The sequence below is a fragment of the Spodoptera frugiperda genome, chromosome 13 (assembly GCF_023101765.2).
Source record: "Spodoptera frugiperda isolate SF20-4 chromosome 13, AGI-APGP_CSIRO_Sfru_2.0, whole genome shotgun sequence".
Classification (NCBI taxonomy): Eukaryota; Metazoa; Arthropoda; class Insecta; order Lepidoptera; family Noctuidae; genus Spodoptera; species Spodoptera frugiperda.
Window position 1 is genome coordinate 24,064 of NC_064224.1, and position 144,179 is coordinate 168,242.

At 37.3% G+C, this 144,179-nt stretch overlaps 4 protein-coding genes across 12 annotated transcripts in view; 3 read left to right on the forward strand and 1 right to left on the reverse strand.

Annotated features, from left to right (window-relative positions):
- The first annotated feature begins 26,568 nt into the window (after positions 1–26,568).
- Positions 26,569–28,841, forward strand: LOC118278189 (uncharacterized). The gene is made up of 2 exons (XM_035597296.2): positions 26,569–26,954; positions 27,833–28,841. The coding sequence occupies exons 1-2, from the start codon at positions 26,665–26,667 to the stop codon at positions 28,713–28,715; spliced, it is 1,173 nt and encodes a 390-aa protein (XP_035453189.2). The 5' UTR covers positions 26,569–26,664; the 3' UTR covers positions 28,716–28,841.
- On the reverse strand, positions 26,945–29,374 carry LOC118278190 (uncharacterized). The gene is made up of 2 exons (XM_035597297.2): positions 29,114–29,374; positions 26,945–27,618 (listed from the first exon to the last, which is right to left on the reverse strand). Exons 1-2 carry the CDS (start codon positions 29,283–29,285, stop codon positions 26,969–26,971), a joined length of 822 nt encoding a protein of 273 aa, XP_035453190.2. The 5' UTR covers positions 29,286–29,374; the 3' UTR covers positions 26,945–26,968.
- A 14,878-nt stretch (positions 29,375–44,252) lies between these two features.
- Positions 44,253–105,721, forward strand: LOC118270288 (dedicator of cytokinesis protein 1). 9 transcript variants are annotated; one of them, XM_050697989.1, is made up of 39 exons: positions 44,253–44,418; positions 54,294–54,468; positions 59,627–59,729; positions 60,037–60,182; positions 60,706–60,829; positions 61,325–61,534; positions 62,146–62,240; positions 62,415–62,564; positions 67,423–67,546; positions 67,880–68,089; positions 68,540–68,638; positions 69,213–69,389; positions 70,012–70,189; positions 76,069–76,217; positions 77,148–77,317; positions 77,842–78,025; positions 78,590–78,720; positions 79,268–79,442; positions 84,619–84,723; positions 86,559–86,747; positions 87,216–87,436; positions 88,170–88,408; positions 89,145–89,297; positions 89,650–89,956; positions 90,598–90,769; positions 91,365–91,613; positions 92,049–92,184; positions 92,654–92,797; positions 93,101–93,202; positions 93,567–93,731; positions 94,447–94,596; positions 95,828–95,940; positions 96,448–96,569; positions 97,180–97,236; positions 97,322–97,403; positions 97,609–97,815; positions 98,728–98,790; positions 103,860–103,968; positions 105,384–105,721. In XM_050697989.1, exons 1-39 carry the CDS (start codon positions 44,373–44,375, stop codon positions 105,629–105,631), a joined length of 5,979 nt encoding a protein of 1,992 aa, XP_050553946.1. In that variant the 5' UTR covers positions 44,253–44,372; the 3' UTR covers positions 105,632–105,721. The 9 variants fall into 9 exon arrangements, with proteins under 9 accessions (XP_050553946.1, XP_050553947.1, XP_050553948.1 ...); XM_050697990.1 differs by having other exon boundaries at positions 97,609–97,797; XM_050697991.1 differs by lacking the exon at positions 98,728–98,790.
- Positions 105,722–122,491: 16,770 nt separating this feature from the next.
- LOC118270430 (sodium-coupled monocarboxylate transporter 1) overlaps positions 122,492–144,179 on the forward strand; it is a 26,104-nt gene continuing 4,416 nt past the window's right edge. Inside the window, exons 1-6 of the mRNA XM_035586013.2 lie at positions 122,492–122,637; positions 135,824–136,036; positions 142,271–142,413; positions 142,708–142,910; positions 143,419–143,550; positions 143,999–144,179. The exon at positions 143,999–144,179 is cut by the window's right edge and continues 179 nt beyond it. Of these exons, the coding sequence (XP_035441906.2) occupies positions 135,829–136,036; positions 142,271–142,413; positions 142,708–142,910; positions 143,419–143,550; positions 143,999–144,179 (867 nt within the window). The 5' untranslated portion in view covers positions 122,492–122,637; positions 135,824–135,828. The remainder of the gene's footprint in view (positions 122,638–135,823; positions 136,037–142,270; positions 142,414–142,707; positions 142,911–143,418; positions 143,551–143,998) is intronic.

The following is a 144,179-nucleotide window of genomic DNA, read 5'->3' on the forward strand; positions in this document are numbered from 1 at the left end:
AAAATCAAGTTATTTTATAACTTTTTGTATTATGTCATCTACTTGCTGCTACGCAACCCTTCATGGGCGTGAGTCCGACTCGCCCGTTTAAATATACGTATTACAAATGATTAAGAATAATTAGCTCCCACACCTAAACATTGATGTTTTCTATACGACAAAATAAAAAAAAATACGTGTCTAATAATTTTTCATTATCTAACTGAAAGACTTATAGGGATCATGCCTGGCGGGCTTTCTGCCCAACAGTTGTTCGTTGGGATTTTCTATCCGTGTTAATTCGCATGTAAACTTCATATGTGCGATGCAGGTTATTTATCACGTCATCCGTTGATTTGCTCGTCGATAGTCTATGTGCGACTTCTGTCATCTGTCACTTGTCAGTGTGTCGCCACAGACTAAATAGATTTTTAATTTTCAAACCCCGTCATCATCTCCGTTGAAAGATAAGAAAAACGAGTATCAGAAAGTACTTGTCTAAACCATCGATCCTATTTTTAGGTAAACAAATATAGCTTGAGGCAGTAAGGCAGACTTGGAAATTATTTATTAACTTCTTATTAAACAACATTTATTTTGAAACTCAATTGAAATGTTTTAGCTTTGTTCAAAGCGATTCTAAAAGGTAGGTAATCATTTTAGCTTCTTCATTAAAACTTATTTTTGTTTGAAGGAAAATAAAATTGATACCTACTGTATTTTAATTAACTTTTTTTTAACATTTGCATGTTTTTTTTTGGTTTAATCCGTATTCAACCGACTTCAAAAAAGGGAGGGTTTCAGTTTCACCTGTATGTGCGTAGTGCGTATGTATGGATGTATATATGTATGTTTGTGCGCAATTATCTGGCAATTGGCTGAACCGACTTTGGATTTTTTAGACTTCGGAGAAGATTTAAGGTATATTGAAAATGGAGTGGTTTAGGCGTAAAAAAGAGACAGAGATGTGAGTTACTTTAGTATTAATTATATAGTTTTTTACCCACTGCTAGACTTGTGTATGTTTCATATTATTCGCTGCATGATTTATAGCCTATAGCCATTTTTGAGCACTATCCACAAACAAAAATAATCATTCGAATCGGACCAGTAGTTCCGGTGATTAAGGCGTTCAAACAAACAAACAATTAAACTCTTCAGCATTATTATATATTAATATAGAAGTATAGATGAATAATTCTTTTGTGTTGAATAGTGCATTTATCGAGGAAGGTTATAAGCTATAAAACATTACGCTATGACCAATAGGAGCCCAGCAGAGCGGGTGAAACCGCGCGGAAGTAGCTAGTACTTTATATGTATACCACCTTTTTTTCAGAAATAAAATGCTATGTGATAGCGTTACGTAAACACGTCAGGTGTTGATTAAACGGAATAGAACATTGGGACAATCATGGGACAATAGTAAACAATCCAATTTGGCGCGTTCCGAAATTATTCAACGCACAAACCTACACGCCTGAATAGTTCCATTTGGTTTCACGGTACAAGGAATGTCCTTATATACATGTGCTTGTACAAATGTGCTTGTACACATGTGCTTGTATACAGGAGCCTAATTCTAAGACGTTCATTGAAACGTTTGCAATAAGATCCAAGGAAATGTTAATTAATTTGTAATTTCCTTTGTTGAAGATGGCATATTTTGTGTAGTTTAAATTATGGATTAATTTTGTAAGTTAGTTGAAAGTATCTCAAGTACTTTTCCAATGCCAATTCCAAACTCTCTCCCATGCGAGTAGGCAGAGACTGGACCGCCAATTGCTACAGATCTTACATACTTACCTCTTTCGCTTCACCAACAGTCATCAGTCTTTTCAAGCATGCTTTCTCTTTTAAGGGTCTTTAATATATCGCCAATCTGGTCGATATGTTATGTATGTCCGTTTAGGGCGCCTTCTACAGATGGTCCATATTCACATGATTCATACCCGTATATCTTATAATTCCATTAAAATAAGTATTTAGGAAACAGAGAGTAAAGTTCCCTAAGAAAAGGAGGATCCTCCGACCAGGCGAGGTGATCAGCCTGGCGGGCTTTCTGCCCAACTGTTGTTCGTTGGGATTTTCTATCCGTGTTAATTCGCATGTAAACTTCATATGTGCGATGCAGGATATTTGTGACGTCATCCGTTGATTTGCTCGTCGATAGTCTATGTGCGACTTCTGTCATCTGTCACTTGTTACTTGTCAGAGTGTCGCCACATCACTCCCCCCCAAGACCGGAGGTCGATCCTGTTGAGACGGCTGTCGATGCTTGAGATGAGCGGTGCCAGAGCCAGTGTAGAAATTCCCTAGTTCCAATGAGTCGGAACTGTGCCGCTGAATGCCCAGTGAGTCGGGTGAACGGTGCAGGGTGATACTCCAGTGAGTCGGAGTAGTGAAGCTCGCAGTGTCCCACGGTGAGTCGGGGAATAGATGCTGCGAGGGTAGGTGCGTAGTGGCTGGCGTCTGCGTTGACGGGAGGAAGACGTCCTCAGACCGTGTGCAGAGAGTGCTGTGCCTAGACGCTGATGAGGCCGTAGGGAAGAACCAGGCTGCATATCATCGATGTAGCGTGTGGTGGTCCCTGATGAGGCCGAGGATGCTGGTTAGCTGCGACTTGATTACCGCTCAGCGGAGAGGTGATGGGTGAGGGAGATGGCGATAAGGATGGCGTGAAGGTTGGTTTCAATCACGTCGGGGTCACCACTTTAGGGAACAGAGAGTAAAGTACCCTAAGAAAAGGAGGATCCTCCGACCAGGCGAGGTGATCATGCCTGGCGGGCTTTCTGCCCAACTGTTGTTCGTTGGGATTTTCTATCCGTGTTAATTCGCATGCAAACTTAAGATGTGCGATGCAGGATATTTGTGACGTCATCCATTGATTTGCTCGTCGATAGTTTATGTGCGACTTCTGTCATCTGTCATCTGACACTTGTCAATGTGTCGCCACAGGTACATCGCATTTGATTAAAAAAAGTTAACTGTAGAATCCTTCTTTCAACATTTATTTCTAGATCCATTAGATACTAGAAACGTCTTAAATTAACTTTTGGAGCTCTGCCCATTCAAATACAACTCAATAAGTACCCCATTCATACTAGGGCAGATAATATTATAATATTCAAAATTTCCTGACCATTCTCTTATACACGGTGTAACAAAATACCCATATACATATATCAAGAAGCACTGAAGAATACAGGTTGAATAGAATCTCTACACAAAGTTTCAGCTTAAAATACGTTTAAAAAAAATTGGTACCAAAATACTTGGTGTCGCATGGTTCTTGATTTCAAATCATACAAACGTGTCACAATACTACAGGGGTCTCTCGCTAATTACGAAACATTTCTTCTGTAAATCTGATCGCCTAGTACCTATCTACCTAATTTTAACTCGCATGAAAAATAAAATATTGGAATAATTCATAACTTCGTTCCATGAAAACATGAGTTTAAAAAACCCTTCCCGTATCGTTTGTTATGTTATCTAGAAACCGTGCACTTGATATGTATATTGTATACCCCCTTTTTGTTACACCGTGTATAATCTTTATAGTATTACGCTTAGCATTTTAAGACGTAGGAAATATTAGTACATGGCAGGAATCCAAGCTGGCTACAACGCTTGCCAAGAATTTCTACTACCTATAACTTTGACGTCTTCCGTTTAAGTTAGTCTTAGATAGGTTTTAAGATCAGATTCTACCGATTTTCCTCAGATTTTACTACAATTCGCTCTTAAAAATCTATAAAGATTTATTTTTTGTTCGAATAACGTAACATTGAACGTACATAGACTAAATAAAAATACTAACATTAGAACTTAAGACGGGATATTTACGTACCATGTTTGTTAATGTCTATGAGTTCCGATATTTCGGCACTGTTGCAAGCGCCATGATCACGTATGAACTGATATAAACATGGTAAATATCCCGTCTTAAGTTCTAATGTTAGTGTTAGTGAATATATCAGTTTAAAAACTTACATAAATAAAAATAAAAATTAAGACTAAATTAAGTCTGAAATTGGATAAGCTCTGGGCGCTTACTCTTGAAACCAATCTTAATGTCAATGCAATTTTAATCCAATATAATCTCAATAAAAATGTCAATAGGTACTATATACAATAGGTACAGGTTTAATCGTAGCTGTTAAAATAGCATTTAAAGTATGAAGAGCCAAACTCAATAACATTTAGTTCGTTCAATACCACGTAATATTATTACTATTTTTCTATTAAAAAAAACATACTTCATTTTTAATTGCCACTCTCGAAGATCCCCGAACCGAACTAAGAAGGCTTTACCTTAAGAACCAAGTAATTTAGAATGTACATCGGTTTTAAGTGTTCCTTACACGTCACGACTACGATATGGGATGCTAACGAAAATATAATTTAATAAGTCCTAAATTAATTATTATATCATCGGCTTACTCACGTAACGTTTTGAGTAGGAACTCGACTAGTTTCAAGCCATGCTGGAAGCTCATATTCATGAGCAGCATTCCGCATTCATGAATATGAGCCTCTAGCATAGTCTTTAAAAAAATAGAGATTATTATAAAAATAAGTATAAATAAAAATAAGAAAAGAAATACGTTCATTTGACGACATCATTCTGGACATCGTACAACGTAACCCCAAATGGAATACTAACTCGATAATATATGTAAATCGACGCCAAGCTGCCTGACCGTTGCGATTCAGTGAAGAAAGAAATCTCTGGAACATTCATATTTCACACTAGCTACTTCCGCGCGGTTTTACCCACTCTGCTTGGCTCCTATTGGTCATAGTGTGATGTTTTATAGCCTATAGCCTTCCTCGATAAATGCGCTATCTAACACAAAAAGCATTATTTAAATCGGACTAGTAGTTCTGGAGATTAGCGCGTTCAAACAAACAAACAATCAAACAAACTCTTCAGCTTCATAATATTATAGTATAGAAGTATAGATATTTATAAAATACTGTTATATTTGTCTACTGTATAACTTAAGTCTTTGACTGCCAATAGAAAACTGTTGAAGGCAAATCCTCCGCTAACGTCGGTCACCGGTAACCACCACGGCGTTTAATGTGTTAAACAATAAGGTCACCTTTGTTAAAAAAATTAATTGATTTGATATGATTTGTCTAGTTCTGAAAGACTTAACTAAAAATCACTGTTTACTCACGTAAATATACTGAGAAAAGCTCTACTAGTTTCGAGTCACAGAGGGACTTTTCTTCATAAGCAGTATGTGTGGACGCGGCGACGTGACATCGCGCAGCCTACTCAGCTATTTTTGAATTATTATTAAATCACTGGATGAAGGTCATTTCCAACCATTCTATCTGGAAGTCATTGGGGGAGGCCTATGTTCAGCAGTGGACGTCCTGTGGCTGATATGATGATGATGATGAAATCACTGCGTATAATACACAGTCTTTAGAGACAGAGAGTAAAGTTCCCTAAGAAAAGGAGTATCCTCTGTCCAGGCGAGGTGATCATGCCTGGCGGGCTTTTTGCCCAACTGTTGTTCGTTGGGATTTTCTATCCATGTTTCTACATGTACATATGTGCAACTTCTGTCATCTTTCACTTGTCAAGTGTCGCCACAAATCTAAGCTTCTCAAGCAATCTGAACTATCAAAAATAACGTCTCTATAACTAACAAACCACTGCCTCCTCTGACCAGTTTACTTATCTCCTTCAACCAAAGAAACTTATGAATATTTTGTAAAAGAGAATGTATTTTGGTGATTGTACAAAATCGTCACGTTCTCGCACAATATAAACGGCCGGGACCCCTGTAACCGTAAACTGAAAGTTACACGCCGCAGCACTTCACATAAATATTCCGCGATTATCCTCTGCGGTACATAATAACACAATTTTATACGAAACCAGGTCGCTTCGCTAAAAAATTGTTGTATGTCATTTTTGCAGCTGGCTTCGTGGCGCTTTATTTAGTGGCTGTGTTTGTTTATTTTTTAAATCAAAGTCAGAGTCAAAGCATTTATTTCAATTAATCCTAAATTAGTCACGTCAAATTGAATTGTCCGTCTGTCAGTGAAGCTAGGCGCTCGTTCCAAAGTGTAGCTTTGAATGTCAAGTGATGCGTTTGCTAGTTTACAGACTTATACCATAAAAAAATCTGGCAACATCGCTGTCTGACAAATCTGAAACTTTTAAACTGAGATCTTTAACCTACTTGTCAACCTGGAGACTAAGTCCATACTCCTATAGTGGAATGTAAAGAACTATTGATATTGAAAAAGTGAAATGTAGTTTTAGTATCAATCAATAGCTGTATCTCTGCGTTACATACGAGTTCAGAAACCGACACGTCATACACATATATTTACCTAATTTACATAACATAAACATCAGTTTCCCCAACCAAATCGTCATCCATGTTTAACGCTGACATACAGGGAGTGTCGAGCCTACATATTGATATATCACATATATCTTTTCAAAAAAGGGTTTTGATACACGCATTATTGAGCAGCAAAGGGCCTATAAAGTCGTGGGCCGACGTTCAGTGTCAGGCCAAATCCGTGATAGGGAGCCGTAATAAATCGTTGGACTAACCTGTCAAACGTAAGATTTATCTTCGTGAAAGCACACGGGGCGTTAACGCGGGACTTAGAAGATATTGGGTTGTTTTCGTTTTATTTTTGCGACATCTCCGATGAGTGTAGTCTGGAATGTTCGTTAGTATGAGTATGGAAGTCTTAAGAGTGTAGTAATTTCCTTGTGATAGCTAAGCTGTGAAACTACGTGATCGTTTCCACTAATACTAAGTAATGTAGCTGTGTGAGTAAAAAGTGCTCTATGAATACGCGGCGCCGCGCCGCAAAGTAGCTCTGGGAGGAAAATGCGCAACTCGAGAATGCAATGTATCGATAGTAGGAAAGCCTTTGCATTTAAAAAAACATAGCTTAGCTGAGTCTGTTACCACCAGTTCTAAGCAAAGTGTACCAATGAATATGATTAGTGGAAGCCAAACGCATCCACAGCAACGTAGCATAGCACATCTCTGGCGGAAAAGCACCCTTATAGAACCAATCGAACTACACAAATCTTACTCGCAGTCACACACTACAAAAACGAATATTCTCAGATCTATTTTTACACATGAGAACATACATATTGTTAAAGACCTTTGAAACTAGCGAGCATATGAAACGTGACATTTAAACCCCTTTTATCACAGTAAAAGTGCTTCAAAACGTATCTATTTCACGTTTTCAAATAACATTACTTCTGTTTCAATACACAAGAACGTTCAGTATCGAAAATATAGTGATTTAAAAAGGTCGCATACAATCCTGAGTATTGGAGTACGTGCCTTTTGAAATGGCACTGAGAGCGGAAACAAACATGTGTTGACACGACTGTCTTCTGGGAAATGTATTGAGAAGTGCTACCGATATTTCTGGCATACTACCTACAGTAGAAGATTCGATCAATAGATATATATAGAAATTGTTTTGTCTTGATTATTTGATGAGATTTACAAACGCCTCTGCCTCGTTGGTCGAGTGGTAGCAATTGCGACTGCCGAACAAGAGGTCTCGGCTTCTATTCCCGGGTCGGGCAAAGAATTACTAGGCTTTCTTCGGTTTTTCGAAAATTTCTCAGTGGTAGCACGGAGCCTGGAACTGTGCCCAGCATATGGCATTAGGCTCACCCTCTATTACATGGGACTTATAACACAAATGGTAAAAAGTGGGTGTACTTTGTATTGCAGCATTTCATGCCGTAAAGTGCATGTCTGCCTACCCCTTCGGGGATAAAAAGGCATGACGTGATACTCCAGTGAGTCGGAGTAGTGAAGCTCGCAGTGTCCCACGGTTGAATTGATGCTGCGAGGGTTTTTATTTTTATTTGCAAACGCAAGTCACATCTTACTGGTATTGTAGTACTTCCTTTTTTGTGGGTTAGGGAGGAAAACGAACGAAAGGTTGACCTGATGGTAAGCAACCGACGTAAGTTATAAGTGCGTTACTAGTCTTTAATGCGGGGTTGAGCATCTTCAGTTAAAGATCATAAAACACTTATAGTCATAGTCACAATAAATCAAGGTTTACTCACGTACATTAATGGAGAAAAGCTCTACTAGTTTCGAGGCACAGAGGGACTCTTCATCATAAGCAGCGTGCGCAGACGCGGCGACGTCGCGCAGCCTACTGATTTAACTGAATAAACAACGATTTTTAGAAATTTATTATGTTTCACGATAGTTATTATAAAAATCATAGTCACTTATAGGCTCGAATAAACCAACCAATCAGAGCGCCGAACGCGCTCTCGTTTCGATTACTTTATTTCATCAGCCAAAATGGGTCAGTTACGTACCAAACTAATTTGAAATAACAGTTATTGTTGCTAACTACACAACATAAACACATGCAGTTGTTCCTAGGGGAAATAACGAGCAGCAACCGATAGTGACACAACGAACAACACAACGGTGTGAATTTATTCAATTTATACGCGAAACGATATTGGATTAGGAAATCCATGTGATAATTTTCAAAAGAAATCTTGGCGACAGGCTCGTAGGTAAATATAGGTACCATAATAAAAACTCAATGTAAAGTTTGTAAAAGTAGTTTTTTTTTTTTAATGGTGACAAATCATCCAATGACTTCTCCCGCTTTAGGTGAGGCGAGAAAGAGTGTCACACTCTTACTGACTAAAAATCACCCCGTTCCTACTCCTGCTTCTTTTCTAGCCAGAGTCCCAGTAAATCAGCTAGGTAGTCCGCAGCTCCGAAAAGTAATCATGATAAAACTGTTACAAAGTCAACAATTCCTGGGTTAGATAAAGCTTTCTTTTCAGATAGTTACTGGTGCAGACGACATTTGGGTATTGGGTAGTTACAACTTTAGGGCATACCCGAATCCCAAGTCATCTAGAAATAATCCTGACGTATTTACGAGAGTGTCTTCGTGATATCTCCATCACTGAATGGCCTTACGGATGCTATTTTCTTACCTATGTCAGTCACGACCCCTATAAATTCGTGCGTAGAGGTTTTACATCAGAAGTTCTTACTCGTAATTTCAAAAACTGAACTAGCAGGATTCTTTGGTTTTGCTTAGAATTGCGGTACAATAAAAATGTACATTTTTATACTACAGTGTTAATATTTGTCTGATGTCCGTCTAGTAGATGAGTTTAAAACATTAGGCATTTAGTTTTTGCCATCGCCAAATAAGAAAAGACTAAGATAAAGCGATTTTTTTGTACATGCACATCCCTAACTATCATAGAGAAAATAAAACCAGTAAGTAAAATAATACGAATTTGCTTTACGTTTAAAGTAATCGAAATGACACCGCATTCAGCGCTCTGATTGGTTGGTTTATCAGCGCCGGCCAATCAACGTTTCGTTTTCGTCAACGCAAAGCAAATTCATTCTAAGGGTACTGTTTAGTTGGTTCATTTACAAATCCCAATCAAAGTGCCGAACGCAATCTCGTTTCGTTTTCGTTCAACATAAAGCAAACTCGTACTAAGGGTACAGAACTTTATACACAACAACTACTTTACTAAAACAACAAGATAAAGTACAAAAGTGTGAGCTAAGTACAAATCTCTAGCTTATTTTTTTATAGAACATAGTAATCGATGAGACTTATCATCTGATGGTAAGCAACCGTCGCCCATGGACTCTTGAAACACCAGAGGCGTTTGAGTGCGTTGCCAGCCTTTTGAAGGTTAGAAATTTAAGGGTTGTTTCGGAATCGGGGATTGGGAAGGGGTAATTGGGCCTCCGGTAACCTCACTTACACAACGAAACACAACGAAAGCGTTATTTCACGTCGGTTTTCGGTGAGGCTGTGGTATCACTCCGGTCGAGCCGGCCCATTCGTGCCGAAGCATGGCTCTCCCACACTTAAAAAACTACTTGACTAGACCAACAAGATAAAGTATAAAAGTATGAGCTAAGTACATATAAATCTCTAGCTTATACTTCGGTTTCGCCCATATGGCTTACCTTTTATATCAGTACCGACGCAGCGTATAAAACAAATGATTTACGCCCTTACGTTCAAGGGAATCCTTAGTATAAATGTACGACTTTCGTCCGAATTTCTCATCTCAGAAATGAGGTTGTAATAATATAGTATCATGGATGTATTCCCTGAAGGGCTAGGCAGGGGTAGGGTTTCTTAGATTATTTATATCCAGCATCAGCGAACGAAATTATGTAGGGCAATGTAATAATTGTGAGTGGTCACCATTTTTGGTTTGGTTGTTTATATTTTTTTTTGTAAAAACATTGATAATTGATGTTCACCATCACAGTTATTATCTGAGATTAATAATATGCTGAACACATAAACCCCCAACAATTTCCAAATAGACCGGTAAAAAGCGATCTGCATCCAATTGCTCCCTTACTTAATGGCGTTTGTCAAAGGTATAGTCTTTTAGTTATTAATTTGATTCTTACGACAGCCGCAGAGTTCGCTTGTGGTTAAATTATTCAATCATAGGTATAATATATAAAAAAACTATCTTTTAAGCACTCAGTTATATATCAATTACCGTGCCTCTAGCGCGTGGTTACAATCTAGCAATCGTGTGAATAGAACGAAAAAATCATGCAAGTTCTCTGTCGCAGCAATACTGCCGTCATAAGGAAAAAGGGCGCATCTAACATTTTGTCCAAATTGAATTAAATATATATTCGGAATCAGTGAAAACAATTCAATTCGAAATCAGTGAAAAAAATGTTAAATGCGACCTTTTTCCTTATGACGGCAGAATACGACACGAGCGGTAGGGACACGGAAATAGTTCGCATTATATGCGGCACAGTTGGTTAAAGGGTTAAATTATCACTCCTTTATACTCCTAAAAGTCAAATATAAATTAAAACTAATAATATACTAATAAAATATTATATATAATTATGTAGAAGATAGTTTTGTTTTTATGAATAAACCGGTTAACGAGTTGCCGCCGCCCATGTACACTTGAAACACCAGCAGGCCTTTTGGGGGTTAGTAATTTAAGGGGAATCGGGGATTAGGCTCTCTCACATTTAGATGTGGGAGAGCCATTTAGAAGATATTAAACCACCTTACAATATCGTGCGGCCTAGTTTCCTCCCAACGTTTACACTATCACAGTAAACCAATATTCAATTATCGTCTCAGAGATAACATCCATGTGTACAGAACCCGAATTGTACAAACATTTATTCAATTTATGTAACGTTTTGTAATTTTCTTGAGAATACATAGAATTTCATCGAATATTAGCAAAATTTCGAAACCTGAAATCACTCTTTCTACTTATGTAATAAAGCATAAAGTTGCTGGTTGTAGATTGCCTATTAATTAATGAAATACCCTGGGTATGTTTCTTTATATTTGTCACAACAGAAATATGGGTAAATCAAAATTTTTTTCCACGCACTATATCATACGAAATTCACAGAAAAGGTTTTCACGTTTTTGTCGTCTGTATCGCTACACGCGCGTCGACGGCGCGTTTTTCTCCTACAGAGCAGTTTGTTGTCGTTTGTATCGATACAAACGCGCGGCATCGGCGCTTGTGTATCGATGCAGACGCGATGCAAACGCGCGATGCAGGCTGATGCTGTCAACTATATGTTGACAAGCTTAAACATAGTTGCTAGCAACATTCTCGGCGCTCACCAACAATGTTTAGCAACTGTTGCTAAACAAATGTTTACCATGAATACGGGGTTTAAAGCAAACTCGTAAATACAGATCTGAGATTGTTTCATACAGGAAAATTATTCGATTTTCAACCTTAAAACAACATATTCGTTAACAGACTGAAACATTTACTTGGTTTCTCTCTTCTTGTGTTTATACCTCCCTCTGGTATCATTTCACTAAGATCCATTACTTCGTTAACTTTAATTATCTTTTGTCTTAATTTTATATGGACCTTGACGGTACGAAGGTCTGACTGAGATACAGAATTCTAAAAGATAAATAAATATCTTAAACGAACCTTTACCTTTACTTACTTGTATTTATCTGTATGTACCTTGGATTTATCTACGCATCTTTGTAAAATAATAATCATTCCATTAATCCCCTAAGGGGTAGGCAGAGGTGCACTCTATGGCACTCAATGTCACTGTTAATTTCTGTGAGGCCGTGGTATCACCCCGAGCCGGCGCATAGGTGCCGAATCGTAGCACTAACACATACTTTCCTAGAAGTTAGTAAAAAAAACACATCAAATACATAGGTACTACACTACATGGTATTGTTACAATAATTAATTAACCTTACGCAGACTGACATAAAACACAAAATTGTAAAACAATGACAAAAGCCTGAGGGTTTTTACGCAAAACACAAAAACTTAGGTTCTTAGAACAAAATTAAATAGACTTGTCAAAGTAAAAGCAATCTTAGGACCGCGAAATAAATTTTAAAACTTGTTGACAGGACGACAGGTGGTAGATTTATTATGAAAATTTGACTTTAGTTCAGTTCAATATGTCGTGTCGTGGACTGATTTGCGAAACAGTTTTTTCTTAGAAAAAAACTTTTCTTATTTTGGTGTATGGAGGTAGCAATTTATCAGACAAGTTTGGGTTGTGAATCTTAATATGTCATCAGTTTGTTAGAGTACGAAGGAAAGGTTGCTAGAAGTGGAAATACAAAACATTATTCTGCCGTACTCAGAGACATTTAATGGTTACTCAAACTATTCTTTACTAACGATTTTGTTTCGAAAACCATTACTAATATCTTTTTTAGCGGGGCGAAAATCACCCAATACCTTCTCCCGCCTTGGGCGAGGCGAGGAGTGTCAGAGTGTCACTGACTAAAAATCATGCCGTTCCTACTCCTGCTTTTCGAGCCGGAGCCCCGGTAACCCGCTAGGCAGTCCACAGATTACTAAGAACCGGGTTAAGTAACCATTAAACAAACGATAAAGGATAACATCGTGAGGAAACCTAGGCTTTTAATTTCTAATTACAAGTCTGAAATTGCCAACCCGTATTGAGCAAGCGTGGTGATTAATGGTCAAACACTCTCCGTGCAAGCAGGGAGCTTTGATCAGCAGTGGCCTCTTATAGGCTATTGAAGTGATAATGTGAAAATATTTTCATACTTTACTAAGTGGGATAGAAAATGCCGGCCACATCTAATTATTTCAAAGATTGACGTATAAAAGAGTTACCTTATAACCAACTTGCAAAAATAAATATCATTTATCATTTACTTAAAGGTAATAATTTTTTGTTGCTAGGCGAGTGAAGAACACACAAGATACGGGCTTAAGTACCTGTAACCATGTATCTAAATAGAATATGATAAAACTTATCGATCGATTCTCAGTAACAAGCCAAACAATGGATGTTCTTATACACAACCCTTTTAAGGAACAACAAGCAATATTTTCGTTAAAATTGTATAACAAACATGATTAATATACTACTTTCCTTCCTTATATATTGGAATTAACAAGAGCCTTAGGCAACTCGTGTACACAATTTTGTTCTAAATAAATATTGATACATATTTTGTTGGCTTATAGCCAGAGTTGACTTATTGTAGAGTAGGATTGTCAGGCAAGGCGTCGGGCAAAGTATTACAAGGCTTTAAAAAAACCGTATTTTTTCATTACCTAATTAACGAACGACTAAATAGATTTTTTTTAGTTTTCATACCCCGTCATCGTCTCTATTGTTTTCGGAACAAAATCGTTACTAAGGAATAGTTTAAATAATTATTACATGTCTCTCAGTACGGCAGTTAGACCGTCTCGAATCAAATTTCCATAAACAATGTATAAAAGTCCAAAAAATTGCCAGAATATTTTTCTCAAAAGACCTTCTTCATGCGCAGTTTAAAACACATAGCGTTCATTAACAGTCTACTTATGTAATCCTAGCACATTATTTCAGCACTTGGTTCCAACATATTGGCTGCCTTCCAACTCCTGGCCAGAACAAATGGGTGAGACTGAATAAACGCTTACCTTACGATAAAATAAATTATAGTTAATTGGCTTAGATCGTAAGTGAGATTGCTGTCCATGTTCTTACCGACAATTTCACATAAACCATTAAGTAATGTCTAATTAAGACTTTCATTTGTATCATTTTAATAGGAATAGACTTGTCTATTCCTCGTATATTCCTTCAACCAAATTAATTGAAAATAACGGTTTTGTCATGTAAATTAATGGAGAACAAAGAGATACGTAAAAGTTTGCTTTACGTTAGCCAAAAACTGAACGAGAACGCCCTCTGATTGGCTGGTACGAATGAATTAACCAATCAGAACGCTGAACGCGCTCTCGTTTCGATCTCGTAAAACGTAAAACAAACTCGTACTTAGCCCTCAGCTGTACTAGTTTCGAGTCACCGAGATACTCTACATTATGAGTAGCGTGGGACGTCGCCGCGTATGTCACACTAGACCTAGTTATTATAAAAAATCTTCAAACAAATCCATCAAACGGCAAAGGCGTAAAAGAAAAAAAATGTACGCGATGCAAAGATAAAGATAAAGATAAATTTATTTGTATATTGCAAGTTTACTGTATTAACGTTGCTCCTATGTCTTAGGTGCGTTTACAAGCATACAATTTCATATACACATGATACCTAGACCCGGAACAACAATTGACTCCCGTGTCGGGCAAAGAATTGCTGGGCATTTTTCGGTTTTTCGAAAATTTCTCAATGGTAATATGGAGCCTGGAATCGTGCCCAGTATATGGCAATAAGCTCACCCCTATTATATGGGACTTATAGCACAAATGGTGAAAAGCGGGTGTATATTATATAGCGGCATTACGAGCCGCAATGTGCACTCTGCCTACCCCTTGAGGATAAAAGGCGTGACGTTGCTTGTTTACATAAAAGTAGTTCCGTCCAATTTTGACTCCACGTTGCACGGCAGCCAGTTGCCTGGCCACCGCGCCAACCGTGCACCCAAAATTTTGCCCTCAACTTTGTTATTTGCAGCGTTTCAACTCCAAATAGGACAATACATTAAGTACTGCCTTTCATTACTCAAAAGTCTCCACAGTTCCTTTAACTACTTACACACAAAACTTAATCAGTAACAGTAACATTAAACTTGGGTCAGAATACTACGCGTAAGTACAAATGCGTCCCAATTATGGTACTCCGAACCATTACGACAAACCGCCGTACAATGCGACTTGAAATTAATTCTGGAGGTGACCAGATCGACCGGAGTGATACCACGGCCTCGCCGAAAACCGACGTGAAACAACGCTTGCGTTGTGTTTCGTTATGTGAGTGAGGTTACCGGAGGCCCAATTCCCCCCTTCCCAATCCCCGATTCCCCAACAACCCTTAAATTCCTAACCTCCAAAAGGCCGGCAACGCACTGGTAACGCCTCTGGTGTTTCAAGTGTCCATGGGCGGCGACGATTGCTTACCATCAGGTGATACGTCGGGTCGTTTACGTCGCCGTGTTTCAAAAAAAACAGAGAAGCCCAAATCCTTATTATCAAATCATTGACTCCCAAAAGGCATTGCACTTGTAACTGCTCTGCTGTTGTTGGGTATCCATGAGTGGCGACGATTGCTTACCATCAGTACCCTTAGTATGAGTTTGCTTTAGGTAGGTGGTTGGTTCATTCGTGCCGGCCAATCAGAACGCCGAACGCGCTCTTCGATTTCGTTCAACGTAAAGCAAACTCGTACTAAAGATAAGCGTCCACAGGCCCGCATCGTACGCATCGTGGGCATTCCGTATGACCTCATCGGTACGCTTCGCATGTAGGCATTACCGATGAAGCGGTCCGTGCGATGCGGATCACTGGACAGTAAGTTGTATGACTTTCTATACAAGACAAACTAAAATCCGTTGCGTGCGATGCGTACGATGCGGGCCTGTGGACGCTTACTATAAATGTACAGGTGATCTGTCATGCTCTTTTGCCAGCTCATAAAAAATCCGTTCGAACTAACAGATTTAGTTCAAGTACCACAAAATATACCCAGTGTCCTTTGAGAAATTTTATAAATTTACGTAGGTAAGGATGTGACCAGCATATTTATAGATGGAAACCTATTTAAGTTGTGGCTTTGTCGAATTAGGAACGCGGTTTATTAGTGTGCCTAACCTACAAAGAATAATGAGGCTTATGTTTAAAATTTTAAGTTAACTTTTTGAAAAAAACACGTCTCTCGTTGAGTGAGACGTTTTAGCTGAATGAAACTAAGTTTATACAAGGAAGATTTATTATTCATGATGTGACACGTCTATACTTCTTCGTCCAGATTTTCTTTAGACTTCATTAAGGGTAAAACTTTGCCTCTAATTGGTCTAAATTCAGCTGATTTGCTGATCGATGTGGTATGGTGCGATCATTACAAGATTTAGAGTTCAATCATCGAGCTTAATCTTAAGTACTACATTGATTAATTTTATTAAGGGCCTGTTTCACCACCTCTATATAAATCCCCGATAAATTACGTTCTTTATTCAAATATAACTGGTACATAGCGGTTATCCAGACATTATGAGTTTTTAGTCAGTATGAGTCTGACGTGAGTCTGACACTCCCTCTTGCCCAATAAAAGGCGAGAGAAGCCAGATGATTTACCCCTCTTAAAAAGAAACGACATTGTGAAAGAGGCCCTAAGAATCTTGAAGAAATATCCTCAACAGATATCAAATCGATTTAAGTAGAAATTAGAAGAGTCCTCTATAGAATATACACCTTTTACTGAAGTAATGCTATGTTATCCTTTACGTTGTGCACTTAAAGCCAATTATTTCTTAAGATACACATCTCTTAAGAAAAAGCATTTCCAATATTTAGTTTAAAAAAAATCTCTCCAAAGATAAATCAAAGGAAAAACTCATAACATTTCAATGGTTCAATATTTCGTGTTTCCTTGTAAAAAATGGCTCGACCCTTTATATTGGGAGGGAGTTGATAAATTGACACTATTGAGCCGGCTCCGTGTTTTATGTCCACTAAGTGTTTCTTTGAGATAAAGATTGGTCAGCAATTATTGTGATAACTACGAGTAGAATCACGCCTTTTATTTCCTAAAGTGTTTCATTTAAGAAGTACTAAAAAAAGGTCCTATTTTCCAAAAATAGCGAATAAACCTTTCCTTAAGAGGGGAATATCATCCAATGACTTCTCCCGCCTTGGGCGAGGCGAAAAGGAGTGCCAGACAGTCGAACTGCCTTCAGACCACCACAGATGAGGCCCAGCAGGGCTGATGCCTGATCCGGAGCTGCGGACTACCTAGCGGGTTTACCGGGGCTCCGGCTCGAAAAGCAGGAGAAAGAACGGGGTGGTTTTTAGTCAGTAAGAGTCTGACACTCCCTCTCGCCTCGCCCAAGGCGAGAAAAGTCATTGGATGATTTTCCCACCTCAAAAAAAAAAAAAAAAAAAGACAGTCGAACTCTTATGAATAAAAACCACCCCGTTTCTACTCCCGCCTTTCGGGCCGGGCTAGACAGTCCGCAGCTCCGAGTCGCAGAAGTAAATCTGTCGTAGGTTAGAAAGCGTTTTCCAACTAGTAGATTTCAGCCATGATCGTCCCACTGTAGAGCAAAGGCCTCCCTACCCTCCTCCACTCCTTTTTATTTAAAGCGGTCAATCCTTTCCATAGATGTTGAGTTCGTCCCGCCATCTGCTTTTGGGGCAACTACTATTATGGACATTTTCAACACCAAAAGCGTCGTTTACCTTTAAGTTCACGTTAAAGAACACACAAGTTTAAAGTAAAGTATTGAAAAGTGTATTGTGTGTGAGAAGGAACGGGGTGGTTTTTAGTCAGTAAGGGTCTGACACCCCCTCTCGCCTTGCCCATGGTAGGAGAAGTCATTGGATAATTTTCTTCCCTCAAAAAAAAGTATGTTTAATGGGTAGATAGTAAATGGAACTTACTCGTAGTCTGCTTTATCTAAACGACATCTAAACCACCAATAAAATCAACTACACTTCAGTAAAGACCAACTAAACTAATCTCAAGCAATAGGACTATGAAAATCTAAGTTTGTCAGGTACCTAAACTAGTTGGAATCGGAACTGAACGTCTGAAACTTAGCGAATGGAATGGACTGCCAGCTGTCCAGACCAGATGTACAACGGTTTGCCAAATTATGCTCGTTAGCTCGGAGCTTTGTTCATTTGAATAGCGGTTTGTAACATTTGCACTGACTGATTAAATGGGAACTCGAACATAATATTGGGTCCTATATTTTAATGTGTTAAGATTAGTATTTTTTTAAAGTAATAGATCGTCAAACTCTTGGACGGAGCCAGACAGACACCCTCAACATACGTGCTTAGTACGAGTTTTATTTTCCTTTAATGAGTTAGAAACGAGAGCGCGTTCAGCACTCTGATTGGTTGATTCATTGGAGCTGGTCAATCACAGTGCCGAATGCGGTCTCGTTGCGATCTCGTTAAATGTAAAGCATACTCGTACTAAGGCTCCAGATGAGTTACAATCACGTTGGGAGTAACCACACTGGCAAGGTGTAATGGAGCCTTTTTACCCTACCGTAAATAAAGAAGGGTTATGTTTTTGAAGGTTCTTTCCAAATGTGTACTGTAGCGACTGCTTGTAATGGGTAAATATTTGTATGATACCTACGCAAACATTTTGTTCCGCATCTGTGTGTGGGTGTGATGTGTACCTATTTGGTTTTGTGTAAAAATATCTCAATATCATTCTGAGAATACAAATAGGTAAGACTTATGGAAAATCTCCGTAGCCTTAACACCAGAGATGTTGCTGACAAGTTAGTCGTCCAGACGATAAACAGATGTAAATATAATATTAATGCGCTTTCATTCACCTCTTCAAGGTTTAAAAAGCATTGTACAGGGTGACTTTGAATTCAACGTATTCCTCTCGGGAGGTGATAATACAACTGAGGTCCTTGGGCGGAAAGTCGCTAGTTTCTGAGATATCCAACATTTTTGGTTTTGGTAAAAAAATCCCAAATTGATTACAAAAACATCAATCAAAAAAAATACTGGTTGGATTTTAGTAGTTTTAGTTTTAATCAGTTGCCAATACATCAGTTATCATTTATAAATACTAATAATGGCAGAAATATCATTCGTTTTAAAATAGCAAGTAATTTCTTATCAAATTTTGTTTTGTGTCACTAATTTGGTCAATAGAAAACTGGATTTATTTAAAAAATATATATATGTATGAATACGTCGAATTCAAATTCACCCTGTATAATATAATATAGTTACTAACTACTAACGTGCGGATCGCGTGGATTACGGACATTGTCACTAATAAAAGTAGCTTTAGTACATTAGCTACCTGCCAATAAAAATCCCATCAAAATCAGTCCAGCCATTTCAGACATTAGCAAGAACAAACAGACAGATAGACAGACAAGACAAAAATTGTTAATAAAAAAAATCACTATCATCATCATCAGCCGGAAGACGTCCAGTGTTAAACAAAGACCCCTTAGTCCTCCACTTAAAACGACAAGCCGTCACCTGTATCCACTGGTCTCCGGGATTCTGCCGATGTTGTCGGTCCGTCCATTTTGATATTACAAACATACACTCAAATTTTGACAAGATTGAAACAATATGAACAAGTTTTTTTCTATCTCTTACACTTCTATACCGTATTATATACAAAGACAAGACAAATGTCTTGTCTTTTTGACTATTAATATTGACTGCCTCGTTGGTTGAGTGGTCGCAATTGCGACTGCCGGACAAGGGGTCTCGGGTTCGATTCCCGGGTCGGGCAAAGTATTGCTGGGCTTTTTTCGGCTTTTCAAATAATTTCTCAGTAGTAGCACGGAGTCTGAAATTGTACTCAGTATATGGCAATAGGCTCACCCCCTATTACATGGGACTTATAACACAAATGGCCCGGCAGTGTATCTTGTATAGCGGCATTACGTGCCGTAATGTGCACCTCTGCCTACCCCTTCGGGGATAAAAGGCGTGACGTTGCGTGAAAGGCAAATAATTTTCTAAGACTAGAGACGTGTGATGTGGCTGTCTGCCAAACTACAGGAGTTAGTCGACTCGGCTCATTGAATTAGAAGGGTGTGTCATTAACTATATTGGAAGTTGGAAGTCACGAGATACGGAGATTCTTGATCGACAGTTTTACGTCGGTGTTCGAGACAGGTTTCTAAGAACAACGAGGAAGTTATTTGGTAAGGAATTGTTTTGGAATAAAAAAAAGGATTGTTTTTTTTTTTTTTTAAAGGGAAAAATCATCCAATGACTTCTCCCGCCTTGGACGAGGCAGGGAGGAAGTGTCAGACTCTTACTGACTAAAAATTACCCTGTTCCTTCTCCTGCTTTGTGCCGGAGCCCCGGTAACCTGCTCCGGATCGGGCATCAGCCCTATTGGGCCCCATCAGTGGTGGTCTTATTTTGAAAATTTGAATAAGGGGAGCAAAGAAACTGAGCCATTAGCGTTTCTTTTCATTTTAAACTACCTTCTAAAACTTTAAAATAATTTATTCGTTTTACAACAAAATGCTCTCATTTTAAAGGTAATTAAATTGCCTTTCATATGACATACATTACCTATTAAGAAAATACTTGTATCAGAATATATTTATCAAGAAATGAAAAAGGATTACTATTACATGGGACTTACAACATAAATTGTGAAAAGTGGGTGTACACAGTGGCATTACGTGTCATAATGTGCACCTCTGCCTACCCCTTCGGGGATTAAAGGCGTGACGATATGTATGTATGTATGAAAAAGGAAAAATACCAGTGGCCCCGTTTTTTTCCTCCTAAGTGTAAATTGTGTCTAGTACTCTTTCTATACGAATACCCTAACAATACAATAGATATTATTATTTATTATTCCGCTTACAGTCTAAAATCTATTGTTAGTGTAGCATGGATTGCCGCAAAGTAACGTCTGATTCTATTCTATACATATGTAATATACAAATACGATTAAGTAGTAGGCTAATGTGTACGTTTTTATAGCCGACTTGTCTTGCTAACCCTAACCATATAACCTTTCGGGAATTAGACCTGACAGCTACGTGTTACTTGAGTAAATAATATAAATATAACGTAATATATTAAATACGAATAATTTTTGTATTCCTACATTTTCTATCCTTTGTTCCTTTGTTTGTATTTTACCATGTGGAAAACGTTTTATACTGTCTGTTGCTTTTTGAATGAACGTTGAAATATGGATGTTACTTAGTTGGTTCAAAGATTGAGTGACTGTTGTCAAAACATGTTTATATTTTTAAACGTTGCCTCACACTAGTATTTTCTCCGGTGTCAGCGGGGCGTTAACCAACATACAAGTTCACATACACATGACACCCAAACCTAGACAACCATTTGTGGATTACACAAAGAGTTGCTCCGTGTGGGAATCGAAACCGCCACCGCGTCAACCGTGTAGTCAATTTATATCTGCCTAAGTCACAATCAAGATCAGTACCTCCGTACATGTGTATAAGTACCGTGGCGCCAGCATAAGGCAGAAGAATTGAAACGGGGCGATTTTAAGTCCATAAGGGTGACCTTCAAGGCGGGGGAAATCATTTTTAGTTTTGTTGAGAACTAAACAGAATAATACTGTGCATAATTCCGGAGTAATCGTTTATTAACCAGCAGATAGGTACAATTGGCAAATCACTATTGATCTGTGAATAGAGATTGCTACATTCACAGTTAAGTAACATTATGAACAAATATCTACACTATATTAATCGGGAAACATCAGTATACACATTCCACAATCTGCCGAACTATCAGTACTGTGTTCCGAACCAACTCCGACCGTATTTTCAATGCAGCATTATTTCCGCATCATTTCGTCTAGTCTCAGTCTAAACTATTGTGGGTCCTAGTTAGAACTTCCACCGATAGCTTAGAGCTTTAGCCTTAGTTGGAGACTAGATGATCGTTCCCAGTTTACATTTCAAGAATTTGAAGGATTTCAAGCAAATCTACTTACATAATATAGTGAAGTTATTCATGATCAGCAAAGTTTCTAAGTTTTTTCTTCCAATAACTGAAAAGTCAAGTTGTAAAAATGTTCGTCATGCCTTTTATCCCCGCAGGGGTAGGCAATTTATGTTATAAATCCTATGTAGATAGCGTGGTGAGTGAGGTAAAAAAATCTATCCATCTAAAACCAATCATATTAATTGGTACACCATAGCATAGTACTGTTGGAAAAAGACTCAACTAAGCTATGTTTTTTTTTTTTATGGAAAGATGCGTGCTATGGATGGCGCAACTCCCTCGTACAGTTACATAGCTACATTGCACATCATTTGTAGCACATCTCTGATGGAAAAGCACCATAAGTCTTTTATTCTATGGCCAGTTTCACAGTTAACATAAAGCAGCCGGTTGCCCAGCCACCGCGCCAACCGTGCAGTCAAAATGTCGCGTAGTAGCGTAATGTACTAAGATTTTCTTCTAATAACCCAAAAGTAAAAAATGCTCATTCATCTCAAACCAACATCGATAAGCGTAACTTAATTACACATAAGTATAATATTAGTACAGTCTGTCTGAACATCTGTATCCATCCTACAAGATTCTCCTTTCAAAAATATTATACTTAATATCATTTAAATGTTCTGAAACGGAGCTAAAATTGGACGTTTAGAGAGTATTTGAAGCCTGTGGTGACATTAAAATGATTACAATTTTGCTGCACTTGCGAAATTGACGTAGCCATTAGGCCAGGGGTGCCATTGGGAGAGGGGTGTTTAGATCTATGAGTAAGGTACCCGCGCGGCTCAGGCGCAATAATAATTTAATAAATCATTTAGTTATTTCAATCATTTAGTAATGTATACTAAAACAACAGGTTGCACTGCGCGACTGCCGGCAGAAGTGAACACTTTTGCCGGGAGCAAGACTTAGCGCTTTGCGGGCGGTCCTTTAGTTAGTTCTAATAGAGATATATTTAGTATCGGCTGTGCACCCGTGCGAAGCCGGGGCGGGTCGCTATACATAATACAATATTAGTACAGTCTGTCTGAACATCTGTATCCATGCTACAAGCTTCTCCTTTCAAAAATATTATACTTAATATCATTTAAATGTCCTGAAACGGAGCAAAAGGCTTTAGAGAGTATTTAGGCCTTTACATTATGATTCAATTTTTACTTGGAAATTGAGTAGCATTAGGCAGCCGCCATTTTGAAATGAAAACGAGACGGATTACGTTACATTTACAAAGTAAAATTAGTTGCTTGTACTTGTACCTAATACTTCTCGATTGCCATTCCATTAGTGTGGAGGTAGTGATATTTTAAAACACAACGTCACGCTTTTTATCCCCAAAGGGGTAGAGGTGCACATTATGGCACGTAATACCGCTATATAATGTACACTCACTTTTCACCATTTGTGTTATAAGTCCTATGTAATAAGGGGTGAGCCTATTGTCATATACTGGGTACAATTCCAGACTCGTTAGTAGACTGTCGCGAGTGCGATTGCCGGACTAGGGGTTTCGAGTTTGATTCTCGGGTCCGACAAGGTATTACTGGGCTTTTCCCGAATTTTTGAAAATTTTACGAATAAGTAAGTTATTAATGTCCGTCTTGTAGATTTATTTAAAACATAAATACTTTTGAAGATATACCGATTTTAAATATTGCGTGACTTCAGTTCTAGGTACATTTTATACGTAGAAATGACGTATTTGCTCCCACTCCTAAACTTTGATTCGTTTTATCTAAATACACATACATATATATCGTCATCTTATATGACAAAATACAAAAAAATTACGTGTCTAAAATTTTTCATTGCCTAACCGACAAACTAAAGTAAGCATCTATTTATAGTAACATTAACACGTCATCGGTAAAGAAAGTTTAAAACAATACACTTACTATAAAATACAATATAATTTCATTTACACCAGACACCAAAATGTTAAACCTTAAAACACATCCGCGTAAGGACCAGTGGAGCAGAAAAATTGGTCCTTATTGTCCCTTTTTGTCGCAGTCAATGCCCTTCACATCCGTCCCTTTAAACCTCTAATAGGGTCTCACTTTTGTAGTGAGAAGTGTACTTGTGAATTTGTAATTTTAATGTAGAAGGTCCTTTCCTAACTGACTTTAATTCAGGGTCCCTTAAGCACTGTTTGCTTAACCTAACTTAAATGCTTGGGGACATTTGTGATACTTGTTGAGTCCCTGGTCTGGTAATGTTGTGTCCATTGAATTTTGTATTTGGTTTTTGCTTACGGTTTCTTTTGCAAGTTTTGGATACTTAAAAGAGAAAGTTGTGTTAGGTTGTGGTCATTGCGATTTTAGTATTACAAACTTTAAAGGGTTAAAATAAAATTTGTCTTCTACCCTAAATTGTACATACCTACTTAAAAAGTGTACGAGATTCTGTTCTAAGTATCTCAAAATTCTGCTCTGTTTTTCTTGTCCTTTTTGCTAAAAACTACGAAAACTCTCCCTCGTTTACTTTCAAAGCAAACTTTAGATACTTTTTTTTTCAAACGCAACGGAATTCATGGCGTTCCGTTCCGTCGCGTTGAAAAATTCAAACAACGTTTGTTTGGGAGCGGCAGAGCTAACATGGTATCCTGTCTGAAATTCGGCCGATAGCAACATTTTTACGGAAAAATGTTTCTGTTTTTCGACTACGATGGCTACCTACACATTTCCTCAGTGCGTAGGTGTTCTGGAGCTGCGGATTACCTAGCGGGTTTACTGGGGCTTCGCCTTAAAGCAGAAGTAAGAACGGGGTGGTTTTTAGTCACTAAGTCACTCCCTCTCGCCTCGCCCAAGGCGGGAGAAGTAATAAGATTATTTTTTAAGCAAAAAGAGTTTTTTTAAAAAGCGCGTTTGAACCGACCATATACTAAAGGTACAGAATTGAAAGAGAGAGTTGATCTAGCATGAAAACATCTTCTAAAAGAAATCTAAACAAAGTTTACAAACGTTATTCTTATTCTCTGTGAAAATGCTTTTGTGGTACTGAGACCAGCAAGAAACGAAATTCGTTAGCTTTCCAGCTAAAGCAATTAAACGATAAAGTTGTTAGATCCATTAGGAATAGGGTTGCCAGATGGCCGGGATTTCTGGGATTGTCCCGGAATGTTATGTGCTGTCCCGTGTCCAGTAATTTTACTTTGCTGTCCCGGAATGAAAAAAATATTAGTTTTTTCACAAAAATACGATACTATTGCTGCAAAAGTCAAACCAAACGTTGTAACGTGCTACAAGTTACGCTGCATCAATTGAAGGGCGGGAAGGGTGAGTTCTAGGTGCCTACTTAATTCCTACTTTTACAGTTTAGTCTCGCATATGACACAAAAACTCATATTCCAGTCATAGCCCTAGAAATGTCCAAGAAATGATCAGTCTGGATCTGGCAACCCTAATTAGGAATGTGGGTCGTTTTTCTTACAGCACTGCGCATCGCGCAATAAGATTCAAACATTCTTGTAACTCCATTCTGGGCATTTCATGTGAGTGCTTCTACAATACGATACGATTTTATTAAAATTCTTCGCGATTCTCCTTGTCGCTCCTTCGAGTAGCAAGGACCGAGGAAGAAGGCTCGGGTTCTCCCGTGTCACGCAAAGGTATTATTGGAGTTTTTTTTAGAAAAAATTAATAATATTTGCTATATTAATTATTATGTTATCGGCTTACTCACGCAATTGTTTGACGAGGAACTTGACTAGTTTCAAGCCATGCTAGAGGCTCATATTCATGAGCAGCATTCCGCGACACACGACGCGGCGATTGTCGCGCTGCTACTGACACTAACAATTAAGTGAGTAAGCCGATAACATAATAATTAATTTAGTATGTCTCACGAATGTTACAATAAAAATAATATTTGCTATAGCTCAGTGGAATTGTGTTCCTACAATTGGTAAGCAAGTAGTAGGTATAGCACAATAGTCCTATGCTTCTATGGCAGGGGTTTCCAACCATTTTCTGGTCAAGGACCACTTTTAAAATTCTTGTTAAGTTGGGGCCACCGTTACCACTATTAATATTACTTTTTGTAGTCCCCACGTGTATTCTGGTTTTCTCATTCACCCTTAAAAATAGTGACATTTTGATTATTGAAATCGGTTACTCCTTTCAGCTGATATACCTAAGTGTAATTCGAGCTTCGAGCTTTAAAGGTTGTATTTATTAGACAGAGGCATAGCCTTGCGTACCTATATCGCACACCTAGTAATATATTGGCATATTTACAGTTTTCATAGTTAACCTGACTTATTTAGTTTTTAGTGTTTTTAGACCAATGAACCATTGTTTTATGTGCGTGAAGGGGGAAACTACAATAATGGTATGATGACACTTACGACCTCGCTCGATGATTATGGAAATAAATAGATTAATATGCACTTTTAAACACGTAAACCATATAAAGTCAATTTCGCATTTTTTGCAGATGTGCCAATATATTACTAGGTGAGCGATATATTTTTTCATTTCGCGTACCATAATATTTTGTTTTCTGCGGACCACGTGTTGGTAACCACTGTTCTATAGGATCAAGCTCACCCCCTATTGAGACTTATCTAAGAGCTAGTTCAGACATGGCGGAATCAAATCGCGCGGATGCAAATCGCGCGGTTCTAAACGCAAGTGTTCAGACAGACGCGGATGTAAATGCGGAGTGCCGTAATCCGCATAGAGTGACAGCGTTCTAGTCCAATCATGGAAGTCGAAGAAGCAATATGTGTGTACTTGTTGCTCCGTAAAAAAGAAAGAAAGAAGAAACGGCAGTATTGGGTGCATCCAATATTACGTGATCGGCTCACCCATGGTCAGTTTCAGACTTTATATCCAAAATTAAGAAGTTTTGAACCAAAATTCTTTAATTATTTGAGAATGTCGATAAATTCATTTGATGAATTATTAGAAATGATCAGTGAACAAATTGCATCTAATGATACCCATATAAGGTCAAGCGTGGCCCCAGAAGAAAAACTCGTGATTACATTAAGGTAAGATATTTATTTTATACATCAGAATATATGTTTTGTACTATAGAAGACTGTGAGTCGTCAGTGCTATTGCATGATAAAGGCGATGGAGACTCTCCTGGTACGATTGTAGAATATCCTGTAAAATATCCTTGTGGGTTTGAATATTGTTGGTTTTGCCAAAATACTTCATTAGGCGTGTTCTGCTGGCTCGTGATATGAATAGGCGCTGGTAATTTCTGCCCTTTCTGTATTACCTGGAGTAATTCAATTTTAGTAGCCAAACGCTTATTTTCTGGAACTTTTTTTAATTCTTTATACAATGACATACAAAAAAGCTTATCATCATCATCTTGCTTTGACATACTTTCTTGTAATTGTCTCTGTATTTTATCCCTTGATTCAATGCTATTTTCTAATATATTGGGTACTGGTTGTATTTCACGTGCATTAACAAAATTATCTTGGTTTTGGTCAATGTTTTGAATTCCTTCATTTTTGGCTTCATGTATGTTTGATGTCGTTTCTTTGTTTTCTACTGTCTTCTGAAGAAAAGAAAGCCGGTCAAAATACATGTATTTTGAACCTTTACATGCACCAGAACCAGAAGGAATTGATTTGCCTTTCTTGAATTCCTTATTATAAGCATCCCGTATATTCTTCCACTTTTTTTGTAATGTTACACCTGGAACAGAAATCAGTATTTTTAACAAAATTGTAGACTTATAAATACAGGAGCGGTCAAATAATTGAAGACACTCAAAAATTTGAAAAATTTTCAATAAAATAATTGACACTCATTATTTTAAACTAGCTGGTGCCCGCGACTTATAATTAATAAATGAAAAGTTTGCAACTTTTTTAACAAAACGATACAGATCGAGATTATATTGTTTCAGATATCTGGGTACTGGTTGTTCCTTTGGAGAACTGCATTACAACTTTCGTCTTGGCAAATCTACAATTACAGGAATTGTCCGTGAAGTATGTGAAGCTCTGTGGGAAAAAGTCGCAAAAAATGTCATGCCTGAACCCAGCGAAGATATATGGAAGAAAATAGCTACAGATTTTGAAAAATATGCAAATTTCCCTAATTGCATTGGCGCCATAGATGGCAAGCATATAAGGATTACAAAACCCAATGATTCTGGATCTTTGTATTATAATTACAAAACTTTTTTTTCCATAGTGCTGTTGGCACTTTGTGATAGTAACTATTGTTTTTCTTTCATAGATATTGGATCATATGGAAAAAGTAGTGATTCTGCAATTTTTAAAAATTCGGTATTTTATAAAAGATTAATAGAAAAGTCATTACACATACCAAAACCTAAACCAATATCTAACACAGATCCTACGCCATTGCCATACGTCATAGTTGGCGATGAAGCGTTTGGTTTATCCGAAACTGTAATGCGACCCTATGCAGGTAGAGGGCTATCATACGAAAAAAATATATTTAATTACAGGTTATCAAGAGCTCGACGTTATATTGAATGCACTTTTGGAATTCTGGCAAACAAGTGGCGCATTTTTCATAGGCCTATAAACGTTAATATAGACTTTTCCGAAGACATAATAAAGGCCTGTTGTGTGCTACACAATTTTGTTAGAACTAGAGATGGTATACAGTTTGAAGATACTTTATATACTGGGCCAATGAGTAATCTTAATACATTACATGCAGGAAGGGGTACACCGTCATCATTAAATATTAGAGACAAATATGCTAATTACTTTGTAAATGAGGGTCGTGTAGAATGGCAAGACACAAAAATATAAAAACTTGAGAGGTGTCAAGGGACACCCGGATAGAACGAAGTTGACCTCACTGGAGGCGAGTACTAGAGGCGAGTAGCGAGGCGCGGTGTTTGCGTGCGTGAGAATCGTGAGATTTTTTTCCGTCTAGCCCCTTTCACAACGCGCGATAAGGAACTTCGTTCCAAAATTAAAATTTGTTACAGTTCGCGCCAAATAACTAAACTCAAGATGGCGTCGCGTCGGTTGCACATAGTCACTAGCTACTCCGTTACTATGCTAACGTGATATTTTTCCCGCGCCCGATACTTACCTCCAATCACAATAACAACATTTTTATATAGTTTAGTTATTTGGGGTGGACTGTCAATTACAAAATATGTAAACTACCCTGATAAATGTAAAATTAAATACATACTGACCAAAAAGAACCTTTTTTTCCAAAGAATCCTCATTTTCTCCAAAAATCTCCACCAGCTCCTGCCAAGCTCCGTTTCTAATAATTTTATTGGAATATTCTGCACATTGGATGTCCCACAAAGCAGGTCTCTTTTCCACCTCATCGATGAATAGCTCGGTGTCGAAGCGATCCATTGTCACCGTCCGATACGCGCGGCTTCCGCAGAGCAACTGAACGCGCTCTAGGTACGTCAAGTAAATAGATCCGAGCGGCAACCGCGCGAATTCATTTTTAAAGGATCGAATCTTTACCTCTAAAATTAAAACAGGATTGTGACGATATAATCGGATTTATTTAAAAAAAGTAAAAAGTACAAGTGTTCGGTTCAACCGTCAGATCTCGAATGTTCACATTTCAAATGTCAAAGAAAAACTGTTATACAAAGTGTTGCAATACTTAACTCTCGACTCGATACAATTTCAATAATCAATTTAATATTTGACTAGAATCATAACAACTACGATTTTAATTAGATTTTACTGTAACTATAAATACGTTGTATTCATAGTACGTATACTGTTTAGAATGTTATCAAAATACCCTTATCCTAGCTAATTAGCCTTACAACTCGGCCATCCTGTGTAAGTGAGTCCTCTCACTTTGGTGTAGATCACAATAATAACTAATTTGGTAATAAAAAAAAATACAAAACAAAACATAGGTAAAAGGCTTGATTATTAATACATTTTCTATAATAATTCATTTTCAATAATAATTCATATCACAACTTAAATTCTGTATTTACTTTACTGTTCAACTAATATGCTATATTCAAATCGTATCACAATCAAAATTTCATCGATTTATGTTAAATCTAAGTCAATCTCAATTCAGCTTAATTATTTTTATCCGAGCCAAAATCTTTATCAAAAATCAAATTCATAAATCAGTATCAGCATTCTCATTCTTTGTTTCTTGCACAATCTGTCACGATCTTTGGTCATCTGTGCGACACCGTTATCTTGGTGCCATTCATAATCTGCACTGACCTCTATGACAAATTGTGCTCACATATTATAATCTTACTCACTATCTTGCAATCATTATACGTGCGACATTGATTTCTCAATGCCATTCATTATCTGCACTGATTGCTCAAGTACCTATATATCCTTAATAAAGACACGCATTTCTACTCATTTTCATCAGGGAAGTCGACTAACCCAACTTTTCATTATTATCGACAATATGTAATAATACTATTGTTACTACCTGTTATGTGGACTAATAGTTCATTCTCTGTCTAGTTCTATTTCTGTACCCTCACTCTGATCACTGTCAGTGCTCTCACTGGCGTAACCTTTAAAATTCATCCAAGGGTGGATTTTGTCCAACGCGACAACATTTTCATACCTCTTATTACCCTTTCTTGTTATTGGAGTGTCTTCCACGAGAAATCTGTCATTAGGTAATAATTTGAGGATTCTATAGGGGCCTTGGAATTTCGGGATGAGCTTATGTGACTTTCCTACATGATCTTTGTCTATAACTGTCCTCTCTAACCTGACTAAATCACCTACATTGTATGTTGTACGACTCTTCCTACGCTTATCAAAGTGCTTTTTAGCATAATCCTGTTGTTTTTCTATCCTTTCCCTAGCGTTCGACCTCAATTTTAGTAACGCATCACCGTCGATTCGTTCAGTTGTTTCGGCAATTACATCACTCAATACGTTTTCTGCCGCGTTTGTCAATCTACAACCGAACAAAAGCTCAGAGGGGCTTTTCCCTGTTGTTTTATTAATAGTTGTATTAATACCTAATTGTACGTCACCTACATATTCGTCCCATAAGTTATCTTTTCCGTCATGACATTTTGTACTTAGAGCATCAATTATAGTTCGGTTAAACCTTTCGACCTGTCCATTCGCTCTCGGAGTGGCTACTGCATTCAAGATGTGCTTTATTTTTAATTGATCCATGAAACTCTTAAATTTTGCACTTGTGAAACAAGAGCCACGATCTGTTATAAGACGAGAAGGAACTCCGAAATAACTAAAATGTTCTTTAAATACCTTGATTGCCGTAGTCGTCTTAGTATCTCTAACAGCTCGTATATTAATAAATTTTGTAAAGGCATCTATAATTACGAGCAAATACATGTTGCCTCTCTTAGAGCGAATGAATGGGCCCAGGTGATCAGCATGGATTGTATGAAATGGTTTTTCCAACTTAGGTATTGGGTGGAGTACACCCTCTTTGGGACCACCGGGTGCCTTATGATGCGCACATTCCAAACAAGCTGAGACGTATTTCTTAGTGAACCGACGCATTTTCGGAAACCAAAATATGCTTCTAATACGACTCAACGTTTTTTCGAAACCAAAGTGTCCTACCTCGTCATAGTTCATGCGCAACACTTGCCATCTACAACCCCTTGGAACTAACCATCGCAATCCTTCATCTAAAATTTTATAGACATAACCACCTTTTATCATATAATTTTTACTCACGTCAGCCACAAACTTAGTCTGATCGTCTTCTAATATTTCTTTTATACGTTTTATTTCGCTATCGTCACCTTGTACAGTAGCGACCCAGTCCCGAACGTCTACGCGCAGAACATCGAAAACATGCTCAGTATCTACATCTGATGGGTCACTCACAGGGGCACGACTGAGAGCATCTACGTGAGCCATACGAGAACCCGGTCTATACTCAATTTCGCAGTCGTACTCCTGAAATTGGATCCACCAGCGAGAAATTCGTGGTACAAGATCCCTCTTAGTCAAGTTTGTACGTAGCGCATTACAGTCTGTGACTATTTTAAATTTTAGTCCTAATAAATAGACTCGGAAACGATTTAAAGTTGCTACTACAGCTAAGGTTTCCAACTCAAAAGAGTGAAATTTCTGCTCATCTACCGTAGTTTTTCGACTGTAATATGCCACGGGCCTGAGTAAGCCGTCAGTACCTCGCTGTAGGAGAATTCCTGCAATACCTAGCTTCGACGCGTCTGTATGAATTTCGGTCTCTAATTGGGGGTCGTATAAAGCTAATATAGGGCGTTCGACTAATTTTGCCTTCAAAACTCTAAATGACTCCGACTCCTCCTCCGTCCATTTCCAGGCGAATTTAGACTTTAACAGATCTGTTAGTGGACGAGCAATAAGGGCGAAGTCCTTTACGAACCTCCGGAAAAAACTAGTTAGGCCGATAAATCGTCTAATATCATGGATGTTTCGCGGAATCGGGAAGTTTTCTATTGCTAATGTTTTACGCTTCCCTGGACGTATTCCTTCGCCACTAACATGAAATCCTAGAAACTCTAGCTCAGTACAGAAAAAACTACATTTTTTTATCTTAAGAGTAAGGCCTGCTTCTTTTATGATCTGAAGTACTTCGTCTAACCGTCTCATTCCCTGATCAAAGGATCGCGAAGGAATCAATACGTCATCCATATAAACGATTGTATAATCGACTTTAGACAATATTTTATTCATCGCTCGTTGAAATACCGACGGAGCATTCGCTAGTCCAAAAGGCATGCGTTTAAACTGATACTGCCCATCAGGAGTAACAAATGCAGTTTTGTCTTGCGAATTTGCCTCTACTGGGATCTGGTAGTAACCAGATGCAAGATCTAAACTTACAAATAAAGAATTACCAGTTAGCCTGTCAAGCTGATCATCGATTAAGGGTAATGGGTAGTGTTCTTTTTTGTTTTATTATTTAATGCGCGATAATCAACGCATAATCTGCTTTCGCCGGTCTTTTTCTTTACCAGTAGGACTGGACTAGCGTAAGGCGAGTTTGACTCACATATTATGCCTGCTTCGATCATTTCTTTCACCATAGATTGAACCTGTCTACGCTCCGGAAAGGATAGCCTATACGGGCGATAAACTACTGGTTGAGAGTCGCTTAATTTAATTTCCATTTCAACTACATTAGTAAGTCCTAAATCTTTTAGGTTATCCGAAAAACACGTTTCATACCTCTTGAGCAACTCTTTTAATTGGTTAATCTCATAATCACTAAGCTGTTGGCCACAATTGAAAGCAGCCATGGTCTCAGCATTATCAAAATCCAATAAATTAATACTTAAATTATTCCTAGTACAAAGAACTCGTGTAATGAGCGTATGCATTTTTAAACAAACCGCACTGTCACTAAAGCTTTGCACCAGTATCCTAACCTCTCCGTTTTCCATGTCATAATCACCAGGCATCAAATAATATTCATTTTGTGGGGTACCGCGTAAGGAGCCACTAACATGAACCATACCAGAATATTTGTTTGTCGAAAAACAGGGTAATAGATACATTTCTTTAGGGGTATTAAAATATCTGTTTTCAAATTTAGTTCTAGTTTAACTGACTGATCACGAGTAAATATTAATGAGTGTGTAGTTTTCGTTATAACTATTCCCGGTTTCTCTGTGAAACTATGCCCAATTAAAACTGAATATTTAATAACACGATCATCAACAATGTACGCGTTGACCTCCTCCATAATACCTTGAATTTCAATAATGACGTTTGAAACGCCCACTGGTATTACTATACTCTCACCTATACCCCTCATAGTCGGTAAGTTGCTAGCAGTCCACGTGATTCCCCTTTTAACAGCCTCGCTGTGACGTATCAGCGTACATTGGCTACCCAAATCTACGTAGCCTTGAACGACTTCACCGTTGAGTTTTAGATCAATTAAATATTTAGTGTCATTAGTGCTATTTGTTTCAATACGCATCACGTCTTTTTCTTTAGGTTTATCAATTTTATTAACCGAGTCGGAGGGTAATCTGGGACAGTTAATTGCCAAATGACCTAATTTGGAACAAACATTACACTTCAATATCTTTTTCGTGCATCTAGAACTAAAATGTCCAGGTTCATTGCAGTTAAAACATATGATAGACGCAATATTGTTCGACTTTGAAGTCTTAGTTTCACTGTTAGTGCCCATTGGCTTAGAACTATTACTGGATAATGAAGGATTAGTGTTGCTACGTTTATCGAAATTCACACTAGACTTATCAGGTTCGCGTAAATTTTGCTTGATGGATTGAAAATACGTGAGGACCTGCTCCGGCTCCTGACACTTAGCCGCTTTCGCACCTAATCTCAATGACCGATCCTCGATCCCATACAGTAAGCAATCCACCGCACGTCTACCATATATTTCGCAGCGATTTAGTAAATTAATTTTTTCATAATAGTAATGTTCTAACGAATCGTTAAATTTCGCACGTTTTGATAACATCTCGGTTAATAACTCAGCATAGTCTTCACTACTTGGAAATGATTGCTCCAGTTTATCCTTCCACTCAGACCATGAATACGACATAGATGGAAGGGCCTGGTACCACGTTTTAGCAATTCCTGACAGTTTAGGCAGCGCGTAATGTATTATTTGATCATCGCCCCAACCGTAGAGCCTAGCACATTCTTCAACTTTATTGATCCACATAACTATAGTCTGACTCTTTACCATAGGGTCAAAATCTGGAATCACATTACCTAGCATGGGAAATTTATTACTCTGAGATCGATTTCTGGTTAAAGCTTCCACTAAGGTAGCAAGAAACGCTTGCGTGTCGTTATTAAGAACATTAGTATTACTCACGTGACCAGGAAGTGGGGGTGTATGTCGCTCCGTGCTGGATTCTGGACGTCTGCTGCGGCCTCGCCTACTGCGTCTCCCGTCCACGCCCTGGCTATGCCGACGCTGCTCGTAGCTGCCACTCCGACGCTGCTCGCAGCTGCTGCTCCGACTGCGAGACCCATCGTGGCTGCGACTTCGGTTCGGCCGGCGGCGGCTAGTACTCTTTTCACGGGAACTGCGACCTCCACTGCTACGAGATTCCAACGAAGAATCGCGATAGATCGATCGTTGCCTTCGCTGCTTTCTAGTCCTTGTTCTTCTTTCTTTGGTCCGGTCACGGCGACGTTTACGCTTACTGCTTGCGTCCATTACTTGGATAATCTCCAGTGACTTGCGTACGCAGCACAAAACACGTGGCGATACGTGAACACGTTGATCAAAGATATTTCTTTAAAATTGTAGGCGTATTAGATTTATCCCACTTCTGAGATAAAGGATCGAATCTTTACCTCTAAAATTAAAACAGGATTGTGACGATATAATCGGATTTATTTAAAAAAAGTAAAAAGTACAAGTGTTCGGTTCAACCGTCAGATCTCGAATGTTCACATTTCAAATGTCAAAGAAAAACTGTTATACAAAGTGTTGCAATACTTAACTCTCGACTCGATACAATTTCAATAATCAATTTAATATTTGACTAGAATCATAACAACTACGATTTTAATTAGATTTTACTGTAACTATAAATACGTTGTATTCATAGTACGTATACTGTTTAGAATGTTATCAAAATACCCTTATCCTAGCTAATTAGCCTTACATTTTCCAGCGGTTGAGTGGCGGTAGCCGCGCGGTTTGTCAATCCGCGCGGACAGGTATGAACGAATTTATAGGCGCTAATGTAAATAAGATCCGCGCGGTCTAACCGCGCGATTTGCATCCGCACGGATTCCGCCATGTCTGAACTAGCTCTAACAGGCCAAAGAGGAGTGCTATATTGTATAATTATGTAGGTAGTCGTGGTGTATTGGCACATTGTACAGTTGTACACCTCTACCTAACCCATCAGGAATTAAAATACATGACGCGTATAGTTTCAAAGGAGTATAGGACAACGTACTTTATTTTTTACTTAACCCATTGTATTCCGAAACGTGGATCCACGCAAGACACAATGTATTTTCTATTGTGTCTGATATACCCAGCATAAAAGAGGTTAAACAATAATAAATGTTATGTTTCGATTTTCTCTCAAATGTGAAAAAAGGCTAAATGTACCTAGGTACCTAGGTACTTACTTTTTTTTAAGATATAGGTACCTACTTACCCTAAGTACTTCGGTGAACGATTGAGCAACAAATCGTTGTAGAAGTTTTCGTTTCACGTCATTTATTATTTAAGTACCTAATAGGCGTTCCGTAGCTGAAGTATTTTATTCGAACGTGAGCTATTTTGTACGTTTTAGTGAATTTTATTTGGATCCCGACCTGGGGGCTTACTCCGGTTCTCGAATCCGAAGTTTCGTTTAATCTTTGGCCGTAGGTTTTATTGATTTACTAATAGAATTACTTGAAATAACGTTTTATTTTTAATTTCATATCAAAACCTATTTAAATTTATCTTAATTTCATTGCGACTGCCTCGTTGGCCAAGTGGTTGCAAGTGCGACTGCCGGGCAAGGGGTCTCGGGTTCGATTTCCGGGTCGGGCGAAGTATTACTGGGCTATTTTCGGTTTTTAGAAAATTTATCAGTAGTAGCACGGAGTCTGGAAATGTGCCCGGTATGTGACAATAGGCTCACCACCTATTACATAGGTCTTATTTATAACACAAATGGTGAAAAGTGGGTGTACACAGTGGCATTACGTGCCATAATGTGCACCTCTGCCTACCCCTTCGGGGATTAAGGGCGTGACGATATGTATGTATGTATATATTTTTGTTCACGGAAGTTCGCAATAAGTAAATATATTATAATTGTAGTAGATATGCAATCTGCGAAGTTTTTTCGTTCATTGAATTATAGTAGGCCCCCTGACGCGGGGAGTAGTGAGGGTTACGCCCGTAAGTGGTGTCTATGTAGCTATGATGGTAGGAATAAATAAAATGGTACGTCTTCAGTGCTGATGGATAAGTAATGAAGGCTCTATTGCTTTTACTTTGTTGATTAAACGTTCTATTTTCTAAGCAACGTGTAAAAGCGTGGGAGAGCCATGCTTCGGCACGTATGTGTCGGCTCGACCGGAGTGATACCATGACTTTACAGAAAACCGACGTGAAACAACGCTTGCGTTGTGTTTCGTTATGTGAGTGAGGTTACCGGAGGCCCAATTTCCAATCTTTTCAAATATTAATGAACACCTATCTACACTATAAAGTACTTGCTTTTTCATTAGGTACTACTAAGACGATTTTATAGGTAAAACGTTTGGAAAATCTTATGTCCACAAAGATTTCTTATCTGATAATGTTCCCAGTAGCAATTTACATCTACTTAGGTGCCAAGATAGATATGTGACTACTGCTAATTAATATTTCAATGTAAGTTTAGCAATGACAAACATGTTCACAAACTCAGCCAATTAGATGTTCAGCGAGCAATCCCTGTCTATATGAGCAAAGGTATTATGCAATCTGAGCAACTTGTAAAATATACCAGGGAAATATGCATCGCAGCGCCTGCACAAATACTGTTAGCAACGTGTGTTCATTGTGCGAGTTGCCTGTAGAAGTTTTATTAGAAGTAACTTCTGTGGAGACTGGATCAGTGGTGTGGTATTGGAAAGTTTAATATTGACAGTTCAGAACTCAATATTTGGATAATATGGATTATTCGAGAATATTATCCTCGTACGATTTGTGGCTTTCCACACGTGCGTACATAGTGAGTTTGTTTTATTATTATAACTGAACCTGTGAATGTAATCAAGCTTTCGTAATAATCTGTGTTTGTTTGTCTGTGTGTGTGTTTTAAACAATCGTTAAATAATACAATTTATACCCTGTGATGACGGTCCGTTTATTCGATTCCTGTTTAGAAAAAGTCTGTTATGATTCAAAAAGGTCCTATTTTAAATGTCGCCAGATGCACTCACGATATAGAAGAAAAACCTAGTGTGGAGGACAAGTTATTAAAACAAAATTGCAAATGTGGCACAAGGATTGGTAAAGAGCTGCGGACTATACAGCGGGTTTACCGGAACTCAGGCTCGAAAAGCAAGAGTAGGAACGAAGTGGTTTTTAGTAAGCAAGAGCCTGACACTTCCTCTCGCCTCGCCCAAGGCAGGGAAAGACATTGATTGATTATCCCCACTTAAAAAACAAAGATTGGCAAAAGACATTACTCTGTTAAGTACCGTATTCAATAACACAACGGCATTTAGCCTGTGCTGCTACTATTTAAGTATAAGTATTTAGTGTCACCAACATAAAAATCACCAACTTACTGTATTACTTTGGACAATGAAAATAACAGTAATATACAAAATACCTTAGGCTAATCTTTATTTACAATTATGGGTAACTACTATTCTCCTTTATACCCGAGAAGGCACAGGTCGGGGGTCACAAACCGAGTCAGCAGGGTTAAAAATAATGTGCCGCCATTTTCATGCTTGGAAACCTGTCGAGTTACAATCCTGAGTGACAGAGATGTACCTTGTGACATTTTTATTTATGTGCCCCAACGAAAATAAATGTAGACGAGACGGGAAAAATGTTTGTTATTTCCATTTTGCGAATAAAATTGTTTTATTTTTGGTTGATGCTGTGAACATAACGGTCTGATTTTGTGAGATGACTGAGTATGTACATTAGATTTTGGGGTACCAAATCGGGTACCTACCTAATTAAATTTTTCATTTTTGCTGCATACCTCATCATTAATCATTATCAACAGCCTATAAGTGGCCACTGCTGACCAAAAGCCTCTTCTCCGATGGAGAAGATTTGAGCATTAATCACCAAACTTGGTCAATACGGGTTAGCGATTTCAAACTTATAATCAGAAATTATAAGCCCAGGTTTCTTCACGATGTTTCCGTTACGACCTTCACCATTCGTCAGTGGGCGATTTCAAACTTATAAAAAGTTATAAGCCTAGATTTTCTCACGATGTTTTCTTAAACCTCTGCCTGGGCTACCACGACTACTTGCATACTTAGCTAGGCGTTAAACAATCAAACCCTGTATGTACCATACTTAAAGAGCCGTTACAGTGTTGCTCTATATGAAATCATACCGACTTGTACGACGTGTAACAAAATTCAATGAACGAATGGAATAAAATAAAAAAAATGCTTCTCAGTATCTAAAAATAGATCTGGTCGGTTATCTAAATAAAAAAAAAAAATCAATTAAGTTTGAGTGTGGAATTTTGTCTAACATGTGCACATCATGTGTGCAAAAAACAAATGAAGTTTATTAGGGTAATGACCTACCTTTAAGCATAAACGGATACCTACCTACATTGAATTCGGTACTATATTGGTTTAGCTTGTCTCTTCATCATCGCAGGAGCAAGGAGTGTAGTACCCGGAGCCCGGAGCTGCGGACTACCTAGCGGGTTACGGTGGCTCCGGATCGAAGAACAGGAGTAGTTTTCCGGGGTTCCGACTCGAAAAGCAAGAGTAGTAACGGGGTGGGTTTTAGTCAGTAAGAATCTGGCACTCCTTCTTGCCTTACCCTAGACGGTAGAAGTCATTGAATAATATTCCCCCATCAATAAAAAAAGAGTCTGACATTCCCTCTTGCCTCACCCTAGGCGGGAGAAGTCATTGGATGATATTCCCCTTAAAAAAAGGCTAACCGTAACATTGTTTTCATTCATTCATGTCCATTCGTCGTACCTACGCTGAGTAGGTACCTACTGTTCCAAACTCCCATCTGGAGTCCAGTCCATTTCGGTCTACCTTTTCAAATATTCAGTACCTACGTATGGACATCGAAGTTGGAACAAAAACTGGTGAAAAATGGAGGTTACCTACGTTTTATATTTATTTTATGTTCATTTGTACCTATATTTTTATATGATCCTTTGGAATAAAAGGCATGATGTAGGTCGTTACAGTGGTAGATTCTAGCTGCTAATTATGTAACTTGAATGTGTACCTTACCTATTTAACTACTGCTTTGGAATTTTAGGTATCGATATTGGCATAGGTACATTATGTTTTAAAATCAGGAGCGTATCTGACGCCGTATCTGTCGTATCAATTATATGGAACCCCCGGCTGTGCCCCCGGACCACGGGTGCCCCCAACGTTATTTCAGTTCAGAAATTACAAAAAGTCCAAATCTATCTATACATATAATAAAATCGTAGAAAAGTGCTGTCTGTACATCTATTACATATAATAAAATCGTAGAAAAGTGCTGTCTGTACATTGAAAATAAAAATAAAAAAAATAGCAGGGGTTATTGTTATGTCGATGTCGAACCCAAAAATGTAATTAACTTTTTTTTGTCTGTTTGTCTGTTTGTCTGTTTGTCTGTTCGTCTGTGCGCGCTAATCTCAGAAACGGCTGATCCGAGTTGGATGCGGTTTTCACGAATATATTGTGGGATGCTTAAATTTACATTTAGTGTTTGTTTCATGTCAATCGGTTCATAAATAAAAAAGTTATGTCAAATTAAAGAATCACGTCGAAGATTCTATGCTTATACCATTAATCTCCGCAACTATTTGACGGATTTGATTGAAATTTGGTACAGATATAGTTTAGAACCATAGAAAGGACATAGATTTATTTTTATTTCAAAAATCAAAAAATAAAATTAAGAAATAAATTATTTATAAGTAAATAATTCTATGTCGATCGTTACACGACTTCGGTTCATGTTATTGTTTTAATTTATCGAAAAAAGTAAATAAATAGTAAAAAGGTATGAAAAAAATAATATCAATATAATAAAACATTTAGTACAAAGAAAATGCTCTAACGGAGTATAGATAATTCTATGTCGATCGTTACACGACTTCGGTTCATGTTATTGTTTTAATTCATCGAAAAAAGTAAATAAATAGTAAAAAGGTATGAAAAAAATAATATCAATATAATTAAACTTTTAGTACAAAGAAAATGCCCGAACGGAGTATAAATAAATAATCCAAGTTGTCTTTATCGTCGATAGATGGCGTTGGGATCGAAATAGATCGCGCTATGGTTTCGTTACATTCATTTGGTTGGGTATCGGCCGAGCGCTTCGGTACTATCGTAGAAAAAGTGTATTATCAGTCGTATGATTATTTGTCTGTAGTGGTCCTGCTGTTTCGTATATTCTAAATTGGTTTCGTTGTATTTGTCAATTAATAAGTTTATTTGTTGGGTTTTCCTGGTTTTTTTGGTAACCTATTTAACGTAGGTTTAGTTTGATATCGATTATTAGTAGTTACTGTAGTTAGTTTTTTTAATAAAATTGTAAGTCTAATTTTTTTTTAATTAGATTAGATTTAAGTCGTTTCTTTTAAATTATTTAGTTTAAGCTTGGTTATTATAGCATAGAGGATAGGTTGTAATATAGTTTCTTTTTTAATTGTTATAAATTCGTAATTCGTAGCTTTCTTTAGTTTTAAGTTAGTTTAAGTCCGTTTTTAAACTATTTTTTCAATGCCCTAAGTGAGTATACATCTATTAAATTCAAACGCAGAGCTCATTATGTTGATTTTTGAAGAGTTCCCTGGAATATCTTCCACATCTCATTTTTGAAGAGATCCCGCGAGATCGGGAACTATGTGGTTAAAACCAAAAATTTGCCGGAAGTCACTATTCCACGCGAACGAAGTCGCGGGCAAAAGCTAGTTGAAAATAAAAATAAAAAAAATAGCAGGGGTTATTGTTATGTCGATGTCGAACCCAAAAATGTAATTAACTTTTTTTTGTCTGTTTGTCTGTTTGTCTGTTTGTCTGTTTGTCTGTTTGTCTGTTTGTCTGTTTGTCTGTTTGTCTGTTTGTCTGTTTGTCTGTTTGTCTGTTTGTCTGTTTGTCTGTTTGTCTGTTTGTCTGTTTGTCTGTTTGTCTGTTTGTCTGTTTGTCTGTTCGTCTGTGCGCGCTAATCTCAGAAACGGCTGATCCGAGTTGGATGCGGTTTTCACGAATATATTGTGGGATGCTTAAATTTACATTTAGTGTTCGTTTCATGTCAATCGGTTCATAAATAAAAAAGTTATGTCAAATTAAAGAATCACGTCGAACATTCTATGCTTATACCATTAATCTCCGCAACTATTTGACGGATTTGGTTGAAATTTGGTACAGATATAGTTTAGAACCTTAGAAAGGACATAGATATATTTTTATTTCAAAAATCAAAAAATAAAAATAAGAAATAAATTATTTATAAATAATTCTATGTCGATCGTTACACGACTTCGGTTCATGTTATTGTTTTAATTCATCGAAAAAAGTAAATAAATAGTAAAAAGGTATGAAAAAAATAATATCAATATAATTAAACTTTTAGTACAAAGAAAATGCCCGAACGGAGTATAAATAAATAATCCAAGTTGTCTTTATCCTCGATAGAAGGCGTTGGGATCGAAATAGATCGCGCTATGGTTTCGTTACATTCATTTGGTTGGGTATCGGCCGAGCGCTTCGGTACTATCGTAGAAAAAGTGTATTATCAGTCGTATGATTATTTGTCTGTAGTGGTCCTGCTGTTTCGTATATTCTAAATTGGTTTCGTTGTATTTGTCAATTAATAAGTTTATTTGTTGGGTTTTCCTGGTTTTTTGGTTAAACTATTTAACGTAGGTTTAGTTTGATATCGATTATTAGTAGTTACTGTAGTTAGTTTTTTTAATAAAATTGTAAGTCTAATTTATAAATTAATTAGATTAGATTTAAGTCGTTTCTTTTAAATTATTTAGTTTAAGCTTGGTTATTATAGCATAGAGGATAGGTTGTAATATAGTTTCTTTTTTAATTGTTATAAATTCGTAATTCGTAGCTTTCTTTAGTTTTAAGTTAGTGTAAGTCCGTTTTTAAACTATTTTTTCAATGCCCTAAGTGAGTATACATCTATTAAATTCAAACGCAGAGCTCATTATGTTGATTTTTGAAGAGTTCCCTGGAATATCTTCCACATCTCATTCTTGAAGAGATCCCGCGAGATCGGGAACTATGTGGTTAAAACCAAAAATTTGCCGGAAGTCACTATTCCACGCGAACGAAGTCGCGGGCAAAAGCTAGTAAGTAATAAATTCCTTCTTTCTTCGCGTAAAGTATGCATTCAAAAGTTGGCAGCAACTTTAGGAAAATTAACGTCGTCGTAAGGCCCCCAAACATGGACTCACTGCTATTGTATTGGTAAGTTTCCTCTTTGAGGTTTGAGAGATAGGGCAGAATGGATTATTTTCACCCCTCAAAAAATAAAAGAAAAGAAAAGTAGGGAAAACAAACTATTTTTTAACGGGGCCCTACAAGGGCACGCTACGCTACTGTTTAAAATGACAAAAATCTGTATATCTATTTAATAAGGTAGATACCTAACTATATATTATCAAAAGAAGCTAGGTGCTCGTGCCCACTTTATCAAAAATTAAAAAAAAAAACTGTTTATCGCCACAGATAACGGTTTTTATCTCCCGCGATAAGTTTCGTCTATGGACGGGTTGTTGGTTTATTGTCTATGGTGTCATATCCTGCTCGGAGATGGATGAGAGAGCTTTTATCGAAGTTACTGTTTATTTAATGATAATAATTTATGTATTATCCTTTGCTGTTGCCTTATTTTGGATGCTGAATTTTTATAACCGTTTAAAACTGCTGTGTCTGTTGGAGGAGAACATTTGTCACCATATTTTGTCTCTACACGGTAGTCGTAATCATAAGACACTACATCACTGATTGGGACTACATACGGAGTAAATACTACTGCAGTACTGTTTGATAACGCTTATTTTGTGTCCGACCCGCGTAACAAGATATTGTGGCCTAGTCGAACAATCAGTAGTGGATTACCTGCCATAATTATTATTGATTTATGAAACAAAAGTAACGCGAAACTTACTAGAATAATCTCTTCAAATGAGTATCTAGCTAATCTAGACGTAGATAATTCCTAAATTATCCCTTGGGATCAATTTCATATGTGTTAATGAAACATAGGTACTTATAACATTTTTAAAACCTGGAGCTATTGTCATAAAGTTTAAACGTAGGAATTGATTTAGAAGAATAATAAAATTATTAGACTCAAGAAACTTACTACCTACCTATTTCTTAATTAACCGTTTTATATTATAAAACTAAAACATATTAAATGGTACACAAGTTGTAATAAAATAAATTGACAACAAAACGTGTTTTATTAACATTGCAATTGAGTGCCCAAATATCAAATTAAGTAAGCTGCAGTCTAGTCACATACATTGACCACTAATTTACAATAGTCTAATTGGATTCAATTTTATTTACAATTTTAATTAACTTAGTCAAAACTTAAAAAAAAAAATTCAAATAACGTTATTTGAAATTATTTCATCGACACAGCCGCATTTTCACAACAAAAGCTACCAACTTAAAATATTAGTTTATACAATGGCAACACTGTACGCGGCTGTGTCACAATTTGATTTGTCAAATATTGGTTTGGTAAAAATGACGAGCCACAGGATTTGTGTTCAGTAAAAAAATAATATAAAATTAAATTGTGTGTTTATCAAAATGACTGTTTGGCGTAAACTGGAAGATGGAGAAGTGTACGCTGTTGGTGAGTACAATAAAACAATTAGTTTTTATTTTTACAAAAATTGTTGTATTGGTGTGGAACAGTAGTCTTGTAGTTTACCTCCCGCAGCGCGGAGATAAATATAAACATTGTATCAGACGTGCCATGTAGTGCCTCTGCCTTTTTCAACAGTTATCCTGTTAGAAACTATCCATTACACACTTGAATTAGGTTGCATAAATGTCATATTAGTTGAATAATGTTGTCATTGGCCACTCCCAAAGTTGTAATTAAATAAGTCTATTGCTAACTTATGCATAATACTTTGATGAACTCGGGACGCTACTGTCATGTATTTATCTGTTCCTTTTTTGAACAAATGTGACTATTGTACTGTAGGGCCAGACTGCCATAGATAATTTAACGTTGAAATTCTTTTATTTATGAAGTTTATCATGTTTCCTTATGTCACAGAGATAAACTATCTCACTTGACATTGGAATGAGTAGTTGAAAGGTGTAAAAATAATTAAATTGTAAATAAACATTGCATTAGTTATCTTTGTAATCATCAGTGATAACGATTTAACTCATTTTATAATGCTTTTTTAATTATTTAACATTTTGTTTGTATGTTTGTACACCATATTAATAAAAAAACATACACAATGTCTTTTAATTTGTAAACTTTGTGGGTTTAAACTCGGAACAATAAATTATAAAATTCTGAGATATTTTAGAGTAGACTATTAGACAACATACATGAATCTATGGTTTTGTAAGAGTACTTAGGCTGTGATCACCATTAACCAGTAATATTAATATTTTTTAATACAAATAATTTGCAAATACAGGTGGACTTAATGCCCTGGGCTTTGTCTCCCAGTCAATCTCTAACTAGTGCAGAGATGAATGCAGCAGGTGATTAAGTACACAAAGTAATTAAATACACAGTACTTTAAGTACACATAATATTACGAACATGAAAGTCGATGCTTTGTCTTTCTTGCATTTACATTGCCTTGGAGAGATTTTCTAGAATAATTTTTTGGTGTTTGGAGATAATTAAGAAGCTGGAGCGTAGTTAGGATACCCTATCCTTTGATGATACAGGCCAAGTCGGAGATAACAGTTTGTTTGCATTATAAATTGACACTTCTACTTCTTTACATATATAACCTCTTGTCTGTCTCTCATAGGGGTAGGCAGAGACTATAGAAACCCAATCTTACATACCTCTTTACTTACCTCTTCACCTCATCAACAGTCATCAGTCTTTTCATACATGCTCGTTGGTTAAGGGTACTTTTCATCTGGCCCTTATTTAATATGTCGCCAATCTGCTTGATATAAGTTTGTCCAGGACGCCATCTACCGATGGTCCCATTCATATCAGCTCTGTATATTTCTGCTTCTTTCTCTCATGAGAAAACTACCATTTTAAAAGTAAAGTAAGTCTCATTGTTATGACCTAAGGACTAGAAATATGGCAATGATTAGTCATATAACATTGCTATTGAATACAAAATGTAGTACATACATACTATACATAGGTATCTACTATGAATGTGTACTTCTATTGACTGCCTTCTTGAGCGATTGATTGTGAATGTGACATTTAGTCATTGGATTCTTTCTTTTACTTCTTTACAAAAAAAAATTGCCCCATCGTAGGACTTTTCCTGGGGCGTGGTTGTGTTTACACACATACAGTTCACATACACATGACACCCAGACCCGAAACAATAATTTGTGGATCACACAAAGAGTTGTTCTGTGTGGGAATCGAACCCGCTACATGTTGCATGGCAGCCGGTCATCCAGTTACCGCTCCAACCGTGCAGTCAGATATGAGTCCAGCAATCAGGATTGAGCCAAGTAAAAGAAGTTTGTATAATATACTATTAATAAATTAATAAAAAAAAATTAAATGTTTTTTAACATGATCAATCATATGACCAAATTCCAACTTTGTTTAAGAATGAAACATATACTAGTAGAAATAAGATTTGAAATTAACTTTTAATAGATGTTTTAATTATTGTATGTTTGATTCTCAGTTTACAAAGTTAATTATAGCCATGGGAATTGGTTGGTATATATCAATAAACAAGGAAATAATAAAGGAAAACTGTGATATAATATTATTATTATGTCTTTGTATAGTAACTAACATGCTTCATGTAGGGCTGTTATAAATCCCTATTATTTATTTACTACGAGTATAACTTGTAGTAAAGCACTCGATGCTCTTGTTACTAGTTAGTTAATTTTATTATTATAGTTTGTAAATAGTGTAGTTTCCTGTGTCACTGATACCTTTTTGTATAATTTTAAACACGCCTTTTTTGTAGCTGGAATACCATCCAATGACTTCTCTCACTTTGGCCTCGGAAAGGGAATGTCAGACTTATTGACTACAAACCATCCCGTTCTTACTCCCGCTTTTCGACCCGGTAAACCGTCTAGGTGGTCCGTCAGTAAGAGTCTGACAATCCCTCTCGCCTCACACAAGGCATTGATGATAGCATCATTCCAAAAGTTTCGTGATAATATCACTATAAATATTAGCCTTATCTTTTATTGTCACTCCTAATCTGGAGAACGCCCTAACTATTATAAACATCGCCTGCCATTCTTATAAATTTTATAACTCCTCCTATGAAGAACCCCCTACTATTCTTATATATCTCATAACTCATACATTCCTGGGTTTAGCTAAAATGAACCAATTTATTAATTTATTAGGAACGCCAGCAGTACACTCGTACTTCAATAAATTGTAGGTATTTGAAAATCCATTATTCATAGCTTAGTACGATATAACGAGCTCTCAGTTTCTGTTTACAAATAAACATCTCATCATTAAGTCTCGTATTCATCACCAAAACATAAGCAAATATGTACCATAACGCATAATGTTTACAGATGTTATTGCATTGGTATTTAAGTTGGCGTTTAAGACGGTTTTCGTTTGTTCTATTAGGTATTAGGTCGAAATATTTACTTACGTAATTAGAACCAGTTTGTTGTTGACCTTTGGGAGGTAAACACGGTGTTCTTAATGTTTTACCGTCAATGGGTCTCATTGTAATGGTCCCCCAGTTATTTGGATTAACCTTACCTGACCTTAGAATGTGGATGCCAAGAGAACCCTATGTTGTAATGTCAGGGAGTCAATTTCTTATCCAGGTTTAGGAAATGTAATGAAATAGACTAAAGTTTAAGACAACGAAATAATGATAATAGCTATCGTGAGGCATAGTAAATTAACTACAAATCATATATTAATGGAGAAACCTGTATTCGTGCGTCGTCGCCGCGTCTGCGCAAGAAAAGTCCCTCTGATTCGAAACTAGTAGAGCTTTTCTCCATTAATATACGTACGTAAACCTTTAGCGAATCATCACAAGCTTTGCGAATTCCATGCGTATCTAAATATAGGTAGTTCTTGGTTTTCCCATATAACTAGAAGTGAAGATTCCTTCTGCTTTATTTAAGTAACTGTCGGTCAGTGTCATTTGGGGTTTTTGATTTGAAATTTCTTGCAGTTTGGAGCTACGCCAGGTATTTGTCAAAAAACCTAAAATTGAAAGACTTGATGGAGTAGTAATGTCTCTGGCGAAAATTAAAGTATCTAACTAGTGTTATGCAGTTATCTTAGTGTCGTCAAAACATCTTTTACCAAAACGAAGGCCACGAGAAAGTGGGACAGACTCGGGGCGAATCGTTAGTGACTTATAACTTGCAATTAACACGATACCAATAAAGATAGTTAGTCGCGACTCTTGCGACTTATGTCTAATCTTCACATTCAATCGTCACAGTTCGTCTTGATAGCGTGGGTCATGCGGTACAATTTAAATCTATTTCAGTATCGTAAATAATAAGGAACCGTGTTATTTGGTGACCCAAATGGGAGGGGAAGATCGGAGAAATGATGGCAGGATTATTTGAAGGATGATTGGGAGTAGAGTAAGTTGAAATGCGGGTAAAATATGAAGTACTCATGTAAAGATGTTGGGCGGATCTCCAATAAGAGTTAATAGGTCTTGGTAACTGATGTGATGTGAAGAGTTCAGTGGACTATTAGATCAAGACAAATGACGACCAATGAGGTTACGACTCTACTTGGATTGTATTTTATGACCTAATCAGACCTTGGGACTTGATTTCTTTATTTGAACTAGTTATATGTCCAAACGCGTAAAGAATGTAAGTCTTCTGTAGTTTAAAAGATAGTCGTTCATTTGGCTTGTCTTTGAAGTTCATACCAGAACGTGGATTCTTTCAAAAAAATGAGTATGTCCCGGACGTATGCACCAGATTCGAAAAAATCTAATTATTTTGATTGTAGTAAGTAATGAATGAATACGACCTTCTATTTGAATAATTCGCATTCCCACGTTCCCGGGATAAAAGCAGCCTATGTGTTAATCCAGACTATAATCTATCTCTGTTCCAAATATCACCCCGCTCCTTTCAGCCGTTTTGGTGATTGAGTAACAAATATACACACAAACTTTCGCATTTAATAATATGTATAAGTAAGACATAAGATTTTCAATTGGTAAAAAGCTACGAAATCGTATAATTGTTATATAGTAACTGATAGTTGGATAAAACATTTGTATAGAATAGATTCCGACTACTAGTTAGGTACCTACATCGCGCACCGGTTGTTTTATCAATAATATTAATTGTCATTTGTAATTAATGTACTTGACGGGAAGTACAAATGAACTACAACTACTTCAGTTAATTATACTTAGTGAAGTGATGCTACAACATTGGCCTTGAAATTCCACCATTGCATGATTTTCGACGTTTAAAATCCGATTTTTCATCCGAGTTTTGTGGTCCTAATGTTGATTTCGGATTGTTAAACGGCTTTGACAAAAGCCTTTGAATGTTCGATAAAGCTATTCCCCTGTTAATTCCTTTATTCAAATATCCGTTCGAATCCAAAAAAGGTTCTTGAAGTAAAAAGAGAAAATCGCCTATAAAACAGGACATCTTTTGGGACAGCTAGAAGCATAATACATTTCATTACCGATCCGATTTTCTGTGTTTCTCATATCATATTTGTACCTACAGCTCGTTGATCTAGCTCTGGTAGGTACAGTCATGCCGTCTGGTCACTCTCGCATATTGCCCATATTGCCACCCACACCGGGCTTAACACGTAAAATCCGCACGATTCACAGTAGTGCGTGCCTGTCTGCCAGATGGACTCAATTACTTACGTAGACTCATATTTCTAGGCGAATTTATATCGATAGACCTTATATGGTTGGTATAAATTATTGAATTTGATACCATATTTGTAAAGTGGTAAGGTAACATTTGGAAAAGTTATTGGTTTAAGCTAATGGTGTTCTTGGATAGTATCGTTCGTATTTCTATTCTAGGTGATGAGGTGTAGTTGATGATCAAACGACCTTGCCTAGAATAAGCCTGTGCATACGGACTCAATATAAAATTATCGAATGTGGCTGAAGTAGTGATTATTATTAAGATAAAGAATAAGCCTCTATAACTTCTTAGGTTTACTTACGTCTCGTCTTAGGCCTTAGACTAACAAAACCATCTCTGATCGATACAGGTCTTGGATAGGACTGCAAAAAATAATATTAGTTTGGCAGATGTTCAATATATTGCCAAGAGCCTTCTTATTACACAATACTAATAATATAACCGTCGAAATGTTCGTAAGCTACACATGTTGCCCGCTTATATTAAAGTTGCGTAGAAATATTAACTGAGTACATTCAAGTACTTATATTCGCACATGTCCCTACATGCCAATCGACGCATTCGGTCCCCTTCCGTCACCTGAGGAAGTCCAATTATGTCTGTCAAAACATCACTCCGCCAATAATGTCATCCAATCAGCAATTCAGAGTAATAAAATATGATTCAATTGATTTTCGTCGTCCTTAGGTACAGCTCATTCGTTAAAAAGTGAACAGATGTTTGAACCGTTCAACATTTGGGATGCTACTTGCATTTTTATTGGGTCTCCGATGACACACTTTAGTTTGAATGGTCGCAAAAACTTGCCGTTACTTTTGGCGAGCTGTGACGCTAAAAATAAGAATCCGGTTTGGTATTACATTAGTGTAAATGACTGCATCGGATCACGAGTCCACGGCTAATGAGATTCGAAGTAGGTCGATAAATTCTCGGCCTTCTGTTACCTAAATTGCTGTTGGAGTCCCGACGGGATTGATTTCCTTCTTTTTTGCCAGTCTGTAGTTATAGAAAGGCTTTAACAAACCCCTAGTTTTGATGAGTCAACAATTTCTGACTTCTTCTGAAATAATTAACAATGTTGTCTTTTTACATTTTTGCTTTCACCGTAATCCTTATATCTACGTAATAGATCTCAAATTTGCTCCAGTAAATAGGTATAATATAAGGTTATCAAAACTCCTAACGACATTTTAAATGCAGTGCATTATGCTAATTTGTCCGATTTAACATTTTTTAGTAATAAAGACATCCATCACTGCCGACGTAATGTCATTTGAATGTGATCACACTGATCATTGAATTGAATAATCAATACGTTGTAAAGGCATACCTATGTCTGTAATATACTACCAATAAATTAACTCCGACCCATAAACCAAACACTAATTTTCACGAACAATATACGCAATGACCCGTAAAATGGGACCTGTACTATGTACCATTAACGCTCTCATCCGAAAACGTGCGATACCAGGTGGAGTATAGCACCGATATCTCATTACGACAAGTATCGGTGACATGTGCAGGGATCTGATGTCTGATAGATTTATAAGTCTCTTAGAAGCGCCGTTTTATAGACGATGTCGTAAAATTGATAGATTCACAGTACCTTGGATAAGTCGATAGAGATTTACTGCCTTTATTGAGACTGGGGTAGCGAATTTTTAGTCGGACAGATTTAAAGACGGGATCTGATTTTATTAAACGGTCTGTTCTATAAAAATCCCAGTAGAAGTATAGTCGTTCAATTTTTAAAGCTTCAGGAATTTATAAACTTGCAGACTTGCTACTGTTTCAGAGCGCTGATACTTATTTTGTGGACTTGAATTGAGCGTATCATTAAATCATAATGAAGACTTTCTCTGTTCATTGAATCCGTCGGTTAATATCAACGACAATGGACCTTATACAATGACTCCTAATCTGTTTCAATTGTTTGATGAGTAAGATGGGAGCCTGATTTGTATTTAATTAAGATTTTCTTTTATACATTTTTGTTATTGGCTTTTGGGCGACGTTAAGGAAACCATAAGTAGTTCCGCAGAGTTCTTTCTTTTCTAAATGTGAATGATCTTAATTTCATTGTTTCTAATCGTATAAAATCTGTGTTTAGCCACAAACATCGTTTTTATTTTCATTTTTATCAGGAAATTAGCAAACTGTGGCTTTTTCATTCTTTTCTTGATCTCAACGAATTGGGATTCCATTTGTTTCATGTTAAAACTGAGTTTAAAATAAAAGGGTCTAAACATCAGCTATACAGCGAATCTATCCCGTCTAAACAGTATGTAGATCTAGCCCCCTCACATCAGCATTCACAGCGCGCTCAAGCTGCGTTCGAACGCGATTTTGGTGCGCCCGCGCATATGTCTCGTCTTACGTGACTCACACGCATACCGCCCCTATTGTCCGGGATTAATTGTTTGTGTAAGTACAATGAATGTTAAACATTAACTTTTCTTGATATCATATTAATATTTTTTGCGTCTCTTCGGACAGGATGTGACTCGTTAACCGCTCTGGTTAATCTTGATGTCGATTTAATGAATTTGCGACGGTCTTTTAAGGAGTATATTTTTGTAGTTGTCGCCCATTAGTCATTTTAGTTCTGCCGTCTTCAAGGTTGAAGTTGTTTCGTATGATTATGCGATTGTGTGTTTATTTTCTCATGGGAGTTTTTGTGTTGTTATGTACTAAACATATCCACAAAAATGGTCCTCCCATTACACGTTTTAAAAGAGACCATTAAAACTACCAGTGTCTTTAAAAGAAACAACGCTATGTTGCAATATTGGTTCCCAGTCACACGTCAATTTATTCCCAAATGTCCCGAAGGACCGTGTTCCTTCCGATGCGTACCAAAAGTTTTCGCTAACGACTGTACACATTCTTCATGTTCCTAATACTTTGGTATTGTTGTGCCAAATCAGAAAGCATTCTATTACGTCCAATGATTGTTGTCGCAGGATACGTTAGCCATTACTGGCGTCATTTATTATGTCATAGTATTTGACGTGCCATTAGCATCTGCTTTGTGGGTAACGGTTTGTTGGCAGTTTTGTAAATAGGTACATGAAATTCGCAATTTGTTTGTAATGGACTGGACATTATGTGGTTAACAGTAGTGTGGCTTTATTATTTTTGAATAGGATTTAAAATGCTGTGTGATATATGACAGATTGTAAGGTTTTGTTCAGAGCGCTTACTCTTGAAATCAATTTCAATGTCAATGCAATTGCAGTCTTATAAAAACTTAATAATTATTGAGATATGGGAGAGGTATGTTTCGGCACGAATGGGCCGGTTCGACCGGAGTGATACCACGGCCTCACAGAAAACCGTCGTGAAACAACGTTTGCGTTGTGTTTCGTTGTGTGAGTGATCCGTCTGCTCGTTTACCGGCTTACACCATAGAAAAATTTAAATGGAATACTTATATTTAATACCGGAAAAACTAAAATAACAATGTTACCAATCTGCATTAGTAAACCAGTTAACAGGATGGATAAATCATTTCGTAGTAGCGTAATAAATGAAACTATAAATAACTGTAGGTCATGACACAATATACCTAATAGTAATTTAAGTTAAAGTCTATATTACTATAACATATAAGTAATTACGTGTCAATCACATTATGTAGGTACTTAAGTATAGCTACCAAATGTTAAATTAATTTATCAATTATGTCCAGACGACCGACATTTTTAGTTCATATAAATCGTCTGTTATTGAAAGGAAACAAAATTAAATGAAAATAATATTCACCGCCGATCCTCTCAGGGAAAAAGCGGTCTAATTGGTGTAGGTAAGGAATTATTAATTTTCCTTATAATTTCACTAGAACAGTACTGCCCCGTTAAATATTCGAGTTGGACTAAATATTATGGGGATTTTTTGGGTATTGAAAATTTGCTAGTAGCTTCTGTGGTACTCTAAAATGCTGTCTGGTGTATTTGTATAGGTATGATAGTCGCTCATGGGAGATGAGGTATTACCATTAAACTTCTCGTCTCCTGATTTAGCTTGACCCGTTTGTTTGTTTGGGTTCAATTTAGTAATTGGAATTTAACCCCCTTGCTGACGTCCGATCGATCTGAGATTTGGTACATACTGTTAATCTTGAAGGTCATACAATATAAGCCTATTAAAACCGTTTAACATAAAAATATTTTTGTGTTAGGTACTTGTTATAGAAACACGTTAAAAATACACAGTCTTGCTTAGATCTACGTTCCAGAATATCCTAGTTTAAAAGTTTTAGGTAGTTTTATCAAAGAGCACTACTGGTAGTCTCTGTTCCATAATTCAGTTCTTACCACACCCCCGTGAAGAGTTAGGTTGCTTTGCCATACTCAAGCAGCGCATCTTTCTCACCTAGTTACATAGCTTAGTATTAGTGGTAATGGTCATATAGTTTTATAGGTTACAACTAATGTGCTATGTAGCTATGCTACATTTCTCGCAGAAAGACACCATAAGAGGTAGTGGTGAAGAATGTTTTTTTATTCTGGTGTTACCATACAATGTTATAAGTAATTTCTTCTTTCTTCCACAGCCATATACAACTTCACAGCCAAACCCGGCTCCCTCCATCCTTTTTACTCTGCTGTTACCATACATCTGAACAATGTTATAAGTAATTTTCTCTATCTTCCACAGCCATATACAACTTCACAGCCAAACCCGGCTCCCTCCATCTCTCGTTTGACGTCGGCGAGCTACTGCACCTTGAGCGAGAGACGGACTCCTGGTATTGGGGCAAGAGCCTCAAGAAGGATGTCAGTGGCGCCTTCCCCAAGAGCTATGTGCAGATAAGAGACTGTGTGGTTGACAGGTAAGAGGTTTATACACGTAAGATTTATTTTTGTGGTGGTTCGGAGTCTAAGAGGGTTACAAGGAAGGGTTTAATTGACTTCTGAATTATTTAAAGGACTTTTAACATTCTGTTCTATTATCATTATCCTTATTTTCACCGTTTTCACGGAAATAAAACTTTAATTGTCGAGGATTAAGATCGAGATTAAATTATCTAGTGTAATTTCTGAACAAACTCAAATTAGTCCTTTATTGCGGTTATTAAACTACAGTTTTGTAACTGCATAAAGGTGATACTAGATCACACAATTTGATACCCAATCCAGCACAAACAGTAAAACACGAGAAAGATTACTGTATATTATATTACACACAAACAATATAAAGCAGCAAATGACTGCTAACTGATAATATTTCAATTAAACGGCAGCCGGTTGACACACACAGACACACACACACACACATGTGCACAATGGTGATTCATTCGGCAATGCCAACGATTATCAATCACGGTCATTGACCCCGTCAATTAGTTATTTTTTTATGTTAATTGGTTGGATAGGAATGGTTCTAGGGCAAAAGGACCAAATGGTCCACCTTGGTCCTAATGGGCGCCCTTAAAGGTCATATTATGTTTGACCGTAAGACGGAAGTCGTATGAATCACTGGTCTTTGGTGACTTGTAGTCTGATGTTGTACTATGAGTCAAATCTTTTACGTTTATTTACGACGTGTGACGTAAATGATTGGATTTATAATACCTATTGATCATCTGTTCTATTGCCCTGTATTCTTAGTTTTTAAGGAACCCCTAAGTTTAAGTGACATTAAACGATGATTTTGGTTTTCACTGATATATCCTTTATGGGAAGATCTCTTATGACTTAATTTAAAACACATATTTGTTATCATTTTGGCTGACGATATACGAAAATTACTGAAATAGGCCCAGTTGTTAAGCCAAAACTGTACTTTTATTCTCTTTGAGCTAATTTGAACACTACAAATAACGACTTTGCAATTGCAACAGCGGCGCCACATGACCATAACATTTCTAGACAACCTATAAACTTTACAGCTTTTCTGTGATCAAGGAACATGGAGCTGTTCATACAGAATTTGATACTTGATTAATTTAATCATTTATTTTGTTTGAAAATTTATTCTTCGAAATATTTAGTTGTATTATGCTCCTGTAGACTAGTAATACTTGTAAATGACTGATCTCCATCTTTATATATATAATTCTTCTGTAAGTGTGTATATCACTGAACTTCTCTTAAACGATGTTCAAGGAACACACACAAAAAATTTCATCAAAATCAGGATCTGAGAATGGTTTAGATTCACAATTTTGTCCGCTGGACAATGTTTTTTTAATTAATTGTTAATTTATTAGTAGTTGTTGATTTTGGAATGTTTTACATCGGATCCGACGGACGGCGCTACCATCGCAGTGTCAAATATTAATGACGTTAGATATTGTCATAACATTTGAATAATAATTTTCATCAAAAAGGTCCAGAATGTTTTAGCTTATTAAAAAAGTTTAAAATTTTCAAATTAACGTGTAGACAGGACAACGTCTGTCGGGTCCGCTAGTATTGTATAGTTAAGTAGTAGCTAACAGTACAAGTAAGGAGTTAGTTTAGGTGCTACGCCACGCAAAGAAACTTTTAGTTGAGAGATACATTAGTTAGGGTCGATGGTGAAATCGGCTATAAATCCAATAAATTTTGGTACATTATTTGTCTATACAGGCTGTAAACGGAACGCTCTCGAAAAACGTTACAATATTTTTTGTTTTCATAATTTTAATCGTTTTTATTTTCGTGTTGTTCATGCAACATTAATATAATTGGCGACTGTATATGTAAGTCCAAAAGTGACTTTATACAAAAGCTGTAGGAAAACCTTTAACTAATAAATAAACATCAGCCTTAAGCAGTTGATTACAACTATTATTACATAAAACAAACATTGAATTCCTTCTTTTTTTTTTTAATAAAAAATTTTTTTCATCATCACCCATTTGCCGTATTTGAGAGCGAGAGCGTTCTGTTTACACTCTGTATTTGTAATTGGCTTGTTAATTCTATTGTAGAGTACAACTGTTAATCACTGTCCTGAATATAATTTCCGCATAACGTTTTCCGTAACACTACATTTAATGCTAAATGTGACGATAAATTTGTTATTACCGGGACTAATTAGGCTTGAAATCAGAGAAATGTCGTTTAAAATTGTTACTGTTTATTTCCTCGCATTGGAAACTGACTTGCAACTGAAATATTTACAAACTAATTAAAAGTTTTAAGAAAAAAAAACATCCTTTTTAACCTATTTCAAAAAAAATAGGTTCTCAGTTTGACTTGTATGCATGTATGAGGGTTTGTGCGCGATTATCTCTCGTTTGGCTAAAACGATTTTGATACGGTTTTCAACAAAGTATTTTTCAGACTAAGGAGAAGGTTTTGGTTATATTACCTGTATAAATGTAAAATGGAGGTTTGCAATTTAACACGTGTTTTTATTGTATGGCTTTTGATGTCGGTTGTTTTAAACGTAGTTTTATTTAAAATACTAGTAGCAGCACCCGTAGCGGGTTTCTAAGTGCGGCCATGATTGCTTACCATCAGGCGATTCCTTTGCTCGTTTGCCCCAATGAAAAAACTAGCTTAAACCATAAAAAGAAGTAGTCTTTGATCGACCAACACTTCAATACTAACTCACAGCGTTAAAGGAAATAAATGCTTATAAATATTCTACTCTACTATTGACTCATAAACTACATTTATTAGTTTAATCACCCGAAGGGTTTAACCCGATTCCCAGACCCGTATAAAAGTACTATAGTTTTAGTAGTAGTAGTATTTACTATTTATGACTAAAAGCGTGTTTGTCAATAGATGAATTGAATAATGCTGCCTTAGTACGAGTTTGCTTTATGTTTTAAGTAATCGTATTCTCAATAGTAGCACGGAGTCTGGAATTGTAGGCTCCCCCTATTACATGGGACTTATAACACAAATGGTGAAAAGTGGGTGTACATTGTATAGCGGACGATTTTACGTGACGTAATGTGCACCTCTACCTAACCCTCCGGGAATAAAAGGCGCGACGTTGCTTTTTTTTTAATCGTAACGAGAGAGCGTTCGGCGCTCTGATTTGCCGGCTCAAATAAACCATCCAATCAAAGCGCCGAATGCGTTCTTCTGCTGCAACTACCAAAAGGTACTGATTTTAATGAAATTATGATAAAGTTGATTGACGACTATCACAGAATCCGAGCATAGCATAGGCACATTCGTTGTAATGGTCGACCTGCTACATTCTATCAATTTTGTTATTGGATTTTCGACTTTGTGTATATCAAAATAGAAAATCTAATAGAGAAGTTTGACAGAAAGGACTTGGTTTACCTGCATGACCATTGAACATCGTCATTAAATTTCATTGTAGTCTGCTTGCTTCGAAGTTTAATATTTTTTGTAGTTTCTAGAGAAATAAACTTAGAATGACATTTGGGTATATTCGGTATTTTGGGTCCTCTTATTTGTTCTTTCCGATTTTATTCACCTCTCTTCTATATCTAATTACTGGGTAGATACATTTTCGAATTGATACTGGATTTTTTTTCTCCGTAATGTGATCGGTGCTGCGGGCAGACCTTTAGTAGTAATGCCTTGTAAACATGGGACAACTGGACAAGTAATTCGATATTAAATTCCCCTCACTTTAAATTAATATTATCATCGGTATAAGCATCAACTAGCTTACTGTTAAAAGAATGTTATTATTTATTCTTAACTCTTATTCATTGAATTCCTTTATTTTAGTCATCAGGTTTGATACTCCATTTAGATCCATTTGTAAATGTTTTCGTACTGACTTCTCTAAGATACAATAATATTTTATATTGTCGGATGGCCATCTTGGAGTGTAGATCGATTCATATGAGTACGTTGTACAATGATTAAGACGTGGTTAGGTATTACTTTCAACATTATTGTTTTACCATCTGTGTAATATAATAAGGGGGATCTTATTTTAATACTATGGGGCTTCTTAGTTTTCTCCAAATGAATGCTTAAGTCACCCTTGTCTTTACCCTCTGTTATCTTTATGTGGCCATGGCGAGCAAGGGTAGCTCGCCGTCAGATCAGAACTTGACTTGAACGTACGGCGCGTCGAGATCTGCGTTTCAAAGAGCCATTACACCACCGCAGAAGGGGTTCAATAAGGATAATGCCCGACCCGGAGCTGCGGACTACCTAGCGGGTTTACCGGGGCTCCAGGTTGAAGAGCAGTAGTAGGGACGGGGTGGTCTCGCCTCGAGAGAAGTCATTGGATGACTTTCCTCTATGATGAAAAAAAGCCACAGCCACTTATATTAATATCACGAAGTTAGGAATTGTTTTGGTGTATGACTTGATCCTTATCCTAAAAACAAAAAGGTTACCGTTTATAATAATACCTAAATAATATAATATAATCAGCCCATATTATTGTTGTTTCCATTACAACTTGGTTAACTGGAGGAAAGCCAATTATTGTTATGTTCTACATCGGAACTCTTGAAAACTTTTCTTATTACGCACATTTTGGCTGTACATTGTACATTGTACGAGCCTGTTTTTAACTGCTATTGTTTATGTTATGTAGGTATATTTTGTATTAAAGTTCAGTAATATTGGTATGGGTTTTGACCCTGGCTTTTTGTGGCACTTTGGAGCAAAGAACCGGAGAAATTAGCGTGTTTTCTTTTACTTATTGATTAATATTTTCTGATACAAGTATTTAATTAATTGGTATCGGATGTCGTATGAAAAGCAACCTTTAAAACTCACTACTGAGTGGAGCCCACTTAACGTCTATAGACGTCGCGTTAGGCCCAGAAGGAGATGGCTGGATTAGCTAGACGTATATTGAAAAGTATTGGTCACAGAAAGTTCTACGAAAAGACGAGTGAAAGAGGGTAAAGGCCTTTGCCCTGCAGTGGGATGACCGTGACTGATAAATAAATAAATAAAAATAACACTATGCTTATAAATAACACTAATTAAATAAGGTTTATTTAAGCTATCGTATTGAATTAAATTCGTACTCTTCTTTAATACCTTTATCATTTATTTTAGTGGAAATTGAGTGCTTATTCTTGTTTCTTTTACTTCTAGATGTGGTGGTACGGTGGTCGCGTCAGCTGGTGGTATCGGCGTGGTCCACGACATAGCCGTTACTCTAAGAGAATGGTTGGAGCATTGCAAGAAGTTGTACGTTGTAAGTATCGATCAAATGTACCGTTTACATAATATTCGATATTATATAAATAAAGTGTTCGATATCACTCTCTGAAAATTAAACTTTCTAATGGTACCTCAAAAAAATATGTATTCAAATCTATACTTTTCTTTTTTTCACAGAACCTTTCAAGTTTATCACTGAAAATGCAATGTAAACCTTACTTTATAAAGAAATAGGTCTTATTTTAGTCTGCTTAAACGTCACAAGTTGATAACTGACTATGAAACTACAAAGCAATCTAAACTTTATCCCTTGAGTAACAAGTCTGCTTTCTCCTTTACAGAACAACGATGAGCGTCTTAAGTTTATGGAGGTGAGCATGCGAGCGCTGCTAGAGTTGAGAGCTCAGGCCGCCTCGGGAGCATTGCCTCAGGACACGCTACGGAAAGTCGCCAGGACTGCTGTCTTCACTATAGATAAGGGAAACAGGTACATGCATAAATAATTTTAAAGTACTTAATAAAAAGACGGCCTCGTTAGTCGAGTGGTCGCAAGTGCGACTACCGGGCAAGGGGTTTCGGGTTCGATTCCCCGGGTCGGGCAAAGTTTTACTGCTTTAGTATTATTGCTACTTTTCGAAAATTTCTTAGTAGTAGCACGGAGTCTGGTATTGTACCCATTATATGGCAATAGGTTCACCCCCTATTACGTGTCTATATTACCCCTATTACATTCAAAGCTACATTTTGGCATTCAAAGCTTAATTAAAGATTAATTGAAATAAATGCTTTGACTTTATAAAAATTATAATATATTACGCGAGATTATGTGCTTTATCAAAGAGCACTCTTGCCAATTGCGTCTGTCAAATATGTAGTCCCTTAGTAGGCGTAAACAATGCAATATCAAGATAAAACATAGACCCCTCTCTGCAGGTCAAAACGGTTATAAAAGCAAAATCGATGGGAATTTTTATAAGATTTTAATCTACCGTTAATCATTTTTTTTACAGAACCCTAGGCATGGAGCTAGCTGTGAGAACTGCAAACGGTCAGCTGGTTGATCCTCTGAAGATCTCCACTTACAAACTAAATGCTTTACACGATGACGCCAACGCTCGTATTGAGAAGAATATGGTGAGTCTTTTCATTTGTCTTTGTTGAAATATGTATCTTATTTTTATGAGACCAAGGTTGAATATACATTATTTGATAGTTGAAGAAGTATGGTTTTGCTTTTAGCCAGAGGTTTAATGAAACGAGACCGCGTTCGGCTCTTGCTTGGCCGGCGTCACGTACGTAAAGCAAACTTGTACTATGGGTTCAGAGCGCTGAACGCGCTTTCATTTCGATCTAGTTTAACGTAAAGCAAGCTCGTGGTAAGGCCTCAGTTGTGTTATTGACAAAGAAATTGTAATAAAAAATCACGGCATTAGTAGGTACTTTACCTAACACATAGATACGAGTAAAGTTCAAAATAAGCCTTCAAGAACTTCTTTCTTTAATTCATCATCATCAGCTGGGAGACGTCCGCTGCTGAACAAAAGCCTGCCCCTTTAGAACCCAGTATACCCATTGCGATATTCTTCAATTACACCCACAAATACAACCAAAAACTCCTCTTTCTTTTAGGAAACAACCCCCGTAACACCTCCACCAGCAACCCCACCCGGGGCTCGAACCTACACCATAGCGGTTCGCGTCCACAACTTCGTGTGTCGTATGAACGAGCCAGCAGAAATAGCCCTAGCTCTACACGATGCGTCGGGCGCTAAGCTAACCGAACATTTGTTGCTACGGTGGCCTACAAACCACGTCAGTTCTGCCTTAGTCGTGTTTACTGTGAGTATTGTTTACTATTATTTAATGTACTAATATTATATATTACTATTAATATCATATAGATGGGGCCCAATAGGGCATTCTTTTTTTAAAACGTTGCCCCCTTACTAGGATTTTCTCCTTTGTCGTGGGTTCGTTTACAAATATACAATTTCACATGCACGTGACACCCAGATCGGAAACAACTATTTGTAAATCACATAAATAGTTACTCCGTAATGACGGGAATCGAACCCGCTACCCGTTGTGCGGCAGCGAGTTGCCCAGACACCGTGCAGGTTGTTACGGAAACTTTTCGTTATTATATTTTTTATAAATTAACTAAAAATCATGTATATATAATAGAAAAAAGCTCTAAATAGTCTTTGAGTCATAGAGGATTCTTCATCATGAGCAGCGTGCGCAGACGCAGCGACGTCGCGCTGCCTATATTTGTATCGTGTTTTTTTGTTAATTTATATCAAAATAATAATAGTTGATACAGAACTATAATAACTCACGATAGTTATTCGAAAAAAAACCGATTCGCACCAGGTCTCTTCGAGAAAGTTTTTTGAAGAAATCACAGCTTTCTAAAATAAAATTAATTATAATATTATGTTTTGTTTCAGGATTTCGGTAGCGATATAATAAAGAGTGAGAAAATATATTTGGTGTCAAATATTGTACGGATAGGAAATATGGACGCGCAGAATATTGATAATAGGTAAGTTTTCGACTGCTCTAACTAACTGCTTAGTCATTGTGCATGTATAAACATTAAATGACGACCCCAGTCCTTAGCGTATACCGACGTTTGATGGATAAATATGTTTCTAAGAAATACATTTGAAGTTTTTAATCACTAAAAGTCTCTAACTAAAACATTTAATATTCCCAGACGCAGCTCAGTAGCCCAAACGCCGCCGGCGGTATCACCGTCGGGTCGTTCCATGCGTCGTCCGTTCGGCGTCGCCTGCGCAGACATCAAGCGATACGTCAACATCGACTGTCCGAGCCCTGACAAACACATACTAGTGCCTTTTTATGCGTGAGTATTGAGTTGTTTACACTTAGATGTAATTTTATACCTAGAAGGGGTAAGCAGAGGTGCATATTCAATGTGACGCCCACTTTTCATCAGTTACTTTATGTTTGATAGAATACAATGTTGTCATATCGGAATCAAATAATAATTTGTCAAGGCAACAGCCTAAAGTCGCCAAAATTGCTTTCGCCAAAAAATTGTACACCCACTTTTCACCATTAGTGTTATAACTGTTGATAATGCATATGATTGTGTATCAAAATGTAACTACTACCGCCATCTAGTATATTAAATGTGAGTTGTAATGGCTATAGATTTATAGAACAGTGTAAGTTTACTTGTCTATGGTACCTCCGTTGTAATATTTTTTTAAATAATTAAAAGCTTCACTCTGCACTGAATAGCAAAAACGTGTTTACTTTAGAGGTTATGGGCTTAAACGTTTCATAAAAGTATAGTAATAAAAGTTAGTTTTTTGATCACGATTGTGCTGTGCAAGATGTCAACGAACTATTTAGCCAGTGTGCCTAAATTAAAAGGCCGGGAAAACTTTGATGAGTGGACATTTGCAGTTGAAAATGTGCTCGTGTTGGAAGGCATGCTACATTGTGTAAAGCCGGTGGTAGGAAAAGACATTAAACCCGAAGATGATCTGAAGGCTCGGGCCAAAATATGCTTAACCATCGACCCGACTTTGTACGTGCATATCAAGACGACGAAAACTTCGAAGGAGTTGTGGGATAAACTCAAATCTCTGTTTGACGACTCAGGATTTTCGAGGAAGATTTCGTTATTACGTCACTTGATTTCAATACGACGGGAAAATTGTGAAGATATGACCACATACGTGACTCAAATTGTGGAGACATCGCAAAGGTTATGTGGAACCGGTTTCGAAATTACAGATCAATGGATTGGATCGTTAATGCTAGCAGGATTACCGGATAAATTCACACCTATGATCATGGCTATTGAACATTCGGGTATTGCGATTACGGCTGACGTTATTAAGACAAAATTACTAGATTCAGAGCCGTTAGAATTGATGGGAGTGACCTCGAAAGAAACGCAGAAAAATGAAGCGGCGTTTGCCTCAAAATGGGCGAAATCAAAACCCAGAGCTGGCAACACCGATCAAAGCGGAAACGGTCGGAAATCAAACTCAAACGACAAAGTGGCAAATAAAAGTAATATAACCTGCTACAAATGCAAAAATACTGGTCATTATCGCAATCATTGTCCAATGTTAGAAAAATCAAGCAGAAATAAGTCGTCTAATGCATTTAGTGCTGTATTCTTGAGTGCTAGATACAGTAAAGACGAGTGGTACGTGGACTCAGGAGCCAGTGTTCACATGACTGCTGTCCAAAGTTGGTTACAGGATGTATCAAGTCCAAAGACATGCTCAGAAATTATGATTGCTAATAATGAGAAACTTCAGGTAGTGTGCAAAGGCAGTATAGAAATATCAACACAGCAAGGTTATGACATTACAATTAAAGAGGTTCTGTGTGTACCAAGCCTCACTACAAATTTATTATCAGTGAGCCAAATGATAAAAAACAACAACAGTGTTACTTTCTCCGATAGTCAGTGTTTAATTCACAATGCAAATAATGAATTAGTGGCTGTTGCTAACCTCATTGATGGTGTCTATAAACTAGATTTATGTAAAACACCAGTGACAAAATGTTTGATTGCCAGAGATAACGCTTTGTTATGGCACAGGAGGTTAGGTCACATAAACACAAAAGACTTAATCAAAATGAAGAATGGTGCTGTGGAAGGTGTTGAGTATAAAGACTCTTATGAAGTGACAAAATCAAACTGTGCGGTTTGTTGTGAGGGCAAACAATCCCGACTACCGTTCCCCACAGGCACAAGAGCTACAATGGTGCTGGAAATTGTGCATGCTGATGTATGTGGGCCAATGGAGACTAAATCTATCGGATTGTCGAAATACTTCCTCCTTTTTGTGGACGATTACAGTCGCATGTCATTCGTCTACTTCATGAAAGAGAAAAATGAGGTTTACAAATACTTCAGAGAATTCAAATCCATGGTGGAGAACCAGAAAAATGTCATTATTAAAATATTACGGACGGACAATGGTGGAGAGTTTTGTTCGAAGGAAATGGAGGGATTTTTGAAAACATTTGGCATCATACACCAGAAAACCAACCCATACACACCAGAACAAAATGGTATGTCAGAGAGAAACAACAGAACAATTGTTGAAAAAGCAAGATGCATGTTGTTTGACGCAAAGTTACATAAAAAGTTTTGGGCAGAGGCAGTGTCCACTGCAGTGTACTTAAAAAATAGATCAATAGCGTCCGGCCTCCATGACAAGACACCATATGAGATGTGGCATGGAAGAAAACCAATCTTGAGCCATATAAGGATCTTCGGCAGTCCAGTTATGGTACATGTTCCCAAGGAAAGAAGAACCAAGTGGGACAAGAAAGCTCAACAACACATTCTTGTTGGTTATTCAGAACATGTAAAGGGCTACCGGGTATATGATCCTGTCAAGAACGTGGTTACTACAAGTCGAGATGTAGTGGTAATTGAATCAGGAATGTCCACCACTGATGAAACAACATGGTGTATAGAAGAAGGCTCAACTGTTCCTGTAGGAAATGATCGTTCAGTGGGGGAGGAATGCCTAGAACGATCAGAACTAGATACTGAAGAAAACCATGACAGTGACTCATCCCAGATAACATTCTATGAAGCTGATGAGACTTATGTTCCTGAATACTCATCATCAAACAGCAGCCCAGTTGAATCACCAGAACACATCAACGATAGACCAAAGAGGGTGATACGTAAACCAGCAAGGTACAATCAGACGGGCTTGTTGGCTATGGAGGAGACAGAACTGACGGTGACAGAAGCTCTAAGAAGTCCTGAAAGTGAGCAATGGCGGAAGGCAATGGATGAGGAGATAGAATCGTTCAGAAAGAATGAAGTTTTCGAGCTCATCGATCCTCCAAAAGGAGCTACAATTGTGCAGTGTCGGTGGGTGTTAAAGAGAAAGGTCAATAGTGATAGTGAAGTGCAATATCGTGCGCGATTGGTCGCTAAGGGTTTTACCCAAAAATATGGACTGGACTATAGTGAAACCTTTTCACCAGTGGTGCGGCACTCAACATTAAGATTATTGTTCGCTATAAGTGTTAAATTAGGACTGGACATTACTCAATTAGATGTTAAGACTGCTTATCTAAATAGTAATTTGAAAGAGGACATTTATATGTGTGCACCTGAAGGCTTTGTATCAGAAATGTCAGGGAAAGTACTTAAACTCAAAAAGGCAGTATATGGATTAAAACAATCCGCCTTAGCTTGGTATGAGAGAATTAGGGATGTTTTATGTAAAAATAATTACAAGAACTGTACACAAGAGCCATGTTTATTTACAAAGATGTGTAAAGATGTAAAAATTATATTAGCAGTTTATGTTGATGACTTTCTTATATTTTCTGATAGTAAAGTTGAGACTGAGAAGTTAAAATGTATTTTAAAATCTGAATTTGAAATTAAAGACTTGGGTGAAGTTAAGCGTTATCTAGGTATGAATATAAGTGTTAAGAAGGATAGTAATAACTATGTGATAACTGTAGATCAGCAGCAGTACATAGAAGAATTATTGTTAAAATTTCATATGACTGATTGTAGAACAGCTGATACACCCATTGAGAATAAATTGAATGTACCAAAAGCAGAAAAATGTACAATAGGACTTAGTTATCAAAAACTCTTAGGTTGTCTTATGTATCTGGCAGTCATGACAAGACCAGATATCACCTACTCTGTTAGTTATTTAAGTCAATTTAATACTTGCTACAGTGTTGAACATTGGAACTATGCTAAAAGAGTTCTTAAATACCTAAAGAAAACTAAAATGTATTGTTTAAAATTCAGTAGTCAAGGAGAAAGTTTACAAGGTTTTGTTGATGCTGATTGGGCAAGTGATAGCCTAGATAGAAAATCATACACTGGATTTTGTTTTGTTATGTCAGGCTCAGCCGTCTCATGGCAAAGTAGAAAGCAGAGAGTTACTGCTCTGTCAAGCACTGAAGCCGAATATGTTGCACTCTCGGAAGCTTGTAGGGAAGCAGTATATCTTAGAGAACTATTGTGTGAACTAACCGGATCTTTGTTAACAATTAGATTGTATTGTGATAATCAAAGTGCATTGCGCATGGCTTCTAATCATCAATGTCACAACAGGACAAAACATATTGATGTTAAACATCATTTTGTAAGAGAAACTGTCAAAAGTGGAAAAGTAGAAATCACTTATTTGTCTACAAATGAGATGCCAGCAGATTTGTTGACAAAGGGCCTGGGTTCTGTTAAACACTACAAATTTATGGAATCATTGGGTATTCTAAAGATGTTAAATTAGATGTTAAGTTTGCACATTGTAATATTTAGTTTATTTTGATAAGTGGGGGTGTTGATAATGCATATGATTGTGTATCAAAATGTAACTACTACCGCCATCTAGTATATTAAATGTGAGTTGTAATGGCTATAGATTTATAGAACAGTGTAAGTTTACTTGTCTATGGTACCTCCGTTGTAATATTTTTTTTAAATAATTAAAAGCTTCACTCTGCACTGAATAGCAAAAACGTGTTTACTTTAGAATAAGTTCCAGATTATATAAGATTAAGTTATCTATGGTCCTTAAATTAAATTTATAAATCTAGATTGCACATAAAACGCGATAGCAGCTGAATGAAATTTCAATACTAAATATCAACAATAATTCACATTTATATATTTGCCAGAATTAACAATAAGAGTGTAATTATTCAAAAGCTAACTAAAACAATTATTCTTGCAGATATGAAAAGGAGAATTTGGACTCTTTGCTAAAGAAGATCATTGCGAACCGTGACATCAAGGACGCTAAACATTCACAAGGATTGTGGGTCTCTGTGATGCTGGTAGAGGGAGATTTGAAACAGGTATGATGGATTTGTATTTTATTTATTCATTCATTTACATCAGGCAACGAAGGCCCATATTAATACAACAATACTATACTAAACCATACCATACTAATAATACATAATCATGCTATTAATTATTATTATTTTATGGTATAAGCCGGTAAACAGGCACACGGGTCACCTGATGGTAAGCAATCGCCGCCGCCTATCGACACCCGAAACACAAAGCATAGTAATTGCTGTCTGTATAATAAAAATATAAATATAAAAAAAATTGTAGGGGTTGTTATTGTATCGATGCCGAACTCAAATGTATTTTTGTATGTAATAAAACTCTTTCTACAACAGATTCGCGAAGAAAATCCGCATCTAGTAGTAGGTAACACAGCGGTAGCTCGCAAGATGGGATTTTCCGAAGTAATAATGCCAGGAGACGCCCGCAACGACCTCTACGTCACTATTTGTGGAGGCTCCTTCTCCAAGGGAGGGGGCAAGTCCTCCGAGAGGAACATTGAATTAATCGCCAAAGTTGTCGATAAACATGGACAGACTTTTCCGGTGAGTGCTTGTTGATTTTTTTATCGTGTGTCGTGGTAATAAGGGTGAATTTTGCTTAGCTCTTTGTTTTTTTTTTAAATGGTTTATTCTTGCTTTTGTAATTATATACTTTAAAAATTGAGTTTAATTAGCAATTTGTGTTGCGAAAAAGTGTGCTATAATTGATTCCTAGGTAAAAAAATAATTGTTTTGACATTGCAATATAATACAATATAACAAAATAATCATATAACACTTTAATTTATTAATTTGACAATATATTTATATTCTGAATTGTTTTTATTATATTTTGAGAAATAAGTACCGTATGTTATTTGACGTAAACATCTAGTGACGTCATAACACAAAATTTCATAATCGTTTTTGACGTTTCGATAAAAGTATTGAATTCGACTAGCAGGAAACTAGCCTATTGTTGAACTTGTACTTACATCGCATTGTAATTCACAGGGCGTAATATCAGTCGGCGCAGGAGTTCCATTAGCAAATGAGTACACGTCTGTAGTGTACTACCACGACGATCGACCTCGGTGGCAGGAAACCTTTAAGGTAAAATTCTGTTTTTATTATAAAGTTATATTCAAAGTATACTAAGGTACTTTTAATTCACTAATTTGCCATTCATTACCAGATTAGACTCGTGTTAATCTCACTAAGTTTGTTTGGATGTTTGTCCGTCAATCATGCTAAAACTACTGAACTGATTTCGATGAAATTTGGAATACAGCATCGTTAGTCGAGTGGGTGCACGTGCGACTGCCAAACAAAGGGTCTCGGGTTCGATCGCCGAGTTGGGCGAAGTATTACTGGTTTTTTTTCGGTTTTTCGAAAATTTCTCAGTGGTAGCACGGAGTCTGGAAATATGCCCGGTATATGGCAATAGGCTCACCCCCTATTACATGGGACTTACAACATAAATTGTGAAATGTGGGTGTACATTGGCATTACGTGCCATAATGTGCACCTCTGCCTACCCCTTGGGGATTAAAGGCGTGACGTTATAATAAAAACTACTAAACGGATTTTGATGAAATTTGGTATATAGATAGGATATGAGCTGACCTGGGGAATAGAATACTGGATCTTACATAATACTTTCTAAAATACCCAATTTTCTTCACAGGTGTGCCTTAACATAGAAGAGTTTAAAGAAGCCCACTTAGTATTCCTCTGTCGTCACCGTTCCTCGAACGAAGCTAAAGACCGAGCGGAGAGACACTTCGCTCTCTCATACCTACGGCTAATGCAGCGAGAGGGCACCACTACACCCGATACTCAACATAATCTGTGTGTTTATAAGGTTGGTTTTTCAATAATTGGAATTTATGTCTATTGTGTATAATTTTGGAACAAATGTATCCACTTATGTATATGGCTAAATCAATCAAGCATGATCATAGCTATTTTATATTGAAGACTATTGTGATAATCCAATTTATTTATCTTCGTCTAAGTACCTAATTTTTGATGGTTATATCATTGGTTTTCATTTTATCTGACTAACATAAAATTTCTGAGTTTAATCATCTAAATTAAGTCTTAATTACATCACACTCAAAAATAGATGTCTCCATAAAGTCACGTTTTTCCCATTTGCTGCTAGTAAAATATCTCAATTCCTCTTTATCTTAACTTAAAAATATTTATCTTACCTCTAGAAAACAATGTATGGACTTTCAAAGTTATATAAAAGCTCATTGAACCCCCAAAAATAATGAAAACCTTTATAAATTCTTCTGTGATTTACCGTTCAAACCTTTATCTTACCTGTTACAAATGTGGTTTATAAGCTCTAAAACTATCTGGAGTTACGGACAACCTAGGGTTTACTAGAGCTCCGGTTTAAAATAGGGGTAGGAATGGAATGGAATCTAAAACTACTTTTTAGTACACAGAAATCTAAAAATGACATTTGTATCTAGATCGACAAGCGCGCGAATCAATCCGAGGCGGAGGAGACGTGCCTGGGCCTGCCGTCCCGGCGCGACGAGCTGCCGGCGGGCGCGGAGCACGGGCTGGCGCGCGGCGTGCTGCAGCTCGTAGCGAGGGACGCGCTCGCCGTGCACACCAAGCTCTGCTCCACCAAGCTCACGCAGAGAGGTCAGTATTACCTACTCACACACACACACACACACACACGGGCTGGCGCGCGGCGTGCTGCAGCTCGTAGCGAGGGACGCGCTCGCCGTGCACACCAAGCTCTGCTCCACCAAGCTCACGCAGAGAGGTCAGTATTACCTACTCACACACACACACACACACACACGGGCTGGCGCGCGGCGTGCTGCAGCTCGTAGCGAGGGACGCGCTCGCCGTGCACACCAAGCTCTGCTCCACCAAGCTCACGCAGAGAGGTCAGTATTACCTACTCACACACACACACACACACACACGGGCTGGCGCGCGGCGTGCTGCAGCTCGTAGCGAGGGACGCGCTCGCCGTGCACACCAAGCTCTGCTCCACCAAGCTCACGCAGAGAGGTCAGTATTACCTACTCACACACACACACACACACACACGGGCTGGCGCGCGGCGTGCTGCAGCTCGTAGCGAGGGACGCGCTCGCCGTGCACACCAAGCTCTGCTCCACCAAGCTCACGCAGAGAGGTCAGTATTACCTACTCACACACACACACACACACACACGGGCTGGCGCGCGGCGTGCTGCAGCTCGTAGCGAGGGACGCGCTCGCCGTGCACACCAAGCTCTGCTCCACCAAGCTCACGCAGAGAGGTCAGTATTACCTACTCACACACACACACACACACACACGGGCTGGCGCGCGGCGTGCTGCAGCTCGTAGCGAGGGACGCGCTCGCCGTGCACACCAAGCTCTGCTCCACCAAGCTCACGCAGAGAGGTCAGTATTACCTACTCACACACACACACACACACACGGGCTGGCGCGCGGCGTGCTGCAGCTCGTAGCGAGGGACGCGCTCGCCGTGCACACCAAGCTCTGCTCCACCAAGCTCACGCAGAGAGGTCAGTATTACCTACTCACACACACACACACACACACACGGGCTGGCGCGCGGCGTGCTGCAGCTCGTAGCGAGGGACGCGCTCGCCGTGCACACCAAGCTCTGCTCCACCAAGCTCACGCAGAGAGGTCAGTATTACCTACTCACACACACACACACACACACACGGGCTGGCGCGCGGCGTGCTGCAGCTCGTAGCGAGGGACGCGCTCGCCGTGCACACCAAGCTCTGCTCCACCAAGCTCACGCAGAGAGGTCAGTATTACCTACTCACACACACACACACACACACACGGGCTGGCGCGCGGCGTGCTGCAGCTCGTAGCGAGGGACGCGCTCGCCGTGCACACCAAGCTCTGCTCCACCAAGCTCACGCAGAGAGGTCAGTATTACCTACTCACACACACACACACACACACACGGGCTGGCGCGCGGCGTGCTGCAGCTCGTAGCGAGGGACGCGCTCGCCGTGCACACCAAGCTCTGCTCCACCAAGCTCACGCAGAGAGGTCAGTATTACCTACTCACACACACACACACACACACACGGGCTGGCGCGCGGCGTGCTGCAGCTCGTAGCGAGGGACGCGCTCGCCGTGCACACCAAGCTCTGCTCCACCAAGCTCACGCAGAGAGGTCAGTATTACCTACTCACACACACACACACACACACACGGGCTGGCGCGCGGCGTGCTGCAGCTCGTAGCGAGGGACGCGCTCGCCGTGCACACCAAGCTCTGCTCCACCAAGCTCACGCAGAGAGGTCAGTATTACCTACTCACACACACACACACACACACACGGGCTGGCGCGCGGCGTGCTGCAGCTCGTAGCGAGGGACGCGCTCGCCGTGCACACCAAGCTCTGCTCCACCAAGCTCACGCAGAGAGGTCAGTATTACCTACTCACACACACACACACACACACACGGGCTGGCGCGCGGCGTGCTGCAGCTCGTAGCGAGGGACGCGCTCGCCGTGCACACCAAGCTCTGCTCCACCAAGCTCACGCAGAGAGGTCAGTATTACCTACTCACACACACACACACACACACACGGGCTGGCGCGCGGCGTGCTGCAGCTCGTAGCGAGGGACGCGCTCGCCGTGCACACCAAGCTCTGCTCCACCAAGCTCACGCAGAGAGGTCAGTATTACCTACTCACACACACACACACACACACACGGGCTGGCGCGCGGCGTGCTGCAGCTCGTAGCGAGGGACGCGCTCGCCGTGCACACCAAGCTCTGCTCCACCAAGCTCACGCAGAGAGGTCAGTATTACCTACTCACACACACACACACACACACACGGGCTGGCGCGCGGCGTGCTGCAGCTCGTAGCGAGGGACGCGCTCGCCGTGCACACCAAGCTCTGCTCCACCAAGCTCACGCAGAGAGGTCAGTATTACCTACTCACACACACACACACACACACACGGGCTGGCGCGCGGCGTGCTGCAGCTCGTAGCGAGGGACGCGCTCGCCGTGCACACCAAGCTCTGCTCCACCAAGCTCACGCAGAGAGGTCAGTATTACCTACTCACACACACACACACACACACACGGGCTGGCGCGCGGCGTGCTGCAGCTCGTAGCGAGGGACGCGCTCGCCGTGCACACCAAGCTCTGCTCCACCAAGCTCACGCAGAGAGGTCAGTATTACCTACTCACACACACACACACACACACACGGGCTGGCGCGCGGCGTGCTGCAGCTCGTAGCGAGGGACGCGCTCGCCGTGCACACCAAGCTCTGCTCCACCAAGCTCACGCAGAGAGGTCAGTATTACCTACTCACACACACACACACACACACACGGGCTGGCGCGCGGCGTGCTGCAGCTCGTAGCGAGGGACGCGCTCGCCGTGCACACCAAGCTCTGCTCCACCAAGCTCACGCAGAGAGGTCAGTATTACCTACTCACACACACACACACACACACACGGGCTGGCGCGCGGCGTGCTGCAGCTCGTAGCGAGGGACGCGCTCGCCGTGCACACCAAGCTCTGCTCCACCAAGCTCACGCAGAGAGGTCAGTATTACCTACTCACACACACACACACACACACACGGGCTGGCGCGCGGCGTGCTGCAGCTCGTAGCGAGGGACGCGCTCGCCGTGCACACCAAGCTCTGCTCCACCAAGCTCACGCAGAGAGGTCAGTATTACCTACTCACACACACACACACACACACACGGGCTGGCGCGCGGCGTGCTGCAGCTCGTAGCGAGGGACGCGCTCGCCGTGCACACCAAGCTCTGCTCCACCAAGCTCACGCAGAGAGGTCAGTATTACCTACTCACACACACACACACACACACACGGGCTGGCGCGCGGCGTGCTGCAGCTCGTAGCGAGGGACGCGCTCGCCGTGCACACCAAGCTCTGCTCCACCAAGCTCACGCAGAGAGGTCAGTATTACCTACTCACACACACACACACACACACACGGGCTGGCGCGCGGCGTGCTGCAGCTCGTAGCGAGGGACGCGCTCGCCGTGCACACCAAGCTCTGCTCCACCAAGCTCACGCAGAGAGGTCAGTATTACCTACTCACACACACACACACACACACACGGGCTGGCGCGCGGCGTGCTGCAGCTCGTAGCGAGGGACGCGCTCGCCGTGCACACCAAGCTCTGCTCCACCAAGCTCACGCAGAGAGGTCAGTATTACCTACTCACACACACACACACACACACACGGGCTGGCGCGCGGCGTGCTGCAGCTCGTAGCGAGGGACGCGCTCGCCGTGCACACCAAGCTCTGCTCCACCAAGCTCACGCAGAGAGGTCAGTATTACCTACTCACACACACACACACACACACACGGGCTGGCGCGCGGCGTGCTGCAGCTCGTAGCGAGGGACGCGCTCGCCGTGCACACCAAGCTCTGCTCCACCAAGCTCACGCAGAGAGGTCAGTATTACCTACTCACACACACACACACACACACACGGGCTGGCGCGCGGCGTGCTGCAGCTCGTAGCGAGGGACGCGCTCGCCGTGCACACCAAGCTCTGCTCCACCAAGCTCACGCAGAGAGGTCAGTATTACCTACTCACACACACACACACACACACACGGGCTGGCGCGCGGCGTGCTGCAGCTCGTAGCGAGGGACGCGCTCGCCGTGCACACCAAGCTCTGCTCCACCAAGCTCACGCAGAGAGGTCAGTATTACCTACTCACACACACACACACACACACACGGGCTGGCGCGCGGCGTGCTGCAGCTCGTAGCGAGGGACGCGCTCGCCGTGCACACCAAGCTCTGCTCCACCAAGCTCACGCAGAGAGGTCAGTATTACCTACTCACACACACACACACACACACACGGGCTGGCGCGCGGCGTGCTGCAGCTCGTAGCGAGGGACGCGCTCGCCGTGCACACCAAGCTCTGCTCCACCAAGCTCACGCAGAGAGGTCAGTATTACCTACTCACACACACACACACACACACACGGGCTGGCGCGCGGCGTGCTGCAGCTCGTAGCGAGGGACGCGCTCGCCGTGCACACCAAGCTCTGCTCCACCAAGCTCACGCAGAGAGGTCAGTATTACCTACTCACACACACACACACACACACACGGGCTGGCGCGCGGCGTGCTGCAGCTCGTAGCGAGGGACGCGCTCGCCGTGCACACCAAGCTCTGCTCCACCAAGCTCACGCAGAGAGGTCAGTATTACCTACTCACACACACACACACACACGGGCTGGCGCGCGGCGTGCTGCAGCTCGTAGCGAGGGACGCGCTCGCCGTGCACACCAAGCTCTGCTCCACCAAGCTCACGCAGAGAGGTCAGTATTACCTACTCACACACACACACACACACACACGGGCTGGCGCGCGGCGTGCTGCAGCTCGTAGCGAGGGACGCGCTCGCCGTGCACACCAAGCTCTGCTCCACCAAGCTCACGCAGAGAGGTCAGTATTACCTACTCATACACTATTTTTCTCCGCGTGAGAAGAGGCCTTTAGTCAGCAGTAGCCATAATTGAATATACTTAAACACCACTAAATTTTAAGACACTCTCAAAAATATATCTGTCTCTACAAATACCATAGAAAATTAGAAAATGACAAATATAGCACAACATATAAGTACAGCTTAAAATTGAGTTGCGTCTGAGTATTCGGGCCTTAGTCTGCTATTACAATTGTGTCAGAATGGTCGATCATTAAGCAGTGCAAGAGGGAAGGAGCTATACAACCTACATAGCTCCGTCCCTCCCGCACCAAACAATGGTTGACACTTAAACCGTTACCACACACTAGTATTTCTTTTTATATCATCACGCCTTTTATCCCCGAAGGGGTGGGCAGAGATGCACATTATAGCACGTAATGCCACTGTGCAATATACAATTTATATTGTAAGTCCCATGTAATAGGTGGTGAGCCTATTGCCATATACCGGGCACATTTCCAAATTCCATGCTACTATTGAGAAATATTCGACAAACCGAAAAAAGCCCAGCAATATTTCACCCGACCCGGGAATTGAACTGTACTGTGAAAAGTAAACAGACACTAGAGCTATAAGCCAAATGCTATTTAGCACTTGTCTAGAAATAGGGTAGAAAACTAAATTATATGGGATTGACGTAAATTTTTACACTTCTCAATGTCATTCATTTTATCTCTCTCGGTAGACAAGCGCTTAAATGGTATTTGGCTAGAGACAAGATTGTCACCTGTCTCCTACTCCAACATACAATTTCACATACACATCACACTCATACTCAAAATCACAATTTATGGATCACACAATATGTTGTTTCGCAGTCGAATATGTCACATCTAGCACAGCAGCCACTTACCCAGCTATTTATTGAGCAAATTTACTCTATAACTTTTCTTTACTGAATAAATTTCTAAATCACGTTTGCTATCACTCTCGTTTCGATTATTTTAAACGTAAAGCAATCAGAGATAACCAAAATGAAGGTTGATCTAATTAAACCATTCCCTTTTCTATTACAGAGGAAATACTCGGCGTATTGAAATGGAACACTCACTACGCGGAAGGCACGCTACGGAATGCGTTGACGCAACTGTTGGTGGTACCCAGTGAAGAGCTCGTCAAGTTCCTGCAAGACATACTGGATGCACTGTTCTGTATACTTACACAGGTAAATATTCAGTTACTTGTGCTTTATAAATATACTAGGGACGCCCTAGCTTCGCATGGATGCAATGGTGCATTATATACATATAAAACCTTCCTCTTAAATTACTCTATCTAATAAAAAACCGCATCAAAATCCGTTGCGTAGTTTTAAGGATTTAAGTATACAATGGGACAAGGGATAGAAAAAGCAACTTTGTTTTGTACTAGTGATAATTTGACCGACTTATCCATCTAATGTTATCTATTTCTAAACAGGTGTGACTTTTCTTCTTTGATCTTAACACTTTTGTCTTGATATAAAACTAGCTTCTGTCAGCGGTTTTTTTTTTAAGTGGGGAAAATCATCCAATGACTCCTCACGCCTTGGGCGAGGCGAGAGGGCGTGTCACTCTTACTGACTAAAAACCACTCCGTTTCTACTCCTGCTTTTCGAGTCGGAGCCCCGGTAACCCGCTAGGCAGTCCGCAGCTTCGCGCCCACGTTCCTGTGGTATAAAAAGTAGCCTATGTGTGTGTATTCGAAGTGTGGGAGAGCCATGCTTCGGCAAGAATGGGCCGGCTCGACCGGAGTAATACCACGGCCTCACCGAAAACCGACGTGAAACAACGTTGCGTTGTGTTTCGTTGTGTGAGTGAGGTTACCGGAGGCCCAATTCCCCCCTTCCCAATCTCCGATTCCCCAACAACCCTTAAATTCCTAACCCCCAAAAGGCCGGCAACGCACTTGTAATATCTCTGGTGTTTCAAGTGTCCATGGGCGGCGGCGATTGCTTACCATCAGGTGATACGTCTGCTCGATTACCGGCGTGTTCCATACAAAAATCCAGACCCCTGTTTCAAATTTCATCTCGATTCCTTAAGCAGTTTTGACGTAGTTTTATTTCTATCTCACCAGTTATTCAAAAAAGATTTTAAATACATTTCCCTCTCAGGTACAAGAAGACCACGAAGACGATGTCTACACGGACAACAGTTATGGTGTCCTGGTACTCGAGTGTTTGCTCCGAGTCATATCTATAGTAGCCGACCACAAGTACCAACACTTCCAGCCGGTGTTACACGTGTATATTGACGATAGCTTCTGCGATGCATTGGCTTACGAGTGAGTAATCTTCTCTTGTTTTATGATTGCCTAGTATTGACAATGCTTTTGTGACCCTTTAAAAGCGTTTGATAACATATTAATGACTATTAATTTTATCAACATGTATTTATTTCTTCTAATTTTTAAGTGAGGATAGTCTATTCAATTCAATTTGCTGTGCATATTATTTAAATACATGTTTAATATAAAGCACTTTTGTTTTTTTAAACTAATACAATAGGTGTACCTTAGGGTATTATCTTAGGTCTTTTTTTTATTCTTAATAGGAATGGAGCACGCTTACCTGTGGCGTTTACCTCCTTTACAAGTTTTTAAACTGACATGGTAACAAGTAACATCATTAGAACTCAAAACGGGATATTTACCATGTTTATTAGTTTTTATGAGTTTCCGATATTTCGGCACTGTTGCAAGCGCCATGATCGAAGTTGATCATGGTATTCTTATGATGTTACGTTTCTATTAAGTAAATGTTGAACCAATGATCATTTTGACAACTTGACATGTAATTAATTTTACAGGAAATTAATATCAGTAATGGTATGGGTGATTTCGGCCGCTAACGCAGGCGATGCGGCGTTGAAGAGGCTTCTAATGTGTATGAAATGTATAGAGAGTCTCATACGACTTATTGTGAGGAGTCGACAGTTGAGGAGTGCGCTGGGAGACCGAGCTTCTGATAGTGAATTCTGCATGTTGTTTGAGGTAAGTGCTTATTAAAATAAAGTTGTTAGTCTTTATTTGTAGTAGTATTTTGACCGATACAGAAATGTTTTTAGTTTACCACAATTTGTCATAAAACAACTTTAAAAATTAAAGCAAAACTGCATACATGCATCTGTCAACCTTATGTCTATCTGGCCATGTAGGGGAGGGGGGGGTAGGCAGAGACAATGGAACACCCAATTGCTACGTATCTTATATTCCTGTTTCGATTCAACAGTTATCATTCTTTTCATGCATGTTTGTCGGTTAGGAGACTTTTAATTTGGCCCTTCTTTAATATATCGCCAATCTGGTCGCTATATCTCTGTCAAGGGTGCCATCTATAGACGGCCCCATTCGTACCTGTAAAAATGCATGCTTTGTTTTTTTTTTTTAAGTTAAATAACTATAAAGAGAATCCTTCCTTTTTTATATAAATTAAAAATTCAAATCTGTTTATTCTTTTATTACAGAGCAGACAAATATTTTTTTGTCATCGTAATGATTTATCTTCAAAAAATATTGTATTTTCAACAGTAATCATTATTATTATTTATCTTCCAGGCCCTTCTAAAACAATTAGTATGGCTCATGCGTTGTGGAGACCACGCCCTCACGTGCCAGGGCTCGGCGCTGAAATACCTTCCACACGCCGTGCCGCACATCATTAAAGTATACCCCGATACTGAACTCAGGTTTGTTTGATAATTTTAATCTATTTTAAATCTTATGCCTAAGACTTTAAGAGTGAATTTCGGTTTACTTGTGACTTTTGTGAATTTAACTATAGTGGTCTTAAAGTACTTATTAGAGCGCTATAGTGCTTTATCAGATTTCGAATCTTTGAGTAAAACTAGTTTACTATAAACGCAACAACGTCACGCCTTTTTATCCTCGAAGGGGTAAGCAGAGGAGCACATTATGACACGTAATGCCGCTATACAATGTTCGACCCACTTTGAGTAAAACCTATTTACTATAAACGCAACAACGTCACTCCTTTTTATCTCTGAACGGGTAGGCAGTTATGCACATTACGGCACGTTATGCCGCTATACAATAGACACCCACTTTTCACCATAATTTATAAATATCTACTAAGACAAACTTTAAATCAACAAGAAATAATCTATAATTGTATAGGTATCTACATTTTATATTTTTTGTTAAAAAAAAAACTACTATATTACCTTTCCAATAAAGTTTATTTTAACCTAATTTACAAAAAAAATATCATTCCAGTGCCTACATAGTCCGCGCACTAGAAGCGTTACCCCTAGGCCGGCTCAGTAAGCAAAGGATGTTAGCGTTATTGGAGTTGGTACGCGGCCCACTTTGTTCAGAGCCGTCGGCTCGAGCGCTACTATTGCCGCATCTAGCCGCCACCACTCGCGCATTGCTCCGTGACAAGGCTGAGGTGAGATTGCTATCGTTATTTTTCGAAATTGATCTTTATGTACTGCGTGGTAGAGTTGGTTTTTCGTTGAAATGTTTTACATGCTTAAATTCGTAATGCATGCGTAAATTCTTGCTTGGGTGACCATTTTTAAATACTTTTTGGATAATAAACATAGATTTCGACTTATACACAGAGTACTTATGTGTCGACATTGATCGTCCGTAAGACCTAAAATGCTATTACACTTTAATGTTTAATAGAAGACGCTGGAAGTTATTGTTAGTAATAATTAATAGACTTAACTCAATTGTTATAAAGTTTAAAGTTGCTTGAGTAGTCCCTCATACTCTTGATCTGATTTTTAATCTAGTACGCAGTACATAAATATCATTAATAAACACTACACAAATTAAAAACCTTATACACAATCAAAAATGTTTAAAAACACACACGATTTTCGACTCAATGCATACAGTTTTGTACGCATTTTAAAACAAAATTCAATACGTATTTCAGTACAAAGTTTTTTTAAATTATGCGATAATATCAAGATTTCTTTGTACACAATTTAATGGGACTCATCACACCATATATTATATGCTGAATTTATCGGAAGACGATGTTGCCATACGTAAAAAAAAGAAAAATAAAGACTTTGTTTTTTCTGTGTGTGTATCCACTAAAGTGTAATGTCGTCTTTCGAAATAAAATATAGCTATAGTAATTATTAGGTAAGTATTTTTATTATTTGCACTGGCACTACTTTTGATTTGTAGTCAGGATTCAGTGTTGTACGATTATTTCTTTGTTTCAATTTTCCAATAAAAAAATATCATCTGTCAAGATATCCGTCTACAATTTTTACTTACAATTTCAACAATTGAGATGATGACGAAAAATCTATTCATTTCGTGAAGTAATGAAAAATATTAGACACGTATTTATTTATTTTGTCATAGAAGATATACTTAGATAAAACGAATCAAATCGATAGTTTAGGACTGAGCAAATACGTCATTTCTACGTAGTACATACCTAGAAGTGACGTCACGTGATATTTCAAATAGATATACCATCGAAAGTATTTGTTTCCGAAAGAAAATGAAAAATACGTGTCTAATAATTTAAAATAATCTACAAGACGTACATTCAAATAAAAAATTTGTTATCTACTCCATTTTTACCGACTTCATACACAATATCCTACACCCTGAATCCTAGCTACAAATTCAACCATAAAATAAATAACTTAAGGTACTATTTCGTCAATAACATTGTGTACGTCTAGTGAATAAACCTCACCGTTCGTGAATGTCAGCACCGCACACATAGGTAATGTAAGTGTATATGTGTTCGTGTATTGTGTTTTATTGTATAATCTGTTACGTGTTACGTTGTCACGTCACTACATCGATGGATGGGGGTGTGGGATACGAGTGATGGAGTTGTCGATAGATTTTTTTATCGATTTTTTTATGTTGATTTTTTTGAGTTAGGATGAGGCTTATTAAGTTAAAAGTTTAATGATGTAAATAGTAACTTTTGTCCCCGCGATTTGTCCGTTTTGAATTGTAATTTTTTAACAGTTTTTTTTTTGTATCCTAAAAATACTTGTAAAAGCGCAGCAGTTCAGTACTAGTTTTGTTCATGTCGGATTTTAGTAATGCACAATACTAAGTGCCCTATCGACTGTTCATTGTACTTTAATCTTTTAACTTAAACGAAAACTTTACTTAAAATAACTTACAAGTTTTATGTCCCGATTATCCTTTGACTTTGACTGATTATCCTTTTTCACATTATTTCCAACTGCCCAGGTAATTTTACCATTAGACCCTTCAGCTTTGTTCAGCATAGTAGTAAAAAATATAATAAAAAGATCACCTCCATACATACAGCCTCTATATCATTCGTGTCCCACAAACCTTATTGGAATCAATCAGGTATGTTTTGTGTCTGTATGGCGCGTCGCGGAATCACCGAGGTAAGCACGCACGCCGATGCATGCAGCCCGTTTTGCACCCTGTGTTGTACACAATAGATGTTATTTTAGTTTGAGTTTTCATTGCGATATGATTGTCATAATTATCATTTTATTTTCTAAATAAAAGTTCTTGATTGCGCTCAAGAGATGGCGCTAGTGTGACGTAAAGTCCAAATAGACCAATCAAATTTGCTGTTTCTAGAGTTTCTAATTTAATGATTACTTAAACTGTTCCTTAGTAACGATTTTGTATCGAAAACCATCGTTAAGGACTTAAGTAACCATTAATGACTCTGATGCGCTTAATTGGTCCATAGTCTTTAATGTTATACTAGTGCATCTAAAACATTACTTCTTTGTAAACTATTATTTAAAACATATTAATCACAATGAAAACTCTTGTATGCGTAGTTGTAGTACTAGTGAACGGTATACCGTAACTAAACTGATATTTAGATGACTATACAAACATATCACATCATTAAATTACGAATTAAACCTTATAGTATCTCCCATTCATATCCTTTAAGAAAAGAGCGTATTCCTTTTTAAAAGCAACGCTCTGGTGTTGCTGTTGTCCTTGAGCGGTGCTTATCGCTTACCATCAGGTGACCAGTCTGCTCGTTTACCCCATATTCCATCAAAAAAAAAACAAACAAAATAACACTATACAGTATAAACAATAAGAGCTAATTTTACTTACAATAATCGGTATAATCAGTGACTAACTTGACATTGTAGTACATTATAACTTGCATGTAATAATACTAATTAATAATGAATATATACCAATATTCTCTAACTCTGCATATGACACAAAGTATATTATTTTAGCCTCAGCTGTTTATACCATTAATAGTCCGTCTGAGTAACCTATGGAGAGTCTTGCTCGTTCTTCTCCATAGGAATCTACATGGGGGATCGAAAAAATAGCTTCGCTAGAGGACTGACCGACCGACAGACAGATATTGTTAATATTATTATATTAATTTTGAACTTTGAAAAAACTAAACTCTTATTTCAACAAGACATTTTTGTCCACTACTGTACTGAAATCCCAACAATTTTTTTTTTTTTGTTAATAAACAGATGAGGCTAATCACACTTTGATATAATACATATTTTATGTACATGAAATGCCGTAAAAATGCCCGTGAATGCCATACATTGCACATCAACAGTAGAATATACATACATAACAATAGTAATGTCAGACAAAAAGCGACTCTATTACTATACTAGGAAAACTTATTTTAAAAACAATGACACGATCTCATATTAACCAATATCATTTCACTTAAAAGTACGTGTCAATTATTCTTATTTCTGTGGAATAAAATGTTTTTAAATAACTGCTTTATCGTCTATCTAATAGAGTCGGCTTTTGTCTGATAAATATTTCATTGTACGCAAATCTGTACTATAACTAAATACAGTGCCTTCGTCGCACCAGCATCGTGAGATGTGCACACAAATCGTGATTCAGTAACTTCACCTTGAAAATAATAGTACTAGTGTTTTTCTATAATAACTATCATAAAATAAACTAAGTTTAAATAATATTAACGACTTACTCACGCAACGTGAAGTGTGGGAGAGCTATGCTTCGGCACAAATGGGCCGGCTCGACCGGAGTAATACCACAGCCTCACAGAAAACCATGGTGTCCATGGGCGGCGGCGATTGCTTACCATCAGGTGATCCGTCTGCTCGTTTACCGGTTTATACCATAAAATGTGATCTTTTCGGGGCTGCTAGACTATTTTCAAGCCACAACCAGGGCTCATATTCATGAGCTGTGTACATCTAAATGCTTGTTTATGAGCCCCGGTTGTAGCTTGAAACTAATCGAGGATTTCACGTTGTGTGAGTAGACCGTTAATGTTATTTGGATATATTCATAGTTTCATTTAAATATACAATACATATAATAAAGTAAGTATTTGACTTCTATGAGTTTTAGCAGTATTATAAATAATTATGTATTTACTAACCTCACCTCTTTATGTGTTTGTGTGTGTGCATGTAGTGTTATACACCGTGTGTAGTTGTGTGACGCACTATTTGTTTGGTTTATAGGCAAATAAATGGTTCTGTTAAAAAAAGTAAAATGGGGTTGTGTATAATTTATGTTTGGGTGTAGTTTTAATGTAAAAGTGGGTAATAAACTTAACATCAATTTTGTTTGAAGTTCGAGTTAACCAATCAATTCCATAAAAAACATAAGAAAATTGATAAAATTACTTAAATTTCGAATTTGGGATAAGTAATGAATAAATGTCTCCTAGATTTACTAACTGACCTATTAAATTAACGGTTAACACGAGACAACGAACAGAGACGGAAACTGTCTTCGCTGTCTCATTCACACACTACCAAAGAACCGTGCTTAAGCCTTAGATCTTCGTGTGTCTGTCTGTGTGAACACCTTTACTAATACCCTGTGACTTCTCTCACTTTATGTATGAAATATTATTTACTCTGCACTATTTATAAAACTATGTAATCCTACATTTAATATATTATATCTATATCTACTATAAGTATTCACTATCCATAAATATACAACTTCATTTACACTTTACGATTTTTTTTTATTTTCAAAATAACATTGCAACATTTTTATTTTTGTTGTTGGTGTTAAAAAGAATAAATTAGCAAAATTAATAATAAAAAGCGCCTTCGATGTCGCTTGAAGACTAAATTGTGTGCAAACTCTTGATGTGTTGCATGTTTTGCGCTTGCGAGTTGTCCAATGACAGCTGTCAAAAGTGACAGGTGACGTTTCATCTGTCAGTGTCAGTTGTTATTCGATGGCTCGCTAGTGTGGAGACTGATTATTATAAACGACATTTTCTTGAATACTTACAATAATCGTATTTATACGAGATCAGTAGAATATTGAATTATATAGTTTTCTTGATTTCCTATTTAAATTATTACCTAGTTGTAGTTTAGTTTATAATGATCAGTCATTTGGTGTACGCTTGTGACGAATTCCCGATGTAATTTAATTGTCACATTACGATTTTATTTCTACAATACAGTAGAAGCTATGTAAATTTTTTCATTTTGATCTATTTGTGCGTTCAAGTTCATCTGCCGGTAAGCTATAAAGCACAAACAAATATCATAATGTGACAACGAAGTAGGCTTTACAAGATAAGTCGGGAATTAGTCAGCGTCCGCTAGCAATGTCGGGTGTGGCAGTGGGATCGCGAGGCTGCCCACAAGTCGCGCTCCGTGGGCAAAGCGGCGCGGCTCCTCGGCGCAGACACGGCGAAGCTGCCAGACCACACGCATCACCAACAGATCGTATGTATACGCCCTTAGATTTAGACTCTACAGACTATAAACTGGAATTGTTTGGACGCCATATTGAATTAGATTTGAGATTAATAATAATTGAATTATTGTTATTGAGTTCGAGGTTGATCATAAATAAGAACTATAAATATTCTTGTTACTAAAGATGAAATCTGTCAATTAGAAAGTTGCTAGTCTGTAGAATATCTTAAGTTTTTATCGAATTGTGTTTTGTCTTGTTTTCAACAATAATTGTAGATATATTTTTTTGATATATGAAAGTGTTCTCTTTTTTATGGTCTGTTGTTTTATTATACATATTTCTGAGATCAAATCAGTTTGTTTAAAGCGAGACAAATACAGATTAATACACATGTAACAAAAAACAAAATGTATCATAAATAAAATTGCAATTAATAACTGCTTTTATTTCAGCTTCTAAATATCAACGGAAAATTATTCATCATTCGTCTTCTAAATTTAAATTCAAAATCATGCTTTTTATAATAAAATCAGCCTGTATATTCATACAAGATATTGGCTTTGTATTATGCTCAATTTCAAATAACGAAAACAAACTTTCTTTACGTTACAATCAACTGATTTTGATCTTTAACGCGTTGGTAATAAGACAGAAACAACTGCACAATTATAATTGTAAATATTTGCTTTTAACTTTAAACTTTGTGCCTTGAGAATAGGTGTCATAATTGCTTGGCACAATATCGTTATTTAAAATTGAGTATATTATTTGTGTTGTACAGTGCGTGTATATTAAAAATGCCGGTGTATTTTATATGCAAATAGTTTAATGATATTTTGATTTCACGCAGCCGTACTCAAGATCAAGCGGATAGTGTAAGTATAATAGGAATAGGGCATTAAGTCGATACTAGTACAATAATTCTTTATTAAAAAGTGCTTACTAAACATACGTATTATATAAACAAATCGATTTAATATTATGCTTCATAATAATATGTATAAAAAACAGTGCTCTATTTATGCTTAAACATCTCATGAATACCATTCATTAATATAAAATACCGAAACTAGGGTTGCAACAATAATAAGCTATTGATATATCGCGATGGAAAAATATGAATTTTAAAGGGTAGTTTAAGCGCAATGGTTACGGTTTAAGCAATTGCTATCCCTTAAACGGTACTACTATAGTTGAACCATTATAAACGTGCGAACTGTCACGTCAAAGGAGTGAACAATGCCGCACAAAGGTATGCGTCCACAGGCACACATCGTACGCATCGTACGTATTCTGTATGACGTCATCGGTACGCATCGCATGTGAGGCATTGCTGATGATGCGGTCCGTACGATGCGGATCAGTAGACGCAGTTGTATGAGTTTCTATAGAAGACAAACTGAAAACAGTTGCGTGCGATACGTGCGATGCGTACGATGTGGACCTGTGGACGTTTACCACAACTCGCATATGCGTGAGTGAGAAATCTGCTGAAAATGACTTAGGACAGTTTGCACGTTTATAATAGCCCAGCTATAGCGAAAAAGGGGTGTTGCGTTGTGTTCTTATCCTATAAAGAAAAGAAGCTATTTCAAAAGGTAACTTTAACATCTTAAAGTAAAAGAGAGATTACTACGACTAGATTTACCTGAATACTTAGGTGTTAATGTAAGCTATCTGGGTGGTTTTAGTGAAGCAAAAATTTCACACGGCCTAATTTCTCTCCACCAAGGGTTATAAACCAGTATAAAAAAAACTCCTTTTTTAAAAGTCCTTAGTCCAGCAATGGATTCTCAAGGGCTGTTGACGATGATAATTATTATTATTAAAAAAACAAGCTAATATCACCTTTATATATTAGGTGGAGCTTTGCGTGGAAACTCTAGGCGAGGTGATGTCTCTTCTCGCGCGAGACGACGTCGGTCCTGTGGACGCAGATCGCGGGGAACTAGCCAGGCGGTTGCTCCCGACTGTACTGAAGACTGCCGCTACTATGCTGAGAGATCGCAAGAGTGAGGGCCAGAGTAATAGCGCTGAGGATGCTTTGTTGGTGAGTTGCATTTTTTTTTAAATGATGTGGTTCTATAATTTGATCTTGAGTTGCAAGGAGTAAAAGTAATACTGTCCTCAGAAAAAGAAAACAGCTAGTTCGTTGGAATAAAGAGACCGACTTAGTACGAGTCAGAGGCCTTAGTACGAGTTTTTTTTACGTTAAACGAGAGCGCGTTCGGAGCTCTGATTGGTTAGGTTATTCAAGCCGGCCAATCATTTCGTTTGATTTCGTTAAACGTAAAGCAAAGTGAGCCCTCTGAGCACTTAGTTATGCCAGTTTTTTTTCATTACTCTTCTTTTTATAAATATAACCAAATTGGAATTGTTTCGGAATTGTATATTTTGTAAAAAATAACGACATATCATTCCAAATCTTAACCAAAGCAGAAAATTTACAACTAGTCTTTAAATTATTTCAAACATTATATATTTGAAACGACACATTTATCTATAATATATTTTGCAGAGACGAATCCTCTCAGTCCTACTGGACATGGTACGCCAAATGTCAGAGAACCAGTATTCGATGGTCGTGAGAGCCTTGGAAGCGGAGAACGTTGGCGGGTCAGGATCGTTGGTCACTGATGCTCTATCGCTGTTCCTGGCGATATTACAGCGGCCTGTGTTCAGACCTCATTGGGCTGATATGCTGCATTTACAGCATTATGTTATGTTGCATGCTTTGAGGTAAGAAAAAAAGTTATTTATTTTTGATTAAAGTTCTATTTTCTATTAAAAAATAAAGTTGCTTTATTTAAGACCCAATAGTAGTCCATGCGTTCTTAGTTGACTGCCTTGAGTGGTCGCAAGTGCGACTGCCGTACAAGGGGTCTCGGGTTCGATTCCCGGCTCGGGCAAAGAATTACTGGGCTTTTTTCGGATTTTCGAAAATTTCTCAGTAGTAGAACGGAGTCTGGAATTGTGTCCAGTATATGGCACACCCCCTATTACATGGGACTTTAACACAAAATGGTGAAAAGTGGGTGTACTTTGTATAGCGGCAGTATGTGCCGTAATGTGCACATCTGCCTACCCCTTCGGGGGTGAAGTTGTGTTTGTGTGTGTGTGCGTTTCTGTTACTTACTCACTAAGAAAGTGAGTTAGTAACAGAAAATGCTTATATGTTATGTTAAAGCGTTTGTCAATAGGTTTAATAAGTTTTATTTGATGAATTTGATTTTAATTGATGACTGTACAGTTGGTCCGGTGGCCAGTCTGCCGCGCAATGTATACCGGGTTGTGTGCCAAGTGTATGGGAACTTATGTTTGTAAACGCACCCGATACAGGAGAAAATCCTACTATGGGGCAACAATAAAAAAAGAAATCGTCATTATCTTAATAAAAAAGTAATCTATCAATATTGTTGACTAATATTAAACAGTGCTCCAATTCACAATAATAAAACCCTCCACCTTTCAGATTACTCTCAACAACGCTTCGCGACCGTCTCTACTCGACAGAAGACTCTGACACAGAAACGCTAACAGCCATTCACTCACTGTGTCGGACCTGGTTCGAAGCGGGGGCCGCGCTGGCCACGTCCTCGCCGCTACAGCTAGAAACATTACCGGCGGCGAGGAAGCAACGACTGAGCGCTTTGTACGGCGATGTTAGACGAGGTGTCGCTGAGTGCCTTAGTGAAATGTGGTATAGCTTGGGTAAGGAGTTTATTAATACTGTTATTTTTATTAAAACAATCGGCTCAATTACGTAATTCTTTGACGAGGGCTCGATTAGTTTCAAGCCACGCAGGGGACTCAAAAGTTTTGAGCAGCATTGCGTGACATACGACCCAGTGAACGTCGCACAGCCAACTTAATTCATAAATGTGAATATGAGCCCTTAGCGTGGATTGAAACTAGTCGAATCAAACTGTTTACTTGAGTAATTGAGTATGCCTTGTAACATAACACTTGAAACATTAGAGGCTTTACAAGTGCGTTACCGGCTTTTTGGGAGTTAGGAATTTAAGGGTTGTTGTTCGGGAATGGGGATGGGGAAGATTGGGAAGGGGGGAAATGGGCCTCCGGTAACCTCACTCACACAACGAAACACAACGCAAGCGTTGTTTCACGTCGGTTTTCTGTGAGGCCGTGGTATTAGTCCGGTCGAGCCGGCCCATTCGTGCCGAAGTATGGCTCTCCCACACTTAAAGTGCGTTGCCAATCCAAAGCCAACGTGGTAATGCTCATTCCCTCTCTGTGTAAAAAGGGGCTTTTGCTCAACAATGGGCACTTATAGGCTATTGATGTGAAGTAATACATTAAAAATTATTTTGTAAGTCTCACGTTAGTTATTAGAAAGATGTTTATGTTCTAGTCCTAACACTATCAATTAGTCGTAGTGAAATATTTAACTGTGACTGCTCTAAGTCTACAAATGTCTTCTCCACAGACCATCACAAGCGTTCATTCATCCCGTGTCTCGTGGGTCCGTTCCTGGAAGTATCGTTCCTTCGAGACGAAGAAGTGCGGAACACTACTATACCGATATTCTTCGATATGATGCAGACGGAATACAGTCATAGTGTGTTGAATGGGGATGCAAGTGAGTATCAGAACAATATATTATGTAATTCATTAGTTATAATTTTTGGTCGTGACATCGTTTAAATATATTCAAATTAGTTTTTGGTCAAGAATGACACAAGATTGAAAACCGTGTATAAATTCGTTGCACAGAGGTCTTAGTACCAGTTCTTTTTAGTTTAACGAGATTGAAACGAGAGGGCATTCGGCGCTCTGATTGGTTGGTTCATTCGCGCTCGCGGTCTCGTTTCGGTTTCGTTCAACGTAAAACTAAATAAGAGTAAAAGTTTTTTAGTTTATCGCAAACATACAGACACGCATTCCTTATGTAAAAAGTATATTTAATCTAAATCAAAAATTTCACCCAACAGACGAAAGCCCCCTAAAAGAACTAGAAAGCGAAATGATAGACAAGGTAGACGTGTTAGTCGAGAAGGGGTACGGGGATTCAGTGTGGCGGGCTCGCTTCGTGTCCCTATGCGGAGCCCTATGTGGCGCGGCGAGTGGGCCGCTGCGGGTGGCGGCGGCGGCGCTGGTGGCGGCGGCGGCGCGCCAGCTGGACGCGCTGCTGCAGTACCGCGCCGCCGCGAGACGCTCCGCCACCCCGCACCGCATGCATCTCACCACGTGCGTGCTGCACTTCTACCAACAGATCGAGAGGCCGCATATGTATATACGGTGAGTTCTGACACCGTAAAACGGGGTGAATTGAGAGGTGAATAGGGACAGAAGAGGGGTGAATAGGTATAGGGAAATTCTTCATAGTATCTATTCACCCCTCTTCTGTCCCTATTCACCTCTCGATCCCTATTCACCCCGTTTTACTGTACTCATTTTCTTTGATTGATTTTGGTCTCAACAGTGACTTGCTTGCGCAGGAGGTAGTGTTGTTGTTGGCTGATCATCTAATCATGCTAAAAGTAAATTAAATACTACCGCAGTCAAGTTAGGTGCAAGATTAACGGTTTAGTAAATACGTAATTTACTGAGATACAAACTTAAATTGCTGTATTTCTAAATATAGAAAGATAAAATATATTTATTTGGCGCAGGCCGCAAAACACACAACATAACAACAATTAATAATAAAAAAGAAGAACCAGATATACATGCATAAAGAACAAGTAAAAAGCAAAAACAAAATAAAGTTTACATTATGTGTCCCACGGATGCATCAAATAGATATATGGCAGGAATTCACTTAGTGTCAGATAGATATCATATGTCTATCTGACACTGAGATGAATGAATTCCTGCTTTAACTTTACCTACATTCTAAGATAATTCTTATATTAACATATATCCTTTTTCTCTTCCAGCTACGTCCACAAGCTAGCCAAAATGCACCACGCAGCCCAGCAGTGGGCTGAAGCAGGACTGTCCCTGCGTCTCCACGCCAAGCTACTCGCGTGGAGCCACGATCCGTTACCGCCGCGGCTCAGACATCCCACTGTCGAACACGATAGTCATACTACGCATAGGGAATTGAAGGTATGTACAAAGTTGAGCTTATTTTTAAGAAAATAGGGTTGTAATTGTAAACCAGTACAAATATGGCTAGATTTTTATAACTTTGTTTTGAAAACAAAATGTAATCGTTTTTGTTTTAGGTTATTTCGTAATTTATTTTTTTACTTGTAAATTTTTTTTACATATTACGAAAGAGTTGATGACACATTATGAAAATAAAAAATCTATTTAGTCCGACAGTTAGGTAATGAAAAAATAGTAGACACGTGTTTCTTTATTTTGTCATATACGAAATAAAAATACGTCAGTTCTACGTATAAAATGTAACTAGAAGTGTTGTCACACGATATTACAAATCAATATATCTTCGAAAGAATTTGTTTCCATAAGAAAATGGAAACAACGTCTTTTATATTTTAAAGTAATGTGCAAGACGGACATTAAATAACATTTCTCACAAATAGTATTATTACTAAATCAATCTACACCAATAGTATTATTACTAAACCAAACCAATAAAAAGTACTAACCCGATCTCATCTTTCTCTCAATCTCTCTGAGATATTATTATTTAATATGTTTCTTTTAACTAAACCACGACTTTTTTCTTTAACAGGAATACCTATACCTCGTAATAGCCGACCTATTAAACCGAGGTCGTCAATGGGAGTTAGCGGTGGAGATAGTGAAAGAATTAGTATCAGTATACGAAGAGGAGGCTCTAGGCTACGGGCCTCTTGCAGACCTCCATACTCAATTGGCGAGCATGTACGATGCCATGTTGAGGACGCCCAGGTCCCATCCAGGGTACTTCAGGGTGGTCTATCATGGGAAGGGATTTCCTGAGTTGTTGAGGACGCCTTATGTAAGTTGTTGTCTTATGAACCTTGTATGAAATGGTGGTGAAGTGTGTAGTCTGTTGAAAGTCAAAGTCAATAAATGCTTTGCCTTTGACATTGATTTTGTTTTGGAACAGTCATGGCACATAATGCCGCTATACAATGTACACCCACTTTTCACCAGTTGTGTTATAAGTCCCATGTAATAAGGGGTAAACCTATTGCCATATACTGGACACAATTCCAGGCTCCGTGTTACTGCTGAGAAATTTTCGAAAAACCGAAAAAAACCCAATAATACTTTGCCCGACCCGGGAATCGAACCCAAGACCCCTTGTCGGCAATCGCACTTGCGACCACTCGACCAACGAGGCAGTCAGCAACTTTGCGCATTGCTAAAAATTTGCGCAAAGAGCTAACTTCAATTGCGCAAACTACTAACAACATATTAACGTTTCCAGGGCTACATATACCGTGGTAATGAATACGAGCAACTACAAGAGTTCAGAGATCGACTTCTAGACGAATGGCCTGATGCAGAAGTCTTACCGAAGTTAGATCCACCCGGACCGGAGATCACGGAATCTGATGGACAATGTATCCTTTTTGATATTGTTAAAAGTAAATGGTTGGTTAAAAGTGAATTAAAGTGTGGGAAAGACATGTTTCGGCACGAATGGGCTGGCTCGACCGGAGTGTTACCAGGGCCTCATAGTAAACGGACGTGAAAGAACGTGAGTAAGGTTATGGGAGGCCCAATTATTATTATATTATTATCAATTCCTCATCTTCCCAATTTTCCCGGTTTCCCTAACAACCCTTAAATTCCAAAGCTTAAATAGCCGGCAAAGTTTTTTTAAATACGTAGCCCCACACTAGGATTTTCTCCTCTGTCGTGGTTGAGTTTACAAACACACAAGTTCACATACACTTGTAACGCCTCTGGTGTTTCGGGCGTCCATGGGCAGCGGCGATTGCTTACCATTAGGTAATCTGTCAGCTCGTTTACCGGTTTCTACAATAAATAAAGAATTTTTAGACAATAAAAACCTTAGCACAAAAACAGATTTACAAATAAACGCCGTGGATCCAGTAATGGGCGACAAACTGAAGCGTCTCTCCGGCAAGCCGATAGCGGAACAAATACTGCAGTACTACAAGCATAATAACGTCGACAAGTTTGAGTTCTCACGGCCTTTTTATAGAGCAGGTAATTAATGGTTCTAGAATCACATTTATATTATAAATGTGAAAGTTTGTCCGAGAATCACGCTGAAATGAACGGATTTTTTAAGAGATTTGGAATTAGGAACGGATTTTGAGTTGGATAGTGTATTTATCGACTTCTATTAGGATTTTCTCGATAAACACACTGACTAAAACAAAAAGAATTATTTAAATCGAACCAGGAGATTAGCGCGTTCAAACAAATTAATAATCGAACTCTTCAGCTTTATATATTAGTATAGATATAGATTAAGTTGTATGTTAATAACGCTTACTTTTCTTACAGAAGAGTCGCTGGACGGCTCAACGGATGACCTATCAAATCAAAACGAATTTGCAACTCGATGGCTGGAGAGAACGGAACTAGAAATTAGTGAGAAACTGCCAGGTAAGATTTTCTGCCAACCTGTTTGTTATTTTCATCTTTAAAATTTCGCTTATACCTGACGTAACTATGCTACGAAATTGTAATAGATACGTTGTGAAACTATGTGACCGTTTCCACTTATATTAAGCTTCGTAGCATACATTCATTGCACTCATCCATAGCACGTACGTATCCATATTACGCATCTTTATACCCTATACCATATAAAATATAAAAACATAGCTTATCTGAGTCCATTTCCACCAATGAATATGATTGGTGGCAACCATACGTATCTACAGCAACGTAACATAGCACATCTCTGGTGGAAAATCACCCTAACTCCCTTTTCTTATACCCAACCTTTCAAGTTATCGTTTCCCAGGCATTCTCCGCTGGTTCCCGGTGCGGTCGCAGCGTACATACGAAGTATCCCCGCTGACGGCCGCAGTGGAAGCGTTGAAGGACTCCAATAGAAGACTGAAGTCGCTCATCATTGAGGCACGAGCACCTGACGCGCCACTACATCCACTTACTATGAGGCTTATAGGTATTTGACTATTTTCTCTTTAATTGAAGAATAATCAAAAATGAAGAATAATTAAGAATTAGTTCTTAATTGTGAAGTGAAGAATTCACTTGATTATGTATCCCACTGGTAACTCCAAGCTACCAACAGTCACAACCATAATAGGGTAGATGACTAATTTTTATTTTAATGTCCGTATTGTAGATTATTTTAAAACATTAGACACGTATTTTTTATTTTCCTAGGAAAACAAATACTTTCTAAGATATATTGATTTGAAATATCGCATGACGTCACTTCTAGGTACGTTTTATACGTAGAAATTACGTATTTGTTCCCACTCCTAAACTTTGATTCGTTTTATCTAAGTATTTTTATCTTATCTAACAACATAAAAATACGTGTTTAATATTTTTTCATTACCTAACTGACGGACTAAATAGATTTAAAAATTTCATACCCCGTCATCGTCCCTATTTGTCTAAGAATTTACCTTCTGTCCTTTGACCTAACCTTGTAATGTTAGTCTCGTTACCTGTTTATCGAGGCTTTTAGCTTTTAGGCTATAGATACATACGGTTATCGGCACAATGATTACCGATTTCACATCACATATATCGAGACGTCCCGCACGTTGTGACTCGGAAGTTTAAGACGCCCGCTTCTCATACACGAGAGTTGCGGGTCGAGACTTATTAACGGCAACTACCAATGTGACAACGTTTCACCTTCCCAGGTATCCTAGACCCAGCAGTACAGGGCGGTATAGTGAACTACGAGCGTGCCTTCCTAACGCCGGCGTACGAGGCGAGGCATCCCGACCACGCGCCCCTACTCACTGAGCTAAAGGACTTGATCGCTGATCAGATACCGCTGTTGAAGTTTGGTAAGTTTTATTTAAATGCGAAAGTGTTTAGGATGGGTGATTGTTACACTTTGATGATACAATTACAGTACCCTTAGTATGAGTTTGCTTTATGTTTAAAGTGATCGAGAGCGTGTTCGGAGTTCTGATTGATTGGTTTGTTCGAGCCGGCCATCAAAGCGCTGAACGCGCTCTCGTTTCGATTAATTTAAGCGTATAGCAAACTCATACTAAGGATACTGAATAAATCTGCGTGTAATATCGAGCTAAATACTATAGATTGAAATGTTACATAAATAAGTAAATTTTTATACCCATAAGTCAGGCAGTACTGCTAAGCAGAACTGCAGAAAATAGTAATCACCGAGGATTTCTTATTTACACCAAACTGCAAATTTGGACAGTGATAGTAAAACAGTAATGTTTAAAATCTAATAATTTACTGATATCTACAAATATATTTTAGAAAATTTTGCATTCAACATTCAACGACCCCTAAGTATAATTATTATATTAATGTAAATTTTGAACCAGCCCGTGTAATGTTTGATTTAATTCATCACTAGCGCCATTATGTCAGCGTAAAATCATTAAACCTTCGTTATACTATATGGATGTATGTATAGTAAATGGAGTAAGTAGTCAACTCGGACCACATGCCTACGGCCCATTTGGGACGAGTTTAAATTAAAAATAAATTAAATTTTTAGTGGTCAACTCGTCCCACTTTTTTTTTGTATGGATTTTTAAACTTTATCAATGTTTGGTACAGTTAGCAACACAAGATTAAAAATATTTTTTTATTGTTTTGTTTCTTTACTTTCGTTTTATTTATAGATTATTTCATATTACAACATCCTTACCTTCGTAAGGATGTATTAGCTGTAATGTATTAGCTCATTTTATTTTAGCAATCGCACAAATTCATGTGTTATCCAAAATTACTAAGAATAGTAAACATGTGTGGCTTAAACAATGGTCATGGCGGTCACTTATGAAGTAAATGATAACATAGATAGAATGAAGTTCCTAGAACATCTTTTGTTTTCAACAAAGTAATAGAACTTTATTATTTCCACACTAACCCTTTTGCTACTGACTGTACCTTATCTCATTGTGATAGTGACATGGGACGAGTTGACCATTAAAAATTTAATTTAGCTTTTTAATTTCCCCAACTCGTCCCAAATGGGCCGTAGGCATGTGGTCCGAGTTGACTACTTACTCAGTAAATGGTATTGTAACGCGACAGGTTTGGACGTGCACGGGTCCCGTGTGTCGGCGGACATGGAGGAGATGCAGGCACATCTCATGAAATGTTTCCGAAGGGTGCAACAACACGTGCACCAGCGATACGGACGGAAGGTGAGACTACTCACTTTTTAATAAGAGAGACTACTAATTTTCTTTAATTATTCTTTATTTATTGACTTAACTTGATAATAAGTACAGACAGATTTAATACCTCAGGCGATTATTTTTCTTATAACTTTCGTGAGACATTCTAAATAAATTATAAATTTTATGGGCTTAATCGCGTAACTGTTTGACGAGAAACTCGACTAGTTTCAAGCCTTGCTAGAGGCTCATTTTCATGAGCATATTTCCGCGACAGACGACGCGGCGATTGTCACGCTGATACTATAGCTGTTAGCGTGGCTTAAAACCAGTCGAGTTCCATGTCAAACAGTTAAGCGAGTAAGCCGATAACATACTAATTAATTTATGATGTCTTGCGAAACTTATATAACAAAAAGAATCGCTTAAGGCATTAGGTCCGCTTCGTTACCTCTACGCTATTTTTGTTTCAAACCTAATGATTCTAAGGCCTGTTTAAACCAATTTACTGAAGTATATTTCGCTGCTTTCCAGAACTGTGACATCGAAGTGGACTCGCCAGAAGTGCAGCTCCGCATGCCGTTCCGCGACAGTTTCAGTATGGACTCCAGCAACAACTCCAACAACAGGATGTCTGATATATCTACCGGCACTGAGTGAGTATAGTCTTATATTGGTTACATGCAGAGTGACTGATGTCCGAATACTCAAACGCTACTCAATTTTAAGACGCTCTCAAATATAGTACTGTCGCTATCAATTCTTTATAAAATGACAGAGGTAGCACGATATTAAGTACAACTTAAAATTGAGTAGCGTTTCAGTATTCAGGCGTGAGTGAAGTAGGTACGTCTCAAAGTCTATAGTCGGCACAATCTAAAGGTGAAACCGCACTAGCGCGGCACTACAGCGGGAAGGCGCATCGCGGCACCGGAGCGGCGCGGCTTTACCTAACCGCACTGTACTACAGCGGTGCTACAGCGAGCGGAAAAAAATCTCAATTGTTGTTTGACGTTTGTCAGTCTACGTGTTGCTATAACTTGTTATGAACGTCCTGGATTCTACGTAAAAAACGGAATCGGTTGTATACAGCAACTGATCTTATCTACCTCTACATGGCAACTGTCAGAGTTGACTTCTTAGATTGTATTGTATTGTATTGTGTGGACTTAGGTTGCCCTTCATACTTATATTGGTTTTGTCACATCGATAATTTGTTGACCGTCAAAAGCGTCTTGTATTTGATTTAAACTTTTCTCCTTTCAGAACATCGACGAAAGGAAGGTTCTTCAGTTTCAACGCTGCTATCAATCCTTTGACTAGGTAAGTTTGGCGTAAAAGACTTGTAAAATAAGTTTCAATATTCCATATATCTTTACATAAATTAATATTCATGAATTATATTCAGGAATAGCAGTACGGGCGTCGTAAGTCGCTTCGCAACCTTGCAGAGTTCACCGGGCAGAAGAAATAAACGGAATCTGAGAAAGGTAAACTTTATTTACACAACAAAACATGGTATTAAATTAACTAAAAATCACTGTTTACTAACGTAATGTAATGGAGAAAAGCTTTACTAGTTTCAATTCATAGAGGGACTAGAATCCTAGTGTGAGACAAACTTTTTTTTAAAAGAAAGAAAAGAAAAGTAACAAGCCATTTACCAACAACTAACTTCTTTCTTCACTCCAACAGAGCGAAGTGGGCACCCAAGCAAGCGGTTCACAATGGTACACATCCCACGCGACGCCAAACGGCTCGTTAAACAACAGCACATCGACCGTCAACAACACATCAATCAGCAACAACAACAACAGTATAACGAGCATCAACACACAGACCGACACGCCGTCCGCGTCACCCTTACGAGAATTGAGGCAAGAGGTGAGAAAAGTTTCCAAGGTCAGTTTCAGTATACAATATTTTTTAGTGTTAGATGTTTCTAACACTATGTGGCTAACCGCTATACTCAGTACTTAATGGTTACTTAACCCAGTCCTTAGCAATTGTGTACAAAATCGTTACTAAGGAATTGTATAAGTAATCATTAAATGTGTCTGGGTATGGCTGTAAATCTTAATGTAAGGTTAACATCAGTGGTAACAATGTGATCAAAATAAGTGTGGCTTTTACTCTATTTTATTGTTTTTTTTTTTTGCTATAATATGTTTGATTCTTTAGTTCATAGTGAAAGCAAATCGAGTGAAGAGATTGATTTTGAGATTTAAGTTTAATTTGACTGTATTTCGGGTGTTCATGGACGCCGTTGTTTGCGTACCATCAGGTGATCCGTCTGCTCGTTTACCAATCAAGGAAAGTTTTAATAATGTTTGAGATTGGAGTTCAAGCACATCACAGGTGCAGAGAACTACTGGTTGCATGTCACATCCAACCGCCGTTCTAGAAGTCCATTATTATGTTATCGACTTACTCACGTAACTGTTTGACGAGGAACTCGACTAGTTTCAACCCATGCTAGAGGCTCATATTCATGAACAGCATTCCGCGACACACGACGCGGCGATTGTCGCTCTGCTACTAAAACTAGTCGAGTTCCTCGTCAAACAGTTTGTGAGTAAGCTGTTAACATAATAATTAATTTATTATGTTTCACAAAAGTTATTATAAAGTTCCAGAAGTCTTTTCAAGAGACTTATGTTTAGCAGTGGACGTCATATTTTTAAAAGGGGTGGTAAATTATCCCTTTACGTCTCCTGACTTGGGCATGGCGAGCAGTGGACGTCTTGTGTTTGAAATTATGAATATTTAATACATTATAAATGAAAATTAATGTGTGCCATTAATTTTTCCCAGGTAAATTGTATCCCTGAGGAGGTTCCCACGGAAAGGTTAATAATTAAAAAGATTCATTACAATGTGGGTAACGTGCCTTTCTATGCTTATTTTGATTGCATTGTTTCGAAACATTTAATTTTGCTCTTAGCTTTTATTTTTTTGATAACAACTATATTGTTTTTAACTTTTATTTTTTAAATAATAAATTATTTTAATTAAAAAATCACGGTTTATTCACGTACATTAATAGAGAAAAGCTCTACTAGTAGGCTGCGCGACGTCGCCGCGTCTGCGCACGTTGCTTATGATGAAGAGTCCCTCTGTAACTCGAAACTAGTAGAGCTTTTCTCCATTAATGTACGTAAGTAAACCGTGATTTTTTTAGTTAATTTAGTATGTTTCACGATAGTTATTATATTTGTTTTCAATGATAAATTCGACCAAGCGTAAGTTTGTTTGTAGTACAGACTGCAATGTGCTTGGCGTCTGACCAACACTCATTTTATGTGAGATTAGTACACGTGCTTTAAACACGTCTAGAAAGAACGAAAGAAAAACAGTTTATTTGTCTAATATACATTTTCAAAAAGTCTATAAACTACGTTGTCGTATTAGTAAGTTAAAATGCGCATTCCCAGTATTTAAAAAAGTATTTGTTACAGCAAATACTCAAAGGGAAATAAATGAATAACTACTTTATTTACTCATATGTTTTTAATAAATTAATTCTATGTTGCCGCATTAAATATAATGGTACGAGAGCTAGCAACGTCGAAAAAACAAGCATTTCAAGAAGGCCAGTTTTTAGATATATTATGTCTCTCAGTCTCCCAGACATCATACGGGCTATCTGGCACCTGGTAGTGGTTGCGTTCATCAGTGCGCATCGCATTTGTACAGGTAAAATTTCAATTTTTCAAACCATTTTAAGAAGTTATTTTTTATTATTATTATTTTTATTGAACTTATAGTAACATGAATCTCTTATTGCCAGGCATTTTTCATGTTGTTTAAGGTCTGCCAGGCGCCAATTTTGAATTAAAAAAAAAAAATTTTTCAAATCATTTTAGTATGGCTGAAATTTTAGTATGATGTTATTTAAGTAAGAAAAGACCCAAAATTAATTTGCCAAGCAGTTATTCGGTTGTTAACCTTCAGCCAGACCGATCTAAAACTGAAAAATGATGTAGTATCATTTCGCTTGGTCTAGAAATGTTTGTCGAACGAATTACAGAGAAAGGGATTAAACAACCGGCCAAGTGCGAGTCGGACTCGCCCATGAAGGGTTCCGTAGCAGCAAGTAGACGACTAAATAAAAAAGTTATAAAATAACTTGGTTTTACATAGTGTTTTTATGAACGACAAACTTATATTTGTGGTTTTGGAAAATGTTTTATTTCTTAAAAACTAATAATGGTATCTCGTTCAAACCAATTTTAGTTGAAACATTTTATTGAAATGTATAGCATATATTTTTTTTAATTTCCTCACTCTCTTATTTTAAAAGTTAGAGGGGGGTACACTCATTTTTCCACTTTGGAAGCGTCTAACTTTCAAACGATTGATTTTGACGAAAAATGGCTTTAGGAACCTTAATGTCTTTTTTAAAGACCTATCCATAGACACCCATCACGGATATGTTAGCTGAATTTTTTTTTTTAAATCAGTTCCATGTATGGAGTGGCCCCCTTAAATTTTTTAATTTATTAATTTTTATTCAAAATTCGAATAGCGGTTACCGAAATACATCAACCTACAAAGTTTCAACTATGTAAACCCAATAGTTTCGGAAATAAATGACTGTGACATACTGACGAAAAGACAGACAGACAGACGGACAGACAGACATGACGAATCTATAAGGGTTCCGTTTTTTGCCATTTGGCTACGGAACCCTAAAAACTATCAAATTAATACGGGATCATAATACTGATTTATTTTTGTACAAATTAAGATATCTCAAGTATAAAAATAAACATAAAATTTAATGGTTACATGAAAATTAAGGTTAATTATTATGTTATCGGCGTAACGTTTTGACGAGGAATTCGACTAAAGTTGAAGATGAGCTTCTAGCATGGCTAGAAACTAGTAAGTAAATAAATCAGTATTTTGATACCGTATTAATTTACGAATTAATTTGATAGTATTTGAATAAAAATTAATAAATTTAAAAATTTAAGGGGCAACTCCATACATGGAACTGATTTAAAAAAAAAATTTTTTCAGCTAACATATCCGTGATGGGTGTCTATGGATAGGTCTTTAAAAAAGACATTAAGGTTCCTAAAGCCATTTTTCGTCAAAATCAATCGTTTGAAAGTTAGACGCTTCCAAAGTGGAAAAATGAGTGTACCCCCCCCTCTAACTTTTAAAATAAGAGAGTGAGGAAATTAAAAAAAATATATGCTATACATTTCAATAAAATGTTTCAACTAAAATTGGTTTGAACGAGATACCATTATTAGTTTTTAAGAAATAAAACATTTTCCAAAACCACAAATATAAGTTTGTCGTTCATAAAAACACTATGTAAAACCAAGTTATTTTATAACTTTTTTATTTAGTCGTCTACTTGCTGCTACGGAACCCTTCATGGGCGAGTCCGACTCGCACTTGGCCGGTGGTTTAATCCCTTTCTCTGTAATTCGTTCGACAAACATTTCTAGACCAAGCGAAATGATACTACATCATTTTTCAGTTTTAGATCGGTCTGGCTGAAGGTTAACAACCGAATAACTGCTTGGCAAATTAATTTTGGGTCTTTTCTTACTTAAATAACATCATACTAAAATTTCAGCCATACTAAAATGATTTGAAAAATTTTTTTTTTTTAATTCAAAATTGGCGCCTGGCAGACCTTAAACAACATGAAAAATGCCTGGCAATAAGAGATTCATGTTACTATAAGTTCAATAAAAATAATAATAATAAAAAATAACTTCTTAAAATGGTTTGAAAAATTGAAATTTTACCTGTACAAATGCGATGCGCACTGATGAACGCAACCAACCAGGTGCCAGATAGCCCGTATGATGTCTGGGAGACTGAGAGACATAATATATCTAAAAACTGGCCTTCTTGAAATAATTCTCTCAAAAACGTTGCCAGCGCTTATACTATAACATTGGCGCTTACGCAGAAGTCGCACTTTGAAGTTTTATAAACGAATAATAATAATACGTTTTCTATAAATGTAATGACTAGTATGTTTTACTACTTATGGTATACGTTAGACTAATTTAAACTATTCATAGAAGTCCTATAAATTAAAGTTGCGGTCATTTTGAATGGAAAATTAAATTAAACATGATTATAAGTCGTGTAAAATATAAAATGACTCTTAAAGAGATTCGTATCCATAGTTTGGTTGTTATTTTGACTTGGTTAGTTTTAGATTTGATTCGATCATTCACATTGTGAAAATATCAAGGCAAAAAAATAATATTTGAAAAATAAAAGACTTGAAAATATCTTCAATTTTTAAAGAAAAAGTCAAATCATTTATTTCAAATAAACCATACCTGAATAGATTCTTTGAAATGTCAACAAATAAAGAAATAAATAATAGTCTGTCAGTCTGTCCGTCAGTGAAGCGCTAGATAGGCGCTGGCTTTCTCATACTACGTAATAGTAAACTTCTTTGTGCGCAGAATTATAATAACTCTTGAATCGATTTAGTATTTAAGAGTATTTAAATGTAATAATCTTAATTAAAACCTTTTTGACTAAAAACAAAATAACGCGTACCGCTATTTCGCTTTGCTTCTTGCCTAAGATTCTTTTATTTTTGCTTGCAATGTGTAACAAAAAAGTAGTAGTTGTTAACTAAAAATCACGGTTTACTCACGTAAATTAATGGAGAAAAGTTCTACTAGTTTTGACCGCTAATACCAGTAGGCTGCGCGACGTCGCCGCGTCTGCGTACGCTGCTCATGATGAAGAGTCCCTCTGTGACTTGAAACTAATAGAGCTTTTCTCCATTAATTTACATGACTGAACCGTGATTTTTAGTTAATTTAGTATGTCTCACGATAGTTATTATAAAAATAAAGTAGTAGTTGTATTTTTATGGCATGTATGTCTCCTTGATTCTAGTAGTCAAATGCGACAGTCGAACACGTTTAGGGTTCGATTCCCGGTTCGGATAAAATATCTGAAATTGTGCGTGATTTTCCTTGGGCCTCTTTAATTTTCTTCTGAAATTGTTGTAATAGAGGTTTTTGCTTACTCTTATAGATATCTGAGTGCGGCGGTTAAGTAATTTTGTTACATGTTGCATAGTAATTTATTTAATAGTTTTTGATACTAGTATTTTTATACAAATTAATAGGTTTGCTTTATCCCTTTTCTAGACATTATAATTTAAACGAAATGCCTTTGGTTTTGCACATTGGCACGTCAGTTTTATTCAAAATTCATTGAAATATCAAATCAATAGTTTTCCTGATTCTTGATCGTGTTCTTAGAAATCTAAAGAACTAAGAGTCTTGACTTTCAACAATTTATCTCTGGTTAATTTATTGTAACTGACGTATAAATGTGCAAGTCCAAAAGTACATGTATTATCGGCCTAGATATTGACACCAAGAAACGCGTTCAACTCCTTTATAAAAGTTCATTGCATACACTAAAATGTAAAGTTTTATCTCATTCTTCTCCATACAAATCTACGTGCTTTGTAATGACCAAATAAATTCAGTAATGGACAAGAAACAATTCTTTATTGATTTTTTTTTCAAAATTGATATATTTTTATCGACTGCACGAGTGTGTGAACGTGTAGAGGGTTCGATTCCCGCACGGGGCAACTCTGTGTGATCCCCAAATTGTTGTTTCGGGTCCGGGTGTCATGTGTATGTGAACTTGTATGTTTGTAAACGCACCCGATCATACAGAAGAAAATCCTAGTGTGGGGCAACGTTTTACATTGATAGTGTAGGTAACATAATATTATGATTTGGAACGACCAACGAATTTCAGTAAAGTCAAGTCATTTCAATAATTTCATAATGTATTTCATAAAAGTCAGACTGAGAAACAATGGTTTATTACCGATTTTATCAAACATATACAATATGTATTTTATGCCAATAACGGTGTCAATACTAGACCGACATACATTAGTATAAAAACCAATCCCTCATCAGCTGGTGACCGAGCGCCCGCTCCGTGCTGAAGTGGAGCGCGAACGAAGACTGTCCCAACGAACTAGCCTCATCACCTCCTCCGCACCACCCTCGAACCGAGACTCCGTGGGTGAGTATTAAATCCCATACGAATAAGCAAGGCTCGGATACCGGTTAAATTTTCAAACCGCTATTATGTACTTGTACGCAAAACCTTTACATTGGGTTTCGTTCGCGAAACCGGTTTTTTTAAACCGGTATTTGGAACAGTATTTTCATAAAGGTTTTTTCGGATTAAACGGTTTAGATCAATAAAAACCTGTTAATACGACGCACATCAAAGAAACGCTGCGCGCTGTTCAGATTATATTCAATAATAATATTTCAACGCGTGTACCGACATGCCCCTCGTCGAATAAACCGGTTAATTTAGGTTAAAATAAAGTTCTTTAATGTTCACGTTCTTAAGAAAAGTTCGGAGGAAAACCGATATAAACCGGTATTAAGGCAGTTGTCCCACCGGCAACGATGAACGAGTAACGAGTAGAGCTAGAACTAGAAACGAGTGAAAACGAGTGAAAACAAAAACAAACAAGTGAAGCGAGCACTCGCCGGCAGTGTGAACAGTCAGCGATCAACTATTTGTATTGTACGTTTCTTGAGCGAGAAAATAGCCGATAGTTAGTCGTTCACTCTCCGTTGGTGGGACAACTGCCTAAGCGGTATTTTTTAAACCGGTTCCGAGCCTTGCGAATAAGACACATTTTTCTATAGCAAACATAAAGTGTTAGAGTTCATTTTTGCCTGGCTATGGCTTTCTTATTGATAAATTAACTCTTAACAGTGTGTGCCGCTTGTATTTTTGCCTTTTTTTACTGTTTAAGTAGAGTATTTTTTGTGGGGTATTATATTGTTGTAGTTAGTTTAATGTTGTATTTACTGAGCCTTTTATTAGAACTGTGATTGAAGAATATATGTTCAATACTTTGGATTATGTATGATTGATGTACAGACGTGGTATCAGCTACGAATGTCTATAGTAAATAGATTTTGAACTTTATCGTTTTGGAATATGATCCAATATTGATTGAAGAGACTTCCATATATCATCTCATGAAATTGATCAGTACCTCTACCATGAATTTAAAGCAATAGTATTTGCCGAAGCTCGATAGCGACCACGTAAATTCTTTGTATGCCAAATTTTACAGCGCCTCTAGCGGTTACTTACTGAACTAAAGTTTGTCATACAAAAAATCGACACCACCGACTATCGACTGATATTATTGTTTTAAAAGTCATGGTAGAGGTACTAAGTGGTAGTACTGTGATTAAGGCACTCATACAGATCTACATACATACATACATACATGCCTTTAATCCCCGAAGGGGTAGACAGAGGTGCACATTATGACACGTAATGCCACTGTGTACACCCACATTTCACAATTTATGTTGTAAGTCCCATGTAATAGGTGGTGAGCCTATTGCTCATACAGATCTTTCCTATAAAAGTACACCATTAACCATCTCCCCTTTACCCAGGAACCACCGATTCCAACCAAGAAGAAGAAGAACCTCCTCCATTACCAAAGAAGTACGCCCACCGAAGCATGGACCTCGACAGCGACACAAACAACAACGGGGAATCGAACCCCCTCCCTCCCAGACACAACTATGACACCGTTTGGGCGCCGCGAGGATCATTCCTGTACAACTCTATAGCTCATAGAAGGAATACGACGAATGATAAAGCGCCCACGCCACCTCCGAAAAAACGTAACGCCCAATAATGTGTTAAAGGAATTTAGACTCTATTTCCATGTTTATAAAGCTTATATTAGCCTAATTTGACATTGTGAGCGCTGCAAAGATAGTTGTACAGCTCTATAGAATGCACCTCCGAAAAAACGTAACGCCCAATAATGTATTAAAGAAATTTAGACTCTATTTCCATGTTTATAAAGCTTCTATTAGCATAATTTGACAATGTGGGCGCTGCAAGGTTCATTATTGTACGGCTCTATAAAGTATAGAAAGAATATCACTAACGATAAAGCGTCTACCAACAAAACGTAACGCCCAATAATGTGTTAAAGAAATTTAGACTCTATTTCCATGTTTATAAAGCTTATATTAGCCTAATTTGACAATGTGGGCGCTGCAAAGATAATTCTTGTACAGCTTTATAGAGTATAGAAGGAATACGACTAATGATAAAGCGTCTACCAACAAAACGTAACGTTCCATAATTGTTTAAACAATTTTGTACTCTATTTCCATGTTGATAAAGCTTATATTAGCCTAATTTGAGACAGTGTAGGCGCTGTCAGCAATGTTCTGTAGTGTGAAGTTCTGTGTGTGAAGTCATAAAGCAATATCATCTAGCTTCACTGTGTTAAAGGAATTTGCATTCTATTTCAATACGTATAAAGCTTTGATTGCTTTGTTGAAGAATGTTAACGCGTAATGAGAAATTTCAGTGTTAAAGAAATGTGAACTTTATTTATATTTGTATAAAGCTTTGAATTCTTGATATTGAAGATTTGCTTCAATACTATACTAAATAGGTTTCATTTATAAATACATTAATATACGAACAACACACATAGTTAATACAGGGGCCTTAGTACGAGTTTGCTTTACGTTTAACGACCCCGGCGCTGTGATTGGCCGGCTCCAATGAACTAACCAATCACATCGCCGAACTCGCTTTCGTTTTCGTAAACTCGTACTAAGACCCCAGTACTTATAAAGATGTTACCAGGTTGAAATAATCTTGCTCATATCTGTTTATCAAATACATCTTCAATGTTATGTTTTTACTCCAAATCATTTAAAAGCTATGTTCAATTTTATGCAATATATTCAAACCATTTAAACGCTATTAGACCTTAAGGTCTAAAGGGTCTAAATATAATCACGTATGAAATGAGCAAAGGCCCTTGAAATGAACACTTAGTGGTAAGTGAAATTATTTATTAAAAACCAGTGAATTATATAATATTAAAAATTCAGCCATTATAATCAAAAAGTAAAGCTAGCAAAAATCCACCGATTTGTATGTTTTTTTTTTGTATAAAATTTTTTTTTGAAATGTTTTTATTTTGTTGTTTAAGATTTTTAATTTACGAGTGAATTTTTATTGTTTCTCTGTTTTATTGGCGGAGAACTGTTTTATAGGTGGAATAATTTGTTCTATAATTTTTTTATTGATGCATTAATTAATAATTTAATAATTAAATTGCATTTTTTTCTTTATTCTTCAATCGTTGAAGAAAATAGGATAAAAAATGTGATTTTACCTTATTACGGTGATACAAAAAGGAGGGGTTATGGCTTACCTACGTATATAGTTTCTCGGCTAAAAATGTGCAACGTCACACCTTATCCCCGAAAGGGTAGGCAGAGGAGCACATTACGGTACGTAATGCCGCTATACATTGTACACCCCAATTTCTACCATTACTGTTATAATAAGTCCCATGTATATTAATAGGGGGTGAGCCTATGGTTTCTCAGCTAATAAAGCAGAGTTTAATTAATTTTGAAATTGTATAAAAATACAAATTAATGATATTATTAATAGTTTTTGTGATATTATAAAAAAAAGTCACTAGATGCCATTTATCCAAAGTCTTTATGATATTTGAACGTTACCGAAACCGATATTATATAGAAGTATACAAACTAAAATGACCTTTATATTGTTAACTATAAAACCACTTTTGCTATGAAGTTTATTGTACTTTTTTATGATTATGAAATACAAATCAAAATGAACCTTATATTGTAATCTATAAAACCATTTTTGCTATGAAGTTTATTGTAAAAGATTTTGCTTAATACAATGTATTAAAATCGGAGAAAATTAGATTAAGAAATTGATTTATTTCAGTATTTTTTTCTTTATTTATACGTAAAATGTAATTTAAGTTAGAAATAATGTTTTGGAAGATGTAATTTGAATTCGAAATTTTGTTTTTGCATTTAAAACACGACTTTTCGTGGTCAATGCTAATTAGACTTTATTTAGTACTAAATAAAACTCAATTTGCATTGAATTAGGTATTTTTTGAAATTATAATGTGTTAAGTAAAGGAATGTATTTCCATATACCACTTTGCGGCCATATGTAGCACCAAATATACAAAATATGAAGTTTTGTATATAAAATATATTATTATTATTGTATATTATTAGATATTATGACAATAATGTAATAATAGTATTTAATTTTAAACCCATTGTTCAAATGTACTACAAATAAATGTTAAAACTTAGGTATTTACGTTTGCTTACTCAAACTTATACTCTATTCACATTACAATAGAGCACATTTTTCATCGCCCTAACAAGGCCTATGTAAAAATCATTTTGTTATTTAATAATTTTAAATAAACAGATCAAATTAGAATAAGTGAAGTGTTTATTTATATATTTTGTAGCAATTTGATCCTTATAGATATTAAAATAAGGTTTACTTTTAAGAATTAAATAAGTTATTGTTGAATTTGTTTTCATTCGTGAATCGCGGGGCGACCATTTTTTGAAGAAACTTTTAATTTTATTACTTACACAAATTATTGTGTTATTTAAAATAAAATAATAATATTAAGGATAAATATATAAATACCAGATTTAAATAAATAAATAACTTTAAATAAATGTTTATTTTATGGTCTTCCAATTTTGAAGAAAATTATTTCTTTTTTTTTCGTTCCGCGGCCATTATACACCAAATATGCGATTGTTGTTTTTTTTTATTGTATATTTCTTTGTATATTATTAATAAATACTCTAGTTTGTAGATATTATTATTGTGTACTCGTGTCGCAATACTGATACTTGATCATTATTACAGCAAATAAATACATATTTTATAGAAATGCTTGCTTTTTATTTAACGTAGTTTGACTCATTCAATGTCAACATCACGCCTTTTATGCCCGACGGGGTAGGTAGAGGTGCAGATTACGGTACGTAATCATCTAATCATATCAACCTATCCTTTTTTTTGAGGGGGAATATCATCCTATGACTTCTCCCGCCTTGGGCGAGGCGAGAGGGAGTGTCAGACTCTTACTGACTAAAAACCACCCCGTTCCTTCTCCTGCTTTTCGAGCCGGAGCCCCGGTAAACCCGCTAGGTAGTCCGCAGCTCCGGATATATCAACCTGTCTGGTGTCAGATATTAGATATTTTTTATGGTATAAGTCGGTAATTGAGCAGACGGATCACCTGATGGTAAGCAATCGCCGCCGCCCGTGTACACTCGAAACATCAGAGGCGTTACAACTTCGTGGTCGGTCTTTAGGGGTTAGGAAATCAAGAGTTATTGGGGAATCGGGGATTATGAAGGAGGGTAATTGAGCCTGCGGTAACCTCATTCACACAACGAAATAACGCAAGCGGCACCGACTGACCTGACTTGGGTGATAGGATTTTATCCCACGAGAACGATAATGCGGGCGAAGCCGCGAGCCGCTAGCAGAGTTTGGAAATAAAGAGCTTTTCTAAACTCATAAAAACTATGTGCGTCACTGCTAACCATGGACAGAAAACAGTAAAAATTATAACACCCCGTTACCCATTAAAAAAAAAAACAATAAAATTTCCATACCAGTGATTGATCAAGGTTCTAAATTACGTTTTAAAGCGTAAACTTCGTCCAATGCTATGTTACAGTTCCCATAAAGATAGTATAGTTTGCGTCAAGCCTTATCGATATACCTTGTGACTACCTATGCTAATTATACAGGCCTTGGTGTTCATGAAAATAATTTGCATATGAAATAGATAATTATGTAGGTATCTAAGTATCGATATTTTTAACTTTTCACGTCACTATACACTATCGTAACGTGTAACGTCATGAATTTTACTATGAAGCAAATACAAAGAGATGTCATAACTGGATTTTCCTTTAAGATAATGCGTGACACTTTACAGGGAACGTAGGACGTTAAATTTCAAATTCATTTTTTGTATTCACAGACTATGTTCTTAAAATAAAATTATATATCGTCATATTCAGCCTCTCTCCCTCTCTTTCTTTTTTCCATCTAGCAGTCCCCATACTACAAATACATTACCAACTGACACTTTTTGAGACTTCTCCCGTCTTGGGCGAGGCGAGAGGGAGATTTTTTTTTAATCGTTGCCCCACACTAGGATTTTCTCCTGTGTCGTGGATGCGTTTACAAACATACAATTTCGCATACACATGACACCCAGACCCGAAACAATAAATTATGGATCACACAAAGAGTTGCTCCGTGCGGGAATCAAGCTACACGTTGCACGGCAGCCAGTTGCCCAGCCACCGCGCCAACCGTCCTACTCCTGCTTTTCGAGCCGTTGATTTGATCACCTCATTCTCAACTAGAAAGACAATAATAAATTAATGTACCTAATTAAATAACGTAGCGGAAAATGACGTATAGTGACGTTTCTATGCGTCAAGCGGACGGTGACGACTGCATTGCAATGAATCATTTAAAAATATAGAGGGCACTGCAGACAGATCATTATTGTTTTTAAATCATGCGCTTCTTTGTGATAAAAATAAGATTAATAGTCTACAACTGGGCTGTTTTTAGCTGATTGATTTATATGGAAGATTGTGTTTTTCGAGTCTTGGAATGTAGGTAGGTATTTTTATCGAAAATATTACCTAAGTACTAAATTTGAGTTGTGGATTACCTAACGGGTTAACTGGGACTACTCCGGAGCTGCGGACTACCTAGCGGGTTTACCGGGACTCCGGCTAGAAAAGTAGGAGAAGGAACGGGGTGGTATTTAGTCAGTAAGAGTCTGACACTCCCTCTCACCTCACCCAAGACGGGAGTCATTGGATGATTTTTCCCCCTTAAAAAAAATGAGCAGCTCCCATACTTCGATGAATAAAAACCGCTATCAAAAATCTCCATGTCAACACAACTTACCTACACCAACTCGACAAACAGAGGATTTCGTCAACACCAATCACGTTGTAAACATGCAACTAACTTTTATTTTATTAGGCAAACAATTTAAGACTTTATTTACATAGACATAAGATATACAAATAGGTTTATTAGAGCAAATAAAGGGATTCTGTTGATTTAGGTTTTTTTACGAAATAGTGATCTTGTCACGGTTATTGCTTTGGTAAACATGTAAACAGCATATTATGCTATTTTCGTTTTGGTTAAATAACCGCGTGACTGTCTCGCTCGGTGTTTCACATACGATTCCTGAGTCATGCCTTCGGCGTGATAATGATAAAACCGCCCTTTACTAGTGTCAAAAAAAAAAACATCGTGAAATGTGAGTGTTACATTTTACACTCGAATAATGTTTTAAGGGAATTGGGAGTAAAGTGCCCTAAGATAACTGATTCCCTAACGACCCTTAAATTCCTAACCCCCAAAAGGCCGGCAACGCACTTGTAACGCCTCTAGTGTTCCGGATGCCCATGTGCGGCAGCAATTGCTTACCATCATGTGATCCGTCTGCTCGTTTACCGACTTATACCATAAAAAAAGAAAAGGAAGATCCTCTGACCATTTTCTTATGTGTCGCCTAATAAATATCAAACCATTAAATCCCACCAGGAGTCGGCGAAACACACTACCTAATTTCATCCCGATCCCTTCTTCCGTTTGGATACGTGATCGATCGATCACACAAACACAATCTAACGCATTTAAAGTAATACTTATTGGTAAGATAGAGTAAAATTAGTAAGATACCGTGACCGTAACGTGTCTCCACGCATCCTAATCGTGATAGAGATTATGACATAAATAGCCTGTGCTTAATTGTTCCGACTCAGACAAGGCCTTCACCCACATCGATAAGCAGCAAACATGATGAACTCTTTTATTGTGAGAAAAGAATGACTAAATAATAAATACATGTGTTAGGTACCTAAGGGGTAGAGATAGATGATAGAGAACCCAGTAGGTCTGATGCCTGATCCGGAGCTGCAGACTCCGGCTCGAAAAGCAGGAGTAGGAACGGGGTGGTTTTTGGTCAGTAAGAGTCTGACACCCCTTCGTCTTACCCAAGGCGGATGAAGTCAAAGGATGATTTTTACTTCTCAAAAAATAAAAAAGAAATTGGACGTGCCCTATTTCAAGCATCTAAATTGAACCTAATTTGGCCTTGAACTTATGACACCTGTATGTATAATTCTAATAATGGAAACTTCTGATAAGTAGCCAAGTAGCTATTGTTATAAGCTCCTACATCAGCTCTTTCGAGGGAAAATGATCGTGGCGTTATTTGTTATGCTAGGTTATTATTCTGGGGAATGCCATATCGATCTCACGAGATCTCCACCATTTTTATTGAGATTAATCTCGGTCGAAAAATGGATGAGATTAAAGAGAATGCTTTACTAAATGATTGACTGTGTCACACAATATAATAATAGGCATGTTTCCTACTAGTCAAATTCAATACTTTGTTCGAAACGTCAAAAACGATATTTTCTATGAACTTTGTATGAAATACTCTATTATGACGTCATAAGTTTTTGACGTCAAATAGCAGACTTATTTCTAGAAATTTAGCTAGAAAAAATCGAAAATTAAGTACCCCGCTGGCGGCCCCCGAGTTCATCAAAATGAATGAGAGTGTGATTATTTTTGAATATTTTATTGTGTTGAAAAGTTGTAATAATTTATTTTTGACCCAGTCATCGTCCCTATTATAACCGTAGCAGCGCTGCTCTTTGTGTATTTATTTGTTGACAGTTATAGTCCGGAACAACCCTGCAGTCATTAACTAACGATTAATTTAATTCATAAATTAATACACTTAAGTACTGAATCACTAAAAATAGCCAAATTATCAGATACAAAATATTTGATCTTAATTAAAACGTCCATTTAGTACCTCAAGGGTCATGTGTTTGTTCAAAATTGTACTACAAAAATTTAAGAAACGGAATAAAATTCCTAAGTATACTAATGTGTTAAACAATTGACAAAGAGTTAGATAATATTAATAGAGGAAAATTCCGGTCAATTAACAAAAAACCGAAATCCCATTGTGCAATTACAATATTGTACCTACCTACTTTAGAATATGGTCCAATGTTGAATTTATAAATTTATTTTCATTTTTAAATGATGGGAATATGGCACTTGTAACATTACCCTATCTGTAAGTCATTGCATGACAACCCAAGGCGAGGTAAGGCGTTACAAGTGCGTTGCCGGCCGTTTGTGGTTAGTAATTCAAGGGTTGTTAGGGAATCGGGGATTGGGAAGATTAGGAAGGGGGTAATTGGGCCTCCAGTAACCTCACTCACACAACACAAGCATTCTTTTACGCCGGTTCTCTGTAAGGCCGTGGTATCAGTCGAGCCGGCCCATTGATGCCGAAGCACGGCTCTCCCACATGAACGAGACGCAATGCGGTTAACTAAAGAGATTGACTCATAACTCATATGAAGTTTGCAGAGATAATTTTAACTTGTTTCCTATCAAGATAAAGTTGTCTAGTAGACCAGACTATTCTACATAGATTATAGAATCGGTGAAACACACCGTTTTCATGATTGATAGGTTGATCATAGTATCTTCCAATGAGTATGCGTCATCATTATCATTGGTCGGAAAATGTTCACTTCCTATTAAGAATCACTTTTAACGTTGTCCCAAACTAGGTTTTTCTGATGTCTCACGGGTGTGTTTACAAACATATCGCAAAAAATCATTGACTGCAAAAAAATCACTTAATACCTAAGTTTTTATTTATAGCGGACTTATTTTGACACGATTTACAAAATGCAAAAATATTTTTTATCAAGGATATTTAGGATAATATGGGCAAATCAACAACCAACCAATACTTAATTCAAACTAAAATACCGTTTATCTCAGAATAGTGGATTTTTTGTAAACGACCAGACGTATTATCTGATGGTAAGCAATCGCCGCCGCCCATGGACACTTGAAACACCGGAGGCGTCACAAGTGCGTTGCCGGCCTTTTAGGGGTTAGGAATTTGAGGGTTATTGGCGAATCAGGAATTGGGAAGATTACGAAGGGGGGAATTGGGCCTCTGGTAACCTCACTCACACAACGCAAACGTTTGTTTCACGTCGGTTTTCTGTGAGGCCGTGGTATCACTCCGGTCGAGCCGGCCCATTCGTGCCGAAGCATAGCTCTCACATACTTATATGTTACATAATGACTTCTTGCGATACATATAACACCCAGACCCGCAACAATTTGTGGATCACACGAAGAGTTGCTCCGTGCGGGAATCGCTTCACGTTACGTGGCAGCCTGTTGCACAGCCACCAATTACTTCAAAAGTCAACATAATCTAACCACGTGCATTACAATCATCATGACACAAAACTGAATAAAAAATCTAGTTCAAAACGCCTTATCAATGACCTTAAATGGCAACTACATAAGTGCAAAATAAATATTTTTCATTTCATTATAAAATGGAAAATTTCATGACATTTTGACTCGGTTACTTTAATTTGTGGCAGTAAGTTAGTTCCTTGTTAAAAATTGGATTTGCAAATAAACGATTATCTGGTCAGTAAATAAAGAAATTATGTAGTAAGTTTTTAGTCAGTGAGAGTCACTCACTTCTCTTCGCCTTACCCAGGGCGGGAGAAGTTATTTTCCCCTGGCTCTCCTGTGTCAACTGCACTTAACAACAAAAAGAAATCATGATAATACCCTTCCGAAGACAAGGGGTCTCGGGTTCGATTACGGGTCGGGCAAAGTACTGGACAACTTTCGTTTACCGAAAATTTCCCAGTAGATCACGGATTCATGGAATTTAAGAATATACATAGGCTCACCTCACTATACATGGGGCCTATCACAAATAGTGAGTGGGTGTACATTGTATAGCGGCCTTCGGGGATTGTATACGTTGCATAAAATAAGCTAGCCTATTCTGACTTTCTTCAATACATTTTCAACTTTATTTCAAGAGTCTAGAGTTATTTTATTTATTTTCAGCCGTGATCGTCCCACTGCAGGGCAAAGGCCTCCCTACCCTCCTAGTCTAGAGTTGATTGTCTTTTAAAGGTTTAGTGCCCAGCGTGTATGCTTTCTTCATAACAGGTGCTACTGCCTAGTTTAATTATTAAATCTATAAGATTTGGTATGAGAGTAACTTCCAAAAATACTTAGAAGTAAAGAAAAACAACTGCATTATGAGTTTAGGGTACCGAAAAGTTTAGCTCGCTGCCCGACCAGAACCAGACCGGTGCATGCGGCTTGTCGCATTCCGTGCGCGCCACAAAAAGCTATCAGACCTCCACAGATGGGGCCCAGGAGGGTTGACGCCTAATGCGGAGCTGTGGGCTACCTAGCGGGTTTACCGGGACTCCGGCTCGAAAAGCAGAAGTAGGAACGGGGTGGTGTTTAGTAAGAGTCTTACTCTCTCTCTTGTCTTGCCCAAGGCGGGAGAAGTCATTGGATGATTTCCCCCCCCCCCCCAAAAAAAGGGTACCGTAAAGTTGTTCGAAACGAATGATGACATACGGCGAAGGAAAACATCGTGAGGAAACTTGCTGCCGTACTCAGAGTCAATTAATGATTACTTAACCCAGTTCTTAGTAATGGGTTTCGGAACAAAATTGTTACTAGGAATAGTTTAAGTAATCATTAAATGTCTCTGAATGCGGCAGACTTTTGGAGTATCTAATAACTATAAAATTGAAATTCCCAATCCGCCTTTACTGAGGGATAGACTTACAGCCTATTATTTATTTCAAAAGTACCTTTTTCTAGTTTAAATGCTTTGACTATGACTTTGACCGGCTTAAGTATGGGCTATTACTGATGATAAAGTATCAATATTATTTTTACAATCAAATTCAAAATTAATACCCACTTACAAATAATTCATTTTACCAACAAGAATAGCAACATGTTTGCAGCTATTATAATTATGCGAAAGTTAATTAGCTTACTAATTAAAAGGTGCTCTGACGCCTAAATCACTGAAACAATTTTAATGAATGGACCTGCAGTCAAATTGAAAATTAATTAAAGAAAACATAATATTACTATTATTATGTCTTATAAATAAATTGAACAGCTACAGTAACCGCTTACCATTAAGTGGGCCGTAAATATTGCTGCTACCAAAACTGGTAGAAAGTGGATTGTCTTTTCTTTCTGTGAAGCAGTCATGTTAGCTAAAGAGGAGGCGAAGCGCGAAGAAACACTCCGGCTGTAAGGGATCGCGGGACGATCTCCGGCCACCGTAAGTGCGGCGAGCTAGGGTAGCTCACTGCCCGAACAGAACCAGACCCGCCGTGCTTAATGTGCGTCGCGTTCCGTGCGCGCATCACAGAGCCATCAGATCACCACAGATGGGGCCCAGTAAGGCTGATGCCCGACCTGGAGATGCGGATTACCTAGCGGGTTTACCAGGGCTCCGGCTCAAAGAGCAGGAGTACGAATGGGTGATTTTTAGTCAATAAGAGTCTGACACACGAGGTGATTGGATGATTTTCCTACGTTAAATAAACAATACAGAATACAAAACTATGGGAATCTATTTATGCCGATCGCTTACCTTAGGCATCGAAGACATTAACATCCTCTTAAACTTATATAAATTCCAAAAACGGGTGTCCATTGGTGGCGCTGATCGTTACCATCAGGTGACTCGTTTGCTCGTTTGCCACCTATTCCATAAAAAAAGAAACATTGTATATACTAGATATGACTATCAATAATAATCTACAATATCTTTACTACAGAAGTTAATCAGAACGCCAATCACCACAAGCGAAACACGTAATGCACACACCTCCGATCTATCAGTGCTTGGAACATGTAACTATAAACAAAAACAGTGCATTCCGTACATACAATGAATAATACACCTTTGTAAGATAAATCGTAAATATATTTATATCTATAGTTATCAGCTACTGATAAGAGACACGTCAGTTTCCTCTTTCATTCATCAGACAAAACTTTATCAGATCTCCAGATTTGAATGATTCACTCTGAAAGTAAGATAGTGAACTAGCACAGGATATTTTAAGATTCATCTCTGTAATATGTTTATCAAGATAAATGGCATGTAATTGTATTATGACTATCATTAAAATCAGTTTTGGTGTTATATTTGATCTTTCTTATTACGTGGCCTGTTCGATTGAATATTGAAATGGATTTATTTAGTCTGACCATATCGCACACCTAGTAATATATTGGCAAATTTACGGTTTTCATAGTTTACCTGACTCGTTTAGTTTTTAGTTTACTGACCAATGAACCGTTGTTTTACGTGTGTGAGGGGGGAAACTACAATAATGGTTTAATGACACTTACGACCTCTCTCGATGAATAAGAAAATAAATAGATTAATATGCACTTTGAAACAAAAACCGTTAACCATATAAAGTCAATTTTGCATTTTTTGCAGATGTGCCAATATAATTATTATTACTAGGTGAGCGATATTCCGTGTGGGAAGAGGCCTTTGGTCAGCAGTGACCACTTATAGGCTGATGATGTGTGACCACTGACCATATTATTGATAGAACGTATATGTGCACCTAACACCGTGCGCTTATGCCAAGACTCATTTTAGAAATAAAAGATCTGTCATGTTCCCAAATATTTTTACAGCTCCCTTTTCACCAAAAAAGATTACCAGTTAATTAAACAACCTATTTACCTAAAGATAAGAACTAGTTTACAATGTACCATCAAAGTAACATGAGTTGTAGCCGTGGTATATACAGAGTGATGAAAAATCTTCCACACTCTTGTATGTTAAGCTAAGCTGTGTTTGTTAATCAAATAATTAAATAAAGTAAGTATTGTAGGTAAGGCTTTATCTTAGACTGTAAAAATAAGCATGTGACTTAATTTTGTTTAATTATAACTTTTGAGAGATAATTAATTAGAGTTAGTACTATGTCGACTTTGGTTAATTCAAACTTTCGATAAATCAAATCTCTCTATGATTTGCGGTTATCTCGAGATACCAAGAAAATCTTGTTATTTTTCGAATTTAATTAGTATATTTTTATGCATTTGGTAATTTGAACAAAAATAGTCATTGTTATATAACAGAATGACTCGTTAATTCGAACTTATCGGCGTCAAATTCTAGATAATTGAAAGTTGCAGTTAGAACGATCTCAGAGTTTGCGAAAGCACCTATGGATGAAAAATTAGTTTTTTTCTTTTTATTTTAATGCCTATCTTGTAGATTATTTTAAAACATTAGACATATATTTTTTCGGGTGTTCATGGGCGGCGGCGATAGCTTACCATCAGGTGATCCGTCAGCTCGTCTACCGGCTTATAAAATAAAAATGAATACAATTCAAAGGGTGAATAGATACAAAAGAGAGGTGAATGAATGTTGGGAAACTGAAATTCACCATATGAATTCAATTTACCCAGTTTCCCCATAATGATCCTCTGATTGGTTTGAACTTACATACAGTTAGAAGACTTCATCAATGGGAATAAACAATAAGCATAATAAAAAAAAAACCGAAACATAATTATTAACAAAATTACACAGTAATTACTACTACTAACACAACTTGATAAGGCCCGCCTGTGTAGCGACGCGTACGCATGTCTGACGTAGCACGAGTGACGTCATAATGCATCCATATTGCACTTGTGTGCGTCCGTAATGCATTCTGTATTGTGTGTGAGTCACTGGGACGAATGCATTCATTCATTGTTGCATTCAAGGTCTTGTCGTAATGAAAAAAATATTGTTTTTATAAATTGTGTTATTGTATTTTTATTCTGAAAGATATCGGTTTTATTTTCAGACGTAATTTTGGCTAAAATTGTTTTAATGATTCATTCATTTACTACACATTGGAGTACAAACGGATGATAAGTACATTGTTGATTTAAAGGCTTCCTTCTATATAAGAGTGTTTACCACATAATCAGAGGCTTTTCCGACGGGTTGAGGATCACAGTATAAAAGGGTCGGGTTTACTATCGAGTTCTATTCCCAATTCTCTGTTAATAAAATTGTGTAGTCCTTATTTATGTTTTAAAATCATCAAACATCTCTTTCCACTGTAAGCGAGGTTGATTTTAAGGGTAATAATTGTCCAATGTTTTCTCCCGCCTTGGGTGAAATGAGAGGGAGTGTTACACTCTTACAAACTAAAAACTACCCCGTTCCTACTCTTGCTTTTCTTGCTCGCCGTCCGCAGATTCAGGCGAGGTTGGAGTGTATTTGACTAAAAGCCACTCCGTTTTAACTCTTGTTCCTATCCGGAGACTGTAAACCTTACCCGAAACTTCGGTACAAATGTGTAATCTCTTAGTTTGGCTTTTACAACATCGCTGAAACGAATAGGGATGGTAACTCTTGCTGATACATTGTGCGAATTAAACACATTTTTTAATTTACTTTGTCTGTTTGTTTTTAATAGATAGGCTATTGCTATAGTCTTTCAAAGAATTAAAACCATAATAATAATATTCTAAGAACTGAATGTTTATGAAACGTCGCATTCCGACAATGTATGCGGAACGTACATACATACATTACTATTGGAAGGCAGTTTTTTTTTCAAGATAATTATATGCCTACGTGATAATTAGTGTTGTATGTTGTATGTACAGAGCCATGGACCCACGTGGTGTGACGTCATAAGGCTAATGATTGGATTTTGTTTCATTGTTTGTGAATCCCCTTTTCTTATACGTATGAATTTGTTGTTTTAGAATATCATGTGAGTCGAAAGTTAACTTTTTGAAGTAAGCTATTTTGTTGGTTTATGGGAAAAAGTACCTAGCATAGGTATGTAGGTATGATACTAATTTTATAAATGTGAAAGTTTGTCTCTCAATCACGCTGAAAGTACTAGACGGATTTTGATGAAGTTTGATATACTGACAGGGACATCCAAGTCAGCTCATAGATTTGGGTGATACTTTTTGTCCCACGGGAACGCGGAAGCCACTGGAAGCAGAAACTATGTAGTTTGACGTAAAATAAAGTCTTTAAATCCTAATAATTTTATCAAACTGGCTCCATTTACTAGAAAAATGGTCACGCCTTTTATCCCCAAAGGGGTAAGCAGAGGTTCACATTATAGCACTGTACAATGTAGGTACACCCACTTTCCACAATTTATGTTGTAAGTCCGATGTAATAGGGGGTGAGCCTATTGCCATATCCTGGGCACATTTCCAAACTCCTTTCTACTGCCGAGAAATTTTCGAAGAACCGATAATAGCCCAGCAATACTTTGCACGACCCGGGAATCGAACCCGAGACCCCTTGCCCGGCAGTCGCACTTACGACCACTCAGCCAGCGAGGCAGTCCACCTCCATTTACTTACCTTTGTGGTTTCTAATTACCTAACCTAATAGATTGCGCTCGGCAAATCACTGCCTAACGAGTAAAATATTCCCCATTTAAATTTTCGTTTCTTTTGATAACAGGGGCTAAAAATTCTGTCAATAAGTCAGATTTTCACAATGAAGCTTAATTACTTTTACGAAAATTACAATCACAATAAATAAACTGCATACATAATAATATGAACCACAATACATTTTCTGAATTGGTATTAAAATACACAGACTTCGTGACATACAAGTCCGGTTGCAACCTTTTTATTAATAACCCATCTTATTATTAATAATACCAAGAAATAATAATTTGTTTTTCTCGATCGTGAAAAATATTTAATTTTCCACCTGCGCTGCGGTTTCGTCCGCGTGATTTTTTTTTTATGGAAGAGGGGGCAAATGACCAGAGTGACATCGAATGTCGTGGTGGTCCGGAGGTTTAAGACGCGCTTCTCATGTAAGAGGGCGTAGGTTCGAAACATATCATCGGTTAGTACCAATGTAGCTTATTCCCAGTTACTTTTACTTTCAAAGATTATTTCGACATCACGGTTGGCGCGGTGGCTAGGCACCACTGTACTGGCTGTACGTGTAGCGGGTTCGATTCCCGCACGGAGTAACTCTTTATGTGATCCACAAATTGTTGTTTCGGGTCTGGATCTCATTGTGTATGTGAACTTGTAGGTTTGTAAACACACCCACGACACAGGAGAACATTCTAGAGAGGGGCAACGATTTTGTTTAAAAAAAATCTGGTGTACGTGTCATGTTTGTGAACAGGCGCCGTCATATGGGACTGGTCAGCTTCAGACTGTACTATTTTATTTTTTCTTTTTCTATCTCTTTGACTGAATATTGGTGTTACATTATTCTCACATAATTGAACCAACGAAACAATGTAACCAAGAATTGTATTGTGAACCTGATTGGAAAAGAGTAATCTATGGAGCTTCTTGCAAATTTTTTTCCTAGGAATTTTCACTTGGAAACAAGCAAATAGTTTCGCTGGAGGATTGACCGACTGACTGACTCAAACATTTATTACAATTTTTTTGTTTGACGTTTAAAAGGGCCTTCTTGGTCATTACTTAAGATCCGCAAATTGTTGTTCGTGTCTGGTTGTCATGTGTATGTGAAATTGTATGTTTGTAAACGCACCCATGACACAGGAGAAAATCCTAGTGTAGGATAATAATATTATCCTACACTTTTATATTATTATAAAAAAATTAATTGGATGAATGATTTTGACTTTGACACAATAATAAAGGATTAGCCAGTAGAAAGCTATGCTCATTAGTGAAATCAGGTAAACATTGATACTTTCATGGTTGAAAATAAATAGTACACTGTTCAATTGCTGTGTAGATTTTGTCTTCAATAAATCATTCAACTTAATATGTCCTACTAAACTGACAGCAATACAGTGGATATGGTTTCATATTCATTTGTCTGTAGGTATGTGTGTGTATGTGTATTGCAATTTTAAAACAAATTTCCGGCGTCAAATAGGTAAGTGGCGGAAATCATACAATAAGAAACCGCTATGTTGATTCGTGTGATAATTCATATGGAATACTAGGCTTTTCCAAATTTTAAAGTCCCAACTAACGAGGCTGTCATTAAAAGACAGCCTCGTTAGTTGAGAGGCAGTAAGTACGACTGCTGGCCAAGGGGTTTCGGGTGATTCGCGGAGTGGGCATAGTTACATTGGGCATTTTTCAGTTTTTATAAAAATTCGGCGCCGTTAGCTTACTATCAAGTTATCCGTAAGTCGATTTACCGCCCTATACAATGGGATACATATGGTATATGTATGGAGACCTCTTATGAGTAATTTAATATACGAAATAATAAATAATTTAATTTAATTTAATATACAATTTACGAAAATTGAGCGAAATAGGCCCCAGTAGGTAAGCCAAAGATTGCGTTATTCTCTATAAGCTAATTTGAACACTACTAGACAATCAACAACATTACAGCTCTTCTGTGGTCAAGTTACATGGAGCTGTTCACACAGAATTTCAAACTTGGTTTATTTAATAACTTAGTTTGTTTCATTGTTTTTTTAATGGCTTTTTTTATTTTATTTATTTCGTTGAAATATTTAGTTATATTATGCTTCTGTGGACGAGTACAACTTAGAGTTTCATTAAAATCATATGAGTGATATCTATATAGTATAATTAGTCGAAAAATCTTCAAAAACCCTTCAATCCACCAATCACATGATATCCTTATCCGCTGAAAACATGCTGTTTACATATCGAACACTAACTTGGTACTTATAAGACGTTAGATCGCGGTACAAGACTAGTACTTCGGTGGCGAACGTACTGAGCGCACGCATTCGTACGGTAGACGCCGGCGAGAGCGCACGCGTGGTGTCGAGTCTTGTGCAAAAGTGGCTTTTCGCCAAATATAGTGTATATTTTTGGATCATAAATATAATTGTGAGTATTTGTTAGAAATGTTTGTTTTTCTAAAGGCAAGTGTCTCGTTTTCTGTTGTTCTAGGATTTGTATTGTTGTGTTTTTTTTTCTTATATTTGTTTTATAATGTTACTGTTTACGGTATGTACCTGTTTGTTGTTTGTTTTTTTTTTAAATATCGATTTGTAAACGATTTGTGGAATTTTTCAATACAAAACATTGATAATTTCGAAGTAAGAAGAAGATTATGTAAGTTAAATTTCGTAGTCATGGTAACGCGGTAACATTTCTTGGGAAATTAAAAATTCTCGGTATAGGGGCTGTTGTGATATTGTCATCGTATCGTTTGCCAAGCTTTGTGTAGTGTAGTGTAGAAATGGCGTGTACCAGGAAGTTTTTATCATACGTTTTCATAACATGCCATAACCTTCTCATACATTATGGAATAATATTCTGAAATAAATGATTTACTATATATTTATCTGCTATAACAACATTATAACATTCACTTTTCACCAATTTTCTTATGAAGTTATGTGTCTATAGTCATAATTGGGCACAATTTTCACACACAAATTTTCTAAAATTCCCCTTTTTTGATTCGGGAGTCGAACCCGAGACCTATTGCTCGGCAGTTGCACTTATAACCGATCTACTAACGAGACAATTAAATATATTATTATTACAATAGTGGGACCTACATAACTGTTAAAAAGCGGGTTTTAGATCGTCGTATAAAAACTTGCACCTAATTTACACCTTCGGGAATTAAATTAATTGAGAAGCGAGACGTTATTACTGTGATTATTAGAAAAGAAACTATGTCAATAATGCAGAGTAAAATCTATTCTTTATATAAAGCATAATGGACAATGACATGCAGAAGAAAAATAATTTAAACATGATTATAAGGTTATATTATACAGTATGGAGATCACTCATATGATTTAAATTAAACTACAAGTATTACTAGTCTACAGGAGCATAATACAATTTCAACGAAAACCGAAAAATAAAAAAAGATATTTTCAAACAAAATAAATAATGAAATTAATCAAGTATTAATGAACAGCTCCATATTCCTTGACCACAGAAGAGCTGTAATGTTGTAGGTTGTTTAGGAATGTAACGGAAATTCAAGTCCTAAAAGGTTTCCCCATACGGTATATCATTATACTTCATTTAAATTGTGATAATTTTGTTTGTTTTGATACATTATTTTAATTAAATTATTGTTGTTTATTTTTTAACTAAATTGTGCTGGTTGCTTGCACATCCGTGAGTCACAAGGGGCCAGTCTTCATCGTTATGGGCATTTAAATTTTATTACTATAAAAGAACTTACATTACCCTTAAAATTCTATATTAGCTCTCAGCCCAAGGCATCACTTTTAAAGAGGTTCATTAAAAAAAAAAAATCAAACACATTTTTTTATTAGTCACAAATTATCCACATACCTAGTTTTAGCTTTCTATCTCAAAAATTGCGGAATATTTTATACAAACTTCTACTCCCCATTTTAAGAAAGTAATATAATTATGTCTGTCTTCCAACTAAGTTCACACAACAAATCATGTAATAAACTAGTTCCATTGCGACGCGACGTCAAGAAAGGACAAACAAACACATTTTCCCATTTAATAATATTACATTGTGTATTAAGTATGGATAATTCAAATATGTGCAAAGATAAGCAGCTCAGTAGATTTTATTCTCAATTTCAACCAATAAATAGCTTCACATAACCTAAATAAGTACCGTTTGATAGCGGTACATTAGACTATAATAGGGATGATAACGGGGTATGAAAATTAAAAATCTATTTAGTCTAACTTTTAGGTAATGAAAGAATATTAGACACGTATTTTTTTAGCTTTTCATAACAATACTTAGATAAAACGGTTTAGGAGTGAAAACAAATACGTCATTTTTACGTATAAAATGTACTTAAAAGTAACGTCACGTGATATTTTAAATCGATATATCTTTGGAAGTATTTGTTAAGGTACGAAAATAAAAAATGGTGTCTAATATTTTGAAATACTCTACAAGACGGACATTAAAATAAAAATTAGTCATCTACCCTATTGTAACCAATCATTTCCGAGAGTGACGTAAAATATGACTAAGGGTCCATAAAAATATTTAATAGTTCTTTCAGTATCATTACAATCATAGGAAATACTAAAAAAACCCAAATTTCCGACTTTGAGCATCCCGCTTTTGCAAGCACTGAGAAAGAAGTCAACAACCAAACATTGTGTTGTTGTGCATTGAAATTTAAACCTTATGCCACCATTTAAAACACAACAAAGCACCCATATAAACACTCTTTTGTTTAATTAAACCATAACGTCTAAAATCCTTGAACTTAGACCATTTATAAAGACAAGCACATCAAAATACCCATCTTTACCAAACCTCTTAACAAATTATCAACCTTACCCTTTCGTGATAAAGTTGCAAGTATATTGATTGGTGAAGTGATATATCTTTAAATGCAGTCATGTTCACATTTTGGCAGCCTGCCTAGCCCTGAACGTTCATCCGCATTGATTTAGTTGAAAGTATAACGACACTGTGTTGAACTGAGATGAGGTTATGAGTTCAATTTCTTGGCCATGTAAAGTATATTCATTAAAAATATCAGTGTACGTGAAATAATGAGAAAAACTCTACTAGTTTCGAGTCAAAGAGGGACTCTTCTTTATAAGAAGCGTGCGCGGACGCGGCGATGTCGCGCAGGCTAGTTGTGCGTAAACCTATGTTTATAATTATTTTTGTATGTCTTACGATAGTTATTATAAAAATATGTAAAGTATAATTGAGAGTGTCAGACTGTGAATAAGATGTCTAGAATGCGCTCCCAGATCTGTTTGTTGGGGTATGGTAAAAGGGAATCCGTCTCGTAACAGGAGTCAGAATGTTGGTGGGTTTTTAGTCAGTAACGGATACTCCTTCTCGTCTCACCAACAACGGGATACGACATTAGACGATTTTCTTTCTCTCACCAAAAATGGGTCAGGCATTCTGCTTTTTCTATTAACATTATTCTTGTTAATAGCATTCCAACTCATAGGTAATCATCAGCACATCCATCTATTGTATGAAACTCATAACATTATTGACGAAAAGTGTATGTTACATTGATACAAATACTCTAATTTACTTAATACTACTCTGCTTAATCCTTCAATACTGTACGTATTGGGGTTGTATTTAACCATGAGTGTAGTGCGAAAAACCTGTTAAGTAGTTTCAGTAACGGCTTAAGGAAGGACATTAAAAATAATAAGGTACGTTTACGGTGTTGTTGGTACAGCATGTTATAAAAGTAATGTACCAAAAAAATAAAAATATATACCTATAGAGTAACAGTTCCCAACCTTTTCTAGGCCAAGAACCGCTTTTATTACAACAGTTGTTAGATTGGGTTACCACTATCTCTATTATTACTTTTTTCATGTGGTTCCACAAAAAAATGCTCATCAAAATCGTGATTTTTAGACTATTGATATCAGGTAGTCTTCTCAGTTGTCTCTCTAAATATAAATTTCATATGACCTTAAACCGTCGTATAATTGTTGGAATCTGAAGAAAAACCTCTGTTATGTTTTTTTTTTAATTTCTCCGTCCATATTTCGTCTTTGTGCGGGAACCACAACTCTAAGTATTTCTGTGACCAGAGTCTTTTTGCACTACATACATTGATTATTTTAATTTAAACCGATTTTAAAACAGCGTAAAAAGCGAGTAAGTTCTCACATACTCGCTTTTTAAAATAAAATAAAATATAGGCACCTACAATTCGAAGTGAGAACTTCGAGTTACAGGTACCTATATTTAATTTTTTCTACGTAATTAAGTACCTATGTAAGTTAATTATGCTTAAATTATACCAAAGACTGGATTTTCAACATCTCTCTCTTTCTCTGTCTATCTTAAAACGTGGAAGTTATTTGAAACACGCTGTAACGTTCAAAACATACTTATCATCGAACGCCTGAATTACTAATAAGCTGAACCAGCTGTGAAAGGAACTAAATCATTTCCTTCCATTGTTTTTTTTCAATAATTGGAATGTTTTGTCTGTCGCGTAATTTTATACCTTAATTTCGGGGACAGACAGTTCATTTTCGATTAATTAGTTAAGTTAATTGATTTGATTGTTAAAGGATGATTAGTTGATCTTTGATAGCATTCTGTTTGATGTTGTTAGCGCCGTTAATGAGCAATGATAAATAATGACACATTTTTGACTGGTATATACGTTAAGTGAGTGGTCACAAACGTAACTGTCGAGTAAGCTCCCTGCTTAGGTTAAATTCTCAAGCCGTTTGGTTCTTGAGTATGAGTGTCTTTTGTTTTCCGAAGTTTTCTGTAGTAATATGGGTTTTGTTATGATCATTAACAGCTTATAAGTGGCCACTGCTGACCAAAGGCCTCTTCTTGCACGGAGAACGTATGAGTTTTAATCACCACGCTTCCTTAATGCGGGCTGGTATTATTATTGTTATTATAATACATAGCTTATACATAAAGTGTTCTAAAATGATCGGTCGCGGCTTTAATGGGAGATAGTGTTGTGTTCAAAGATTATAATTGTGAAGAAATTTCGTACCCTGAACAAGTTAATTCATTTTGAGAACATCAATAAGTTAACATTGACCCACTCTGTATAAAATGGTTCACAAATACGCACGATGCTTCGGTTTGTCAATGAAAACAATAATTGCTATCAATTCTTTTCATATTTTTGACAGAGACAGTGAAAGAGTGGCTCTTTCATAACAAAGTCACATGTTGATTATTTTTGTATAAAAAAAAAAACATACTCATAATCAATCATTAATGTTTACTATTGTAATCTTCAAACACTATCTCCTATTAAAGCCATGGCAGATACTTTTAAAGCTCCTTGTATATAACTATTATACAGGTATTTCAAAACTTCACACGTGACTCCCACGTGTTTGCAGAAGTATGTATAAAACGTGATCATATTGTGCCTTATATACAATAGATTGATTCGTGACTTCAGGAAATTCCTACATACATATGTATGGAAAATAGAATATTATTCTCTTTACTTTTGTAGTATTTAAGTATTGGGTTGTTTCCTTAGTCACAAAACTAATTGTCTCTATTTTTCAATAGATCTCAATCTCAAAGGGGTAGGCAGAGGTGCTCCTACACATTACGGCACATATTGCCAGTGTATAATGTACACCCACTTTTCACCATTTGTGTTATAAGTCCCATGTAACAGAGAATGAGCCTATTGCCGTATACTGGGCGCAATTCAGACCCTGTGCTACTTACTAAGAAATTTTCGAAAAAACCAAAAAAAGCCCAGTACTTTGTTCAATTCTTTGCTTGACTCGGAAATTGAAGCCGACACTCTTTGCCCGGCAGTGGCACTTGCAACCGCTCAACCAACAAGGCACCGAGGCAGTCAGAAATAATTATCACACTTTAGTTAATTGTTTTTTTAATTACAGTATAAGTAACTGAATCCATCGGAAACTTTGCTTTTTGTTACAATACCAAATAACTTGATTGATCTTAAAATAAAGTATGAAGACAGTAAAGGACAAAAATTGATACATTTTTGTAACAAACAAATTAAATGTAATACCATTGTATTGTATTGTAGTATATGGAAAATTTTATTTAAGTATTAATTACGTTACGTATATTTTTTAACCTCTCTCAGAATTATTATTATTCTCATCTTATGTTGTTTACTTTTAATTTTTTTGGTTTACTGAGATTTTGTTATTCGTATAACATTACACGGAGTGTAGAATGGCGTTTTTTGAGTGGAGACCACGTTTAGGTAAGTTAGTGTAGGATGTATTGTCCTCTAGCTAAGTGTCGTGGTAGCCCGGAGGTTTAATACGTGCACTCTTCATGTATGAGGGTGCAGGTTCGAAACCTACCACCGGCAAGTAACAAAAGTTATCTGCCACGTTAGTAGGACTGCCTCGTTAGCTGAGTGGTTGCAAGTGCGACTGCCAGGCAAGGAGTCTCGGGTTTGAATCCCGGGTCGGGCGAAGTATTTCTGGCTTTTTAGCACGCTCAATTCAGCTCAATTCATACACTGTTTGGAGTCTATATATTAAATTTCATCAAAATTCGTTCAGTAGTTTCAGCGTGATTGACGGACAAACATCTAAACAACCAGACATACAAACATTCACATTTATATTATCAGTGTGTCGTGATTTAAACTCATAGGTACTAGACAAAATATCAGCTGAATGACGTGGCAAGTTCAGTGCCAAATGCATATGTAATTGACCACGACAGATGCAATTTACATATACTTGTACCTGCAATACATTTTCAACTTTATAGTTCTGTGACAAGGACGAAAATCCTTTGAAGGAATTGAATATTTGTGGTAGCTTGATATGCTTGTGTTTGTGTATGTGTGTGAGTACGTAATGATGTGACGTCATCATTCCTATTGTATGATTTGTATTTTCAGCCAGATCAGATAAGTTTTATTTATTGTGAGTCGAATTTGTATTTTAGATGAGTAGGGTCAAGTTTGAGAGTGTGATTATTGAGTTAGCAGTACTAAATTCAATTCTTGCAATATCATGTCTTTTATTCACGAAGAGGTAGGTAGAGTGCAAATTACGGGACGTAATAATTCGATTCTTAGTTGAGGTTATTTATCATGTGTAAATTAGAGCTTAAAGTTGAACCGTGCGGGAATCCAACCTGCTATACGTTGCACGGCAACCAGTTGTAGCCACCGCGTCAACCGTGCCGTGCAGCAATTAATTATTACACAAGAGTTATTTTGCGTATGACTTCGAATAATAATAATTATGATATTACTAGCTGGCCCGGCAAAATTCTTACCGCCTCCAATATTGTTTCTCACTCTTTAAACCTTCCCTAGACTTCCACAAATAATTCAATACCAACATTTGTCAAATCGATCCAGCCGTTCTCGAGTTTTAGCGAGACTAACAAACAGCAATTGTTTTTTATATATAGAGAAGACTAGAGAAGATTTATCTACTGTGAAGTGTCTTCGATAATTCCTTGTCTGTCATTTATAATTTACACTGACACCTAGGAATTGTAGTGTAGGAGCAAACTGCTAACTTCCTCCCATTAGTCTAAGAGACATGTCGCTAGGGCAATGACAGTAATTACTATTTATCTGCATTTTTTATTGAAACACTCGATTCTAGTTATTAATAGATTCACTGTTTAGTTGATGTTTATTTTTTTAATAAACTGATCCTTCACTAGGCTTCTTTTTTAATCTTTTGTATGTAAGTCCACACAATATTGTTAACTTTATAAGATAAATAAATAATTTAAAAAAATGTTCCATATTAGGGAATCAGAATTCCGACTCAACAGCTAATAATGTATGTACCTATTTCATAGTTATTTGTAAATACTGCCTCGATGGCTGAGTGGTCGCAGGTGCGACTGCCGGAAAAGGAGTCCTTGGTTCAATTTCCGGATCAGGCAAAATGTTGGGTTTAAATTACTTACTGGCTTTTTTTCGGAAAATTTCTCAGTGGCAGCACACAAATTTGAATGCCCATGTTACATACTACAATTTAACCACAATTATAATTATTATTGTTACAAAAATACTTCTTAGAATACTATACTATGTTGAAATGTTAGCTAGTTACGTATGCATGTATGTATGTAAATGAAAACATCAATAAACTGCAAACTGATTAAGTCCATTAACGTCTTTAATTGCTATTCCCTGATAGGGTTCGATTTAATGGTATATAATAAAGAACCAGTGGATCATGGTCTCGCTTTGTTATGTTCTTTCCACATATTTGAGGGTCAGTTTACATTGGTTATGCATAGCTTGATGTAGCCGTATTTACAAGTGTAGATATAGTTACTTATGCGGTATAACTCTTACATAAACTTACTAAATGGTTGGTTTCTTTTTTTCGAATATATAGTTCTGGCTAATTTGTGAATGATAGAATTTTTAAATATTTGAGTTTTTTTCTTAGCACGGCTTTTGTCGAATCGAGTTTAAATCATAATGTCTATTTTTTACCGGTTTCCTAAAAAGGAGGATGTGTTTACACGGCCGCTATGTTTTTTTTTATTTTTCATACGTACGTACGTATGATTTGCGTAATTCTTGTTTTGTTCGACGCGGTTTAGCTAAAATTTGGTCCCATAAAAATTTGTTTCATATTGGTTCACTCATATTTTATTAAGTACTTAATACTTGTGGCACCGTCTTCTAAACTAGCAGTTGTAGACACAAGCAGTATATTAATAACAGTTATTTTTGGATTTTAGTTTAAGGAACTCCCTTTTTTAAGCGCAGTTATATTTTTTGACTGTTTATTATTTAACAGAAACGTAATTATCTTAATTCTACGTACTTTTACAAATCATTACAGATTGACAGATCAACACAAGCCAAACAAGTAATCAACAACAACCATTAGAACTTAACCCTCAAAGAGTCCGGTGCTCATAGAACCGTCGCGAACGTTCCAAGTAAAAGGGGTTATTTATAGAAATGGAGGTGATCTCTATAAGTCAACGTAACGGGGCTACTGACGGGTTAAACAGGTTGGGACGTGTTCTTACACTATCTTGGTACTAAGGATGTAAAGCCAGGCGCGTTTGATAGCGGATTGCAACGGTTAAATTTTGAACTTGATAATTGGTGGGAGTTAATACTAGACGTTATTAACTGACTATTTTTTATTTTGAAGTTTTAACTATAATTGTGACATACCTACTTTCCATCTTCCATTATTTTTTTGTGTTGCCTGGGATAACCAATATATACTGAACCAAATCTGCTAATAAATAGGTTTCTACTAACATACTCTGAACTTAGCCTAATGTAAAACAAAAAAGTAATTCAAACTATAAAACATCAGTATTTTCCCGCGGTATTATAACAAAACTTGACAAAAGTATCACAGAAAATGTAACTGTCTCTTTACACTGAAACAAACACAAACAGCCAAAATACGCAGAACCTTGTATTGAAAAAACAGACATTGTTTGTGGCAACAGGATTTCACTAAAGAATGCTTGTTTTCGAACAAAAAGCCATCTTAATGAACGTTTTCAAACAAACATCTGTTTCTTTGAATACTCACACGATGTATTCAATCGAAGAAGGCATTATTTACTACTAAATGAAGAATGCCAGTGAAAGGGAAGTATGTGTGGGAGAGCCATGCTGCGGCACGAATGGGCCGGCTCGACCGGACAACCCTTAAATTCCTAACCCCAAAAAAGCCAGCAACGCACTTGTAACGCTTCTGGAGTTTCGGGTGTCCATGGGCAACGGCGATTGCTTACCATCAGGTGATCCGTCTGCTTGTTTACCGGCTTATACTATAAAAAATATCTTGATTTGAGCACGCTATTGAGTACCATAGCATTAGTTAGCATAGCATCAGACAGAAGCCGATGGAGACAATTTGTGCGCGCCAGAATCACCCACCATGACCACGATCTTCAGACATGAAGGACCGACGTAGAGAGAGATTGAGTACCTATTAATGTACTTGTGTCGGCTCTTACGACGAAAAATCGTACCTGAAAAATTGAACCTTTGACTCTAGATCTTAAACTGCAAACTTTAAGATCGCTAATCGCTTACATCATGACCTAAGTACGTTGTTGTTTAGAAATGCAGAAACGAATGCAACAAATCGAATGTCTTCTTTATTTTGTTTGTAACTAATGTTAGTTTAACTTCGGTATGTTGATAGATATCGAAGAAGGAAATGGTTAGCATTTACATTTAGATAAATAAATCTAAAGTCGTGTTAGGGAACGACTAGTGGCATAAAATAATATTATTATATATCGTCATGCCTTTTATCCCCAAAGAGGTAAGAAGTGGTGCACATTAGGGCATGTAATGCCACTGTAAAATTTACACCAACATTTCACAATGTATTTTATAAATCTGATGTAATAGGCGATGAGCCTGATGAATACTTATATGATGATGATAAACTCACCAACACTTTGACCGAATCGGCGGGAATCGATACTGACTAAAACCCTTGGGCAACCCTTTAGGTAATTCGCAGCTAAATTTAATCAAACCTACAATGGGATTTTCTTCTAAGTGGTGTTATCCACACATACTCCGTACAGTAATAAATATTATTGCTAGTGCGATCCACCTACAACCAATATTATCAAACAAACAACACATTCACAAGCGAATATAAAGTGAGGATTTTCCATCCAAACAAGTACATTACCTCAAATCCAACACGTTCCCAATATTTTGGCAGAGTTTCTACTGTTTTACTAAGAACTTGATAAAATTGAGTATTGTTATTGGCTGCGATTTTGTACTCTATTAGTATGTAATTTAAACCACTTTAAACCTTTCCAAATATGTAATAAATACAATTTTAGAAAAGCCATACTTGGGAACGAATGGACTGGCTCACGCGGAGTTATATTACGATCTCAAAAGACAACGCTTGCGTTGTTTCACCGTTGATATCAGCGCGGTCAGTTTTTTTATTTGTTTTTTTTTTTTAATTTTGCCCCACATTTTGATTTTCTCTTGTCGTGCGTGCGTTTACAGACACACAATTTCACATCCACAACAATTTGTAGATCATAAAAAAAATCGCTCCGTACGGGAACCGAACCCGCTACATCGCACCGACCGCGCGGTCTAGTGAAGGTCGACTTTCTTCAAAAACCCTCCTGGCAACTAACTTATAACTCCTCTATTGTTGTTGGTTGGCGCTAATCACCGACCACCAGGCGACCCGCCTACTCATTTGTCTATAAAACAAAATCAATACAGTATTATACCTAAGCGTGAGAATGAAATAGCCCAGTCAGACATATTTCCACATTATTTTATTATGATACATACATACATATAATTGTAAGTATTTATATTTATTAGTAAAGCTATGTGAATCCGTCAATACCGTAGACGCTTCATTCATTCAGAGTCACGATCGGAAACAAAGAAATTCCCTCATAAATATTCATGGAAAAAGTAGATTTTCCTCTATGTAAGTGCTAGTATTAATAGATGTAATACGGAAGTAAGTAAAGAATGGAAGACTATAGTACTATCGGTTATTGTTTATTTTGTCCAATAATATTATTGTTTTATTGTAACGTGTCTCGTGATATCTCGTGATAGATGTGGTGGTGATTTTAAGTATGGGAGAGCCATGCTTCGGTCCGAATGGGCCGGCTCGACCGGAGTACTACCACGGCCTCACCGAAAACCGACGTGAAACACAGCGCAAGGTTGTGTTTCGTTGTGTGAGTGAGGTTACCGAAGGCCCAATTCCCCCCATCCAAATCTTCCCAATCCCCGATTCCCCAACAATCCTTAAATTCCTAACCCCCAAAAGGCCGGCTCTGGTGTTTTAAGTGTCCATGGGCGGCGGCGATTGCTTACCATCAGGTGATACGTCTGCTCGTTTGCCGGCCGGTGTTCCATAAAAAAAACGTATCTCGTGATGAGAAAAGCGGTTTATAACTCGAAAAATTCATATTTATCAAATATCTACTCTATCTAGGCTACTACATTAATAGTACAAAATACATCACTATGATTGTAACGTAAAAACTTGCTACTAGTTAAAGCAATCAATCCAAATTCCATTACGCATAATTCCTTTGACAATATAAGCTAGTTTTTTACGTTAAGTATAAAGATTTGTACTATTGACGTAATTGTAACGTGTTCACACGCTGCCGTGGCGTAAGATAGTTTGTTAAACATCAAGGAATATTGTGAATCTGGGACATTGTTCAGATCTAATAGATGTTGTTCCTGCTATATAAATACATGTTAGGTAGGTAATATTTTCTCAAAATATAATCTATTGTATATAGTAAAAGTCTATGTTTTATACAATTATCGCAATTGTAACGTGTTCACACGCTGCCGTGGCGTAAGATAGTTTGTTAAACATCAAGGAATATTGTGAATCTGGGCCTTCGGTAATCTCACTCACACGATCTAACAACGAGCGTTCTTTCACGTCGCTATATAATATGAAAGTCATGCTATCACTCCGGTCGAACCGACATATCTATACAGACGCAATTACCTGCCTTTCCACTGTGACTAAGCCGGTAAACGAGCAGATGTATCACCTTATGATGAGCAATCGTCGCCGCCCATGGACACCCGAAACACCAGAGGCGTTACAAGTGCGTTGTCGGTTTTTTTGATGACCACACTGTCATTCCCAACCTGCTGGGAATTATAGAAAACCACTTTTGATAATGACCATTTATAAAGATTTAAGCCGTTTTTACTTAACATGTAAAAGTAAATAATTCATTAAAACTATGAATAGTGTTAGAATGAATTCCTTTGTTCCTCTATTTTGCTTTTCATTAACTGTGAGTCGTCGATGTATTTAAATAAACAAACAAACATATAAGAACTTATACAACCTATGTATGTGTGGGAAAATATTATGCCCAGTCACATATAAAATGCAACATTTATATTTATTTTTATTATTCAGACGTCTTTATTCCTAACGTATGATTATGACAATAATGTACTGTACATACTCATTATATATGCTCTTAATTACTATTGTTGCAAGTCTCAGAAAAGTCACCATCTTTGATATTTGATCTGTCACATGCTGAGATTATAAAATTATGTGTAATTGCCAAACGTTATGTGGAAGCCAAAGTCTACGTTCGTGTTAATGACACATAATGTACGTGAAATAATTATTTTATGATAAAAAAATGTAGAAAAAAGTGTACAAGAAGTACATGAGCTGTTATAGCGAAATGGGAGCTGTTATAGCGAAATAAGTTTCAGGTCCAAGAAACCACCTGTAGTTGAAAGTATTTAGGATTTTGAAATATATCAATTAAAGGGTTTTTTGGAATGTCACGTTTGTAAAAATTATGATCAATTATTTTTTTATATGTTTTACTAATTAATGTTCGCATTATTTTTTTTAAACGATTGCTACTGTTATCATATTTGAAACTCACTAACTGATAGACATTCTTTTAAGTTTTTGACTGCCAATAGAAAACTGTTGAAGCCAAATCCTCCGCTAACGTCGGTCACAGGTGACCACCACGTTGTTCAAAGTGTTAAAATTATTTTCCAATCATATTCCCTTCTCAGTTCACAAATTCAAAATACGTATCAATCTAAACAAACTCTTATATTCTTTTCAGAAACAATGAATTCCGGGTGGCTAGCTTGGGAGTGTATAGTGTTCGGTATATTCGTGTGTGCCTCATCCTGTGCCCCTCTGTGGAGGCGGAGGAAGGATGCGGCAGCCGGTGGCAGCGCCAAGCAAGCGTACATCTTCGCTGGAGGCGGCGTCTCTACCCTGGCTATGATTTTATCCGTGGCTAGAGGGACGCTGGGAGTGAGGTCGTTTTTAGGTAAGTTTGAATGCTTTCTTTATGTGGAAGATGAAATAGTTTCCAATATACAAACGAAGGATGATTTTCTGAGAGTTTTAATGTTAGACAAATGCTTTCTTTATGTGTTGGGTAAAAGTTTTCAATATACGATGGTACGGTGATTTTCTGAGAGTTTTAATGTTAGACAAAGTAATTGAGTTTTTGTAGTTTTATTGTTCGTTTCTACAAGTAATACGAAAAAAATATTGTTATGTTAAACGGTGTTAATGTGTATAATCAAGAATAAGAGTTTGCACTAATAATCAGATTGATCTGTCGTCAGAACGGGGCAGTAATTTCAATATCTAAATTTGACCCAAACAAACAAACAGGTCAAGCTAAAACAAATAGTTTAATAATAAAAATAGGTTGTCATACACAGTCAGATTATTTGTACTCGTTTGAAATCACAAACATAGTATTTATTGTTAGGTTTGAAAATCAAAGAAACTGTTTAATCGATATTGATTGAAATATACCAAGAAATTATACTACATCTACTTATATCTCTACGTCCACTGTTGATCAACGGCCCCCCCTTAGCCCTCCACGTAGAACGACAAGCCTTGATCTACTATCATTAAAAAAATACGCGATGATAGTTAGCTAGAAAGGAGATAAAAAAACCATGGTACAAAGGTACCATTTGGAAAAACCGCGCCATGAATAACATTAGGAAAAACCGCGTAATGAATAAATAATAAACTAAATAATAAATACAGTAATAGTATTTTTAATTATATCTATAATAATATAAAGTTTGGGAACTATGTCGCAAAGACAATGAGTTATTTCATTACGAACGAACTAACTACATTTTCCTAGAATTATGTTTGTCATAAACATTATTTGGTTAGAAGTTACTATTGAGTGGTGATCTTGAACTTCTGACTTTATTACAAAACACTAAAGTTGATTAACATTTGAGCTGGATTCATCATCAGTCCATTTTGAACATAGGCCTCTTATACATATAGTACGCCACTGAGTTCAATCCATGAAGCAAAATACAAAGAGGTGATGTCATAACTAGATTTCCCTTAAACATAATGCGTGACACTTTATAGGGAGCGGGAGACAGTACAAATTACACCCTTTTCTATTTTCTTACATGCAGTTCCATGCTACTAACACGTTGCCAATTATCCACATTTTTTAATGTGCTACCTACTTTCTAAGCGTTTATAACCTATCTACACCTTTTTACTTATAATATCATTGGGCCCATTTGTTTTGTCACAGTGCACAATCATATTATGGCATCTCCTCTTTGTACTTGTTTCATGGTTCGATTACTGGCACTTTGTGAGTATTATCACTCAGTTAATATTCACACACCGAAATCATTTAGAATAATAATGATAAATGCTATAGTAATAAATTAATTTAATTCGAAAATTGGTCTTTCTGTCTGTAACAATGAGTACAAAAAAAAAATGGTCGACTGTACACAAAAAATAATCTTTTTTACACAAAATATCAACACACTGTCAGTCAACAACTAAAATTACATTTACACAATGTACATAAACTTAAACGAAGACATTAAATCTTAAATCGTTGAATGGTAAAAGATTGCATGAAATAAACAAATACTGAACAAACACAATAATAGTGTCTATTATTATAATAATAATAATGCCGTTGTAATAAAAGCATATAGGTGCTATTACGCGGGACACTGGAGTGTGAAACATATAACAAAGTTATATACATTATGTATGTATGTAGGAATTATATGTATATGGACAAAAAACGGAGACTTTAATATAAGCGTCGCGTTCCGCAGAAATGATACTAAAAATGTTCAGATGTTCTTTAAGGTGCTTATCTACCAAAGATGTGCTATGCTACGTTGCTATGGACATAACTGGATTATGGGCCTGTAGTCCACAACTGGACCATCACGGGCCCATAGTCCTGTTATGGAGCCATTGTTAAGGTAGGCGTCCATAGGCCCGCATCTTTCGCATCGCACGCATTGCGTTTGACGTCATCAGCACGCATCGCGTGTAGGTATTGCCGATGATACGGTTCGTACGATGCGGATCAGTGGACGCAGTTGTATGAGTTTCTATACAAGACAAACTAAAATCCGTTGCGTGCGATGCGTACGATGCGGGCATGTGGACGCTTGCCTTTATTGTGCAGACATGAAAACTTGTTTTCAAGTTACTGTTACGGAACTTCGAAAAAATCATCATAAAAACATAGTTTACAATAATATAATGTTACTATAATGGCTGAAAAACTGTAATAATAATATTTAGTCGCACCGTAAATACTGGTTCTATTATACATAGTTCTGTGTGATTCTTGGAACGCAAACCGACGCCATTTTGTGTGCATGTAACTGACCTTACTGCACTGTGAATAGGGATTTGATTTTCATTTAAATTTTAAAATAAACGCGAACAATTTAATATAGGCCAACCTTATTCAGATTTATTCCTAGGACGTGGTGCATTGGCAAATACATTTTTTTTTTGAATACAAGATCGATATATATCGAATATAGTTCGATAAAAGTATCGTTCGGACAATGATGGGCTTATTACCAAACAATGAACATGATCTTTTACTTCTTGCTATTTACTTGCTTTATTTCTAATGATGTGTGACGCAGAGTTAAAAATGCGACTAAATACCACTATTTTATGGCATTTTTTTTTTGATCGGGGAGAATTATCCCATGCCTTCTCCCGCCATGGGTGAGGCGAGAGAGGGTGTCAAAATCTTACTTATTAAAAACCACTCCGTTCCTTGTTCTACTTCGAGCCGGAGCCCCGGTAACCCATAAGATTGTCCGCAGTTCCGGGCCTTATAAATGGTAGTCATAAACATCATCAGTTCCCCAATAACAAATCGCTAAGAAAATATAATAAATTCAAAGATCCAAAATGTTTATCAGTAACTAAATGAATATTATCCATCATTTCAAACAATATACTGTATGTATTTATATAATTATGCCAAAAAAATCCATTTACTAACAAAAGATATACTTAAGAGTGAGCGCCATTTTTTGCTCACAATTTTCGACCGACAGTTCAATCATAATTTACATTAATGAAGGTAAAATTTGTACAAAAAATCGTAATGTTTTAATGTGACGACAATAAAATTCATAAAAACACTTTTTTATAATTTGGCCGCCTCGTTTGTGGGGGAATGCCTTGTTTGTTATACGTAGGTTTCATAATTTTATTAGAGGCTAAGTGAATCTGGAAACATCTCTGAGTTGTTTTTGAGTTTAAGTGATTTTATTTATATCTTTATTATGTATGGAGATTACTCTTATGATTAAAATGAAACTACAGGTAGTACTCGGCCACAGAAGCATAATTAAATACAACTAAATATTTCAACGAAAATAGATAATTAAAAAAATGAAATTTTCAAACAAAATAAATGATTAAATAAATCAAGTATTCTATTCTGTGTGTACGGCTCCATGTACCTTGAACATAGAAGAGCTCTAATAATTTGTAGGCTGTCTAGGAATGTTACGGACGCGGCGCGGTTGTTATAATGCTGAATTTGTGAAGAGTGTTCAAATTAGCTCTTAGAGAATAATGCACTTTTTAACTTATATACTGGGCCTATTTCGCTCATTTTTCGTATATCGTTAGCCAATATGATAACTATTATGTGGTTAAAATCAAGTCGTAAGAGGTGTTGTTCTTTGTGTTATACAAAGAACAACAGATAATATTATTATATGAAATTAAAGTACAAAGGTACTACATATATTATTCCAATTGGATTTTTAACATATTCCTAATGTAGACAGGAAAAGTAGTTATAACTTGTAACAACACATTGTGTAATAAAATCAACATAAAAATAGTATATTCAGTATAATATAAAACTAAGTAAAGTACGTACCTACGTTTTGTTCGTTTATACATATATTTGTCACTGTAGTGCATCTTACAAAATCTTTAAAAATATGTTTAATAATACACCGGTATTTTAATAAGTAATTAATTTACTCATGTGAGGCTAATTTCGTATATAATATACTAAAATATGCAAATCATTAAATTATTTCGTACCACATAACCTTGGAACAAATTCTTTCGCACAGGTACTTAGTTTTCTTAAGATTAAGAAAAATCGTTGTTTTTTTTTCTTATAAAATGCGTCGTCAGTTTAGTGTCTCAGAGTAAATTACTTATTAGTGAAAATGTTAGTTTCTTTATCGCATAAGGTTAAACTTGTAATGATAATTGAAAGTATGATGATAAATAAAAAAATAATTAAATAAATGTCTGTATTAAAATCAGCTGTCGAAAATCAACGAAAAATGGTAGATGTTCTTTTTCATAATAAAAATATGTTGTAGTTCCCGTGATCACTCGTCTTGAATAGATTTAGCATTCCAGAATTGTGACGTTTTGTTTAAAACTTCCGAAATGAATTGAAAGAACTAGTTTTTATTAACCCATAATAAAAAAAAAATATAGCATTTTTAATTTGATGATAAACAAAGTGCCTTCGTTTTTTGAAAATTAAAAAAGGCGTGACTTCATGATTATTTCGATACAATGTTTTTATTATACAAATGACGTAAGAGGCGCCTCTTCGAATGTCAGATATTCACCGGTATGACTTGGAAACATTGATTGCCAAGAAATGACTCCGATGATTGACATTTGGATGAGATAATCTATATTAGCTCTTGTACACATAAGTTGAAATGTATGAAAAATAATGCTACAATGATTACTTATTATATGTCATAAATGCTTGACGAATAGAGTTCAAATTTCATTGAGCACCGTAGATTGATATATAGCGTAGAAAATGTAGTGTAGATAAATAAAATTAATTATTATATTTTTCGGCTTACTCACGTAACTATTTGACAAAGTATTAATATTAATATATTTGTAGGGGATGATATTACCGAACAAAAATTGTCAAACCACGTGGCCCAAACCGTGATGTGTGTGCTAAAACGTGCTAACATTGAAAGGCTTCTAAAACCTATTAACCAAACAATTAACACAGGCTTAGGATTAGGTGTGTTATCGTGCCAATGAACTGTTGTTGACAATTAGTATAATTAAATACAATCAATAAAAATTTACACGAGGTAGGAATCTACGTCTGGTCTTAAAACGATAAATAATCCCTTCTGGTTCTGGTTTTGCCCATAATTACTCGTAGAACAGTTTAGGTTTGTTAAAAACAAAACATGTCCTGATTCAATTTGTTTCCAAAACGTATGAAGTCATTTCTCTTTTTGTATTCCCTCTGTCCGAATCTATTTTTGAAAGAGGAAACATCCCGATTTTGCAAAATGAAAATTTGAGCAAAGAATTTTCCCCAAAATCCATCATGTGACTCATTTCGGGAATACCCTCATCAAAGTACATTAAATGGGCAGCTACCCAATGTCAGACATTTAATTACAGCTTTTCAAAACTTCATTTGTAGTAACCAAAACAATTATTTTTGAAAACTCGCCAAAATGTACTAATTTACACCTCGTTTACGAACTAAAAATATTTATTCTGAGTAAACTATTTAGTCAGTGAAATGCCCGAATTGCGAAAATAATGTTGACACACAGATTCGTTCGATGAACTAGAAAATTTTCCAAATTACTTAGTCATAGCTTTTAAAATAGAAATTCAATGTTTTGACGATTAAGAACACTTGAAAAGTCTTACAGTCTAGGTCAATAGTCACAACAAGACAACGTGACAATTTTTTTGGTTTGATTTTAATCGCTGGGATGGACAAAGTATCGTTAGGATTTTGGAACAGAAAATCTTCTTATGACGTGGCCCGGAGGCTTAAGACGCACGTTTCTCATGTATGAAGGTGCGTGTTCAAAACCTACCGACGGCAAGTACCAATATGCTTTCTCCGAGTTATTTGTACTTTCTGAGACTAATAGACACTACTGACAAATGGTGAAGGAAAACATCATGAGAAAATCGCGGCAACCTGCATTGAGCAAGCGTGGTGATTAATGCTCAAACCTTTTCCGAGCGTGAAGAGGCTTTTGGCCAGTAGTGGCCACTTATAGCCTATTGATGATTATGTGATTATATCCAAGAACACTCCCGTCCCTGACATTTTTAATTGCACTGCATTGCATTCCAAATGCCTTTGGAATATTTTGATCCCCTAAAAGAGATTGGCATAAATATGCCTATTTACATTGTTGTATTGACGCTAAGCTTTCGTTCCTTCCAGGATTTCCATCTGAGTTGGTGTACTATGGCTCTGCGATGTGGGAGACACTTTACGGCATCATTCTCGCCTTCCCCATCGTCTGCTGGGTCTTCGTACCAGTTTATTATAGACTGCATACTAATTCCGTGTATGAGTATTTACAAGTAAGTAACTATAGTATGATTTTTGTTATTCCCCTTTTACTAGAGATTCCCCCTTTAACTAGAGATAATGGAGTTAGCGCAATCAGATTTCTTTCTTTTTAATTGTTTAACTAATAAAACCATCTTTTCTTTGGTCGTCCTGTGCCTTTCCATAGGTCCATTATATCTAGTTTACTGTGATAAAACGACTTATACTGCATACTAAGAAAGAAAATTCAGTTTTCCTACTACTGCGTGTACTTTCAAATAAACATTAGGTACAATTTTTCTAACTTCACCCCTTAATAATTTCAGATGCGCTTCGGCTCCCGATGGGTGCGGCGCATGGCAGCTGCAACTTTCCTTCTACGACAAGTCCTAAATCTATCAGTGACAGTGTACACCCCTACGGTGGCGCTCCATGCTGTACTGGCATTACCTCACTGGGCGTCGGCTGCAGCACTGACTATTGTTGGAATTGTGTTCAACTTGCTTGGTGGATTAGCTGCTGCTATCAGGTATTTTATTATTTATTAATTAATTTTTAGCCGTGGTCGTCCCACTGCAGGGCAAAGGCTTCCCTACCTTCCTTCCACTCCTCTCTGTGCAGAACTTTCTGCGGCTAATCCTTATCGTAGGTGTCAAGTTCGTCCCGCCATCTCCTTCTGGGCCTGCCGCGTCTGTTGATGTTGAGTGGGCTCCATTCAGTATTTTATCTTGCACAAAATTATTCTCACATCTTGTTGTTACAAAAAAACTTTTATCTTATGCATCAGTTCACATTGTATTCAAAAAATATAAACGGATTTTTATTAGATTTTCATCAGTGAATAATATGAGGTTTAAGTTTACAGGTAAAGCTACAGATATAAAGATAGATGACGTTATTTTTTTAAGGAATTGCTATAAGATTTTCTTGTTATCGCAACATTTTATTTCAAAACAAATGTCCCCTTTAAATCGTGTCTTATTGACATGGAATTAAGAACTTGATTGAAGATTCATCCTGAATATTGTCTTTTCCAGAGCTGACGTGATACAAACTTTGACAATGATATTGGTGAGCGGCGCCTTCATCATCCAAGCAACCATCACAGCCGGAGGCCCACAACAAGTAGTCAGCGACAACATTGAAGGAGGAAGACTGAAGTTCTTCCAGTGAGTATAATTCCTTTATCTTATCCTTTTTTTTTTGAGGGGGAAATCATCCAATGGCTTCTCCCGCGTTGGACGAGGCGAGAGGGAGTGTCAGACTCTTACTGACTAAAAACGACCCCGTTCTTTCTCCTGCTTTTTGAGCCAGTGCCACGGTAAGCCCGCTAGGTAGTCCGTAGCTCCGGATCAGGCATCAGCCCTACTGGGCCCCCTCTGTGGTGGTCTGATGGCATTTTGTACTGCATTTAAGATTTATACTGCATTTATCGTATTAGGTGTGCCTATAAAAATATATGTAGGTAATGTTTAAGATAAATAAATAAATAAATCTTATTAATGCATGGGTTACAATATTTTACACATCATGCCTGACTAATAATCATGTTTTCCACACCATTGTACTTAAGTACGTATATCAATAGGTACTAAACAAAACTATTCCATCTTCCAGGTTCACAGGCGACCCAACCGTCCGCGTCGACACGCTCTCAGCGATCATTGGCCAGCTCTTCATGTCAGTGTCCATCTACGGCTGCCAACAGACCTTCGTTCAGCGCTACTGTTCCATGTCCAGTGAAGCCAGGGTCAGGAAGACCCTTTTCGCCAACGTCCCAGCTGTGGCTGTCCTCTTC

Bases quoted from the DNA above. Each gene is read 5' to 3' on its own strand.
- LOC118278190 (XM_035597297.2), bottom strand. From the start codon at position 29,285: ATGGATCGCTTCGACACCGAGCTATTCATCGATGAGGTGGAAAAGAGA. The intron at 27,619-29,113 runs GTCAGTATGTAT...TTTCTGTTCCAG, and splicing joins GGAAAAAAAGGTTCTTTTTG to GTGTAACATTACAAAAAAAG.
- LOC118270288 (XM_050697989.1), top strand. From the start codon at position 44,373: ATGACTGTTTGGCGTAAACTGGAAGATGGAGAAGTGTACGCTGTTG. The intron at 60,830-61,324 runs GTGAGTCTTTTC...TCTTTCTTTTAG, and splicing joins CTCGTATTGAGAAGAATATG to GAAACAACCCCCGTAACACC. The intron at 62,241-62,414 runs GTAAGTTTTCGA...TAATATTCCCAG, and splicing joins GCGCAGAATATTGATAATAG to ACGCAGCTCAGTAGCCCAAA.
- LOC118278189 (XM_035597296.2), top strand. From the start codon at position 26,665: ATGGAAGTCGAAGAAGCAATATGTGTGTACTTGTTGCTCCGTAAAAAA. The intron at 26,955-27,832 runs GTAAGATATTTA...ATATTGTTTCAG, and splicing joins AAACTCGTGATTACATTAAG to ATATCTGGGTACTGGTTGTT.